The sequence below is a fragment of the Hippichthys cyanospilos genome, chromosome 20 (assembly GCF_059441005.1).
Source record: "Hippichthys cyanospilos isolate Australia breed blue-spotted pipefish chromosome 20, RoL_Hcya_1.0, whole genome shotgun sequence".
Classification (NCBI taxonomy): Eukaryota; Metazoa; Chordata; class Actinopteri; order Syngnathiformes; family Syngnathidae; genus Hippichthys; species Hippichthys cyanospilos.
Genome location: NC_142388.1, coordinates 2,235,987 through 2,377,236, shown reverse-complemented (window position 1 = coordinate 2,377,236; position 141,250 = coordinate 2,235,987). Strand labels below are relative to the sequence as shown.

The window sequence follows — 141,250 nt, the reverse complement described above, 5'->3', positions numbered from 1 at the left end:
ACGCCACCGTGGGGTGTGGCTGTAGAAAATGTTGTGTGTGATTGGGATACTTGTTTTCTATGTGGTATGGGGACCGAAGGACCAACACATAGAATAGAATAGAATAGCTTAGCTTTATTGTCATTGTATAGCAGGTATATACAGCAATGACTATGATAAAGTAAAATGTTATCTATATGTACTTGTATTTCTCTTCTTACGAGGACCAAAATGTAAAGCTTCCCGTTTTTCAAGACATCAGCAAAGACAGTTTTATTTGTACTGACAAAGGGTTATAATCTAGACCAAGTAACTCTTGAAATAGAAAAGAATGTGTTTATTCTCATTTTATAGCTTGTATGTAATGACTGTGATTTGTCTGTGTACTTGTATTCCTGTTATTACGGTGACCAAAATATAAATCTTACTATAAACATTTTTTATGACATCTCCAAAGACCATTTTATGTGAACTGACATATAGTATTAAATCTAGAAAGACTAATGAATAGAATAGAATAGAATAGAATAGAATAGAATAGAATGGAATAGAATGCATTAGCTGTGCTCGGTGCTATACAACGACGACTTCCATGGAAAATTTTGCACGTGCAACTTGTATTTCTTTTTTTACGTCGACCAAAATATAGATCTTCCAATTGAATATGTTTTATGACATCCCCAAAATATTTTTGGCAAGTCTACACCACAGTGGTGTGACTGCGGAAAGTTTTGTGTGTGTTTGTTCGTACTTTTATTTCGAGTGTTATGGCGTCCAACGTATAGTTTTATTCTAGACAGACTATGCAACGCTTTGCAGTGTGATGGCGGAAAGGAAATGTTGTGTCTGTGTACTTGTATTTCTAGTGGTGGAAACCCCAAGATAATCGTTTCTATCGGAGGAAAAAAAAATCTTTATTATTCCAGCAAATAATGATTTTGTTTTGGATTGAGAAGAATACAAACTTTCTAATGATCATCCCAAATCTGGGCATGTTCTCCATCCCCGAACGTCAGCATGCAAAATGTACCCCGCTTTAGAATAATTTAGGATAAAGTGTATGTGGGGAAATACTGTCTTTTTGTATTCGTAGCGCTATTGTCAATAAGCATCTGTGACATAATTCAGCGTTTTGGCTCTGGCAGGCTTTGCTCCAATCTGTGTTCCAGTTCATCCCGCGGGTTTTTGATGGTGTTCTTCCGTACCAAATCATCCAAGCATGACTTTATTGATCTGCCTTTTTGCATTGGCAAAAGACCAAGGTCCTCCCCAGATTGTTCCCACAAAGTTGCAAGCGCACATTTGTTCGTAATGGAAAGAATCGGTGCCTTGAGACCAGAGATTTTCTGGAATTTGATCCGTTCTGAACATTTTTTTTTGTTTGTTTTGACTTCATCTTATTTGAAGTATCTTAAAAGAAGTCGTTTGTTGCTCCCATTTGACATTTACGGTCCAACTGAACAGCAAGAGAAATACTTTTTGTGAATTTATAATACTCACTTGGCTTTCAAGTCCGTAAACGAAATAACAGAATGAGAAACGCATTTGATGGTTTAACAAAAAACATCTATGCAGCGGCATTATCATTTTTTTTAACACAAACGGCGCAGCACCACATGTCAACAGACAATACTGATGTATTTTTTCTACCCTTGTGGAAAATTGTATTAAATAACTGCTTCACTTCATTTTCATTTGCATGCCAGTTTTAATTATGATGGCTCAAAAAGTTTAATCTTTGACATTCTGTTCATTTATATGGATTACTACCGTAATGCCCAAAAGACACCTTTTTTTTCTTCCTAAAAAAATGAAGGCCAAAAGCATGAGTGTGTCCTATGAATGTTCACTTAATTTTTGTTGGGGTTTTTTTCGACACCATTCGAGGACAATTGGTCCGTCAGCCACATAAGCTGAATTTTGACGCACAGTGGTGCATTTTTTATATCTCTAGCTGGGGTTGTTACGGCATTATTTTCAGTAAAAGAAGCGAGCAGACTGAAACACCGTCCGAGTCCGCCCTTGTTCACACACAAAAATATTACTAAAATGGAAAGGTAAAAGGCTAAAATGTAAAAGTTATGATTTCCGCTGCTGAGTCAATTAAGAGTGCACCGGTTAGAGAACGCGGAAAGGTATTCCATTTGACTCATTTATTAATTGCCGTTCTTTGGCATATACACACAGTTGTAAACTTGGTGGAACACGGATGCCACACAACTTCGGGTATTTATGGCAAAGTTAGCTCGAGCTATGTGGCGAGGAGAAGGATAAACAACTGCAACTGCGTCAAGTGGATTTACCCTTTCACTGGTGCTGCATTCACTTACCGCTCACAATGTGGGAAATCTGACTTACATGTCACAAAATCCGCAACAAATATAAATAATACTTGCGGAGACGAACACAGGAAAATATGAAGCGTTTAGGAAAATGAGATTTATTCTGTTATGCTCCATTGCTGCCAAACTTAAAATACCAGAATTTGACCCCAAAATTGAGGGTGCCTCCTTTACACAGGTGCGACTTATAGATGGGGAATTAATCCTTTATCTCATAGGTGTCAAACTGAAGGCCAGGGGGCCAGATCCGGCCCGCCACATCAATTGATGCGGCCCGCGAAATCCTGAGCAAACTTCAAATTTCTGGTTAAAATACTAAATTTGCAAGTGGTCCTCAACATTGAAAAATTTGGGGGTCAACATAAGCATTTTTTGTTCCCAATATCTCTTTTGAACCGTTTTTACCGGGCTCTTATTTCAAAACTAGTTAGAAGTGTGACAAACACACCTAAAATTGATTTGATTTCACAATGATATCAGCCCTCCGACAAAAATTATAACTACAATCCGGCCCCCGATAAATGTGAGTTAGACACCCCTGCTTTATCTGAAGGCGCTACCGTATTTTCAGACAACGATCAACGAAAATGAGCCCGGATACCTTCGGCGTCGTTGCATAGATGAATGGATGGAAGCCATCCGTGCAGTTAGCTCCTTCTCGTCAGCCCACTCTTACACGGACACACACGCGCGTAGACACACACTTGTTGTTTCTCACAGTCTGGCTGTTGTTTGATTTACTTGCTGACCTCTGATCTGGGCTGGGAGGAGATGGACTCTTTGGCCCTGCTGCCGTTCCAACTGGTCCATCTCCAACATAACTGAAGTTTATACGTGTGAGAGTGTGTACGCGATGATGACCGCATCCACGTTTATATTTCCTGTCTCTCTCTCTCACACACACACACACACACACGTATATGTGTGTTATTAGACACAGACATGCACGCACACACAGAATGATGGCTCCTGCAGCGGAGGAGCCTGTGCTGTGCGGCGTGGCATCTCATCTCTCTGGTGGCTTAGCCTGTTCCCCCATTGTGCAAAAAAGCTCTCGATCCCTTGTTCTCACTTCCCGTTGAACCCTTGATAAGGAAGTGGACTGCATTTTTCCTTGCTATTCTTTCCAGTGAGAGCGAGCTTTGGCGAGCGGACGCTAAATCTTCTCGCGGTGACACAGTACATACGGAGGAATGATAATCAGCTTTCTGGAGATGGGCTAATGTCTTTACGGTGGCCGAGGGGAGGGCGGTGGCCTTTGTTCTATATTTACGCTCCGTTTTCAGGTCTGCTTCGCAGCGGGTGGGATTGATGTTCTTACGAGCATTAACATGTGACCAGACTTTAAACAAATTGGAACCGAATCGCCAGAAATTTTGCATGAAATGCAAAATCTGGCATTGGTTGTGAAGACATGATTTACCAATTGATTGGATCTGCATAATAAGAGAGTACATTCATATCCTGTGCCGCCATTGTGATTAATATGTTTCTATGCATATACTTTCTGACTAATTTAACCCTTGTGCAGTATTTTGGCCATTTTTGGGTCTGTTTCTACCACGTCATTCTAGCAGTATTTTAGCCAATAGATGACACACTCCCGGTAGTGTGATTTTTAGATAATAAGCTTTAAAAGTAGATTAGAAACACTGGTCCATTTTATGATCGCTTATTGATTTTTTTATTTGAACTCATCACGTAACTCCGAAGATCTACTTAATTTTGTGGTAAAACGGGAAAAAAAAAGGTGAAATGTTTTTTTTTTGGGGTGCAATTCCAGGATGAACCTACATTTTTAAAATGAAATTCCTAAAATTTCAAAACCTAAATTGACCTTTTTTTTTTTATCTCCACTTATCTACTCTTTGGTCCCGTTGTTGACACCATCGTGTGGTTTCCTCTCGGCAAGATTCATCCTGAAATTTCACCGAATCAAAGTAAGAATGTTTAACCCTCAAGGGAAAGTGCCAGCTGCCGGCCTCAGCAGCCGTTCACGTGCATCCCCGGGAGGCAAAGGCCCCGCCGGTAGTAACATCTCAGCGGGATAAGCTAGCCCGTGCCAACGTAAGCTAATGAGGTTTGGCGAGCGGCGCGATGACGGCCGGCGGCTTGTCGCTGACGTCTCTGGCAAGGGAAATCCCTCGGGTTCAGCTGTCGCTGGCTGGCAGAGGACAAGTGCGGGCACCTTCCGGCGTTGACCCCGTGGCGACTTTTACTTTCAGGTCAGGCATAGACCGATTATCAGCCGGGCCGATTATCGGGGCCGATTTGCACCTTATCGGCGCATGTCCGCGTCCGCCTCTTTTAAATGACTCTTGCAACCGATAAACCTTTGTCATTACGCCTCTCATCATGGACTTTTCTGACAGTCTGTAGTGGAGCCTCGCTCCAGCCCTGTTCCGCCCATAGCGGCGTCTGATTGGTTAACCATGCAAGAGCTTGAGCCAAGTTAGGAAATTTTAATGAGACTCTATCAAACTTTTAACCTTCAAAAGCACATTGAAATACCTTGTATAATAAGTGCGCCTCATAAATAAAGTTGCATTGCCTAATCTTGAATTCCCGCTAGGCTTCTAGGCTAACCTATGCTAGTTAACAGCGGAGACCTAATCAGCATGCAGGCTAACACCTAGCTAGCTACTAATTAGCGACGTCATAAACCGCACTTTCACTTGCAGGAGGTGTGTGTGCATAAGCCACACGAAAAGTTTTTTGTGTAGATTGAGAGATCGCAAGCAATTTGTCAGGGTTTGAATTATTCCCAAATGTTCCATTTTACCGCGATAAAAATTCATCGATTCCTTGAAATTATGTATATCAGCTTTGAATATCGTTTATCGGCCTCCTTGACAAATGGGTATCGTATCGGCCTTGAAAAATAGCACATCGGTCCATTTCTATTTCCGATACGCGGATGCTGAAATGCAAATGAACTGACAGGTTCTCAGTCGCTTTTTTTTTTTTTTTGTTCTTTAATCGTTTAGTTGGAAAACACACATGATCAGAATCGTCATTTCTGTGTGGAAAAAAAAAAAAAACAATACACTAAGAACAATGTCTCGAAAGCAAAGAGCTCAATGACAATTAACACCTGCGAGTCATCGCAGTCATCAAAAATGTACAAAATGTGCCCCCGCCCCAAAAATTAACTGTACAAAAAATGAGATGGATAGAAAATAACGGTCTGAGAGAAAACTGTAAAACCATGACTTACACCATCTCCACAATGCTTCCTGATGATTTTTTTATTTTAGTTCACAGTTGGGACGGGCATAGTCAGTCTGAGCTGATTAAACGGAGACAAAACGGAATGCTACTTCCTAGGGATGTCCAGATCCTGATCACGTGATCAAAAATCGGGCCCGATCTCAACATGTTCGCTTGATCCAAATAAGGGGAAAAATTCGGGCTTAGGAGAATTAAATTTATTCCGATTTTTTTTCCTTTTATAAAGGCTTAAAAAAAAAAAGTCCACAGATATCGTCCAAAGAATATATTCCAAAAATGTCTACTATAAGCAACATGGCTGCATAGTCAAAAACTGCGGATGTAAACGATAATTTTTGAAAACGATTACATTTAAAAGACAATTTGGACGTTTTTTTTTTTTCTTTTATTAATAACAAGATTTTGAAACAGAAATGTGCAGAACCTCTTAATCAGTTTACTTGGATTCGGGTGCAAAAAAAAAAAAAAAATGTGATCGGGACATCCCTACCTATTACCGTAATACACGCGATGCGGAGGCAACACGTATGAGTTCCGAACATTCTGAGATCATGGCCCATCTCCTCAAAAGATATCCAAAACTCATTGTTCCTTCCTCCTCATCGTGGATCAAGAAAATGTTGCCATCCTTAGCTCACACAAGTTCGGAATTAAAATCTCTACCTGAAGGGGTCTCACTTTTTGACGACGGTTACTGCTAAACCTCTTCTGAATTTGTTATATAATTTGCAGAGTATTGTTTGCATGAATCCAGTTATTCGGACTTGTTAATTACTACGTTAGCATGCTAACATTAGCCGTAGAATTTTGTACGAACTCTGTTGTAAATCGAGGAACCCCCGTACTTGCGAATCCAAATATCAATAAATATCAAATTGACAAGTGACCATGCGAATTTTGCTTGATGTGTACATCATCACAACGGCGTTCTTTTCTTCACTTTCTGCTCGTGGGCTAGAACATATTACGAAACATCGAGAAGTGAGGGAAAAAGCTTCAACGTTTTGCTGGTAACTTGACCCATTTGTTACGAAATGAAACTGCCCCCCCCTCCCCCTCCCTTTCTGTTTTATTAGCATAAGCGTTTTTATATCAAAACAGTCTACCACTTCCCACCACTTGTCGCCGCCTCTAGTTGTGTAGCTTCCTCTTTGGTAATGGTCCCGTGTTCCAGATGAGCCAGAATCCCCCCCCCCCCGCTCCTCAAAAAAAAAAAAACCCCGCTTGGCGCCTCAGTGTACAAATCCTGACTCCGCATAGGTAAACTGTGTTTAGCAATACATTCATTATCAGCTTGGAAATACACTTTGCACCCCCCCCTCCCTAAAATTGCAAAAATATGTTTTTCCCTTTTTTTTTTTAAAAGGCACTTAGTTTGCTGCGAAGAATAAAAACATGCATTGCTTTGTTTCTCTCGTCGACCTTTTGGATTTGCAAATAGTAGTCACTTCCTGTTTTTTTTTTTTTTTTTTGAGTGTGTTGTTAAAGGTGTCACATGTTAACGGACACAAATCTCCCGCTAGGTTTTTACCATGACTCAACATGTTGACCGCAACGCTCCCATTCAAGCCTCTTACTCAATAAAGAGGATGTGAATTGTATAAAAGTCCGTGGTGGAAGGAAAGGGAAGCGTTAAAAAAATGAAAAAATGTAAAAAGGAGGAGGTCTTATCTCCTCGATAGATTCCTTGTCCCTATTCACCCTTCCTGTTCCGCTTCGATTCTCATACATTTCGTGCTATGTGCACTTCCTCGCGGATTTAAAAATTCAAAATGGCTTACAGTCATGTTATACCAGCAGTGGTGCAGACTTCTTCTTCACTTGTTGTCTTTTATTTTGCTTTGTACGCAGTAAAATCATCGGATCCAGAAACAAGTGTAGTCTATGTAACTTAAAAATGTTGTAAAATGTTCTTGTTTTCCTTAGGGGAACATTTTCATTGTATTATCATATCTGTCTATATTTGTGTGCATGTTAGCATTAATTGACTATTTAAAATGGTTCATTCATATCTCATGGCACGACTGTATTTTTTAGGAATAATAGCGCTGGCTTTTTTTAAGAAGTATTTTTTAATTTGCTGTTTAAGGGGAAAAAATGGAGAACCAATTCTGTTTGACGGAATAAAATTCGGATCACCTTTTGATTTTATGCATGCGTCGTATGATATGACTAAAAGGCAGAACAATTTACTGTTTACTGATTTAACTGACATTACTTTATTACTTATTTTACCGACATTACTTTGTGCTTAAGCAGTTAACTTTACAAGTGTAAGAAAAATTGACCGTTGGATATGACTTTGAGGCAAAACTTTTACAGTGCTTTGTTCTTTAGAAGTTACCTAAAAAAATCTACAAACATTTGGTCTGATTTTTGGGGGGGCGGGGTTTGAATGCAGTAGTCTTATTTTGTGGAGTTTGACTGTAATTTGTTTTATGAAAGCAATCATTTTCATTTGGATCAGGTGTGTTAGAGAGAGACGTTTCGAAAACCTGCAGGACACCTTTGCGTTGAATTGCGTAAAAAAGAAAAAAAGCGCGGGTTCTAGTTACAGGGCAGCCAGGTGGCGTGCACGGGCCGTTGCGAGGCGGGAGCGTAGCGGCGGGGCGGCGACGGCGGGCAGGCGAAGAGGGGCTGCACCTGGGCCACGTAGTAGTTGCTGAAGTTGCAATTGGAGACGTACGGGGCGGGCTGGTAGAAGCAGGTGACGTTGGCGGCGTTGGGGATGGCGTTGCGCTCGGCCAGCGCCCGCCACGCCAAGGAGGAGATGAGCCCCAGCGTCTGGCGGAGCTCGTAGCCCATCAGGCACACGGTGCTCTCCTGCACCACTTTGTACAGCAGGGCCAGGTAGTCGTACTTCCTGTCCTCCAGATCCACAAAGTGGTTCTGCAGGAAGGACTCCAGCTTGCGCCTCTGATCGCTCACGTCGGGGAAGTCGATGAAGAAGCGCGAGCACATGTAGCGTTGCAATAGTTTCATCTCCGGGTCCGAGGCGGCGCGGAAACCCCGCACCAGCAGGTGGCAGTATTTGAGCAGGCCGCCGCCCCGGATCTCCTCGGGGCTCCTGGTGCAGATCAGGCGCCTGCGCAGGTGGTCCAGCGCGGCGGGGAAGTCGCCGTAGACGCTCTCGCCCAAGATGGTGGGGTGGAAGGCGGCGGCCATGGGGAGCTCCGAGCACTCGTAGAAGAGCAGCAGCGAGTCCAGGCGGATCTGGAAGGAGTCCACGCTGAACTCGAACTGCCGCCGGAGCGAGTCCACGAACTTCAGCTCCACGTTCTTGCCGCGGTTGTTGTACAGCGAGATGAGGCTCCAGCGGTCCGACTCGTTGCAGACCTTCACCATCTTCTGCACGTAGGCCTCCTGATAAGACACGCGCGGAAAGGCTTGTCGCTCAAAAACAAATTAGCAGCGCGTAGCACGGCCGCAGTTTTCAAATGTTCCTCTATGCTTCGTAACCCGAGCTTCAAAGAGAAAAAACAAATTACCGTCTTTTCCGCACTATAAGGCGCACCTAAAAGCCCTATTTTTTTTAAAAGCTGATGGTGCGCCTTATAATCGGGTGCGCCTTATATATGGATCGATATTGAGATTCGTAGATGTCGAATGAAGTGATAAAGTAAGCTACCTGTTTCTTTTGCGTGTTTACAGTTGAACAAGGTTGCTCATATTGACATTGAGTTATTATGCTATTGAAAGTTTAGAGTTATTATTTGTTATTGTTATTACTTTGAGTATTGCTATATTGTGATTGAAAAAGTTTTAAAATGTCATTAATTGAGGGTGCGCCTTATATATGGAAAAAGTTTTAAAATGTGTCATTAATTGGGGGTGCGCCTTATAATCCGGTGCATCTTATAGTGCGGAAAATACGGTATTTATTTATAATCAATGCAATACTGTTTACTTTGAGGTGAAACAAAAATCATCAGTTTAGAAAGGCCAGGGAAGAAGAAATGTTAGCAGGATTCTCACTTCTCAGAATTCTGAATGTGGACGGATTTTTGCCCAATCCTCTGAGGTTTACCTTGAATGGGAAAGCCAGGGAGCTGAAATTTCACCCAGATTGTTGAAATATCAACATGGCACAACCACTTAGAGTCTGAACTCCATTAGCTAAAACACATCTATTCACAAAAAGCTCATTTAGTCCAAACTCTGATTTTAAAGTGAGAATTATGACTCTGGGGTCAGTTCAAAGTTGATAAGTTGAAATTAGAATCCTGAAAATCAGAATTCTCACTTTAAGGTGAGCTTTTCAGGTCAGAATTTACGCAGAACTCATTCAAATCCAAACACAATAAATGTTCTTTGTGAAACCGCACGCCTTGGCAGAAACGGTAAATGATTTAATGATTTAATAATTAGATTATACACCCTTATCCCCGCGTGTTTACGCAAGACAAAAACAATTTGATTTCGGCCAACGTCTTTATCTTCAGTGCCGGCCGGTCCCAGCTGAGTTCAGGGGAAGTCGCGGAAGGCGGAACTTTGACTTCGTCGCAGTATATCATAGCAGACCCAAATGCAAATGCAAAACCACAACGCGTTCTCATTAGGCCACACCTCAGAATGTCTTTCAATCATTCAAAAGCGGGACGTCAGCACAATTCCACCCTTTTACTCTTAGGCGTGACGCTAGGTGGCTAACGTGTTAGCATCACAATGCTAGGAATTTCTCATCGCTTCTCGCCCTTTCATGTGGTTCCGCAAAATACCAAAAAGACTAACCCTTAATGTGTCACGTACGTATGTACTGTATGTGTTCCTTCCACAAGGTGTTAAACTATAACAAAAAAAAAAAAGAAAAGCAGAACCAGTCTTGGAAACAAACCACAATGGTGGCACTTTTGGAACGAGCCGCCCTAGCGTCTTTGTTGTTGCACAAAAAGCTGCTCCTGTTACCTCAGGCTTTTTCCTGTCTCGCACCGAGCCATGACCAATAGATAATAAGATCATGTTTTTGCTCTTATTAGTGATGATGACGTCATCGGTGGGCACGGCCCCATTCATGCACGTGGATCTTCGAGGGTGTCCGCTTTAATGTTTATTGCAAATATGCAAATGGCCTTTCGAAGTCCTTTCAGCGCACTGAAATAGAGTTCGGCTGTTCTAGTAGGCTTTTCTGTCGACGGTGCAAATACTCATCATCATGTGTTGAAAAAAAAATGAAACAATACTAGCAATTCCAAGAAATGGACGTCATTCCGAAATTGATGAGTAGACGAAAGGAAATCTGGTGAGGAAAGCCAACGGCGACGCTGATGGCGCTGCAGGAATATCTGGCGAGCGCTGACAGTTTAGCACATTTGATAAAACGCTTCTTCTTCATTATGTCTCTGAGCTAAGGTGGGCTTACCAATGAAAACATCGCAAACTGGCGAAAAGCAGTCTTAGTCATACAAAATCACCACGATTAGCATTCATATCCTCCCAAGACCCAGCCCATTCATTTGTGTCCATTGTCGTGTCCGTTTTGTCTCAACAAAACAGCAAAGTCAATTGCATCCCATTCAAACATCAACGCAAAGGCCAGGATGTCCTCTACAGAGGACACTGGGACTTACAATGGAGAGCTTTATTCAGGAAAAAGATCGTAACAAAAGACAAATGTTTGCCAGAGTGGACACAAACGATTGTCCTGGGTCTAAGGAGGAATTGTTCACAGTCCATTCCAGGTGCCGCTTCTGTTCTTTCATCCGACATTTTTTGGTTTGTTTTATTTGCACAACCTCCCAAAATGGGTCGTTTTGTATAACACAGATGGGCCCCATACTGTATTTGGATCGTTTTTGGTTCTTTTTTTTTTTTTTTTTACAGTGTAGGCTGCAATATCTGAAGCGTCTTTTCAAATATCGGAGGTGGAAATGCATTGGGACGCCTTTAGCTGCAACATTTTGCAAAATTCCAGTTCCGGAATGTTGAGCAGTTCCAATAGCGGTCAGGAAAAGCCTACTAGAACATCGTTTCTATTATTGGGACACTTTTTGGACTGGAAACTAACAATTAGCGGGTGCGAGAATGCAATCCCCCTCCCCAATATCGGTGTATTGATTTGCTTTTTTAAATATGAGAAGTGGAAACAACAGTTTCAATAGCAGTCAGCAAAAAATGCCAGCAAAAGCCTACTAGAACATCTTGATTTTATTTAGGGGGGGACTTTTTTGACTCAAAACTAAGAATTAACAGGTGCAGGAAAGTAATTCCCCAACCCTTTCCAACCCACCTCTTCTTTTTTTTTTGACAATATTAAAAGTATCGATTTCCTTTTTAAGTATCGGACATGGAAAAAGTGTATCGGTGCAACTTTACCAGCGACGTTTTACAGAAACACACCTACATGGAATTTTGAAAAGTTCCACAATAGCATTCGGCAAAATTATCTGAAAAAGGACATCTTGACTTTATTTTTGGGACACGATTTGGACTGAAAACGAAAAATTCAACGCGTGCAAAAAGGTGATCCCTCCCCTTTCCCGTCCAACTGTTTTTACAGTGCGGAGCGCAATATCGGAAGTACCAGCTTCTTTTATAAGTATCAGAAGTGGAAAAGTTGTATCGGGGCACTCTGAGTGGCAACATTTTGCATAAACACACCTCCGGAATTTTGAAAAGTCCCTAAGTAGGCAAAATGTCAGGAAAAGCCTACAAGAACACAGAAAGTTTATTTTCGGGACACTTTTTGAACTGAAAAGTACCATTTAACAGGTGCAAGAACGCGATCCCCCTCCCCTTTTCCCACCCGACTGTTTTTACAGCGTAGGCCGCAGTTTCTTTTTTTGAAGTATCGGAAGTGGCAAAGTTGCGTCGGGACACAACGAGCGCTGACATTTTCTGAAACGAAGCTCTTTTGAAAAGTTGCCTGATAACATTCAGCAAAAATATCAGGAAAAGCCACGTAAAATGAACAATTATCGGCTGCAAGAATGTGACGCCCCCCTTTCCCGGCCACTGCCCCCCCACGAGACCCCTCTCCTCATTCATATACGTTTTACCTTTAGCGTCAGGGGCGTGATCCTCTCCTTGTTCACCTCCTCGGGCAACAAGTCCAGGAGGCAGTCCAGCACCAAATCCTTCACAATCTGAAAGTCCGTTTCCCCCTTGAGCTCGGCGCAGAAGATGAGGTCCAGATCGTTCCATCCCAAGCCGCTGTCCTCGTGCAGCACGTAGCTGGCCGCCGAACCGTTGAGCCGAACCTCCCGGACGCGGATGTGCGTCCGCTCCATGCGGCTTCGGACCGCCTTGACGATGTCTCGGGGCTTCACCTCCAGCGTGGGGAAGCTCCAGCGGCCGTGGATGGGGATGGAGCCGGCCAGGATGGCGTCCAAACGCTGCACTTGCTCCCAGTTGAGCACGCTCACGTTGACGCTCTCCCCGGCGTCGCCCATCCTTCCCTCGTCCCTTTTTTTTTTTTTAAATTTTCAGCAACTTTCCTTCAAAGTCCCGCAAGAGTTGCCGGGGCAACCTTCACGCAGTCAAATTCGTCTCTTGCGCTCCTTCTGGAATCGGGGAAAATCGCCCGCAGTCAGCCGAGCATCAACTCCCGCAAATGAGTGTCCGCTTTCAGTCCCCCGACTGGTCCATGACGTCTTTTCGGATGCAGAAGCGCACATCGGGTTTAATCCACCGAGCCGTCCATGATGAGTGTCTCTGCGCACTTTTACGCACGCGTCTCGAAGTGCGCAAAATCGACTTTCCAGCCTCCTCGCACGTCCACACCTACTGCGATCAAGCGGCCTGACAGCTTAGCGCTCACATTTTGCCCCGTTTGTCCGCCGCCGCCGACAGCGCGTGATGTCATCGAGTTTGAAGTTGCACAGCTGCAAAGGGCGAGACTGTGGCCGGCTTCCCGTCTGACTGTCAGGGGGGAAGAGGGGAGAGGGGAGGGGGAGGGGGGGAGCGGGGGCGGGACTGGAGAATACCACTGACTGACTCGACCGACTTGACTGAGCCAAGCCACATACATAATATTTTACATAAAGGAAAAAGTCTCCAAGTGAAATGCTTGCTACTGTATTTTTTTTCCTAAGCTGATACATTTATAAACACAACATAAAAAAGAAGTTTCTCAGCTAAATGCATCCAGTGCCAGCCACCCCAAAAAAGTTCTTTTTCTTCACTATAAATATTTTTTTCTATAAAATTTAAACTCTAAGACCACCACAGTCTGTTTATTTTAGCAGTTAGCAGTGAAAAAAAATAATTAAAAAGCTTTCTATTTATTGTTCGTATGTATTTTACAATGCAATACGTCAATTTTATTGTATACCAGCTATAAAACTGATGCAACCCATAAATTTGGAAACACATCCAGCCACATGCTGTAGTCTGAAAATTACATCGCGTGTTAAAAGCTTAGGTAACGACCAATCACGGCTCAGCTCGTGAATGTCACATGATCAACAGATGCGCGGCGAAAATTATTTACGGGCAAGTTATAATGCCCGAATAAGTGTTTTATCTCTGTAAAATAAAAGAAAACAAATATATTTACAAAACATTTTCTAGTCCGACTCAAAAACGCTCGCCACTGCCACCTATTGCAGTGGCTGTGCAATTATATTTTACATCCGGTACAGCAAGAAAAAAAAAAAAAAAAGTTCAGGCAGGTCCAGGTCACACACACTGCCCGACCGTTTGAGGACCGTTTAGAAATAAAAAGTTTACACACCCCTGTTCATAGTTCATGCTATCATAAAATAAGACTGAGAAAGAAATAAAGTTTGAAAATTTTCCACCATAATTCGAAAAAAAGACGAGCGCAGGTAAAAATGAACAACTGAGAGACTTTGGTTGCGCAAGTCTACACCACCAGAATTAACCAATCCTAAAATTAATGCTATCACGGGTCAAAACAAGAGCAACCCAATATTTGAGTCAACTTGAATTACAACCTAAAGATGTGTGTAGTTTTCAATCCACTCTGATTGCTAACAGCCTCTCAAAATAGCCACACTCTCTCTTCAAATGCGGGCCTTTTGTTTTTTTCCTTGAAAATCGGGACCTTTTTCCGGTTCACTTCAGCGTGCGCACTCATCATCCAAGCAGCCGAGGCTCCTCCCACTTATTCTTTTCTTTGAGTGTGCACAATTGAAAGTCACCGGTGAGCCGCTGCGCCTTTGTTAGTTGTCAGGGAGAATCTGTCAACCAGCATACTTGCGTCACGGCAGACAAGCCCATAAACCAGCTTACTGTAGATTACCAGGTGTGTGCGTGCGCGTGTGTGTGTGCGCGCGCGCTGTCACTCACATTCACACTGATCGCGTGCAGAAAAAGGCATACATGTGCACATGCACGTTCATGAAAATGAATGAAGTCAACCAGGTGCTTTTCATGATTCTGGGGACGTGTTCATATTTTCATTTGATTTATTACTTGATGTCTTTTGTTTATGCAACATGTGTTTGGTAGAAAGTTGGTACAAGTCCGCAAGTAAACGTTTTTGCGGTTAACGCATTCACTGCCGGCCCAGTAAAAATTGATCTTTGATGTCTGCAGGTGTCATTGGCAAAAAAATTAAGAAACAATCCGTCAATGGCAGTGAATGAGTTAGATATTCTAATGCAAAATGGCAGAATAAGTCAGTTTACTGCGTTTTTGCTCTTCAATATATGCCAGCAACGTACAGTACAGTGGCAAGTGGAATCATAGACTCATACATTGCCACTATAGTAAAATGGATCTTTGACGTCTATAGCCGTCAATGGCAGTGAATGATAATTGTTAATATCATGAAAATTTGAGGAAAATGCTGTTTTGGAAGTGCTTTGTCTTTGACCTGTCATTTTTCTTGGAGGGGAGGGGGACTTTGAGTAGCAAAAGCACAAGTGGTATCAGTGCTAGATATCAGTCTGCAAAAAATGTATCGATATCCCCACTCTGAATTCGTAATAGTTGGATCATTTGAAACCTCTAAAACAGATTTCCTTCAAAGCTTGTCATATCTTTCTGATCGCCAGCCTATTCATTTGTGTCCTGTGACTTAACAGCGTCGATCCAATCGGTAAAAAAAATATAGATCCAAAACTAATGTCCACTAGAGTGGACATAAATAAAAAGGCTGGGTCTTAGTGAGGATACGAGCGAAGAACCGCGATATAGCAGGAAACTAGATCGGCTCTCTAAAAAATGCGAATTTTGCCGTCGTGGCGAGACGGCGGGCCGCACGTTCCAACGCTCCCCCATTCATCAGTGGGCTCAATGTCAGATTTAGCGCCGGCGACTCAAAGCGCCAAACGGCGACTTACCTGACCTCTGACCCGCCAAGTGGATGACACCGGCTTGCTCTGCGCCGTCTGACGACATCGGCGGCTTGACGGGGGGATTTCTGACAGGGCCCGTCGCCAAAAGGACGAGCCGGGGGAACGCCGTTCACGTTTTCCGCACTCGCTTTGACTGATGATGTCATCGCGTGGGATCGGGAAGACATTTTAGTCATTTACGCCTGGTAAAATCTTGTTTGATTTTTGCAAATCATACAGAGATATTTTGGAATAATTCCAGCATTCAACCCATCTTTTTCCGTTCACTTCCTGCTTTTCCATGCGGAAGTTCGTTAAGAGATTAGAGTGAGCCCGTTAGCAGAACGCGCTCTTCGGTGTCCGCGCCTATTTTTACTTTTTTGTCTGGATATTCATTAGTCGAGAGCGGGCGTATCCCGCTAAACCTTTTATTGCGAGTTCAACAAGTCGTTTTGTCATTTGAATCATCTTTCTGACAATTACGTTAGTTTGTATTCTGAATCATTACCACTTTTTTTTCTTAAAGGTGCAAGGATTAATTGATAATCCAATTTTTTAATCATATTTCTAATAATCGATGAATTGTTTAAGGTGTCGTCGCATCGGTTTTGATCTCATTAGCTTTTTTTCAACAGCGGTCATTTTTTTCTACATTTAATTGGACTAAATGATTTTTCACGTGCGATTTGGAAACACATTTGCCACTTGCCGTCAATTAAAAATGACATCACATATGCTTCAAGTAAACGCCCGATCATAGCTCAGGTTGTGAACGTCACATGACTGACAGGTGAGCCGTGATTGGTCATTACCTGAGCCTTTAGCACAGGTGATGTCTTAAAGACAAATATATATGATTACTTATAGAGGAAATATGAACTTTTTACTGCTGAAAACAAGAACACACTAAAAATAACACATTTCTATCCCATTTATTATTTATTTGTGTATTATTTACTATTTATATTAATAACCCTTGTTCAGTTTTTTGATCATTTTTGGGTCATTTCCTTCCATGTCATTTGGGTGAAATTTCAGCTCCCTAGTGTCTTCTCACAAAACTTTCCCTTTGATGTAAAGATCAAATGATAGGGCAAAATACTCCATAAGAGTTTTACCAGGAATGCCAATGCTACGCATTAGCCTGTCAATGGTATTTTCCATTATCTGTTAGCATTAAGCTAGAACCCCCATTCTTAAGATGTCTTGCTTAAAATATAGTGTGCATTTTTTTTTCTTTAGGTTTGACGGTTTAGGCTCCACGCAATGACATTTTGAAACTTTTGCACAATCCCATTTTTTTTCTTACAACACAAAGCAAATGGAGTCTATACTAGCATACCTAAATCAAGGTACTATTTTTTTTCTGATGGATTATTTCTACACTGCATTTTTGTTTATTTTTATGATACGTCGTTCGCGATGTAAAGTGCGTAATTTGAAGCCCGCGCTGTCACGGTCCACGTTGAGGAGCGCGTTGAGTAAGTCCCCGCTAAACTCCTGCAAGCCCCCTAATGAGATTCGCTTACAGGCCGGGTTTGCGTAAGCCACATTGCAACGCAGTTAACCGACTAGTTGAACGATTCAAAAGACGTCCCCTTTTCACACCTCTGCATCTGAAATGCAGAACATCCGTCAGCTTGGTCGCAGCTATGTCAACAGGAAGTCGATTGTAGTGTGAGCGAGTTCACGTTTCGACTCCAAACTTTTGAGTGTGAATCTTTTGTCAACGTTCCCTAAGCACAACAGGAAATTTGAGCGTTTTTTTTTTTGTTTTTTTTTGCAAGAGGATCGATTACTGACTTAATAAAGCGTACGTGTACGCAAGGGACTACTCCCGCGCGCACATTTTTCATGCATGCCAAAATAAAGCTTTTAATAATCCCCTAAAAGTGTCACAAACGGAGCCTGATATCATTCAGTCCATAATCCAAGAATAATATGATCCATTCGGCCTGACTGTCTCCTTTTAACCGCATGAAGGAGCTGTAGCGCCATCTGCAGGACGCCCACGCTTGCCTGATAGAAGCTCGCTAGATGTCGCTGTTTCCCCATACAGTTTTCCCCCCCACACTGACGTTATGTTTTTTGCACAGCTGCATAAATATAAGACGCAACTGTGTATGAGAATGCACCATTAATTTTGGGGTCAAATTCTGGTATTTTCTATGTTACCGTGTATTAGACACACAAACTGTTTGGCAACAATGTAAAGACTATATCAAATCAGAATAAATCTCATCTTTCGTAAACTCTTCATATTTTCTTGAGGTCATAGCAATAAATTCTATATTTGTGACGGGTTAAGTGTGTTTCAGATTTCCCTCATTCTGTGAACACCTCACAAATGTAACGTTGAATGCGCCTGGTGTCGTTTTTTCCTTTTTCTCACGACAAAGTTCCAGTACCATAAATTTCCCAAGTTGTGCAGCATCCGCGTTTGTGAGAGCAAAATTATTATAATTATTATAGTCAGTGATTACAAACTAAGATCGTTTCTGGAACGTGTTTAGCCACACGAGAAGCTCGATGCTGCTAGCTAGCTAGCTGCTTTGACGCCTAGCTTGCTTTGTCGCAAATGTAGCTCATTGCTTGGATTTTATATGGAAAAAAAACATACATGGGAAGAAGACCTTGAAAAAAAAATCCAATACCGAGGAAAAAAACAGCATAATTTAGCAAAAGCATTCAGCCCTGCTTTTATGCCAACCAGTAATGCATTTCTAAAGCTTTCCCAACATTGTAAACCCACGGTGTCCAAACTGTGGTCCAGGGGTCATATTTGGCCCTTTGACAACTTTTAAGCAGCCTGCAGGACTTACGGAAAATGGCATGCACTTCTAATAAATTACTTTTAGGTAATGCAAAGCCTCTAAATATGCAAAAATACAAATTCACATGTACATGTATTTTCTGCTGTGTTATGATGTATATGATCCCTCCAAAATCTTGTAAAATCCAAAATCTTGAAGGTAGCTGAGGTAGCAGTAAAAAAAAACACTCCTTTTGGAAACTAAGACAACTTTACTTTTTTTTTTTAAATTTGATTTAAACAGCTGTTTATCCTTCATTTTGTGTGTGTGTGTTACTGTAGTCTTGTGTGTGTGAGTCACTCGCGTTTTTGTTTTGACGCCTCACTATGATTAATGTCCAAAAACAAAACAATGGTTGCTGCCGTCTGTTTTTTGTGTGTGTGTGTGTGTGTGGTTTTTTTTACGTTTGTTGACATTGTCTCAAACTGCAACAACTCGGGCTAAAGCGTTGTAGCGCGGCGTCCTCGCGCATTATCACAATTATTTATCGGCCGCATTCTTCGCTCTTGTGTCATAAATAATTGCGGCGTGTTTATAATCGCAGTCTTTTCCTGTTTAGCCGAGGCACTTGAACTCACCATCGGTGAAGGATGCGCACGCACGTACAGCATGACGCCAGATGGAACATGTTTGATGACGTGATTTTGCCCGATTAACGCGGTTTAAATCGGGCCGTAATTAGCAATAGGGTCAACATATGTAAAGGGAGGATTTTCAGCTCGTCGCTGCATTCTTTCCACATTTGTTCCTGGCTGATATGGGGAAACCCGACCATGGGAACAGAATAATCCAGATTGAGATCAGCAGCTGCATGCTTTTTTTTTTTTTTTCTTAGCATTGTTTTGTTTGCTCTCCTCCAGCTAATCATTGAATAGAACAAATCTTGTTGGTGTTATCATATCATTTTAATATCTTTTTTGCCCCCCCCGTTTGTTGCGCTCCCATCAAAAAATATTTTATTGTGGTTGTGCGGTAGTGTTCATACTATCAATAGTTAACTAATCCGAAGTGTCACAGAGGAAAAGAGTTTTTTATATGCGTATAATTTTCTATTATGTCTACATGTGTTGCTCCACCGTTTGTTATCAAATATCCATTCCAAACCTGCGACTTTTGATGCTAATTATAGATGTCGAGATTACAATCACGTTATCGGAAAATGGGGTCGAATTCCAACATTTTCAGCTGCTAGGAATCATGGAAGGAAATTTTAATTTATCTATTTATTTCATATTTAAAATTTTAAAAGCTTGTAAACTACATAGATATTGCCAAATGAATATATTGCCAAAATAAAACAAAAAACAAATGTGTACTTTCCGCAACAAGCAGAGATGCTGTCAAAGCACTGAACATTTTTGAGCATTTTTGTTTCCCTGTGCTCAATACATTACAAAGACAATACAATGCAATTGGGGCATCCCTAATGCTAATCATTAGCATGTTAATAGCCTTTTCTATTGTATGTTAGCATTAAGCTAGCAACTCCTTTCTTGAAGCAGTTGTTTGATTATTTTAATGCACAATGATGAATTTTTAGCCCAACAGAAAACTTCAACTCGGGGCTCTAAGGCAATGCTTTGGTTTTTTTTATTCACTCTTTGCCAGACTGCTCCTTTTTGTGCGTTAACTCGAGTTTGCTGCCACGATTAAGCACTCATTTCTTAAGATAATTTCTTTTTCTTTTGGAATTAAAACACCAAATATAAAGGAAAAATTGAGGAATTTGGGGAAAACCCAATGTTGAGTTCACACAGATGGAAGAAAGGGAAGAAGAATGCCAAAATGTATCCCGCTGGCTCTCATGACAAAGATGTTTTTACTGCTCAATTCCGAAACATACTTCTTCCTACTCCAATTAGGCTGGATTTCAGTCAAAAGAAATATTAAGACTCCAGATAGACCCGGGGAAAAAAATCGCCATAAGCCATAAAGCGTATTGTGCAGATCTTTGAATTCTCGGTCGGAGAACAGGCCCCCGAGCTCTACAAAACGGCTGCGACAACACAGCTGCGTTCACTTCCACACGTTCCTCCCATCGCCATATCGATGCGCAGCCTTGTCTCGTCAAGTGTTGCTCGTGGCGGGCTGCCGCTCTTGCTGTGCGATACGGACAAGAGTTGATGTCGGACGCGTCTGCATAGGCTGTAAACATAACTAATGGACCACACGCATTCGTATGTTAAACAGACCTACAGCAGGCACAAACAAGAGTTTTGCTCTGGAGAAAATTCATAAGACAGATCTCACTGATGTCGGAATCATTTGAGGTTTGACCGCCACTGATATATACATATATATATATAATATATATATAGCCATTGAGGGGTTTATAAAGTGAGTAGATATATTAGATTTTCCCGCGAAAGGTCCCTGGGTCGGGCTCTGGTGTAGGCTACACCATTAATACAGAACAACTAAGCTACACCAAGTAGGTTTGTTGATCTGCATAGTGATGCCTTCCATCCTCCATCCAGTCACACGGCGCGTACATGTCACGTTCAACATGCCGCCTTCTAGCTGGCCTTACTCTCACCAACTCGAGATCTGATTTGCTGTCGCAACTGTCTGTTAAACATATGTGCCTGTTCACCCTAAGGTGTAATGTAACCTATGTGTGTTTTAGATGTTGATGCAATTTTGTGTCTGTGGGGGGGAACCCACCAAAACATCAAAGTTAAGATGAGTCACAGCCGCCAGGATGTCCAGAGCGTGAGGGGAGCAGCTGGGGCAAAAAAAGGGGTGAGTCACACACTCTCAAGTGCACACACTTGCTCTCCTGCAGCTGTCTTGAACCCATCTTGCTGTATTTGCTTCTTTTTTTTTTTCGTTTAATTAACAACGGTGCTGTCTAGACTTCGGACTGCAATATCAAATGTAAACGAACGAATGACTTCCTGCTGCAACTGAGGGCTTCAACTGCGGAGTCACTCCACGGGAAACTGAGTTCTAATTGTGAAACAAGTTAGAGTGCATTTTAGGTTCATTCAAAAATGATTCGGCTTTATCAATGTAAATGTATTGCCTCCCTCCTCGAGTACTCTGGCACCCCCAAGTGGAGGTGCATCTTACTTTAAAAAAAAAAAGAAAAAAATACACACTTAGCAGGATGTTAAATGGATTCCCAGAACATGAATGGATGGCTCAGTGGACGGATGAAATACACATCCCTTTTATTCGGTCCTTTCTCTTCGTCCAAAAAGCCAAACACATTTCTCATTCTTCCACTGGACGCTCTCCAACCAAAACATTTATTCAGCGTCTTCATTAATTTGGTTTCCTGTGAGTGAAACTCTCCCAGAGAGACAGCAAACAATCCCGAGATAACATCAAGACAACCTGAAGATAAATCAAACCTAATATGATAACAAAACACTCATTATAATGAAATACGAATCACATGTTATTAACTCATTCAGTCCCAAAGACGTATTTTTAAGCGTTATGATATTTAATTACTTCTTTACCTATGGATTTTTTCCTCACCAAATGTTTCTCTGAAGGATGGGTTTAGAAATGACTGGCACTAAATGAAGTAAAAATAAAATCATCAATTACGCTCGGTCACAGGTGTTAAACTCAAGGCCTGCGGGCTCGATCCGGCCCGCCGCATCATTTTATTTGGTCCGCAAAATGCTAAAAATGACTTCAAGTGTCTGGCTAAAGTGCAAAATTTTCTAGTTGTCAACAACTTTATTTTATTTTTACTTTAGGTACTAAAGTAATCAGTTACTTAGCATTTAGTATTCAACTATCGTAATTGATTACTGTGGTACTTAAATGTTGATCGAAACCCAATTAGGTACTCAATCACTGAAGTAATCAATTACTACAATTTTAGTAACCAATTACTCTAGTACCTAATCCATTTTCCATCTCCAAATAGGTCCCATAGGAATCGATTACTTTAGTACGTAATTCATTTAGTACAGAGCCAATTTTAGACCCATCTTTAGCCAAACGCTTAAAAAAAAATACATTGGAAAAATAAACCATAAATAAGTACCTGGGATTGAACGTCTGATTCTTAAAAAAAATAATAAATAAAAATGTCTTAGGGATTGAAAGCACTCAAATTGAAACGAAGGTCAACATAAACTCCCAGATTCTTCTTTTTTTAAACACTCTAAAGGTTTTTTAATATTTATAGTGATGTTGAGCAAAATTAATGGGATCATCCGGGAAAGGAGCCAATCCACCTGTGGCTTCATCAGTATAGAAAATGGATGGATGAGTGACCGCTCAATTAAATCTGCACAAACACTGAATGCATCCAAACAATCATCGGAAAAAAAAAACTATCAGCACTTCTTTGCATGTGGCTCCACGCTTGATCTCCCCCTGCACCCTCCCCCTCGGACTCCCTCCTCAGAGCAGTGGGATGTACAACACAGAAAATATCTGTGAGGATCGCCCCACAAACTTTTTCAACTCTGGAAAAGATGGAAGCCTTGCACCGAGAGCCGTTGTAATTATTTGAAGAACTGGAGTGGAAAACTGCATTTGGGGCACAAATCAGGTACGTTCTGAATTCGTCTCAGATTTCTTTTTTGTTGCCTTTTTTTTTTTTTTTTAAGATTCCTGCATGATAGTTCTTGATTAATAATCCCAGAAAGGCATGTACAAACAGTTGCCCTGCTATTTTAAATGGGGTTTATTTGCAATGATCAGAGCCCAAGTGGTTGTTTTAGCGCCATCTGCTGTTTAACGTTTTGGTTGAAAATCCATAAAACAATAAGACAAATCTTCTGATGTGGCTTTTTTTATTGTACATGAGTATATTGGCCATCAGGATACCACTTGGTGAAAACGCAAATTTTACAGTGAAACAGAGTCAGTTTATTTATTTATTTGACAATATTTTCCACAGAATTCACTATTTTGAAGCATGAAATCCAGAATAAAATGGAATACTTTGCAATTTATCCAGAACTGTTGAGTTAAAAAAAAAAAATCATAGGGAAAAAAAAAAAAAAAAAAGATTTTGACTTGGGGTTTTTGGCACATTGTATCTCTATGCAAAACGACCAAAAATACAAAAAAAAAAAAAAAAAATGGCACCAAGTTGTTCCATTCTACTGGCCAATATCTCACTCAGTCAATGCCTAAAAGTGCATTTGCAATGAAGCTGAATCATACCTCAAATTTTCATTTGCAACACAAAAATCGGGTATTCAATCCCACTTTTTTTCCAGACCAGTACCATTGTTGAGTAGTTACCGCTACAAAATAACGATACCACTAACACTTCTGATGCATAAAATTTCCTGAAAAAAGACGGCTCGGTAGAAACTCTTGTCACAATTGTCCTTAAAACTGCGTCTAGTTTCTAGTTCTTGGTCATAACTGGCGAGTGACCGTTACTGGTATATGCTGTCATCGCGAGTAATGATACCTTGCAATGGGGCTGCTATCGGCACTGATACCTGGTATCGGTTCTCGCCAATCCCGACTCTTAACTCTCTGATGATTTCTGACGTCTCTACATCACAACCCTCAACTTCTTCTTTTGTTTTATTTTTAAGAGCCATGGGCCCGCTAGAGCTGCTTTGTTTGCTGTTCTTCGTGACGGCCAATAATGCCAGCAAGTGGACCAGACAGAACCTCCCGCTGCTGACAGCCCGAAAAACCGAACTTCAAGCGAACCCTTTGTTCGGAGGACCAATGAGGGATTCAAACAAAGGCGGGATTCAAAAATTCTGCGGCATGGAGTGTCAAAGTGGCCTTCCGTCCTTCAATCCGAGCGAGCTAGAGAAGATTCTGGGATACGAGACGATGTACGACAACGGCACACGCACACGCACCGACGTCACATTACGGGGTTTGAACGGGACGGGATCGTCGCTTTATGCTTCGTCCCCGTCTCGCAGGAAGCGGCAGGTTTACGGCGCCGACGGGCGTTTCGTTATTTCCGACTGGCGTTTCATCACCAAATATCCGTTCGCCACCGCCGTGCGCCTATCCACGGGCTGCTCCGGCGTCCTCGTCTCCCCCAAACACGTGCTAACGGCGGCTAACTGTATCCACGACGGCAGTTACTATCTGGAGAGCGTGAAAAATCTGAAAGTAGGGGTGCTCCGACTCAGAAAAAAACGAGGGAGGAAAATTAGGAGGCAGAGGGCTTCGGGGAGAAGAAAGCAGAAAGACGGAGATGGAGAGAAGAATAGAAGTGACGGAGACCCAGCAGAAGAACAGACGGGACTCAGTCAGTCCAGGAGACAGCCTGTCTTTCGCTGGGTACCAGTCAAACAAACGCGCATCCCTCAAGGGTGGTTCCAGTCCAGGAACTCCAGCGCCTCCGTGGCACCAGACTACGATTACGCCCTTTTGGAGCTCAAACGAGCCATCAAACAGAAAAAGTTCATGGAGATCGGCGTGCCGCCCCGCACCTTCCTCCCGGCCCGGATCCACTTCTCCAGCTACGACGAGGACAAAAGCCTGCTGGCCGCCAGCAGCGGCGAGAAAGTGGTCTACCGCTTTTGCTCGGTGGCGAAGGAATCCGACGATCTGATGTATCAGCACTGCGACGCTCGGCCGGGCGCCACCGGCGCGGGGGTTTACGTACGGCTGAGACAAGAACATGGACAAGAAGGCGGGAAGGGGAAGTGGCAACGCAGAGTGATAGGGGTGTTCTCGGGTCATCGATGGGTGGACGTTGGGCACGGGGAGCAGAGGGACTTCAACGTGGCCGTGAGGATCACGCCTGCCAAATATGCGCAGATCTGCCACTGGATCCATGGAGACCCTGATCACTGCAAGACTCTTTGAGATGACATTTTTAGGAGGTCTTGACTGGTGAACATTTGTCCAAATCTGGTACTGTAAAAAATCTTTGATTACCAGGTATGCAGGCTGAGTTTGCTTCTGCTCGGGACAAATCGCTGTGAACATCATCTGGAAGGTCGTTAACTCCCCACTGAGAGGTTGTGGGTTCAATCCCCGACCACTGTGACCATTTCAAAGTATCCTTGAGCTAGTCCCATTTCAGGAGAAAAAAACAAGTTCAGCTCAGGCTCGGTTGTTGTCATGAGTGTAAGTTATACAGTATGCAAATGCACGAAGTGAAGGACGCAACGTTACGATTTCTGTAGCGCGTGCGTACCAGTTTTGTCCATCCCTGTCTATGTACAGCACACGAGAGCCACTAAGAACCGAAAACGGCAAGCTCAGTTTTTGCCATTTTGAAACTGAAGCACTCAACTGGAAAGCTCTGTTAAAATGGAACTTTGCCGTCCGTTCTTATCAATGACAGCGAACGAGCTAATACAGAGGACCAACAAATTGCTCGGAGGCAAATTTTCCAAGAACCAACAAACGAGACTGAACAGGGATAAGCCGTGAGGGTCATCTGGGTGATTTGTATTTTATTGCATCTCATAGGAGGACTCACATGCAGGTCAAGGAAGAGGGAGGGGGGACGGGGAGAATCTGGTAGAACAACGCCATTCATGTTAAATCCCACCCCCCGAAAAAGCCTTCTTGGAAATACTGAGCAAATATTCTTGTCGTTGTCCGGTATGTAAATGTCATTGCCACCTTTTATTATTTTCTTTCAACATGTATGCCACAATGGATTAAGATACAGTCACTTTTGGAAATAAACAACACACAACATCCAGCGTATACTTGAGTGCTTTACAGCGGGTCTTCCCGGCGAGCAAATGTACCGGATGCCGTCCAATCACATGCGCATATGACTGACTCTTTCGTCCTTGAGGCACTCCACACCAGCAGAGGGCGCCATGTCAAACAGCCAGCATCGTTTTTGAAAGTAATACTGCCGAGACAAAACTGACAGGTATGATTTTTTTGTTTTTTTTACATGTTCATGCATACCCCAGAGATCTGTAACTAAAATATATTTTGTATTTAAATAAAGAATATGCGTGAGCCATCATCAAAATAGCCTATAATGCATATGTCAATTTGAGCGGAAATTTCTGGATTTGAAGTTGACAAAAATCAAAATAAAACAGTAGATAAGGTCATATTTGCATGATTTTTCCTGCCCGAAAGGGCGCTTGGGTGGCGAAGCTCCACATACCGAAGGTACAACCGGGACGCACACGTACGTAGCTCAGTATTAGCCTGGACGACGAGGGGGTTAGCTCAGTATTAGTTGGGACGATAAAGGAAGGGGCGTTGGCCAGTGAAGTTACACACACCGAAACACAATCCACATTGAACAACACACTCGTCTGTGAGATGCGCAAAGAAACCTCCATACTGTTCCATTCAGGTCAAAATGGTCCAGAATTCACTTAAATATGCATTTTTTTCCCTTTTTTTTTTGTTTTTCCCCTCTGCCGTGGTATATTAAGTAAAGTTTAACACTGATTTACACACACACCCACACACACGTAAAACAGAGTGTTCTGTATCTAGGGTTCACATTCACAGTTGTGCTACAACAGTACATCGTGGGGTGGGGGGTGGGGGGGGGTGTCTTCGAGGGGTTGCGGCCTCTAGAGGGGCGGGAGGAAGAAATGGGCCGATGGTCGGAGGACTGCAGAGGGGAAGTGCAGACATCCAGAGCGCCACACACCAAACCGTCTGTAACGACAAGTTAAAACGTACTTTGACCATGACTATATCGAAGGTTTTCTGTGACTCAAAGCTAGTGTGGTGTAGGACCCAAGCGCAGTTCATGAAACCAGTGGAGTAGTGGGAGTTTTAAGACTTTGAGTGCCATTGACGTGAAAAGACGTCAGTAAGAACCCTATGGGGGAGCCCATAGAAAACTAAAACCAAACGGGAGCATACCTTAAGAAGCTCCTTGTGGCGGCCTACATGAAGTCCTTGATGTTCAGGTCATCCAGAGCGTTTCTGGGTGGGGGGGGCTTTCTGGGACTCTGGGTCATCCCAGGAGACATCTGCGTACACATGTCCCACTCACCGTCAGCAATATGTCACTTTGTACTTTTATGAGGACAAATCTGGGAAAATCTGGGTTACCGGGGCGCCGGTGGCGGGGAAGCCCGGCCTAACCAAAGGCATCATGGGAGCGCCAACGCCCGGTGCCCCAGGCTTTTTAACGAGACACACAGAACAGGAGACGCTGAGACACAAAGGTGACATTGAAAGAAACTGAGGCTGAATTTGGAATTATTCACTTGTGATACGGATATTTCTCATATACGGATACAATTCCAATACGGGTACTGGTCAATATAGTGGGGCTACTTGGTGATTTTTTTTTTCATTATACATTGAGATACAATGTCTCAAATCTAATTTCATTTTTTTTCTATGACTTTTTTGAGCCCCATAGCTCCAGGGACTCCTTTTTTGCGAAATACACAAAATGAACTTTTGCAGCGTAATATTAATTTTTAGTCTGTATTTCGCACTTGAAAAGAGTGACGTTGGTAGAAAATGGCGTGGAAAATGCTACGTTTTCACCGAGTGGTGCCGTCTCATTGGCCCGTACCCATATAGGATTTTTTTATAAATCACTACCGAATATTGTTGTTTTCAAAGAATCTTAATCACCCCAAAAACGTAAGATTTTAGGAAATGCTGCACTGCTCAGCAGAGAGAGGGAAGAGTTTTCTTTGACACACGATTACATTATTATACACACTATATTTCTGAAAACAAAATAGGAATTTGACCATATTTGGGAAAATGGCACAAAAGGAATAAAGTGAATGATTCCGAACTCAGCCGGACTATGCGTGACACATAAAAGGGATTTGAGGGGAATTAGCATCCAACACTTTCCAGTAAAGTCCAAATTTCATTTTTTTTTTTTTTAAAGGGAGATTACTGGACTGGACTGGACTGGTGTGCTCTTACCATGCGGTAGCCTGGGTGAGTCCCCATAAATGGAGGAACACCCATGGGGGCTGGCTAAAGGTGTAGAGGGGAGGGAGAGGAGGCGGAGTTGGGGTCACTAACATGTAAGACAAAAACAACGACAGACGCACAGCAACTCAATTGGACACACAACACAACACAAACGCCACGAGTTGGCATCTTTACTAGTATTAGCTTGCTAGCATGCTAATAATTGAAAGAATACTTAACAAATAAAATGGAGCGAGGGGGCAGTGCTTTGCCCTTTCTTCTTTAAGGAATTTGCATTATCAAGAGTAGCCAACATTGGGCGTTTTGACCAATATATGGTGCTTTTTTTTTTAATATGATGGCTGATAATAAATCGATTTAAATGTGTTTTTTACAGCAACGTTTCACTGTTAATTAAAAACAAACACTGTCTCTTATTATAGGTTATTGGATTATTTAACTGTCAACTCATTTAGTATCAGCCATTTTAGACATTTCTTTAGCCTACTATATATATATATATATATATATATATATATATATATATATATATATAATGCATTTCCACAAAATCAGGCTTATGTCATACCGATTTGTTTTGAGTTACGGATGAATATATGAATTTTCAACAAAGATGTCCATGTTGGGATTTCTACTAAAGCAGCAGTCCAAAAGGTAAAATAGTAATGGAAGTAGATAAAAATAAGGGATGAGTAGACGCACCGTTGACAGATGAGCGCTGAAAACTAGCGATTGCAACGTTGAAATTGCTGTTACTTTGAGAGCTTTATATTTTCCCGTATCATTTTAAATGACAATGCAAATTACAATATCTCACTATCTAAAAGACACAACCCCGATTTTGCGGAAATGACATTTATAAAGGAATTGAACGTACGGACCCCAAAAAACGTAAAAGTACGTCTTTGGGATTGAGTGAGGTCATAATCGGCGTGACTGCAAAAAAGGCAGCATGCCATGCTTCTTTTTTTTTTTCTTTAACTTCAAACAAGCTGTCGGTCATTCGCCGTTTCATCACTCAATCAGATAAATCATCCTAAAAATGATTTTGAAGTCATGTGTGCGCTTCTCCTCAGTCGGGCCTACGCCGAGCCGGATGAAGGCGACGCGGCTCGGCTCCGCTCCGCGCTCGCGCTCAAGACACGGACAACATTTACCGTGGGGGCGCCCCAGATGGGCGGAGCTACCTGAGGGGCGGCTGGCGATCCCATGGTCAGATCTGACTCGGCAAGAAAGGAAGAGAGAACCACAATAAGGTACCGCGAAATAACTCGTCTTCTTCGTCGACGCTCCGCAACCTTGACATGAGAGCACGCCGCGGCTAAAACGGGGACTACTTACTACTCGCCACGTTAGCCATGGAGGCGTCAACGTCGCCCGGCTGGGGGGTCGCCGCGGGCTTCATAACGTCCCCTAAGCCAGCAAATGCTACAGGGAGGAAATGGGCGAGGGAGACATTAGCTTACTACGGCGCGGTACGGGTCCGGCGTCGCCATGGCAACCCATTGCTGTTGCCGTGACGACGGTGGGAGGAGAGCTGGGAAGGGGAATTGAAGTGACACCTGTTTAAATAGGGCGTGCGGATGCGAAGAAAAAGTCTCGCAAAGATCCTTTTGATTACTGCCGCGTTTTCAACCTGGATTTTTTTTTTTTTTTTTTTTTTTTAAAGGAAGGGAGAATAGGAAGATTTCAATGGGAAGGGAAGAAGCACTCGGCCATTGTGGGATTATAGTAATTCTTAAAAAAAAAAAAAAACAACCTAAAGACATACTGCTCATGTGTCTGTGTGTATGGGTGTGTGATTTGTGTGTAAGTGTTTGTAATTGTGGGTGTGTGTCAATTATATGCGCATCTGTGTCATTTGTGTGTGGGTCATGTGGGAGTGTTCAAGCGTGTAATTGTGTATCTATGTTTGTGTTTTTTGTGGGGATGTATGCGTCTGTGAGACATATTGTGTGTGTGTGTAATTGTGTGGGTACTCTGAACGTCTGCATCTCATTGTGTTTGTGTGTGAAAGAGTGTGTCTGCTGTGTGTCTTATGTTGTTTATACGTGATTGTGTGTGTGTTACTGTGTAAATTGCTTTTGTGTATGTGTGTGTTAGTCCTTGTGTTTATTTGTGTGTTTGTCTGGGCAATGTGTGTCTAATTGTGAGTACATATATATTGTGTCTTTGTGCAATCATGTGTCTGTTACTGTGTAATGTAGCATTTGTGTGTGTTTGTGTCTCTGTAATTGTGTGTCTGTTACACTGTGATATTGCATTTTGGGGTGTACATCTGTGATAGTGTGTGTGTGTAATTGTGTAATACCGCATTAATGCATGTTATGTGTCTGTTTGTGTACTGTTTGTGTAATTGTGTTTCTGTGCAATTGCGTGTGTGTAATTGATCTGTGTGTAGTATAACTACTTGTGTGTATAACTGTGATATTGTGTGTAATCGTGTGTCTGTTATTGTGTAATATTGCATTTATGCGTGTATGTATGTCTGTGTGAGTACAACCGTGTGTATATGTTTGTGTACTGTTTGTGTAATTCTGTCAGTGTGTCTGTGCAATTGTGTGTGTGTAATTGTGTCTGTGTGTAGTGTCACTGTGTGTGCAAGCTTGTGATATTGTGTTTGGGCTTCTTTTGTGTACATGTGTCTCCAATGTGCAGAAGTGTGTTTGTAGCATTTTGTGTAATGTTGTGCGTGTGTGTGTGTGTGTAGAGCAGCGCACTCTCACACTGCAATGCAGCACTTGCAAAAAAAAAAAAGAAGAAAAAAAAAAGCGAGGAGGGGAAACTCACCGAGTCAAATGGCAGGAAGCAAGCCCGGGAGCCACAAGCAACACACACACACACACACACAGACACACGCACACACCAAGCGAGAAAGAGAACAAAATGAGAGGCGGCCAGCCACAGCCAAAAGTAAGAAAAAGTCCAAAAAAGATAATGTCCAGAATGAGGAGAAAAAAAAAAAAAGCATCAAAGCTGCACACTTTTAGCTGTCATATTTCACAGAGCTGTTTGGGTTGCGCTGGTTACCATGGTGACCAGGCGCAACCAAAGGCCAGGAATTCCCCCAAAGCAAATGAGCTGACATGACCCATCGAGATTTTGCACAATAATGCGCCGTCGTCGGGAGAAAAAAAAAAAGAAAAAAAAACATTTTTTTATGAAATAATCACTTCACAAAAAAAGAAGTCATACATCGTTGGGATTTAATGAGTTGAATGAAGAACAGTTGTATTTTGTTATATATATTTTTTTTATATTTGAAGGGACAATGTGTAAGCTTTAAACCGTTTTTCCTTAAAAAAAGAATAAATGATTTTAACTTTCATGCAGCACCCCCTGCTGTCCGTAATGAAAAACTGTCTGATTTTTACACATTGTCCCTTTAAGTCGCTTATAAAAATCAGAGCGATACTCCTAATTAGTCCATTCATAATGTAAACAACAACAAAAAAAAGTAAAGTTAGCTCATTTTAAGGCTGAAAATTAAGCTAGGTTATGTAATACGGTAATGGTACATAACAAAGTGACATACTTGGTCTAGCAGTTTTTTTAATTTTTCTTACCCGAGGTGAGTTCTGCCCCAGGGGCGGCAGCAGCGGCCGTGGCTGCCGGGGCGTCTCCCCCTCCTCCGGTGGACTCTGTCGGGTCAACCCCGCAAAATATCGTGTCCATCGCAGCGTTAAGGAAGAAGAAAGGAAGGGGGGGGGGGGGGGACAGTCAGCCTGGGAGCCTCACACTGCTAATGCCAAAAAAATAAGGACAGTTAGACAGGCCGGTACCTTATAGTGCATTGTTTACTATACAGTAATATACCGGGCATGTTTTGAAAACAATATGGCGCTGAACCTGAAAATCCATGAACATATTAGAAAAAAAAACACACACTTTACAAATCAACAACGTTCCCACTATATTTTTTGCGCCTTGCAAAGGCACCTTTTTTCCCCTATTTATTTTTAATATTGAGAAGGAAACAATGCGCCGAAAACGCAAATGTTGTTTTGTTTATTTTTTTCCTCCAGTTTTCGGAACTCCATCATTCAACAAACGATCGTAACATTCAGTTGCATTCTGTATTTTACGCTTGAATTTGGTAAGAAAAAAAATAGCGAGAAAAATTAACCAACACCCTTCCACTGTCTTCGATATGGCTTTGTGGTGGCCGTGACCTTTTCTCGCGCCCGTGTAAAATTTGCCTTTTCACCTAATCTTCCCATTTGCTGAAAAACATTATTTTTGCGATATATCCAAAGCACCTGTCCAATAGAAACGCATTGCTTTAGCACCAAACAATCAAAAGACGGAAATAATACTATATATATGCATAAAAAAAGAAAGAAAAATCCATGCTCAGGAACACTGTGAAATCTGACATCATGTGAAGCTACCCACCACAAAACAGGCTCATGATGTCTCTGCTGTCAATTTTAGGTGGGGGTGCGGAAGAATGGATGGGTGGGATGGCTGAGGAGTCGAATAAATCCGCTGGGAGGAGGGAGGGATTAATGCAATGATATTTAACATTCAAAATCCTTGTACACACATAGTGTATGTCCTCAAACAGCGGCCCATTCAAACTGTGGAGTTGGGAATACGATATTTTCACGTAGCAAGCTAACATGCTAAAAAGGAAAGGAGAATTTAGTTACCCCTAAAAAAAAAAAAAAAAATTCAATGTGACAGTGAGAGCACACCAGAGGCACGTGCAAAATACCTGCTGTAAACAAGTCAACTGTGGGCGTGGCTTGTGCTCGGGTGTCTGGCGTCGATGCGAAAAAGGCTACAAACACGGTCAAAATGCTCAAACGTAACAGCGGGCAAGTCGTGTACTGGAATCTTTACATTCATATGAAATGATTCAAGCAGTGGCGGGCGACTTTTACAATCAAAAGGGGCAGGTTAGACCACCAGAACACGAAGGCTGAAATTGGACATTTTCACTGTGTTGAAATATGAAAATCTTGCTTTGGCACCATCTTGTGGCAGCATAGTATCACACCACAACTTTGTCTAATAGAAAAAAAGTGTTTCGCTGCCATCTTGTGGCATCTACGAGAATTTAAGGGGACCTTTTGATTGATCACAATTGATCGCGTTTACTCTTTCTCCTATCCAGTTATTCGAGAAAATGTTTCAAAAAAACGAACAAATACCCAAATTTAGCTTGTGAATGTAAGTGAGTATTTGCCCAGACCGCCCGCCACTGGATTCGGGCAGCAAAATGCATTCGGAGAGCAAAGTTGCGCAAACACACATCCGACGTTTTACCGCTGAAAAGATCGGTCGGTTGGGCGTCAGGCGCTACGGGTGCCGAAACGCTCGACGTGGTGACCACGGTGCCGGATGCGGAGGTGAAGATGGAGGATGGGGATGTGGGGGCAGCCACGGAACTAAAACATGAATTCCCTGCACCAAAAAGGTCTAGACCTGAAGACGCTGTAGTGGCGGCGCTCCCGTCTGAGAGGGTGAAGGGATCTTGTGGGAAGTCGTGAGGGTGGCATGTGGAGGAAGTCATGTTAGAAAGTTCATGAAAAAAAGAGGTTTGCTGCGGTCATGAAAGTTGAGATGAAGGAATGAGAAATGCTGCATTCAAGAAAACTGGAAAGTTTGACATGCTAGGACTTAATCACAGTGCTAGCATGCAACACTCAACTTAGGTAACAAAATGACATGGGAACTCCGGCTTAACCTAATAGTTATATACTGGTGGTGTTCCACAAGCATCTATTCTAGGTCCACAATTTTTACTTTATAATCGATGGTGCGCCTCAAGGCTCAGTACAAGGGCCACTTTACATGTAGTGTATAGGCAGTGCTTGTTTGAACACTTCAAGCTAAAACTGATCTGACAACGGAGCTTTGGTCAAATATGTGTTTTCCCATTTCCATTGAATGCAGCAGAGAAACCCCCCACATGCTCCATGTTGTCAGATGTGAGCTGATGGTTAAAATTGTTAAAAGTCAGTTTTGCATAAACGACGACAACCTTTGCTTGACAAGCCACGGATACCTTCAAACCTAAAAAAAAGAATCTAATTCGGGACAGATGGAGCCACCTGCCTAAATCCTTTTTTTTTTTTTTTTTTTAAATACACGTGTGAGAGTGGGAAGTGCATCGTCTTCTGTTTCCGTGGCAACATGAAAAGCAAGGACGGCAGCCTTGTTTTATTGATCGGGCTCTTCTTTGTTCATCTTACCAACATATTAGGGATAAGTAACATAAAAAGGGAAACATGCTAATATCACATGACCAAACTCAGTGAGCAACGATTGGTTGTAACCTGGCTCCTGAGGCAACTGTGATGTCATTTTCAGGCGACAGCCAATGACAAAAATGGCTGCCCCCTGAGAAAAAACGGGTGGATTTTTTTTCTGCCTAATTCATATTCCACCAATCGGAATTCAACGTTTGAAAAAAAAAATGTAGGTTGACTCCTTTAAATCAACCAATTAATTGATAATCGAATTTTTGTTTTGCCAAGCGGCATCAGCTTTGAAAATTCCTCAACATAATGAGCGGTCACCCACCGGCTCCGGCGACCGGGGCGGCGGGCGTCGCGGCGGCTCCGCCCTCAGCTGCCGCGGCGGAGGCCTCGGCGGCGCCGGCGGCAGGCGTGGCGAAGGCATCTGATGTTCCCCCGCACAAAAACCCCGTCGGACGAGAAGTCGCCCAGAGAAGTGAGAAAACGGAAGAGAAAATGAGACTCGGAGGAAAGACGCTGCCCGTTCTGGCCTTCACACAAAGGTGGACAGACGGATGGGAGTACAGACGAGGAGGCGTTCTAACATTACTGCGTGAATTTTCACTCCGTGTTCGGAGACGCCACGGGTTTGATAGACAAACGGGCTTTTCTCAGGGAAAGGCGTGTCTATCAAATCAAAGTCTATGAAAAGCCGGCGGGGTGTTTATTCCGCGTTTTGGAAAGCGCATGGAATAAACGGCCAAATGGCTTTCCACAAGTGTCGAGAAGCTGATTGTGTCGGCCAGTTTGAACGTCAATGCTTTGCTTGATGATTTGGAAATAGAGTGGAACCTCCCCAAGTTGGCTCGGCCCGCCGTCCGGCCCCCGTCCCGCCTACCCGTGTCATTTCGGACCTTAGCGTGCTCCAGCTCACCATTTGTGTTGTCGCTTATGTCAAAATTGGTACAAATTGCTCCAAAAAAAACAATTCACATTTTTTTTTGCCCCTATGCGACCTGTATCCGATCTTTGAGTTGCTATGTCAACGACACAGAGACGATTTTTTTCCCCCAATGCGACCCAGGCCACTTGGCTATGTGTGCCTTAAACCGATCCATATCCCATCTCACCTAACAAATAAGCATGTCGCATGCGTCAAAGCAGGAAGCAGGGTGGAAAAAAAACAAAACAATAGTAGACGGAAACTACTCAACGTCATGGCCAAAGACCTCACCCTAAATTTCCTCGCCCTAAAATGGAACAGAGTAAAGAGAATTCTGGCTCCATACATACATTATATATATATATAAAATATATATATCCAGGATCCAGAGACAAATTACGTCCAACCTGGGTGGTTCCACTATATCGTCAAATTTTCTGTGGCTACATTTTAGATTACAGCCTGTGAATTTTAGTTCCTCAAAAAATACATTTTACTAGTTGAGGAATAATATTACTGCTTTGGTACTGTTGAGATTTTACTCACTACAAATGGCCCATTTTTTTTGTTTATTTTTTTAAGACACAGGACATTGGTTGAATTTTTTTTCCCATTTTTTTTTTTTTTTTTAAAATGCAAGCTCAAATCGAGGTACATTTGATCTTTGAAAGTGTTGCCATTCGAGTGAGATGAAAGAAACTTAATGAACTCAATTCCCCAATAGGGTTAAAAATACTGTAGCCCAATAGGTTATTTGTCCGAGCCTTTTTGGGTTAACGGGTTCAAAATAACCCAAAATGAGTCCACGTTAAAAAAGTCACCCTTACTGGGTTACTTTTAACCTACTGTCACCCCAGCGGTCTGAAGGGCCATAGTTGGAAACGCTAAACTGGGCTGTAATTTCAAAATGTCAGTCCGCAGACTCGGCGCATGCATCTCAGTGTGGCATCACATGATCAGGCGAGTTCTCGCGGGGGTCGAGCTTCGCAGCGAGGACGTGAGGTAGAGACCCCCCGCTCCCTGGAAGCCAGCCCACTAACCTCCTAACAGATCCACATTGGTGGCGCCAGGGGAGGTGGCGGCCGCTGCGCTAGTGGGAGGAGCTAGAGGGACTCCGGCGTCTGGCGCGGCGGCAGGGGAGGGGGCGGCGGCCTCCGCTGCCAGGGCGGGCTCGGCTAGCAAGGAATCGCCCATTTCTGAGGAAGGGGGTGGGGTGGGGGGGTGCCAAGGGGGAGCGGGGTAAGGGGAGGGGGTTCAGACCCCAAATAAAGCCAACCCAGAGTTGAAGTGGGAAGAAAATTTCAATGAAAGCCAATTCAAGCAAAATTAGTCCAAAAATCGCCCCCGTTGTAAAGCAAATCCGGACAATGGAGGATGTGGAGGGAGGGGGAGAGAGAGAGAGAGACAAGAACAAGACCACTGAGACTAAAAGAGATCTTCGAGGAGACAGACAAGGAAGTCGGCGAGACACATCGAGACTCCAACAGGATCCTGAACAAAACACTTTTGGAACACTTAGACTTGAACAGCTCCACACAGTTTTTCCCACAACTTGAAAAACAACAGAAATGATCACTCACCTGATCCGAGAAGGTCTGGGAAAAAAAAAAAAAAAAATATTAGCTACTTGATTTTCCACCATGCTTTCAATTGAGTCTTCTTTTTTTGTGTCCTGCTCTTACCTCCCCAGGACGTGGGGCCGGCGGATGCTGCAGGGGGTCCAGAAGAGGACAGAGGATCCAAGTCCAACAAGGAACTGGATTCAAGGTAGAAAACAAAAAAAACACCTGACGTGTTGCTTCTCGAAAAGATGCACCAGTTGTTTGGTTTATAATAGCCGCAACATTTTCCGTTAGCTCATCTATGGCATTTCGCCTTACGTATCAGCATCAAGCTCCGGAACTTTCATGAAAGAAAACGATACAGTTTGTTCATGTTTAGATATACATTATTATGGTAAATATCAATTGGGAGTGACAAAGATTACTGAAGCAAGCACGCTCGGCCTCTTATTCAGAAAATTGCAGAAATTAACCCTTACAGTAAACAATGGTTGACTCATCTGTATTTTTAAATAAACTGTATTATTGTTCATTATAGTTACAAAATGTGTTAGCGAGGATTTATATCATGAGAAGACCCCACAATGATATCGGTCTGATGTCATTAAAAAAATTTAAAAAATATGAATACGCTGTACATTCAAAAGTTAATTTAATGAATGTTAAAAAAAAATCCGAACCACTGGAGAAAACTTGAATTTTAAATATCAAAAAGCATCATTTATTGTCTGAAGATTTAAAATTGCTGTAACATCGATAAAAAACTTCTGTCGGCCCGCGAATGACATTTTTCCCTTAAGGACTCAAGGACTTTCGTTTAGGAAAATTATATCATTTGGTTGAACATTTCTGTGCGTAAAATATACAGCGATTAACATAATTATGATGTGTTTAATGGTCAACATCAACATCCGTTTTATATTTTTTTAAGTTAAACATACAGGACCCTTATTGTAGACTGTATTTTTCATTGATAGTTAAAAAATGTGATGTATATCATGAAAAGATCCCACGCTAATCAGTCTGATATCATCCAAAAAAAAAAAAAATCAGGATCCTGAAATTTTGGAATTGCGGTAACATCTCTACTAATTTCTGTAGGAAACGCCGTGATTTGGTTAGACATTTTTTTTGTTTAAATACACAGCGCTTAATTCTTTTTCATGTGACAAGTTTTATGGTCAAGAAAAAAGAAAAAAAAACATATGTACTCTTCTGCTGGTTCGGGTGCCGGCGGCGCGGCGGCTGCGCTTTCCCCGGGCGGGGGCTGCAGCGCGGGGACGGCGTTTGACGATTTGGCCGGAGTGGAAGTCGGTGACACGTTGTTGGTAGGAGAACCCTGCGGGGCACACCACACCGCCGCCCTTGTGGTCACTCATGGTAACCAAGCAAATGTAAAAATCTTTTTTTTTTTTCTTCAAAAACGTGCAGCTCACCTTAGTCGGAGACCTAAAAAATGAAGGGAAAATTGTTATTGTTGATTTTAATTTGAGAAATGTATATGAATCAAGAAGAAATGAGATGAATACAAGAAAAAAACTGGAATCATATGAAGGGTTCATCCCCAAAACAAAATTTGCCAATGAAAATGTTAATAATCCATTTTTATAGAACGTGATTAAACTGGGGATAAACTTCATATTATGCAGCCTGGTCTCATATGAATTTCATAGGATTTTCATGTGCAATAATTGCAAAAACAATCATCGCCACAATTATTCAACCCCTTTTGATAATGTTGGATTTTGTTTTTATTTTTTGATTTAACAATTCTGGAAATGCAGAGTTCAAACTCTCATACGATTCTTCACTAAATCCAATGGAGACCACATTGCATTCTGATTCATATTGCAGCTGCGCCGTGTCAACGCACTCTTAGCTAGCATGTGCGTCTTGTGGACTCCACACATGTTTTCAAATCAACACACACGTATCGGATGGGCTAAGGGGTACGACACTCCATCTATTCCCAGGGGATCACCTTCTTGGTGCCCATGTGAATAGTGTGTCAGTTGACCTACTGTAGCTTGAATGTTGTTAAAAAGAAAATGAAAAAAATCATTCAAAAAGGTTGCTGGGCCCCAAAGCCAACACAGATTGCTTATGCTCACCCTTCACTGGTGATCCCAAATGAATGAAAAGAAGGATAAAAAAAAGAGCAAGGGTTAAAGGAAATGATAGAAATACATCACCGGCCTAACAATAACCAATCAAGCTCAACTGTCATTGGCTAATTATTGCCTCATATGCCGCATATATATATATATATATATATATATATATATAAGATAATTCCAACATTAAAGCTAAGAAAACCGATATTAGCACTTTCACTCGCATATATGGCTGTGAACGAAGGTATTTTCTGCCAACCAAGTAAAAAAGTCATCTTTTTCGTCTATAGCCGTCAATGGCAGCGAAAGAGATTGTGAATGACTGACCCCTTCTTGCCGCCCTTTACGTCCTCCAGGCCATTCATATGTGTTTCCAGAGACTCCAGGATACTGCTGGGGGCCTGACACGCAAAGGAAACAAATCAACAGTTTGTGAGTTTTTTTACACATTTTCATTTCGAAGCAGAATTTGATTGGACGAGACAAAAACCTCCACACACACTACTGAAAACAAAAGCTGCCAAATGGACGCCAATGAAACCAGAAATATTCGACTTCCGCTCAAATCAAAAGTTTTGAAAGCGCCGTTTGGCGACAATTGACGCAGGCGCTTTAGGCCCAGCATGCCGACACTCCATCCTGCGAGCAGGCACTCGGCCGTCGCTACGGTTACCGGCTCCCCCTCCGGAGGTTTAAACGGACAGTCGTCGTCGTCCGAGTCCGCCAGGTCCACCACCACGCCAGGGTGGAGGCACTGGGTGCGGGTGGGGTCAAGGGGGCGGGTGAGACGCGGCGTGTTTGTACGTGCGTGCGGTTCTCGGAGACTTACGTAGTTGATGTCGGGGATGTCGTTTTTGTCAACTCCGACGGTCTGCGGAGAGAAATCAAGTTATGCTCGGAAACATTCGCTCATTGCTGAAAGTGACCCAATAAGTAGGCAATTCTTTGCAGATGATAAAGAATACATGCCTGCAAGTTTTGGTATTTTGTCTGTGTACATGTGCCGCTGCACCGTTTGTGGTCAAATAGCTCGTCTACGGCGCGTTAGCTTAGCAAGTACCTCGGCCAGCTTCATGAACTCCCCGATCTTCGTCACCCGAGTCAGGAACCTCTTGTAGATCTCCAACGCTTCCTTACAGTCGCTCTTTTTCATCTTGAAATATTTCTCTGCAGAAGGAGTCATCGCAAAATACATTTGAAAAAAAGCATTTTTACTGAATGTTACGTTTTTACGCGTGTTAAATATGTATAAATAAATAATAATTTCTGTTGTGTTTAACTGAAAAGTCTACAATTGCTTTATTGTTAATTTATTTTTACTCTTTTAACATCTATTTTATGGAATATTTTATTGATTTATTCTAAGAACTAAAAGATATTGTATTATTGTTTATATATTTTACAAATTTTACAAAGGATTTTCGCTCATGATAAAATAATTTTGCTTTTGAAATTTTATCATGAAATTTATATATCAAATACCTGAAAATAAATAATAATTAGCATTGTATTTAAATGAAAGTCTTTATTGTTAGTCTTTATTGTCCGTAGTCGATTATTTGCTTGATTTATTTGAAAACAAAAAAACTATTATTTGATAATCAATTGATTTTTTTAATTGTATAATAGTTTGTATTTAAATGATGATTAGTTGTATGTAATAAAAGTATTTTGCGATCCTAAATTGATTTTTTTTTTAATTCCGCATTAGATATTTTACTGAATAAACACTATGAAACTGAATAATTTCCTTTGTATACATTTTACATTTATCTTTAAGAAATAATAATTTATAACAGGATTAAATAAATGTTAAAAAATGAAACCTCTGTGAGCGCTACTGTTTTGGTTAGCAAGTGGGTTTCCCAACCGACCTAGCATGTTGATGATGCCGTCATTGTAGGAGGCAAAGAGCTTGACCAAGTCCTTGAAGAGCAGCAGGAAAGCCGCGTTGATGATGCCGTTGTTGAGCTCCTTGGGATGAACCTGCCGGCAAACGGGTCAAGCGCAAATATTCCGGCGGGCCGCCAAAGAAGCGGCGGCGACTCACGTCGAACTCCAGGAGCGTGTCGATCTGAGTCTGCAGGACGGGCATGCCCTTCAGGAGCTTCTCCGTCGTCATGGTCCTCATCACGCCCTCGGCCCTGCTCGGCAGAGAATGGGGTGAGCTCGCGCCGCGGCCGTCCGCTCGCCCCCGTCCGCTCGCCGCCGTCCGCGTACCCCTTCTTGACCCGGGTGAAGTCGAAAGCCATCTGGCGGTAGGCGAAGGCTTTCTCGTTCAGGTAGCGGCCGTAGCGTCTGATGAACGTCGACATGTCGTAGCCTTGCAAAGAAAGCAACGCAAGCTAACAGCGGGGTCTTTGGAGCTTATAAAGCATACGCTGCAGAGAGTCACGTGTTCGGAGGAAATCAACAAAGAAAAGTAGTACTGCCGTTGATTGTTCGCCGAGCGTTTCGGTGTTAGTGACTTTTGGGGGGCGGAGCTAAAGCAAGTAGGGTTTGCGTTTAGGCTTTTGGCTTCGGCAAAGTGCAGGTAAGCGCATGCACAAAAAGAGAAAAATGAAAATATTGAATTTGAGTTTAGCTTTCAATCGCCTCTTGTGAGAAAAGCCGCAATGTCCTGGTGTGAGATTTTATGATATATTGTGTATAACGCTCTCTAAATCACTCTCTTTCTCACCCTAACTCGCTCACTCTCGCTCTTTCTCGCCTCACACTCTCCCTCCCTGTCTGTCTATGTTTATATTGCTCTCTATCTCCCTTGCTCTCTCTTTCTCATTCTCTCTCTGGTTTTATTTCACGCTTTGTCACTCTCTCGCATCCTCTCCCTTCCTGTTTGTCCATATTTATTTCACTCTCTCTCTCTCTCTCTCTCTCGTTCTCTCTCTCCCTCTCTCACACAAACCTTCTCTTCTGGCTTTATTTCCCACTTTATGTCACTCTCGATACCTCAATTTCAACTGCTCACTCTCACTCACTCTCTTTTTTTCACTCACTCTTTGGCAATCTTTTATATACCTGCTATCTCACTCTTTCTCACTCGAGCTATGTTTCACTCTGTCTCACTCTCATATATCTCAATTTTTCACTCTATCACACTCTCTCCAATGCTTACTCTTTCATTCTTACTTGCTCTCTCAATGTCTTGGTCACGCTACCTCACTCTCACTTTTTCTTCTTCTCATACTGTATTCCACTCTCAATCACGCTCTCACTCAAGTGTTCTCCCTGTTGCTCTCTCAGTGCCGCTTACTCAATCTGTTTCACGCAATCTTCCTCTCTCTGTTTCTTTGTCTTTCTCTCCTTCTGGGTCTGGACCATATCCCCCACAATAAAGGAGTTTTCATATTCGCTCAGACTATTTCGTTTTACCATGAGAGCCAGTTTTGTCAATGAAGTTGCTGAGGTTGAACAGCGAAGTCCTGGAGGCCAAGTACTGGATGAACCTCTGCGAAGGATACGAAATTGTTTAGAAAGAAGCAAAGGGATCCAAACGCTACGGCAGCAGATTGGACGTACCTCGTTCCCATGCACGCACATGTGGTGGGTGGTGACGAGGGCCTTGAAGACCACCACCCAGCTGGCGTTGGTGGCCCGCTCGAAAAGCGTGTCGGCCATCTGGGGGATGTTCACGTTGGTGGTGTTTGTGGCCGACACCAGGTCTGCAAAGGCAAAATGTTTTGTTTTTAAACGTGCGTTTAAGTCTAGACATTCAATTCCAGGTACTTAAATGCACATTTATTTTCTCAGTGTTTGGCTTTAGGAGGGTCTGAAAATGGCGGGCTACTAAATCATTTATGCACGCAAGTAATCAATCATTTTAGTACCTTAAGTACTGATGTTATCCATTTCTTTAGTACCTCAAGTAATCATTTACTTTAGTACTTAATTACCTGCAAAAACAAGTACTGTTGCACTTAATTACCCAAAGTAATTGGCTACTTCAGTACTTAAGTATCTAATGTAATTGATTATTTTAGTACAGTACTTAAGTCACCTAAAGTAATTAATTAAGTACTTAATTTATTGTGTACCAGCTATTTTAGAGCCTCCTTTAGCCAAGCAAATGAATGAAATTTAAAGAAATGGAAATAAGTACCTGGATTGAATGTCTGGTCTTTTAAAAAAAAATACAAATAATATAAGTCTTTGGGATTGAATGAGTTAAAAGTCGCTCATTAGATCACAACAAGTGTACCTAACGTTACGTCCTGCGATTACATAATGAGAGTGTCTCAAAGGCTGTGACATTGACATTGGGGAAAGAAAGGAGCGTCGAGTATTGGCAGGCGGCTTCATTAATGGAAGCAGACGAAGGCCGTTATGCCGAGCAGGCCTTGGCCCCACCTAAAATAGATTCGCCCGCTCAATTGCAGACAAGCAGCGCACTCTTAAAAACCCAGAGGCCAACCAGCCCGTCGCCCATATATGGCCCGCTCAAGCCAGTGAGATTTCCTGCATTCATTTGATCTTTTTTTAAACATAATTTGGTTGTTGAAAATGTATTCCAAAATTCGATTCTAATGACATGATGTAAATATCTGGTTAAATGGTTACTTTTAATTTATTATTCAAATAAATAATGTTAAAACATTAAACAGACATAGAATAAAAAATATTTATGTTCTCTTGGACCAGCCTGACTCATTTGTGTTGATTCTTGTGGACATTTGTTTCTGGTCTACAGCTTTGGACACGTTGACCCTAATAAGTCCTAGGTGTCCTCAGTGGTGGACATCCTGACCTTTCCAGTGATGTCTTGTGTTTGGGTGGGATGCACTTCCTTCTTCTGTCTCGTTGAGACAAAATGGACACAACAGTGGACACAAACGAAAAGGCTGCTTCTCCAGAGTATACCCCCATATTCATACATAAAAATAAATACACTGTATACGTTATAACTGTATTTTTAATAGATTTTTTTTGCAGTAGATTTTTTAAAGGCATATTTCAAGAATGATGGTGGATTCTTTTTTTTTTTTTTTTTTTTTTAATACCTAGTCCCAGTTATTAGAAAACAGTCAGACTTTGCCTAAGTCTGGTCTGGACCCACCAGGGGGGGGGGTGATCACAAAGGTCTTGGGGTGCATCTGTTAAGAGATTATTCCTAATCACTAGTCCGTCTTTGTTTTTCATCATCTCAATTCCTCCTCACTTGGAACACACATGTCACTTTTAGCATATTTCGTTTTATTTTTTGCTATTGCTGTTGGCATCCTATCCATGCAACATGGCCGACACTTGCTGCCTGTAGTCTCTTCGAGCGCAAGCAATGGCTGCTTATGTAATATCATAATAAGTGTTCATTCAACACTATCCGCAAGCAGCTGCACCACTTGCTCGCTCTTAAAGCGCCAGTCACCGTAAATGATCATTATTTTCATTGTATTAAGATATCTTCACCTGTAGTAAACAAACATGGATGACAAACATGCTAACGAGGATTGGCTGAGCTATATTAAGAGTCTTACGCTAATCCACAGGCTGGAAGAATGAACTGAGGGCTTTCATGTCAGACGGTCCATCTTAAATAAATAAATAAATGTGTGTATATATATATATATATATATATATATATATATATATATATATATATATATATATATATTATTTATTTTCTCCCTTTATTTAACCCAAAAATTGGCTGTCAAGTTAGGAAAATTGGAGGAAAAAAACTAAATAAATAAATAAATAAATAAATAAATAAAAATCCTTCCTTGCATGCACTCAGTTTGCTAGCTAACTGCACTGTGCAGTTGCGCTACGTTAAGCTGAATTCATGAAAACAGTTGAATGGGATAAACACAAGTCAGAAATAATCCGCGAAAGAAACAAGCCTCTAAGTCCATTTTACGAGGTCTCTTAAAAATGACATTAAAATCATCACTGTGCGTGTGTTGTCATGGCAACACGTGCCCCTGCAGTGTTCTTATTAGCAAGATAGCATCAACCCCAGTCAGTGCGCACAAGGGACGGTCGGAAATTGTCTGCTCAACAGTCAGTCTCCCGGCACACCACCAAACAAAAAATAATACTACCGTATTATTTACCCTAACGGTTTGACATGTCGGCTACGCGGACTGACCGCAAAGCTGCAGTTGCCTTTTGTATTTAGCGTGGTGTATTTTTAACTTGGCCACAGGTTCATTTTCCGCCTCAGGTGTGGAGTCAGCTGACCTTGCGCGGCCCGCCGGTGTCCCTTTGACTAGACAACAATTTACAGCACGCTCAGCCGCTTCCACGGGCTTTTGCTTTTGGTACGTTTATAGGCTTTCCCTGCCATCTCTTACTCAGCATCCTTTGTTCCTTCCTTCCTCTCTTCTTTTTAGTCATGTGTACTTTCAGCTCTCCTTCGCTTCAACCAACTTTTCCCCCTGCCTCCTTCTTCCTTCCTTTAATTCTTCCTTCTTTCCTTCCTCCCTCACTAACCTCCCCCCCACGTTTGACTTTATTTATTCCTCCCTTTTCTCCCTTCTTTCTATCCTTCCCACTCTCCTTCCTACCTCCCATTTCCTTCTTTCCTTCCTTTCTTCCTCCCTCCCTCAGTTATTTCCCTCCTTTTCTCACTTGCTTCCTTCCTTTCTTTTCTTCCTTTATGCCTTCCTCACTCCCATCATTCATTACTTTCATCTTTCCTTCCCTTCTTTTCTCTCCTTCCTCTCTCCCTCCCTTAGTTATTTCCATCCTTTCCTCCTTACTTTCTTCCTTCCACCCTCCCTTCTTTCCATCCTTTCATCCTTCCTCCCTCCTTTATTTTCTTCCTTCCTTATTTTTCTTCATCCTTCCATCCTTTCTTTCCTCTCACTCCCTTGGTTATTTCCATCCTTTCTACTTTCTTTCCTTCATTCCTTTCTGCCTCCCTCTCCTCCCTCCTTCCTTCACTTTTTCCTCCTCCCTTCCTCCCTCCCATCTTTCCTTCGTTCTTTTTTCTTGCTCCCTTGGTCCTTTCCCACCTTCCTCCTTTCATTCCTTTCTTCCCTGTCTTTTTTTCTTCCTCCCTTACACCCTTCTTTACTTCCTTCCTTTCTTCTTTCTTTCCCTTATCCCTTCCTTCCTTTCGGTTATTTCCCATCTCTTTTCCTACCTTCCTGTCTTCTTTCTTTCCTTTCTTCCTCCCTTCTTCCTTTTTCTTTCCTCCCTCTTCCTTTCATCTTTCTTTCTTCCTCCCCTCCCTCACTTCCTTCTTTCCTTCCCTCCCTCCCTCACTCCCTTCCTTCCTTACTCCCACCTCCTTCCTTGCCTTCTTTCCTTCTAGAAATACTCGAGCTGATCTTATTTCTGCATTCCTAAAAACACGGATGAGCAGAACGCACGTTTCAGCAATATATGGGTTCGAAACATCCTCCTGCCGGCATACAAAATACACGCTGGCCCACTTTGCGCTGCAGTCTGGCGTGCAAATACACACAACACAGTCTTGAATGAGAATTTGCATTGAGCTACATCTAATTGATCCCATAAGAGTCGTTGAGTGTGTAAATGAGGTTTCGAGGCGAACGCGAGCATAAACCAGCAACGTTACATGAGGATGAGGGTGATGAAGATACAGACTGAAGTTTCCCATTTTTAGGTTCACTTTGAAGACGAGGCCAGAAAAGCAATCTAACATTGTCGCCTTTTGCAGTGTAAATAATGCAGGGCAGTCATTGGCTGATGGGTGAATTATTCACAAGGGGAGCGGATCACAATGGAAGACGCCAAAGGCACAAGTGGCAGTAAAGATCACAGCAGGAAAAAAAAACAAAACAAAACAAAAACCACGTCTGTATTTATCTCCAAGCACTCTGATCCAAATTTCATAACGTATATCTATACAAAAATATTGAGGAAAAAGTTTTAAAAAACTGATTGTGGTTGCACAAGTGTGCATATTCCAATATGACTGGAAATGCGGTCATGTTCAAAATTGACCAGTCATACTCAAAGTCACATAAAAATTTATCCGGTTAAACCCAAATCAATTTCAAATGTTCGAGTTGGCTATGAGAACTACTATAGAAATAAAACGTAATTACTTAGTTTAATAAAACCAGATTGTTTCTTTGCAATCTCTTTTATTATGCTTTATAATATATCCATTGTTTTGGATATATATTGGAGCTGGAATCAAATAATGTCATTTCAATTTATTGCAAAATAATAAAATAGATCCACACCATCAAAATGGGTTATGATCTTAGCCTTGCAACAAATTAAAACCATAAATCAGTGAATGACTGGACTGAATTCTGGATATTGTAGTAATGCTAGATGCTAAATGCTAACCTGCCCGCACGCATGCAAAACTGAAGCTTTTTTTTATGACAATGATATGGCAACTGTTTAAGATAGGGTTGCTCTATATAGCCCCGACTATTATGCTTACTAAATCGCCCATAGTGGTTCATGCAGCAAAAAGGGCCCGCCTAGCTGAACGAAAAAAAGGGTTTGCAATACTTGTACTCACACTCCAGGTGCTTCTTCTTGGGCGCCATCACTTCGTGCGTGGTGGCCTTGCACACGGCCCTTGCCATGTCCGAACCCGTCAGCTGGTACTGGGCCGCAGCGATGCGGTCCGTTAGCGTCTGACCCGACATTTGGAGCCCCTTCTCTCTCAAATGCTTAAGAAAAAAATCGATCTATCTATCACCAGCAAGCGGGCCCGTGACCTTCTCCCTGTAAAAGTGAGAAAAAAAATGTCACGTCAAAAATGAGAATTTCATGGGGATATAAAAGAGCTTTTGTGGGGGTCACACTTACGTGGACGAGCGCTTTTCAGCACCGTGGACAGCTCAGGATCCCACTCGATTACGTAACAAGCCACTCTTTTCCTCCCCTGGTATCGAATCGTTCCAAAAAAATCACACGCGCAATCTCCCTTTGGTGGTCTTAAATCAACGCCCCATAGATGCGTTCGTTATCCGGTCCGGATTATTCCATCCAATCGTCCAAAATGCGCGGCGCTTTTCTGCGGCATCGAATGCGCAAAACGTGTGCGCAAAAAAAAAAATGGAGGTGGAGAGGGAGGAGCAAAGAAGCCGCGACGGAAATCCCTATTCTCCTTCACTCACGCTATTTTTTTCTCTATCAGAATGGGCCATCTAACGGTCCTCCCCCCTCCAGAGGGTATTTGGATACGGGTGGGTGACACACAAAGACCAGCCCACGTCTCTTAAAGGGGAGTCCACATGAGAGTGGACACAAGCCAACAGGCGTCACGCCTTGTGCTGTGAAAGCTCACCAAATGATCGCGGCGCGGGCACTGCGCGACAGGCCGAACCTCAGTATCAGATTGCAAAGAAACTACTGATATGAGATACGACAATAAAGTATCATTTAAGTTTGCGCATGTAGTGCTTTGGCGCAGTGCAGTAAAGTACGCAAATCACGTTTTCATTCGCCATAAACGACTTCTGGACAGTATTTGTATTAATATTATTGTGTCATTATTATTATTTCATCAAATATTTGTTCATGTTTTATTTGAGAAATTTATTTTTTTGTAGAAGAGCGTTTCACGTCGCCAAATGTCATGACGGCAGCCGGAATTGGCCAGCCATCGTCACGTGACTTATGCTGGCCAAACCTCCCCCTCAATCGAAAACGTCTTTTTATTCTTGCCTTTCCTCATTATATGTCTCCCCTCTGCAAACACACCTAGGTGATTGAAATGCTGTTTTTCGTCGTGGTTCAAAAATTATTACAACTCTAGGCTAAAAGCCGAAAGCCGCGCCTAGCGTTATGACGTACCCGGAAGTATAGCCACGTCGCAAAAACCAAACCTTGACTAGTGAAGCGGGTTCTTTCTACACACGAGAAAGCTGCAAATAAACAACAGTAAGGAAATCTGACAGAACTCTTCATTTAATATTAGTTTGCGGGTTCTTGGGTGTTTAGTAATAAACGGCAATTTAATTGAAATCGGAAATCTCAGAGCGTTGGGCGTATCACTTAAGGAGTGTATAGAGTTTGAACTTTGCCTTGTACTTTGACGGTTCTCGTTTCTGTCAGTGTTGATATTAAATCATACTTGAACTGTAACCCTGTTATTTTATTACGAATAAAACCGTCTTTAAACAACCCTTTCTTTAGCCCACCTCTAATTCAGAACAAACTACTGTTCTTATGCTTCGAAATTTATTCCACTTTAATTTAAAAAAACTTTTGGTCCCAAACTCAATGCTGGTTGATTGATGTTTTGTTTATGATTTTATTTCTTTTTCCCCCCAGCGATGGCCTGCTTAAAAGAAGTGTCAAAACTGTCCGAGGTGCACCCCAAACCTCCAGGCTTGGTCTTGCAGTACGGCACAGCTGGTTTCAGGACCAACGCCAGCCATCTGGACCACGTGATGTTCCGAATGGGCCTGCTGGCCACGCTGCGTTCCAGACAAACCAAAGCCGCCATCGGAGTCATGGTCACCGCCTCCCACAACCCTGAGGTGCTTTCCGACCCGTCCCGTTCCTAGTTGACACCCTTCTCCTTCTTAACTTTTCACTTGTCTCGCAGGAGGACAACGGAGTGAAGCTGATTGACCCCATGGGTGAGATGGTGGCGCTCTCTTGGGAGGACTACGCCACCCGGCTGGCCAACGCCGAGCAGAAGGACTTGCTTTCAGTGCTGGAGGACATCATGGAGAAAGAAGACATCGACAAGAGCCAGGCAGCCTTAGTGTTTGTGGGCAAAGACACCAGGTGCGGTTGGAATTGCTGATAATCTGGTTTTATGGTCATTTTCAATATCCTAGTGAGTCCCATCTTATTCATTTTTGTCCACTGTTGTGTCCAAATTGTCTCAGCAGGACAAGGAAACTAATTGTATTCCACTCTAACACATGACACATTATCAGAAAGGCCAGGATGTCCTCTAATATGTACACTAACACTTGGTAGGGCAGCTTGAATTAGTGAAAATATATAAACCATAAACAAATGTCCATTACAAAGGACACAAAGGAATAGGCTGTGACATGAAAATAAAGGCATGTTTTAACAATATTAATACATTCTAAGCCACGTTCAAGTGTAATTTTCAAGTTTCAAATAAATAAAGTTTTTAGGCCCAATGAAATCGACAAACCCTAGACACGTGTGTGATATGAGATGCCAGAAAATGCAAAAAATTGAATAAAACAAAGGCACTTAGGGAGTTTATTCCATTTTGGCATGCAAAACCCATTATGTATAAAGTTACCCAAAAAAAAACAAATAAAAGGAGTGCAGTTCTGTTATTATAGATCAGATTTGTATTTATACCCACATTTTTTTTCTATTGCAGGTTTCCATCTCAATTTATCTTGCAACTTTTCTTTCTTTTAAATCAGACCAGCCAAACAAGAGCTTTTTTTAAGTTAAAAAAAAAAAAAAACACCTAGTACATGGATCTTGATCTATCGCAGGTTTACCTCACATTTTTTCGTGCTATTCTACCTTTTAAGTCGGACCAGACAAAAAAAAAATAGCGATCTTATGTGTTTCCTACCGCGAGTATTTTTGGGAACATAAGCTCCGCGCTAAGTGAGATAACACTGTCAAATACACCAGGCCAATCCAAAATCTCAAATTGTTATTTGCAGGAAATTACAAATATACGTCTATGCGCTTATATTGTCTCTCTACCTGTTTTGCTACACCATTTATGTTCATATACCCCATTGCTTGAATGGTTATGACTGCACAAATATTAGACTATCAATACTAAAGCATTGTATATCTAGTATAAGTGTTAGCGTTAAGATAAACATTCAAAGCGATCTCTTTATTTGATGTTTAGCTTGAGAGTAACATTGAGCTGCACAAACGTCCACAGGAGTAGCAGTGCCAGCCTGTCTCAAGCAGTATTGGACGGTGTGTCCTCATTGGGCGGACGCAGTAAAGGTCGGCGTCACTCACCCGTAAAGTCCAGTGTCCATATAGCTTGAGTCAAGATCTGACCTATTCCTGTGCCTGTGTCCAATAAGACTACGGCTTGGTGACCACGCCGCAGCTGCACTACGTGGTTTGCTGTCACAACACGCAAGGACGCTACGGCGAGGCCACGGTGGAAGGATATTACAAGAAGCTCTGCCAGGCCTTCATCGAGCTCACTAAAAATGTAAGACTAGTATTTTGCGCTCTGTTACTCGAGTAGAAGTAGAGTAATTGTGTGTCTGCACACGTAGACGCCAAACCGCACGGACGACCAGAAGCACCTGACGGTGGACGGCGCCAACGGCATCGGCGCGCTCAAGTTGCGCGAGATGGAGCGCCACCTGAAGAGAGAGTTGCAGATTTTTCTCTTCAACGAAGGCCACGGGAAACTCAACCACCAGTGCGGGGCCGATTTTGTCAAAGTGCAGCAGAAGCCGCCCGCAGGTGCCATTTAGTCATGTCCTCCCTAAATTACATGACTCGTTTTGAATGCGTTTGTCTGATTGAAATGGGTTTTAACTGGAAACATTTCCCAATTTCTCCATTTAAAACAAATTATGAGAAGCAACTTAGTGTCTTTTGTTTTGTATGTTAGGCGTCAAGGTCCAAAACGGCGAGCGCTGCTGTTCATTTGACGGCGACGCCGACCGCATCGTTTACTACTACACCGACTGTGATGGCCGCTTCCACCTGCTGGATGGGGACAAGATAGCCACCCTCATCAGCACCTTCCTCAAAGAGCTGCTCACGCAGGTGTCAACCTCAAGTGTCCACTTTTGGATCATAGAATAAATAACTTCATTATTAATACATATTTCTTTACAAAAAAAAAACAATATAAAGTGCCAGACCTGTTCTGAAAAAATAACTAAATATTTGTCCAAAAATACTAAACATAAAGAGTCCTGTTTTGGGATCATAGTAGAGATCTGTTAACAAAAATAAATCATTAACTTGACAGGTAACGAGGGGTGGCACATGACAAGTTGCATCAAACCATTCTAGTATGGGGGACAATCTGGGTTTTGAAAATGATAAAATTGAATAACCCGCTGAACATTAAATTTGTTTTATTAACTTGTCTTTTCCCGAAACAATGAATTGACAATTATTTTTCAATTTTTTTTGCATGTTTATTTGTTCTTTTTATTTAAAATCTCAAGTACCCCTTGAAGTTCCTTCAAGTACCCCCAATTGAGAACCATATAGGTATTGAGAACCATATTAGGTACTAAAGTACCAGTAATTCATCTATAAAGTAATTGATTAGTTTCATGAATTAAGTACTAAAATAACTGATTACTTTGAACTTACCTGGCATGTTCTCAGGTAGTCAATTACTTTAGGTACTAAAAGTACTAGTAGTTGAACTACAAAATGTACTAAAGTAACATTATAGTAACATTATACTTATAGTGTCTGTATTATAGATAATGCATAACTAATTGCGTTATTGATTTTTTTACTGTGTTGAATAGGTATACGCTTATTATGCAGACTGACTATTGTCCTTTTTTTAAGGCCGGCTTAAATTTGAAAATAGCAGTGGTGCAAACGGCATATGCTAACGGCAGCTCCACACGCTACCTGGAGGACACCATGAAGGTCAGCACTTTTGTTGCTAGCTTCACACAAGTGAAAGGCTAACAGGCTTTTTTTGTGTTCATTTCAGGTGATAGTGAGGTGCACAAAGACGGGAGTGAAGCACCTCCATCATGCCGCGCAGGAGTTTGACACCAGCGTTTACTTTGAGGCCAACGGTCATGGAACAGTAAGTACATTTACCTCACATTTCACTATGTTGCTAACCAGATCAATAGCACTTAGCAATGTTTTTAAAACCTATATTTAATCTTTTGTTGAGTAAAAAAAAGTCTTGTAGAAAGTGCCTGTTGTTGGCCTCCTAACATACTTTTGGCTAAATCACAACTTTTCTTAGATTAAGATTGTAGGTGTGCACAATTTTAATCACAAAATAAACACAATTCGGAATCTGTCCTTTTGCGGTTTGAATCGTGCGCTCTCACGTCTTCAGGTATTTTCAGAGCTGTGTTGTCACAGAGGTGAATAGGGCTTTCCCAAATGTTTCATTGTGTTAGCACCCTCTGCTGGTGAAGTTTTGAGGCAGGGTTTTTCAGAGCACGTGTGCCCAAATGTACTCCTCCTTGACTTAAAAAATGTTTCTCAGCACTGAGTATTCCGGGAGCGCGTAGAAATCTCATGTGAAGCCTGCTTTTGATCCCTTACTTTTAAACGTTAAACTCAGCAGCAATTTCATTGTTCAGGTGTTGTTCAGCCGTGCAGCCGAGGAGAAGATCAGGCAACTGGCTGAGGACGTCAACGTGGACGACACCAGGAAGAGGGCGGCCATTTTACTGCAGCACACAATCAACGTCACCAACCAGGTACAGTACTACCACAATAATACCGATAATACCGACCGAGTCAACGTACAGTAAATAACTTCTCGTTTGCTTTTCCTGCTTTAGACTGTAGGCGACGCCATTTCTGACATGCTGCTGATCGAGGCGGTGCTGGCCTTGAAGGGGATGACGGTGCAGCAGTGGGACGCCATCTATACCGACCTGCCCAATAGGCAGCTCAAAGTCAAGGTAAGGCAAATACGATAAATAGGTAGATTTAGATGTACATACTGTATATAGATATATACAGTAGATAGATATATCTATGGATAGATGGATCTATAGATAAGTCAGTCAGTCCAGTGATACAACGGCATGGTGCGCGTTGCAGGTTTCGGACCGCCGGGTGATCGACACAACCGACGCCGAGAGACGCGCAGTGAGCCCGGCGGGTCTGCAGGACGCCATCGAGGCCTCGGTGGCGAAGTATCGACACGCTCGCTCCTTCGTGAGGCCGTCCGGCACCGAGGACGTGGTCCGAGTTTACGCTGAGGCGGACACTCAGGTGATGATGGCTTTAGCTTGTATGCAATTTGTGGATGCCGCTTATACCCCGTGTGTGTGTGTGTGTGTGTGTGTGTGTGTGTGTGTGTGTGTGTGTGCGCTTGTTTTTTTTTTTTAGGAGAGCGCTGACCGCTTGGCGCACGAAGTGAGCCTTGCAGTGTATCGCCTCGCTGGCGGGGTGGGAGATGAACCAAAACTTTTGCACTAGAACAGCAACAACTCTCTCTGGGTAAAATGCAGTTGCGAATTGACACTTGAAAATGTGATATTTGACTTTACTGAAATGATACTGAAATGATACGATGACATAAAATAAATCAATAATAAACAGTAAGTACCGGTACCATAAAACTAATGATGGTAAAATGAAGCCTCATGAATCACTTGCTATATTTTTTGAAAGCACCCTTGCTTTGGAAATGGAATACATTTCCACTTTCATCTTTAAAAAAGGAGCACGGTCTACAGGAGTTAAGAATCATCACAAGTGGTTCATGAGGCTTCATTTTCCCATCACAACAGAAAGCACATAATTATACTTGACACCTAAAAAAATCCAATCTTTTAATTTGTTTTTCTTAAGGATGATAATTCTATTACTGTACATTGTGAATATTTTGTATTTGTCACGTAAATCCGCACATCTATCCCAGGAGGAAGCTTGATTGCTTACTGAACAGTTCAGAGCTCTTTATGCTTTTTATTGTCCACTCGTTACTTTTTTGTTAATTTCCTGTCTAATATAAATTATGACTCTATACTGTTGATTACAATCAATACTTGAAGTAAAAATCATGTGTTTACATCAGATAGCTAAAGCAAGCAGACATCCTGCTTGACTTTGCCGCCCAAATAAATAATGAACTTCGAAGCAAAATGTCTGTTTTCTGATTAAATTAACACACTGTAAACATTATGAAGACTTGCTCGCTGTTTATTATTCATTTTGGTTGTTAAAACACACACACAGACAGAGGCAAAATTGAGTAGATGAAGAAGGTTACACCTCCATTTATGTGATGTTAAAATTTATTTAGCGTGACTGTAGGACTTTTGGGAGTTAGTTTAGTAGTGATTGCTCCTCAGCCCCTCCAGAAATGGAGTTGGTGTGTTCCTGTGTGGCGCTCTCAGAGGTGCTCTCCATCTGATCTTTTCTACAGAGGAAAAAAAAAGTGACAGTAAACAGATTAATTGCAATTCAATGAATTGATCATGGTAGAGGGATATGTGTGTATTCTTTTTGGAATAGACATTGCAACTCAAGTTTAGCTTATCACATCAATGCAAAGCATCCACAGCATTCACGAAAACACATAACATTCAAGTATGATTTAGAAAGTTCTTAAAAAAACAAATAAACTGAGACATTATCTACCTGATAAGGAGCGTCTTTGTCTCAGATGTCTCTAAGTTTTCATAGTTGGCTGTTGACTGTTCCTCTGTGAGAGCTTCACTGACACTGGGTGCTTCCCAGTCTCCGCCAACCTTCTCTTCTCCCTCAGCTTTTATTTCCACATGAATTTTCTCATCTATGTTAATCTTTTCTTCCTTTAACAAAGCATTTCCATCAGTCTCATCCTCTTCAATCTTCTCATCTCCCTCAACTTTTACGTCCTGAATTTTCTCATCTACCTGGATCCTTTCTTCTTGCAACCCAAAATTCCCATGAGTCTCGTCCTCATCAACTTCCTCATCTCCCTCAGCTTTTACTTCCTTCTGAATTTTCTCATCTACCTGAATTTTGTCTTCCTTTAACCAAACATTCCCATCGGTCTCATTCTTCAGAACCTTCAGAACTTTCTCCTGTACTTCAACCTTCACATCCTCAATGTTCTCATCCTGCGTTGTGGGTTTCTCTGAGTCTTCCAAGGCGTAGAGGGCACTGTCTGAAGGTGCTACCATTGAGGAAACATCACAGGAGGCCGGAGTCATGCTGTGAACGATGGTACTCAGACGGCGGTCTTCACCCTCAATCAGTTTCCTGGCGAATCAAAGGGGGAACAGTAAATTTGGACATGGACAGAAGTATTGGGACGCACCCCTCCTCACCTGTATGTGGTAATCTCGATCTCCAATGCCATCTTGACGTTGAGTAAATTCTGATATTGGTGGAGATGCAAGGCAATCTTCTCCTTAGTCACAGTCAGATCCTGCTTGAGGGCTTCAATGCGCTCCTGAGGTGTGGAAAGTTAACTAAGATGTTGTTTTTTTGTTTAGTTTTTTAAGTGGCGAAACACACAATTTATCGTCATACTTGTAGCTCCTCCTCTTGCTTCTTGTAATTCTCCAATGAATCTCCGATTCGGGTCTCCGATTGCGCATTTCTGGTCGTCAAAGCGTCCAGCTCTCGCTCCTTGTTGAGAATCTTCTCACAAAGACCAAAAAACAAATGTGCGATGTTATAATTTTGTCTCGTTTTTTTTCCTCAAAGCAAATCAGGCATATGAAATACTCACGTCCTTCTTGTAACTCGCCATCTCCTCCCTCAACCCCAGCATGCCATGTGCACGTTTGGCAGATGCATGGCTCAGATCCTGAAACTTTGTTTTGTACCAAGTCTCCATTTCCTGCAGGAGAAAAAAAAAAAAAAAGAAGCTTTGACTATTGGTCAGAGGAAGAACGAGACCGGCAGCCCACCTGGAGGTTTTTGGCCGCAATGCAGTCGTACTGAGAGTGGATCTGCCGGAGAGCCGACGAAAGGTCCGGGACTCCAAAAGACAGGTCGATCTTGGAGGTGGTGGAGTCGAGTTTCTGCAACAGCTCCTCAATTTCCTTTCATTGACACACCACATAAGAGTGAACCTCTTACTCAACTCAATCAATCCCAAAGACGTAATTTTACGTTTTTCAAGAGTCTGGACTTTCAATCCCAGGTACTTCTTTTTTTTTTTTTCCAAAATTGGCTAGATGGCCCAAAAATGGCTGGTACTAAATGAATTAAGAAAAAAGAGAGAAGGAAAAAAAAGGAAGTGATTACACCAGGTAATTAAGATCTCAAGCTTATTTTAGCACCAAAAGCAATCGATTCCTTCAGTACTTTAGTAGTACTTTAGTAGTAAGGTACTTTAGTAATAAAGTAATTGATTTCTTTAGTATTTAATTACCTAAAGTAATTGATTATTTTAGTACACCAGTCAATTGCCTTAAGTAATCAATTACTCAGTGCATTAAATACCAGCTCTTTTTAACCCCTCCTTTCTCCAAACGTTTGAATTAAAAAAATCAAAAATAAGAGGTAAAGACTGCATCCTGGAATGGAAGTCTATGTACACCACGTTTACCCTTGGGTGCATTCTAAATTCTCCACATGAGCTCATTACCTCTTTGTGGACCCTCTGCAGGAACTTGAGTTCCATCTCCAGGTTTTCCAGCTGCTTCTCCAGGGAGAGACGTGCTGAAGTCATTTTATCTACTTCCTGTAACAGGGAGCTTTTTTTAAAGGTGTGTATGTATGTAATAAATTTCAGGGCTGCAACTAATTATTGTATCACTTAATCTAACAATTATATCTTTGATTTGAGGAGAAGGGGCAAAAAAAATCATTTTTTTGTGCATTACCGGGCGAAGGTTGTCCATCTCACTCTCTGCCTTTTTCCTAGCTTCCACTGTCTCTTCATATTTAGTCTTAAGCAGGTCCAGCTGGACCAACATGGCCTCCTTGGCAGCCAAAGACGAGTCCTATCGTTGAAATACAAATAGATGAGTGTGTCTTCAAAGCCACAAATGAGATTGTTTGTATTTTGCACCCTCTGAAGTCTGATTTGATCGGCCGCCCGATTGAGGTCCTGCAGCTGGCCTTCGTACAGCTGCCTGAGGCCCGACGGGCGGACCCGTTGGGTCTTCAGGGCCTCCGTTTCAGCCTCCAGCATCTTGTTTTCAGACTCCAGTGTACGAACCTACATGAACCAATATACAGTATACATATTTTTATATATATATAGAGAGAGAGGGAGAGAGAGAAAATAATATTGGTGCTGACCTTTTCGATGTATACTGCCAAACGGTCATTGAGCGCCATCATGTCCTGCCTCTCACCAGTCCGGGTCAGCATGAAAGCCCGGTTCTCTGCCGAAACCACATCCAAGTCCAGCTTTGGCCCGAGGCCCGTGGACACGCACAGGGCCCGCACACTGGCACTGCCCAAAAAACACACGTTACACAACTGCTTCCAGACAAGCCATGAATTTTCTCCAACCTTTCGGATAAGCCCTTCCGCTCTCTCCGGGCGAGGCTTGCAGATTGCTGTTGGTTCTCCTGACCCGTGAGAGATGCGCTGCACAACGGGATTTGATAGACAGCTGGCATGTCCATGACAGTGCTATCAAACTGACGGCGGTATGAAGACATCTTATCTGGACTGGAACTCATACTTTCGCTTGTTCTTCCGCAGGTCTTTCACAACTTGGGCTGGCATCAGAACGAGACCGTTCCTTATATCCTCGGCCCTTCCCTGGAATTCTGCAGGAATGCCGGAGCTGCCCGGCCCATGAATGTGCAATCAAAAAATTCTATCAAGGTGACGTCAAGCAAGTAGCACAGATGATAGATTGACCTTGTAATTAAATGTGCAGCTGATTTCGGAACATTCAGATGTCTCATCACCAGTCACCAGTACACATGCACTTAGCAAACCCTACACAATGCAGGAAAGCAGATAAATACATAATATTTTGCAATACATTATATTTTTCGACATCTTCCTCATATGTATTCTGTTTCTGTCATTCAATCCACTCCGTAATATGTTCAGAATGTAATTCATTTATTAGTGGTTCTTTATTACTGCCCTTGTTGCTCTATTACTGTTCAGTTTATTATTTGCTCCGTTATGGATTGTAGTCTGCAGTGAACAGAATAAGATTTTTATTGTGTGGTATTACAATTAATATGACAATAAAACTCACGAATCTTGATTTATTACCCATAAAACTGTATTCCAAGAGGTCGGATCAAGTATTTACTTTATAACGCGTTCCAATTTCTGTTTATGAATTTGGTGACGTAATATTAACCAGCTGAGCTGATTGGTCGTAACTGGGCTTTACCGTGACTGTCAAAATTTTTGTTCCGAGATTAATAAAAATGAATGATTTTCTGCTTGATTTGTATTCCACCAACATTTTTTTAAAGAAAGGGGATCAGCTCTTGTCATATCGTACAATTTAGAAATATTTTAAAAAAGGTAAAGCGTATTCTTATTTGAATGAAGTAATGAAGACGACGTTCGTCACCATCGTTACCACGTGTCTTTGTGAGATCAAATTGTATAAAACACACCACTAAAATCATGAATTTATGCTTGGTTTATATTTTTGATCCAAAAGAGTTTTTTATAGGCCGGGATAAGCACTGATTTTCGTTTGTCAGTCCCCATAGCGGAACAAATTCCCATCGCTCACGCGTTCCCTCCGGAATGTTTTTCAGGTTACTCCCGTGTTTCCGGCGTCTACTTCTTTGCAGTAAACTAACGCAAATTTAAAGTGTTTTCTTCTACCTCGTCTCATCCGCAATGGCTGGAAACTTCTGGCAAAGTTCTCACTAGTAAGTCTAAAACAAAAAGATGGGCACGATAGGTTTTTATGGACGTAGCCGCCGTCTTTTTCCCGGGGCCCAGCATTAGCCGCGCGGAAGCTAGCAACCACTCTCAAAGTCTAATTAAGAGAAAAAAAATGTTTTTTATCTGGCTAAAATTCGACGATTTATACTTTGGAAAGTCAACTTCACTTGTAACCCCGAATGTTAGTTTGTTTGAAACAACAAGTTGTAAATAACTGAGAGAAATGAAAATGCTCCCTATGGTTATGTCAACATTTTCGTTCATTTCACGTCAAAATATGTATTATTGACGATGACCGTGTTTATTATTAATTATTTAGTACTACAATAGTACTAAAACTTTTTCAGACAGCAGTATGATTTTTTTCATGATGATACAGCAGTGATTGGTTGAAAGATTGTCGAGACATTTTGAGTAATGTCTGAAATGGAACCATTTATTTTGATAGTCTTCAGTGGGTGCTGGACAAGCAGGACCTCATGAAGGAAAGACAGAAGGACCTCAAGTTCCTCTCTGAAGAGGAATACTGGAAACTGCAGATCTTCTTTGCCAATGGTCTGTACCTTCTGTCATCCTCCACAAATGCAACAGCGCACATTTTTCAAATTTCTGCAAAATTGAGACATATTTCAAGTAAATTTAAAATATGGCATATGTGACTATTTCTCAAACCCTGACCTCAAAATTTACCATTTTATACTTTGGAATATCTTAAATAGCATTGAAAAATGTATGGGGTTGGAATGCTTTTGCATATTCTTCCAGATTTAATTTAAATCTGATTTTTTTTTTTTCCCGGATTTACTTTGTGCCTGACTGCTTGGACTTGTTGTGGCTTTGTTAGTCATTCAGGCTTTGGGAGAACACTTGAAGCTGAGGCAACAAGTCATCGCCACTGCTACCGTCTACTTCAAACGCTTCTATGCAAGGTAAGCCGACATGCAATCATAATTAACCCATTCCTTGCGTCAAAGATCCGGGTCTACTGGGCTGACATTGAATGACTTTATGATTCTACTTGTCACTATTGGTCGCTAGCATATATCTAAGAATAAAAATGCATGACTTGCATAAACTGTTTCGATAGTCCCTTCTGCGGAACAAGATTTAACTCATTCGCTGCCAGAGATGACTATTGACGTCAAAGATCTAGTTTTATCGGGATGGCAGTGAATGAGTTAATGCCTGAAATATTCAATGATCAAATGTGATATTTGGTGTGCGCTCACTCTCCACAGATATTCACTCAAAAGTATAGACCCAGTTCTCATGGCTCCCACCTGTGTTTTTTTAGCTTCCAAAGTGGAGGTATGGACACTTTTAGCAACATATGATGAAGTCGTCACTGAAAAGACGAATGATTAGTATCATAATTTATTTATTTTTAGGAATTTGGAGTAGTTTCCAACACACGGTTGATTTCTGCAGCCACGTCTGTATGTAAGTTAACCCTCACAATCTGTTGTCTAATTTTTGACGTTTGCTTTTACAATTTTTGAATCCCATTTTTTTTTCAACTAATTCATTCATGTATTTGTATTTATTTTATAATCCAAGTGCTAGGTTGGAGGAAGTTTTAAAAATGGCTGGAAATAAATAAGTAAAGCACTATCGTAATGACCTATAATTACTTTAGGTACTACTATAGGTAATTGGATACTAAAGTAATTTAGGCAAGCAATGACTTAAGTCATCAATTACTTTATGTACTTAAGTGTTAATCAATTATTTTAGGACTTTAAAACCTAAAGCAATTCATTACTTTAGTCCCAAAACGAATCAATTACTAACCCCAGAGAAATTGATTACAAGTACATTGTATTGAATATCTGGATGTAAACGTAAAAATACGTCTTTGAGATTGAAATTTGTATTTTTTTTTTCCTCTCCAAGTGAAAACCAGATTCTCCTACGCCTTCCCAAAAGAGTTCCCTTACAGGATGACTCATGTAAGTAATACACAAGAGAATGCTGAACGTGGTGTTGGCCTGTGTGTTCCTTCAGCATATACTGTAAAGCTTTATTTTTAGCGCTAGTGTTTGTATAGTGACAAGAGGAAGGGAGAAGGTTGCTAGGACTCCACGATGTCACAGGGGGATGTGATACGCTATCATTGGCAACGGCCATGTTTTTTTTTTTTTTTTTTTTTTGGTGGTACGTTATACTGGATGGCAATGTGATCAAATTTCTCATTAAGTGAAGAAATAGATCATAGCTTAAAAAAATAGTTACACCATCTCAGTCAACACCAAACGTATGTGTAAACCAGATGTATTTTCATGTTTTTTTTTTTCTTTTTTGAATGAATTGATGCTTGGCAATTCGTTGACTTGTGTTTTGTTGTCCTCGCAGATATTAGAATGTGAGTTCTACCTGTTGGAGTTAATGGTGAGTTGCATATATTTTTGGTGCACCGTAGAAAGTATGGTGCGAAAAGATAACAATCATAAAGCAAATTCAGGGATCCAAATATGTTTATTTTGACCAAGAACATCATTTGTAATTGTATAGATGGTTTGAAAAGGTCTAAAACTTTGACCGACTGACCAACTCAAATTTTCCATTCAGTTATTCTACCGATTGGTAAGTTTGAAGTTCCTCATTGTTTACTGTGAGTGCTTCCACATCCCAAAAAGGACATGGTGACTTGAGTGTCGTTTTATTCTTCAAATTGTAGCGCCTCGTTGGATGCTTTGGGAACAATATAGATGTTTTATTCTTTTAAATTTGGCATGGGTGTTAAGACTTTTACAAGAAATTAATTTTATACTACAGTAACTCAAAATCCTGCAAGCCCATTTTAGGCATTCTGACTGACAATTTATAGTATATGTTATTTTGAATTTTCCCGAAACGGACATAAATTGATGTCAATGGTGCAGCCAGGTCGGGTTGTGTTGACGTATCCTCCCCCCCAGACCAAAACTAAGTGTTCCTAGCTGTTTTTTTTTTTTTTTGCATCATTTCAGGACTGCTGCCTGATCGTGTACCACCCGTATAGGCCGCTTCTGCAGTATGTGCAAGACATGGGCCAGGAGGACATGCTGCTGCCACTGGCCTGGTTTGTCTCCTCACCCCCCCACCTTTCTTTTTTTTTTTTTTCATGCCTATTGTTCCAGCGTCGCAGAAACGTGTTTGTGTCCCCCACCAGGCGCATCGTGAATGACACCTACAGGACGGACCTTTGTCTGCTCTACCCGCCCTTCATGATCGCCTTGGGTGCGTGCCACACCCCCACCCCCATCCACCCACCCACCCACGCGTGTTAACATATCTCGTTGTTTGTCTCGGTCCAAGCGTGTCTGCACGTGGCCTGCGTGGTGCAGCAGAAGGACGCCAGGCAGTGGTTCGCCGAGCTGTCCGTGGACATGGACAAGGTGAGGCTCAAGCAAGGGAAAGCGTGGATTGAGGGGCCCCTACGGAAACACTGATCATATATTAGAAATTGGCTGCGAATTATTCAACATGGCGGACCGACCAAAGAACACAATGTCCGAGAAATGGACCATATAGTTGCTCTTCATTTAATTCATGTGTAGACAGATGGCAGATGCTCTTGCCATCATATGGACTTGAGCCCACATCTTTTCAGATCCTGGAGATCATCCGGGTCATCCTCAAGCTTTACGACCAGTGGAAGAACTTTGACGACCGCAAGGAGATCGCCGCCGTGCTCAACAAGATGCCCAAACCCAAACCGCCTCCCAACAGGTAACGTCCGATGGCCACGAAATGGCAACAAAAAAAAAAAAAAAGACCATTTTCACTTTGTTTTCATTCTTGTTCCCAGCGAGAACGATCAGAGCTCCAACGGCAACCAAAGCAACTCGTACAACCAGTCGTAGCGCAGGGACAGGAAGCTCAAAAAAAAAAAAGTGAGCAGGTAGTACGCCACATTAGACTTTGACTCTTTCTCCCTCCCGGTAGCTGCCATCGCAGTCCAAAAAAAAGGGGGGAGGAGGGATGCTCATGATCGCGGCAGTGAGCATCTTGATGTCCTTGAACGTCTCGCGGGAGACAAGAAAAACTTGATCACAACTCCGGATGCGTGAGAAGCAACCTGTGAGAAAAGTGCGGGTGTTTTTTTTGCTCAGGGTGCAGTAATAGTATCCACTATGAAATAATGTGATCCTTTTAATTCAGCATAGTCCCATTTGTAAATACTCTCACATTTTCAATCATTTATTCCATTTTTTTATTTCCATTTAAATGTGATGCTTTTCCACCTACCCCAAGCTGAAATAGAAGCTATTTTGTTTGTACTTTTTTTTTTTTGCATCTATTTAACGGCGGGATCGATAACCTGTGCACAAATGTGTGAATGTGCGCGCACGTACCGACGACAAGGTACTTTTATAGCCTTACAAAAAAACGAAAGCTGCTGATATTGGAGGAGAAACTGAAGTCGGAGATTTTGCCACAGGACTGAAGTTGGAGGCGTTCCTCCCCGAGTGAGTTCCATCTCTCACACGTCAACTCGTATCATTTTGGATAGGTGACAAATGAATGAACGTGCTTCGAAGTCTCTGAGAGAAATGCAGCATTCCTTATGAGGGAGCACTTAATGGCATTCTGCCACATCTGCTACACGACTGTTGTTCGCTTGAGTGTCAAATTAAAACAAAAAAGAAAAGAAAAAAAAAGGGCTTTCTTTCACCCAACCAGAAGATTCCGTTACCTGAAACTTTTGTCTACTTGAATATCATTGCGAATAAAATGTTTGGTGTATAAACTTGTATCACGTGGACTCAAATGTCGATTGGGGGGTAGCTACAAAGTAACAGTCGAGTGCAGTATTATCATATAAACATAACAGTAACGTTTAAGCCATAAATAGATGAATTACTGACAGACTTCAGAGTAAATGTCAAAAATCTATTTACCTTTCTTGCCTACAAACGAATAAGACACAATGTATTCATCAAAAATACTTAAAAACACGGAGTAACATTTTCTATGTGAATAGGAAATTTTCCTGACACTAAGACCAACACAGTACTGTATATTGTATAAAATGTTTACATATTTCTACGTCACTGGTTGTGTAAAGTGTCCGGAAATAACGTCACGGTAAACGAAGATTGCCCTTCAGAATTACGCGGCCGATTCTTCAATGAGCATCCCGCTATCAATTTATTTATTTATTTATTTAGATAGATAGATAGATAGATAGATAGATAGATAGATAGATAGATAGATAGATAGATAGATAGATAGATAGATAGATAGATAGATAGATAGATAGATAGATAGATAGATAGATAGATAGATAGATAGATAGATAGATAGATAGATAGATAGATAGATAGATAGATAGATAGATAGATAGATAGATAGATAGATAGATAGATAGATAGATAGATAGATAGATAGATAGATAGATAGATAGATAGATAGATAGATAGATAGATAGATAGATTGGGTGGATGGATAGATAGATAGATGGCTGGATATATACACACACATACACACAGACACACACACTCTTTATGATTCAATTGCAGTAGGATAACTTTACTGCCAAGGGCCCAGCCGGAAGCTTTACGAGTGACGCATCCCGCTTGACGGCCCCGAAGAGCAGGAGAGGGGGAAGCTCGGCGGAAGTGCCCGCTGCGGGGACGAGCCGCGACCCGGGTGCCCGTCGTGTCCGCCGGCTTCCCGCCGTCGACCCCGCGGCAGCCATGAGGCCGACAGCAAGGCGGAAAGCGGCCGCGGACGGCCACGAGCATGCGCTGCCGCTGGCGAGTGGGCTTCGCGTGGACGCGCTCGTGCGCTGTTGACCTCGGCCGGAGCCGAGGCGTCTCCGCCGGCGGGCAGCCGTCGACGGCCCGATCATGTTGGCTTTGGGCTCGGACTCGTGGTGGCGGAAGACGCTCTATCTGACCGGAGGGGCTCTGCTGGCGGCCGCCGCCTATTTGCTTCACGAACTGCTGGCCATCAGGTAACAACACTTGTGAGTGGGGGGGGGGGGGCTTATTACTTAATGTTGCCAGGTTGGGCGGGGTGAAAACGGAGGGACTCGTGAGTGGACCGCTGTGACGTAACGGAAACAGCCACGCCTCTTCCCTCCCAATCCCCAACTGCGCTCCACGTTCTACGTCACAAACGCAGGCATTACCTTATCCTTGTTCAACCAATTATATGCTTTATACCCCTTAAAAATGTGAAACAAGTAATGATTACATTTTTAAAAAAATCGTAACGGTAACCTGTCCGTCATGTTTTGCGCAACTTGACCCTTGGGGGCAGTATAACAGTCATAAGGCAAACCAAGAAGACTTTCACAGCTAGTCAACTGCTGTAAGTCATGCAAAGACATAAAATTTTCTATTGTTTGTGCACATATGTCGGAGCACTTACGAACTACTTATTTGTGATCAAATTATAGTTGTTGTTTTTTTTTTTTTACAAGGTTAAACCGCCACTGTCAATTCTATGTTAGCCGTCTAAGTTGAAGTTTAATTGTGTGTTAGCATTAGGCTTTTAAACCGTCGCTCATATCTTTAACTGTCACATGTCAAAGCAAAATGTTTGGTGGGATATCGGTTATGTACGGGTATAAAATTCCAAAAATATTGATGCGAGTTTTGTTTGCCACAGTGTCTTCTATTTCCACCAAACACGTGCCTGTCATTTAAAGGTTTGTTTCGGGACGCAAGACTTTACTTTTGCAGTTACTTTCTAGTGGAGTTATCGGTCGCAATCTAGTGGCGGAGTGCAAAATATTAAGGAAATATATATTATATACAGTAGCAAAAAGAAATCTGCCTTGCCTCTATAAGCAAATAATACATTTAGCTAGTGTGGAAAATGTATTAGTTGTTTACGAATTGATTTGACACTCACAATATCATCCAATGTTTTTTTTTTGGGTACCAATTTGTTCATTATTATGATTGTCGATGTCCATGTTTGTGTCTTTGGTGGCAGAAAAGAAGAGGAGTTGGACTCCACGGATGCCATCATTCTGCATCAGTTTTCCCGGCCCAAAAGCGGGGCCCCGTCCTTGTCCCCCTTCTGCCTTAAGACGGAGACCTACCTCCGCATGGTGGACCTGCCCTACCAGGTAGCCCGTTTTTGCCTTTTGAATTATGGCGGTCAGAATTTTTAGTCTTCAACTGAAGATGTTGGACAAGTAGAAGATGACGTGATCTGTGCCGAGAAAGCAAAAGAAAGAGTTCGTGAGGACAAAAACGGCTATAATTTCCCTGGGTCATTTTGACCCGGCGCATATTTATTTACCCACGTGTCCAAAATGTTTATTCTAAATCCAACATTTTATTCTAACTAAATAACTTAGGAACAGCAGTAATGTCTTATACAGAAAAATATGTCAAAACCCCCCAAATTAACAAAGATAATAATCAATTTACGTAATCGTTTCTCTGGAATAGAAATAACATTCTGGGTCAATTTGACACAAGGTCATGTGTCATTCTGACCCAGGGTGTATTTTGTCACCCATGTGTCTGAAATATGCCCTCTAAATCCAACATTTCAGTTTACCAATATTTTATGTTCGGTTATGCAGGAATAGCAAAAACGAGAATGGGTCAATATGACCCAGAAGTACATGTGTCAAAAACTCAAAAAGTAACACTACACTCACGCTGCGTTTATTTCTCTGGAATTGAAATAGAATAAAAGAAGCCATCGAAAAATAGCAATAATTTTCCCGGGTCATTTTGACCATTTTTCAAGAAAGTTGCAAACAATTTCAAACATCCCGAAAAGCATTTTTTGTTCACAAAAACAGAAACAAATGCGTTTTTTATCCGTCAGAAGGTTTGTACTGGAAAAAAAAGACTTTAGAACTTACTTGAACTCTTCCATGGGTCAGTTTGACCCAAAACGTAAGTTCAAGGTCTTTAAAGATATGATGAAAAAAGAGCTTTCTCCCCCCGCCCCGGTAGAACTACTTTGACGGGGCGCTGTCCCCGCAAGGCAAGATGCCGTGGATCGAGTACAAGCGGGAGCGGGCGTGCGGCTCCGACTCCATCGCCGACTTCCTGGAGGAGCGTCTGGGCGTGAGCCTCAACCAGAGCCTGACGGCGCAGGAGAAGGCCGCGGCCCGCGCCGTCTCCAAAATGGTGGAGGAGCATTTCTACTGGTGACCCAACAAACCCCAAATTTCGCTTACGTTGCATTAAAAGCGCGTCGCCTTCAAACTGGCCTATATGACAATTAGTGTTTTCTATACACATTTTGAAGAGCTGATAAACACAATTATTTCTTTAAAAAAAAAAAAAAAACAAGAAGACAATGCTCAAGGCTCTTTAACATTTTTTTGATTCTGCTTTCTTTTCCAGCCATGTTTAGTAATATTTTTTTTTGCGATTAAACAGATGTATAGTAAGGCTTATTTTTGAGTGGAAAAAAATAGTAAGGCCTTTCTTTTTTAACTGCAGTCAAAATGTGTGTTCTAAGGATTTTTTTGGTGGGGAGGGGTGACCAAGTACAGCAAGGCTTTTTTTTTTTTAGATTATAGTACATTTTTTGGACGAACAACGGGCATTTTTTTTTTTTTTGATCCGTGTATAGAAAGGCTTTTTTGTGTGGATAAAATGGTGGGGCTTTTTCCCACCACGGGTTGCTCACGGGTTTTTGAAGGGACTCATTTGGTCACGTGACCGGCAGGACCATGGCGTACTGCCAGTGGGTGGACAACCTGGAGGAGACGCAGAAGCTGCTGTCGGCGAGCGGGCCGCTGAGCCGGCCGCTCAAGTGGATCCTGAGTCGCGTGACGGGCGGCATGGTCAAGCGCGAGATGTACGCCCACGGCATGGGACGCTTCTCCAAGGAGCAGGTCTACGCCATGATGGAGAAGGACATGCGCACGCTGGCCGTCTTGCTCGGTAGGGATGCGCTCGCCGGTGCCCTCCGGCGGCGGAAACGAGCGCAGCGCGCGCTTCTCGGCTCGCAGGCGAGAAGGAGTACCTGATGGGCTCCGAGATCTCAACGGTGGACGCCACGGTGTTCGCGCATCTGGCCCCCGCCATGTGGACCCTCCCCGGGACGCGGCCCGAAAGGCTCATTAAAGGTCAGTCGCCACGCCGTGGCCCCTATTGCGCTCCCGACAACGTGAAAAAATATCGCCACTGGAAAATTGATTGGTTTTTTTTAAGATTTAAATTAATAAGCCCCCCCCCCCCCCCCCCCCAAAAAAAAAGTCCAAGTATAGTAAGGTTTTTTTTTTCTCCAAAAATGATTAGGTAGGGTTTTCATTTAGCCAAAAAATGACCACGTACTACTCTACATGTTTTTTTGTGAAAAAACAACCATGTATAGTGAGGCCTTTTTTGTGTAAAAATTACTTTTATGTGGGGGAAAAAAATGACCATGTATAGACCCCCCCCTGCCAAAAAAAAGGCTTTTTTTTTTTCTCCCAAAAATGATCATGTAGGTCCTGACAAAAAATGACCAAAACACCACCATGCAGCAGGAGGGCTGTTTTAGTGAAAAAGCAATCATGTATAGTAAGGCTTTTTTTTTGTGCAAAAATGTCTTTTTATAGTAAGACTTTTACGTGGAATAAAAACGACCATAGTAAGATTTTTTTCTCTCCAAAAAATGATAAGGTAAGGTTGTTATTTGGTCAAAAAATGGCTATTTTAGGCTTTTTTTTTAGTGAAAAATAAAACCAACCAAGACTTTTTTGCATAAAAATGACTTTGATATGGAAAAAAACCAACCGTAAGGCTTTTTGGGTGAAAAAAACGACCATGTATAGTGAGGCTTTTTTTTACCCCCCCCCCCCCCCCCGGCCATGTGTTCCAGGCGAGCTGATCAACTTGGCCATGTACTGCGAGCGAATCCGCCGGCGCTTCTGGCCCGAGTGGTTCGTGGACTTGGAGGACCTCCGTTACGACGACTTATCCCATCTCCCAGATCTGGGCCTCTACTCCCGCACGGACCCCTCCGCCTCCGCCTCCGCCTCCCCCCGCGAGGCGCTCAGCCCGCCCGTGTCGCCCGGCAGCGACCCCACGGGCGTCTCGCTCTACGACTCCGACATGGACACGGAATACTCGGAAACGGAGCCGCTCAAGTGTTGATCAAAGTTAATGCCGCGCCCTTTCGTTCGTGTAACCATGGCAACCACCTGTGAGCCCTGACAACATATATATGTATGCCATTAAATATTTTGTGTTGATATTCTTGCCTTATGCCATCCTATTTACATTTGGCCTTGAGTGAGGAAAACTTTTAATTTTATATTGAGTATTTATGATTGATATATTTTGTATTTTTTTATGATTTGCTGTTTTTTCTGTAAATTTGGTTCATCATTTGGATGTATTACTCGTGTATTGGATGTATTGCTTTGACCGCATGAATTGTCAGTGTAATTGCAAGGGGCGGGCGCTAGAGGGAGCCATTTCTGCGTGTAGACTCTTCCGTGTTGTGTGTCTCATGGACTCATAAATGTCTCATAAATCCAGCCTATCGAAGCCTAGCGTCTGGGAAATAAACAACCATGTATGAGAATTTATTTGAGAGAAAAAAAGACCATGTTCACTAAGGCTTGTTTTTTTAATCGCAAACAAAACAAAAAACACCATGTACAATAAAGCTTTTTGTCCGCAAAATATTACCATGTCAATAAAGTAAGGGTTTTTTTTTTTTAAATGTATAGTCATGTTTTTTCTTCTTCTATAGTCTATAGTCGGGCTTTTTTAACCAAAATATGACAAAATTTCTCGCAAAAAATGACCATGTATAGTAAGGCTTTTTTTCATATAATATTGACCATGTAAAAAAAAAAACATGTATAGTAAAACTTTTTTTTTTCTCTAAAGAGAAAAATATTGACCATGTAAAGTAAGGTTCTTTTACACAAAAAAACTACCATGTATTGTAATTCTGTTTTTCTCAAAAGAGAAACCATATATAGTAAGGCTTATTTTACCCAATAAAACGACCATGTATTTTAAGGCTATTTTTCACAAAATAAAGGCCATGTATAGTAAGCCATTTTCTTTCACAAAAACCGACCATATAGGCGAAAAATGACCAGCATAGGTCTCAAACTCCAGTCCTCCTTTTTTCTCGCAAAAAATGACATGTATAGTAAGGCTTTTTTTTCACAAAAAATTTACCATGTAAAGTGAGGCTGTAGTAAGTACCCCAACCAATTTGTAAGGCTGTTTAACACAAATAAGGACCATCTATAGAAGACTGTTTCACACAAAAAGACCATGTATAGTAAGGCTTTAAAAAAGGATCATGTTTCGGCTTTTTTTTTTTTTACACAAAAAAGACCATATATACTAAGTCTTTTTATCATAAAAAAATGACCATTACTAATCAGCCTTTTTTTCAACACAAAAAACAACAACAAATAAACAACCTTCTATTGTAAGGATTTTTTTCACACAAAAAAGACCATGTATAATAAGGCTTTTCCCTCAAAAACTGACCAAGGTTTTTTTAAGCAAAAAATAACCGTTTGTAAGCCAAGTTTTTCGGAAAAAAAATTATTAGGCTTTGTTTGCAATAAAAAAGACCATGTTTAGTAAGGCTTAAAAAAAGGAATCATGTTTCGGCTTCATTTTTTTTTTTTTTACGCAAAAAAGACCATTTATATTAAGTCTTTTTATCATAAAAAATGACCATTACTAATAAGGCTTTTTTTAACACAAAAAACAACAACAAATAAACAACCTTCTATTATAAGGATTTTTTTCACGCAAAAAAGACCATGTATAATAAGGCTTTTTCCTCAAAAACGGACCAAGGTTTTTTTAAGCAAAAAATAACCGTTTGTCAACCAAGTTTTTCGGAAAAAAAAATATTAGGCTTTGTTTGCAATAAAAAAAGACCATGTATAGTAAGGCTTTAAAAAAGGATCATGTTTCGGCTTTTTTTTTTTTTTTTTTTACACAAAAAAGACCATGTATACTAAGTCTTTTTATCATAAAAAAATGACCATAAGGCTTTTTTCTAACACAAAAAAAAACAACAAATAAACAACCTTCTATTAAAAGGATTTTTTTTTCACGCAAAAAAGACCATGTATAATGAGGCTTTTTCCTCAAAAACTGACCAAGGTTTTTTTAAGCAAAAAATAACCATTTGTAAGCCAAGTTTTTCGGAAAAAAAATTATTAGGCTTTGCTTGCAATAAAAAAAGACCATGTATATTAAGGCTTTAAAAAAGGATCATGTTTTGGCTTTTTTTTTTTTTTACACAAAAAAAGACCATGTATACTAAGTCTTTTTATCATAAAAAAATGACCATTACTAATAAGGCTTTTTTCTAACACAAAAAACAACAACAAATAAACAACCTTCTATTATAAGGATTTTTTTTCACACAAAAAAGACCATGTATAATAAGGCTTTTTTTCGGAAAAAAAATTATTAGGCTTTGTTTGCAATAAAAAAAGACCATGTATAGTAAGACTTTAAAAAAGGATCATGTTTCGGCTTTTTTTTTTTTTTTTTTACACAAAAAAGACCATGTATATTAAGTCTTGTTATCAATAAAAATGACCATTACTAATAAGGCTTTTTTTTAACGCAAAAAACAACAACAAATAAACAACCTTCTATTATAAGGATTTTTTTCACACAAAAAAAGACCATGTATAATAAGGCTTTTTCCTCAAAAACTGACCAAGGTTTTTTTAAGCAAAAAATAACTGTTTATAAGCCAAGTTTAAAAATTATTAGGCTTTGTTTGCAATAAAAAAAGACCATGTATAGTAAGGCTTTAAAAAAGGATCATGTTTCGGCTTTTTTTTTTTTACTCAAAAAAGACCATATATACTAAGTCTTTTTATCATAAAAAAATGACCATTACTAATAAGGCTTTTTTTTAACACAAAAAACAACAACAAATAAACAACCTTCTATTATAAGGATTTTTTTCAAACAAAAAAGACCATGTATAGTAAGGCTTTTTTTCGGAAAAAAAATTTTTAGGCTTTGTTTGCAATAAAAAAAGACCATGTATAGTAAGGCTTTAAAAAATGATCATGTTTCAGCTTTTTTTTTTTTTTTACACAAAAAAGACCATATATACTAAGTGTTTTTATCATAAAAAAATGACCATTACTAATAAGGCTTTTTTTAACACAAAAAAACAACAACAAATAAACAACCTTCTATTATAAGGATTTTTTTCACGCAAAAAAGACCATGTATAATAAGGCTTTTTCCTCAAAAACCGACCAAGGTTTTTTTTAAGCAAAAAATTACCGTTTATAAGCCAAGTTTAAAAATGATTAGGCTTTGTTTGCAATAAAAAAAGACCATGTATAGTAAGGCTTTAAAAAAGGATCATGTTTCGGCTTTTTTTTTTTTTTTACACAAAAAAGACCATATATACTAAGTCTTTTTATCATAAAAAAATGACCATTACTAATAAGGCTTTTTTTTTTAACACAAAAAACAACAAACAACCTTCTATTATAAGGATTTTTTTCACACAAAAAAGACCATGTATAATAAGGCTTTTTTTCGGAAAAAAAAAATTTTAGGCTTTGTTTGCAATAAAAAAAAGACCATGTATAGTAAGGCTTTAAAAAAGGATCATGTTTCGGCTTTTTTTTTTTTACTCAAAAAAGACCATATATACTAAGTCTTTTTATCATAAAAAAATGACCATTACTAATAAGGCTTTTTTTTAACACAAAAAACAACAACAAATAAACAACCTTCTATTATAAGGATTTTTTTCACACAAAAAAGACCATGTATAATAAGGCTTTTTTTCGAAAAAAAAATTATTAGGCTTTGTTTGCAATAAAAAAAAGACCATGTATAGTAAGGCTTTAAAAAAGGATCATGTTTCGGCTTTTTTTTTTTTTACACAAAAAAGACCATATATACTAAGTCTTTTTATCATGAAAAAATGACCATTACTAATAAGGCTTTTTTTTTAACACAAAAAAACAACAACAAATAAACAACCTTCTATTATAAGGATTTTTTTCACGCAAAAAAGACCATGTATAATAAGGCTTTTTCCTCAAAAACTGACCAAGGTTTTTTTAAGCAAAAAATAACCGTTTATAAGCCAAGTTTAAAAATTATTAGGCTTTGTTTGCAATAAAAAAAGACCATGTATAGTAAGGCTTTAAAAAAGGATCATGTTTCGGCTTTTTTTTTTTTTTTAACACAAAAAAGACCATATATACTAAGGCTGTTTAACACAAATAAGGACCATGTATAGTAAGACTGTTTCACACAAAAAGACCATGTATAGTAAGGCTTTAAAAAAGGATCATGTTTCAGCTTTTTTTTTTTTTTACACATAAAAGACCATATATATTAAGTCTTTTTATCATAAAAAAAATGACCATTACTAATAAGGCTTTTTTTAACACAAAAAAAAACAACAAATAAATAACCTTCTATTATAAGGATTTTTTTCACACAAAAAAGACCATATATACTAAGGCTGTTTAACACAAATAAGGACCATATATAGTAAGACTGTTTCACACAAAAAGACCATGTATAGTAAGGCTTTAAAAAAGGATCATGTTTCGGCTTTTTTTTTTTTTTTACACAAAAAAGACCATATAGTCTTTTAATCATAAAAAAATGACCATTACTAATAAGGCTTTTTTTTAACACAAAAAAACAACAAATAAACAACCTTCTATTATAAGGATTTTTTTCACGCAAAAAAGACCATGTATAATAAGGCTTTTTCCTCAAAAACTGACCAAGGTTTTTTTAAGCAAAAAATAACCGTTTGTAAGCCCAGTTTTTCGGAAAAAAAAATTATTAGGCTTTGTTTGCAATAAAAAAAGGACCATGTATAGTAAGGCTCTAAAAAAGGATCATGTTTCGGCTTTTTTTTTTTTTACACAAAAAAGACCATATATATATTAAGTCTTATTATCATAAAAAATGACCATTACTAATAAGGCTTTTTTTTTAACACAAAAAACAACAACAAATAAACAACCTTATATTATGAGGATTTTTTTCACACAAAAGACCATGTATAATAAGGCTTTTTCCTCAAAAACTGACCAAGGTTTTTTTAAGCAAAAAATAACCGTTTGTAAGCCCCGTTTTTCGGAAAAAAAATTATTAGGCTTTGTTTGCAATAAAAAAGATCATGTATAATAAGGCTTAGTTTGCATTATTAAAAAGAACATAGTGGGCTTTTTTTGGAAGAGGGGTGCAAAATGACCACGTATAGTGAGGCTATTTCTTGTGAAACAGATGATGTCTAGTCAGGCTATTTTGTATTGTAAAGTTTTTTTGGGGGGGCAAAAAAATACGACCATGTATAGTGAGCCATTATTGCCATTAGGCAATGTGTATTAAATTGTGAAAACAAAACAAGCGAGTAAAACTTTTTTGGGGGGAAAATGGAAAACAGTATTTTTTCAAAAGCCTTATGATCTCTACAAAAAAATACCTATAGATTTCACTGATACCGAAGTCAGTGAAAAATGATTCACTATACGGTTGTTTTAAAAAAATAAAAAAAAAATAAAAATAAAATTATATATATATATATATATATATATATATATATATATATATATATATATATATATATATATATACCGATTTTCATGTCCATAATTGTCCATAAACAAATTATGTTTTAAATACATAGGGAGGAGTAATGCAATACTGCAATCCTCCACTTGGTGCCACTTCTTGCCTGCTTTTTTTTATTGTAATCCAATGACGTAATGCTCCAGGAACAAGGTGAGCGAAACCAAAGCGGAAATACGTCACAAGCAACCGCTTGAAGGGGAAAAAACACATTGATCTTCAAAAAAAAAAAGAAAAATAAAGCGAGATGTCATATTACTTTGATTACTTTTTTGGTTTTAATTTGGTTTTAATTTTTCTAGTCCGACTTTGACATTGACCTTGCAAATAGCATTTTGGGGGAAATATTTTCAGACTTTTCAAACGAGTATGTCTTTTTGGGGGAAAAAAATACACGCTCATCAAAAAAAAAAGAAAATAGACAATCAACCGTCAATAAGGACCCGCAGACTAAAGTATCGTAGAAAACAAATTAGATTTAATGACAAAAAAGCATGTAGAAATTGTGCAATTGTCGACTTGTGTCTTTTTTTTTTTTCCTCGTCACAGATTTCAGGTCGATAAGTATTTTGTTTTGGTTTTCTTTTCATCACCTCCCGCAAGGCAGAAACTCAAATTCAGCATTGAGGCCACAAGAAAAAAAACAACAAAAAAACTCCCCACTATGATTACGCTTTATATCACGAATATATTATAAAAATTGCTGTAAAATAATCATTGATACATTCAGAGCTGAAATGACAAAAGTGTGTCCTCAAGCTGCGTCTGAGTTGCCACATTTTGAAAACCTGCATGCCAGGCCTCGTATAACCTTGTCCTTATCAGATAAGCTTATGGAAATCACAGTATCACAACGAGTGTGTGTGCGTGTGTGTGTGTGTGTGTGAGAGAGAATGTGTGTGGTGCCACAGACAAATATACAAAACCCTGTACAAAAAACAAACAAACGAATTATGAGATACATCCCACAGAGTCCGGGTGAATGTAAGTTTTTAAATTATTACTATTTATATATATATATATATATATATATATTTTTTTTTAGATATATTTTTCAATGTCCTCCATCTTCATAGGAGAGAAGGCATAAACGGGCTGAATTGCTTTTGGAGTCTCACAATTGTTTTTGTCGCTTATTTTTTTGTTTTTTAGGAAAAATTACAGAAATAACAAACATCAAAAACACAGCACACAAAAAGCTTTAAAGTCTTTACAGTATTATTATTATTATTATTATTACAGCGTTTGCTATTATTTACGTGTATGACTGATTTGATGCGTTGATGAAGATGCTGTAATAACGTCCATGAAATTATCGTTATGATGAGAATGACCGCTTCATATGTTGCAAACGGAAAAAAATGTTCGGGTGGAATAAATACAAAATAAGGATGATTTATTTTTAAAATGGATAGTGGACAAAAAAAAAGAAAAATGCTGCTGCTGGTTTGAGAGTTTATCATTAAACTCCCGAATTAAAACGAAGCACCAAATAATACAAATTAAATACCAATACGTTAGAGATAAAAAAAGGTCGATAATAATAATAATAGTGCATGGCAATAATAAGAATAATACTGCTGTTGCTGGCTTGTAAATGTGAGCAGCTGTGGAACCCCTGTTGCTTTTGTTCCACGCAAAGATGGCGTTTATTTACCCACTTGGACCCACTGCGGTTCCTCCAGCCCACGCGAGAACGTCCCCCCGTTCCCCCCCCCAGCCCAACCCCCGCGGACACGTCCACAAACGACGCCTTTCTTTGTGTGTGTGTGCGTGTGTGTGTGTGTGTGAGCGTGTGTGTGTGCGCGCACAATTTGGCACGGTGACGCACAAAAGGCGTTTGCTTGGCTCGTCCCGTAATAATAATGAATAAGAAGGAGAACACATCCCATAATAGTCTTGCGCCGACCATTTTCCGCAGCGCGGAGGAGCCTCGGTCCCGCACATAAATCCCAGTCGCCACATTTATTTCGGAAGAAAAAAAAAAACAAAAAAATCTCAATCGGTCCGAGGAGTGGGTGGGGGGGGGGGGCGTCACTGGGCCGGGGTCTGTCCTCCGTGGTGCGGAGGGCTGTCCCCGTAGACGTCGTCGCCTCCCGGCAGGCCCCCGCCGGCGGGCGTCATGCGCTTCTCCTTCTGCCTCCGGTTGCAGAACCAGACCCGGACCACCTCCTTCTCCAGCTGCAGGCTGTCGGCCAGCGAGTTGATCTCGGCCGCGCCGGGCTTGGGGCACTTGAGGAAGTGGCTCTCCAGGGCCCCCTTGACGCCCACCTCGATGGAGGTCCTCTTTTTGCGCTTGCGGCCCTGCGCCGCGATCTTGTCCAAGCTGGTGGGGCTGCCCGAGGTGGAGTCGGCCTCCTCCAGCCACTTGTTCAGCAGCGGCTTGAGCTTGCACATGTTCTTGAAGCTGAGCTGCAGCGCCTCGAACCTGCAGATGGTGGTCTGCGAGAAGACGTTGCCGTACAGGGTTCCCAGCGCCAGGCCCACGTCGGCCTGGGTGAAGCCCAGCTTGATGCGCCGCTGCTTGAACTGCTTGGCGAACTGCTCCAGCTCGTCCGAGGTCGGCGTGTCTTCGTCCGAGTGGTCCTGGGGCGGCAGCGGGGGGTCGCTCAGGTGCGGGCTGTGGCTGCTGTCGTGCGCGTGCGGGTGCGCGTGGTGCTGCTGCTGCTGCTGCTGCTGTTGCTGGTGGTGGTGGTGGTGGTGGTGCTGCTGCTGCATGCCGCCCTGCTGCTCGGCGCCGGGCATCAAACCGAAGCCGGACTGCGAGAAGAGGAGCCCCTGGCCCTCAGCCGCGCGCCATCCTCTGGCGTCCTGATGCTGATGCTGATGTTGTCGCTGCTGCTGCGCGCCGCCGCCGCCGCCGCCGCCGTCGGACTCGCGCAGCTCCTCGCTCGACGGCTTGACGTCCTGCTCCCCGAGCGGACTGGACGGCCACGGGGCCACGCCGGCGTCCCCGTGGTGAGACAGCGCGGCGATCCACTGGTGCGCGTGGCTGAGCGGGTGCGCGCCGTAGTCGCTCTGGAGAAGGGCGTGCGCGTCCCTGTACTGCTGCTGCTGCTGCTGCTGCTGCTGTTGCTGCTGCATGCTCCCGGATTCCGACTGCGGCGGCGGCGGCGGCGGCGGCGGGGGGCTGCCGGGGGTGCCGAGGACGCTGAAGTGGTTGGACGTGGCGGTCGCCATCGCCGCCCGAAAGGGGGGAGACGGGGGAAAAGGGGGTGGGAGTCAGGGGGAGGCTGCCTTCGACGGGAAAGCGGTGCGGTGCGCGCCTGCACGGGGCAGCCAGGCGTCTCTCTCCAGCATCTCCGGGGCGCTGTGCCAAGGGGACGCTGGGCGGGCAGAGGCGCGCACCTGTGATCCGCCTCGCGCAGCTCTTTATTGGCCGAGAGGGGCTGACACACGCGGTTACCCCTGACAGCACCCCGCTCATTGGTCACGGGAGATTGTGCACGAGCCCTCCCGCCCCCCTTTCCACCCTCGGCCCCAAGATACTACGAGCGCTCCTGCGTGCTATACGGCGGAGGAAGAGTGTAAACACGCACGGGGCTCGCTTTCATTCATGCCTTCCTGCTCGGATTGATCGCCCGCCAATCACCCAAAGACGACTTGATCGCAACAATTGTTTTTCATCTTCAAAAATGCTCGCAATCATACAGTCACCTTTCTCATCATTCCACATCGCCGGGTTATATTTAACTAAAAATAAATATTACTCTGAAAAGTACAATTTGGGGGCAAAAAGAGACCAAGCCCTATGTAGGTAATCTACACTATGCAAATTGACTCAGCCTCTTCAACCAATGATGGGCTCTTTTTTTTTTTTTTTGTTATATCAAACATTTTTTTGGGGTAGCAATGTTCAATAAAACTTTATTGCAGACCGACACCAGTATGAGTACTCGAGTAGTCAATGATACCAACCTGCGATACTTTCCATACAAACATCCTTGGCGATTTTGACATTGAGTACAGTTCATTAAAAATGGGTGGACTAAATATTGAATATTGTGTAAAAAAGACAGTTTTCCACGGTCAATTTTTTCACATTCAGGTATAGGACATTAAAAATGATTATCAAGCTGTTGTGGAACTTAACCAGTTTTCTAATAGTACAGTTGTCATTAAAATACAGGACATTAGAATATCCATATCGGACATTGTGGAACACCATCTTTCGACAGATAATTTTGAAATTCAAGTATAGCGTATTAAAAAATGAATATTGAGCCTTATGCAACAAAACAGTTTTGCAACAGCAACAAAAAAAAAAAAGTTGACGTTCCGTTAGAGGATATTAAAACTACTGTACGTTACCGATATCTTTGTGGAACACCATCAATTTTCCACAGGCAATTTTGACCTTAAGGTATAGAAAATTCCAAATTAATATTGATCCATCTGGAACAAACCCAGTTTTGCAAAGGAAAATTCCACATCCAAGTACAGGACATTAAAGCTGCTTGGAGTCAATATTAGAGCGTTTTATGCCAGCAATTTTGACATAGGATATTAAAAGTGAATATTGAACCTCCCGGAACAAAACCAGTTTTGAAAAAAAAATATACAAAAGCATTCAGGTGCAGGATATTTAAACTACGTGGACTTGATATCGAACCTTTTGCAACACCATCCATTTTCCACTGGCAATTTTGACATTCAGGTCCATGATACTAAGAAAGAATACTGAGCCTTGTGGAACAAAACCAGTTTCTCAAAAGACATTTTAACATTCACTTACAGTGCATCAAAAATGTGCGGACTGCACATTGAGCCTTGTGGAACACCGGCAGTTTTCAACTGTCGTATCGTCATCTGAGACAAGTGCAACAGAAAAACATTTGGCTGAATAAAAATAAAAATAGTGCATATACTTGAAACGATAGTCAACTTGGATTAGGTTGTGGGTTTGACCCGAAAATAATTTGATAACCCCAAAAACCTCGGTTATAGCTCAGCAGCACTAAGCATGCAAGAAACGCAATGAAGTTGAACATTTTGGTCTCTGAAGGCATATTTGGGCTATTTAGCAAGAGCGCGACTTCCAGCTGGCTGCGCTGTCCAAAGAAACGAGCTGCGTGCTTCCAAGGGCCTTTTGCCCCGTTGCCATGGCGAGGGCGCTGAATGGAACAACAACGCCCACGTCACAGCTGCAATCGCTCCTCTTCTTTTTCTTTTTGCCGCCTTCCAAAAGGGCCCATTGGGGGCTGCGCGCTCCGGACAAATAATGGCAAGGGAGGGGAGGGGTAGAGGGAGGGAGGGGGGGGGGTGTTTGGTGAGGGCAGCGAGAGGCTAAAGAGAATGGAGACCCTCCCAGCCCACGGTGACCGCCTCCACCTGCTTGTTGGCTAAACTTTGCCATGAAGGCATGCTGTTGTCTCACTAAGCCCACTGGGGAGGAGGAAAGGGGTGGGGGGGAGGGGGAAGGGGCGGGGGGGGGGGGGGGGGGGGGGGCAGCCGGCTAGAATGCCACGATTTGGACTACAATACATCCTCCAGTCACAACCTTAGGATCATTCGAACGTAAACAAAAGAAAAATAAACAAACAAACAAAGAAACAACCCACAGACATTTTTTCCCAGCAGTGAAAGCAACGAAAATAACAATAACAATGAAAAGAAATCCTAAATGAACTCGTTCGCTGCCATTTACAACTATGGACGTTAAAGAGCCATTTTAATTGGCCTGCTTCAATTCTCCATCTTGAAACATATTTTAATTAAGACACTTTCCAAGTTCTTGTGTCAAAGGTGTTGGTTTCAAGCTACGGGTGCAATGATTTATCGAAAATGAATATATTTATAAGGCGCACCTAAAACCTTCAATTTGATGAAAAGCTGACGAGTGCGCCTTATAATCTTATACGGTGCATAAATCGCAGGCTTTCATTTTAGGGGGTGGATGAAAACATAATTTAATCATAAACTTGTAAATTCTTCAATTTTTAACTCTGCTTTTCAGTTATGAATGTATTTCTTGCACTTAAAATTTTTATTCCACCATTTGAAATTTTGATATGCTATGCTATAAAGCTAAATGATGTAACATTCGTTTTATTTTTGGCTCATTTGCTGGAAAACTGTCATTAAAACTTAAGAAAAAAATAAAGGAGCCAGAATTCAGCAATAGGTTGTTTTCCAATGAATTTGCTCTTGATTTGAAAAGAAAAATGTACTGTGAACTATGTACATTAAAAGCTTTATATTGAATGGCTGATTGCAGAAACCTTGTTCAAATCTCATGTCTGACGTACCCCCGATACCCTTTTTAATGTATAATTTTTGGAAAAATGGAATCAAAATAACGTGCTTTTACTTTGAAAATGAGCATTTCTGCCCGTTTTCTGAATCAAAATAAATGCGCTTTACTGCACCACCCTATTTCCGAACGATGAGGTAATTTTTTTTTCATTCAAATTCCTCGATTAATCGGTCATTAAAACAATCATTCGAAATCGACTTTTTGTATTTGATCTCCAAAACGTTAAACCAAATGACACGTCGGCATCAAACGTCATCCTTCGGTAAACGCCACAGAAGACAAATGGTCTTAAAAGCCCAAAAATAAGAGGTTAAATGAACTCTGAAGGACAAAATGATCAAAACAGTATTTAACCTTCAAGTGTTCATATGAAGTCAGCTACACGCGTCAACAGCAATCAAACTTAGCCTCGCAGATGTAAAACCAGGACTAAGGCGAGAAGCGCTAATTAATAAACGTGTTCAATCAAATCGCGGCGAGGACGGAATGGCGGCGGATCAAAAGAACACTGCTTTACGATTAGAGCGTAATTCCCAGAATCACCAAATGTGTCGCCGGGGGCTCTTGCGGGGGCCGTGCAGCCGAGAGGAGCAAAACATATTAGCCTAATAGTCTAATATGCAAACTACTAGCTGCCCAATTAGGAGACTTAATAACGCATAAACGATGCGAATCCCGCTTCTTACACGCCGAAGAGGTCGCCGTTAATTCGAGTCAAAGGACTGGCTGTGCTGTCAAAACACTACACACGTGCATGCGCGCGCACACGCACACACACACGCAAACACAACTGTTGTTGTGAGTCCAACCAAGAGTAGCTTAATGATGGAGAATCTGAGCGTTAAATTAACACTAATTAAATGGCCCCAATTGTAAGGATGATTCAATTTCTGCACAGGACTAATGGGCCTAAGTGTCCCCGAACTGTTTGTCGGACGTCTATGATTAAACGCGCGCTAAATAGAACAAAAACAACTTTGCAGTTTGGACTAAAAAGCCATGCGTGGCTTATTTCCTGCAAATTTTCAAAGGACTTTCCTGCGGAATATTCCTGGATCCGCGACTGCAAGAAAGTAACATTTGGGAGCTTTGGCTTTATTTTGTGTGACTGGTATGTGTCCCTCCCGCCTGTGGGAACACAAAATGAAGTGTGTGTGTGTGTGTGTTGGGCTATAGAGAAGGGTAGGGGGTGCTTTTATTGAGATAATGGCCATTCCTCCACAGCTGGCCCACACAATCAAAGCCAGAGTGCAGTTTGGAGGATTCCAGCTTTAACCAGGCCTTTGTGGCTGCTAATTACATCTCAATGCAAAACCCGGCAAATACCCCCCCATATTCAATCCCCCCCCAAAAGGAGAAACCTGTGCAGAATACCCCAAACAACACTTCAGAGATGAAGCCGGACACACACACACACACAAGCCTTCGTTACTCTTAAATGAGGAGGCGTACACGCAGCAGCAGGGGTTTCATCAAAGAGTCACATCTCACACACGTTGCCCCCCCCCCCCCCCCCCCCCCCCCACACACACGCACTCATGTGGCACTCGGCATTAGATCACATCTCAGCGTGCCGCACTCAGGAGAGATGAGGAGGTCTTAGAGGGCTTAAGGTTGAATGGAAAACACACTGAAGAGCCTTTCGCCGTGAGTGCGCCCCCCCCCTCCCATAATCCCAACCTACACACACACGTTGCCATGCCCCGAACCGAGAGTTTGACTCCATCCGTGCCTCCCCCTAACCTCACGATTTTAGTTTGACTTCAGCTGAAGTCAACCACAACAAAGACAAGCACATTGATTAGTTAGCAAACACCATTACAGTGCTAAAAGCTAGCATAAATAGGTGTGGGTTTAATTCAATACAAACAGTGGAGCAACACATGTAGACAGATATTTGCATGCATCCTTGCAATGGGCAATGCAGATCATTCTAATGTCAGAGTGAAAAACACCCCAAATCCACCAAATAACCCCCCTCATATTCAATATTATGTTATCTTATGTTGAAAAATCTCATCGCAATTTTTTTCCCCTCGATATAGCAATCGAATATGCAAGTGGGTTTTCAAGGTCATCATATATAAATGTGTGTGTGATGGGGGGGTATGTGAGCATGTGTGTGCATGCAATATTTTTTGCCTTTTTCTATTGTATACATGAGGCAACAAACCATGAATATGAATTGTCACTTTTTTAAGCATTTACTATGACAACTTCAAAAAAATTCTACCAAAAAAATGTAAATATAAATAAGAAAAAGATAAATTAGCAGCTCCAGCAGCGGAGGGGAATGAGCGCGGGTGTCTCCTGTCTCATTATTCAGCTTTTCTTTTCTTTTCCGAAGAGGACAGCTTCGTCTCTACTCGCGAACGTTCCAATTAATGTGCTCTTAATTTGAAAACACCGCATGCGGTAACCATTTAAAGTGTAGCGGAACTGACAAGGGCCGGGAGAAAAAAAAAAAAAAGGCGCTCGCTTAGCCTTGAGGTTAGTTTGCTTCTCTTTAGCATTGATTTACTCTTTGCCCTATTTATTTCCCCCTTCGCTTGGATCTGCCCGTGGGAGGACAAATGGAGGAGAAACATCAAAGCGCGCACACACACGTAGACGGAAACACACACGCGTCCTCCATTCCTGCGTGTCGCGCCAATCAAGAATTTCGGCGCATCTATAAATCCCCTCGGCCGTCCTATAAGACGTCCGATGTTGTATCACGTAAGCGACATAAAGGGAGGCACCTCCGGCACCTCCGGCACCTCCGGCACCTCCGGCACCTCCGGCTCTTGGATACGTGCCCGTAATTCACCAGCGGCAGCTGTTTTCAGCCCGACACTGCTGCAGTGTGTCATGATGCTATACACTAGCAAGAAAGAGAGAAAAAAAAAAAAAAGTGGACGTGTGCGAGTCATATTTTACAATCTGTCAATTGTTGAGCTTGTGTTTTGCAGGCGCGCTAAGCAAAAGTGTGAGACGGAGGACCGAGGCGCAGGTAAGTCGTTAAACCCACTTGAAAGCGCGGCGCCCCCGATCGATAGTCCCGGGCCGAGCGGGGGATTAAAATCGGGCTGAGTCTGCGGCGATCAATACTGATGGCTAACCCCGGGGTTAAAACACGAGTAAATCTCCATACGTGTCCATACGCTAGTCTGCGCCGCGGCCTCTGCGGCAGATAAATCTGCATGCCGCCATGCAAACGGACACGCGGGGAGTCGATGCGCTCGGGCGCCCGTCGGCTCGCCACCTACGGACGCAACTAGCGAGACGTCGGAATCGATTCACGAGTCGATCAAAGGTTTGGCCGGGCCTCGTCAAATTACGCTGCTATTCGGGACAAATTTGCGTCCGACTTTGCGAGGGCGCTTGACGGCGGTGTTTCGCAAGCGTACTTTCCCAAGGAAAAAAAGATTACAGTTTTACTAAAACTATATTTTTTTCAGTATCACCTTAATATTTAACCCTTGTAGTGTATGTTACAAATTATGGAAATTCTTTTTTATGCGCTCATAAAAGAATCAATGGGAAAAAATACCAGGGAGCTGAAATGTCCAGCAGATGATTAAAAGGTGAATTTTGGTGAATTTTTGGGCTCGAAATTTTGTGAAAGTGCAACTGTTCTGACATTTTTATGTGATTGCAGCTGGCCGTGCAAAATTTTGTGTGCAAAAATAATCATTGTCCAAATTTTGGACCATATGAAACCATTGAAATGTCCATTTTTGAGATGCATTCCAATAGGATTTATGACGTTAATTTCCTATGATTTTTTGCAACATTTCGTTGAGCGGCGGTCAAACAATGGCAGCAAACAAAAAATTCTTTGTTGACTTGTGTTTCGCCTCAAGACAGTAGGTGGCGGTAGAGACCAGGCTATGTCTTAAAGTCACAGACTACAAAGTCAGATCATACCATTTTTCAATTTTTTGTGGGTGCTAATACATATGTATGGATAGAATTGATGCCACTGAACAATGAGTGGTTGAAGGAAAAAAAAAAACTCATAAAAAATTTAATTACAATGCCTTCAAAAGCATTCCCAAAAGCTCATTTTGCATTTATGTCATTCAAATCAAAGCCATTAATACAAGTAATGCAAGAAAGTTGTGTAAAGAATTGTATGTCACTACTTTCCCCACTCGCTTGTTTGTTCAAACAGCAAAAGCGATAAAAGCGGCTAACCCCATCGACTGCTTCACACCCTAATGGAAGATTGACACGAGCGCTCCAATGGATTTTACAAGAACAGGTCGGCGTATCCGTTACCGATCGCTGATCAGCGTGGCCGTGCGCCGAGGGAAAACGCGTCCACGTTGTCCATTTGAATTCCCGCAAACGTTTAAGGGAAGTACGCCATTGAAATGTCACAGTTTTAGCGCTTTGTTGGTTTGGCTTAAAGAAACGAGTCAGTGGAGAAATCTTGGATAAAACTCACACGGTTTACTCTTGTAAATGTCAAACAAAGTTGCGATTGAGGAAATAGTCAAGGTCAAGACTCACTTTTTCAATTCATTGGGCAGTTTAAGCTAAAAAAAAAAAAAAAAAGCTAACAGTAGCAAAAAGAACATTATGTGTCTATCAGTGCTTTTGAAAAGAAAAAGCGTATGTTTTATTAATTTTTGGAAGTATATTTGTTGAAATGTTTTATCCGGCCACTTCAAAACGCAACAAAATAAAAGCATACAGTTTTGCAAATGAATCACAATCTTGCAATTAGGTTGCTTATGTTCCAATCATTTTGTTCTTCATTTAAAAACAAAAATGCAATGTTCCTGCCATGGCATTAAAGAATAACATTTTAAATAAGATTTGCTGAGAAGGTGTCAAACTCAAGGCCCGGGGGCCAGATCCGGCCTGCCCGTCATTTTTATGTGGCCCACCAAATGCGGATTTGACTTGAAGTTCCTGGCTAAAAAAAACACATTTGCAAGTTGTCTTCAACTTTTAAAATTTGAAGGAAAAAAAACAACGATGTTTTCTTCCCAATCTCGCTTTTCTCACTGTGTGTGAGGAACACACGTAAACTTGATTTGATGGGCAGTTATTCCTCCATCCATTTGTCTGGTATCCTAAAAAAAATGTGGAGTGATATTTACTTTAATTATTTTTTTCCACTCTGAAATTTTTGGATAAGGGCTACATAATTTGCTATCAACATTCCAAGATATTTACAGTACAAATCTTTTATCAGTCATATTTACTGAAGGTTGGAGTTAATGCCCTCGGATGTGCTTGAGGCTATTTTCTACCTTGAGGGAGTAACCATGACATCATCAACAAGCAGTATTGTGATTGGTCTGTGTAGTGCAAATCATTGCGAAGGCACTTCAAGGGTTACGTGCGACATTTTCTGCACGTATGTGGAAATCAAATCATGAGTTTTATTGCTGTGTCAGAAACAGTACTTTTTTTTCAAATTGAGAGCAAATCAAATGGCGCATGAATCAACTCGTCGCTAAATTGCATTGTAGTGACTCCTTTACAAAACGTTTTCTTCGATGGTTGCGGCTTATCATCGCTGACGCAATTTTACGGCAAATAAAATATAATAGATGACTTTTGGACGCCTACTTTCATGAGAGCCGCTTTCGCCTGTTGCAGTTAGCTGCCAAACAGATAAAGCGGCGATTGCTTTCTATTTTTCCTCCCTGTTGTTACAAGTGTCTCCTTTTTCCATGCATCTCAAATGAGTTTAGGCAATTTGGAAAGCAACGTTTTGGCTAGGAGGATGGGAGGAAAAAAAAAAAAAAAAAACATGCACGCGCACTCTGGTAGGCAAAGCTAGCCAATTAATTTTCTGCTCGGATCCGAAAGTCTCACTGGAGAGATGCTAGGCTACATGTACGGCCCGGCTAATTTGTGCGGCAGGTCGGCGTTAAATATATGCATGAGGCTAATTCGGCGAGCCCGGTAGAAAGCGGCACTAACTCCCATTAGTGCTGCTTGTGCCTCCGGTGGAAATCAACACAAACCCTTGCAGCGTTTTTTTTTTTTTTTTTCCTTCTCTCTGGTGCATAAAGCAAACAAAATTAAATTTGCTTGGCTAAATCAAAGTGTGGTGCCAAATGTGTGACTCCCTTACCCCTCCCTCCCTCCCCCATTTTCTGTCTCCTCGCCTCTCATAGGGATAAATTACTCCAGCATCATAAAAGAGCAGAAAATTAGAAAGAAATGGGAGGGTAGGGGGGAGGAAAAAAAGCGGGATTTCACTCAAGTGGGATTCCCTTTCCGAAATAATCCCAGCATGCTTTGGCTTGTGCGTCTCCAGTGCTTTGATTTTCTGCCTGTCTGTGCATGTTTCTCCACCCCCCCCCCCAAAAAAAAAAAAACAGTCTTGTTTAGCGCTGCAGGAAGCGTTGTCGTATTTTGTCATCATTTGATCGCACTTGTTTGCGGGCAAAATAAGCGTTGTGAGCAAATAAACGCGCAAGCAGAAAGTGATTTGTCAATTCCCCAATTGTCTATATCTTGTGTGTGAATTGAAAAAGAGGGAGGGGGGGGGGGGGGGGGGGGGGAAAAGGCTGTTCCTATTGAACTTGACCCGCGGGCCAGATCAATGCGTGTGTGTTAATGTGTGTGAGAAGACGGCGGCGCGCGCTTGTGGAGGCATGCGCCGGCTGACGGCTGCCAGATCAATGTGTCTCTGCGCGACGCGGATGGAGGGAGCGCGCTGATTACCCGAGAGGGAGGGGGGCGGAAGGAGGGATGAGGATGATACAGCGGCGGAGGGGGAGAGCGAGGGAGGTGATGAGACTGAGGAGAGGACGGAGCCCTGAGCGGGAGGATCAGCGGGGAGAGAGACAAAGTGAGAGAGGGCTCATTTCATTTTCATTTTCCTCCTTCCGCGCCGCGTCGACACATTCGACAACAGGCGGATGGCTGGGATCAGCCTGACACAATGTAGGCAAAAATAAAGATAAAAAAATGGCAAGTTCTTGTTTTTTTTTTTGCACCACTCAATTTCCTGAAACAGAGCTATTTCAATCGTTCTTTTTGAAATGGTTTACGCCTTGTCGACACCTAACCAGGGCTAGTCAAACTCGGATATTTCTCCCCTCTGTGTGTGTAAATTTTTTTTTAAAAAAATCCATCTATATAGCTCTATTTATTTGTTTAAAAAAATAAATTCTTTAAACCAGAATCCAATTGACTGGTGAGACAGTCAAAGATTCACCCCTAATATACATATATGTGTGGCCACATAAACAGAAAGACGTAAAGGCAAAAACATTAACTTAAACAAATTAAAAAAAAAAAACACAACTCCAAAGTAGCAAATCAATAGCTGCAAAAAAAAAAAAATACTGTACAAATAAACTCGGTAACGGGATTTGGACAAGCGGATGTGGGAACAACAACAACAAATAGGTAGCAGAGACTGAAACAACAGACACATCGACGCTGACACTTTGACAATGACCCGTGAGAACTGAAAGAGGAAACTAAATACACTAAAAACTGACGAGACAAACAAGGAATACCTAGGCATGAAACAATAAGAGCAGGGAGTTGATTGGCAGAAACCAGGGAAGCATGTTAACAAGAACAGGTGGACGCAATCATATCCCGATACTAACCCACAGACAACCCACACTGTCTACTATTAAATCATTTTTCTATTTTTTTTGGAAGAATAGCGGGCCACGTCCGAATGTATTTTCGCCATCAACTGGGGGCCACAAAAATGTGGATTGAGGGCCTCATATGGTCCTCAGGCTGTAGCTTGGACACCTATACACACACGTATGTATATATATGCATACATACACACACACACACACACAAAACAAGCCCCTGCTATTTCCCATTTGACAATGCGAAAATGACCGCTGTGAAGAGAATTTATCCAAACAAAGCAAGGACAGTCCTATAAAAATATGACCATATATCAAGGTATAGATGTGCTTAAGACAATGAAGGTTCAATCCACTTCACTGCAGGGCTTCCATATCATCCTGGTCTCCATCACCGGAAGCCAAGCCCCCCCCCCCAAGCCTATATTTCATCTGTGATGCATTTTGGATGTGCAAAGCCTGGGAGAATTGCACGGCGCAGCTCACGAGTCTTAACAGTGTGTGTGCGTGTGTGTGTATGGGGGGGGATCACCCTCCCACTAAAAAGCCTCCAATGCATTCCAAATGAAGATAAAACGGTAAACGCTTTGTATTTATGCGGCAGTTTGCTCGTCAGTCAACGTGCTTTACGACACTTTTACGCCCCGGCGCCGACGAGCCCGAGTGCCCGCCGGCTCATCAATAACACTTGAGCGCAGGAATCGTTTAGAAGGGACACCCCACTTATGGATTTGCGAATTGTAATATCTGCTAAAAATACCCGACGTGGGCTGTCAATCATACGCATGTTTTCAAGTACAGAACTCAGTCTATTTATTATTGTCCACTGTAGTGGACGTTTGTTTTTGGTTTACCTCTTTTGACACTTTTCAAACTACTAAATCCTAGAAAACTAAATCCCGAATATTTGGGCAATTTTATGTCTAATTAACTATGAAAAATATTCATGATGAAAATATGGTCTATTGAGGCATCTCGAAATCTTACAAACTTGAAAATGGCCGCTATGAAGCGTGCAAATGTATTTTGTTTTTAAATGCATCATCTGATGGGCTTTATAATTTAGTAGTATCGTAAGGACCATTTCAGTTTTTGATCCAAATTGGTTGGTTTATACTAGTGGTTCAGCAAATCTCAATGCTTTTTCTGTGACAGAAACAAGTACATTTTCAAATTAAGAACAAATTAATCGGAACATGCAGGAACTTCGTGTTCTTGAAATATATATTTTTAGATTTTAGAGGTTTATCAGAAATCAAACAGATGATGTTGCACAACTTTTCTTCTGGATTTATTGAATAAAATGCACCTTTTTTTTCGAACCGGTTAGAGGGTACCTGGCAGTGGAAAAAAAAAAACCCAACAGAACCACTAATTTATACTATACTTCCAGTCTCGTGTTGCCTCATGCTGAGACATGTTTCTAGTATCTAATTAGCACCGTGCACAAATGAAAATATCATCCCGCGTCCATGAAAACTAAACAGTCGGATCTTTGTAATAACCGTAATATGACAGAGTTCCAACTGCAGTGTCCAGTGAGTCAGTAAATTCAAGGTTAGGCTGAAACAGATGGCCAGAGAAGGGCTTGCGACGCGACGTGACCCCTGGACATATAGCGTACATCACACACACACACACACACACACAGGCGAACCTGCCGAACCCCCGGCCGCGCGGCTCTACCCCAAGAGGAAATTGAATTGGAGCGCTGACCCCGCCTGACACAAGGTAAGCACCATTGATTTTTATTAAAAGACCAACCATCAATACCGAGATTGCTTTTGTGCTCCACGGCGTCCGCAAAGTGAGCCGGTCACCGCGGCTCTTAAAAATACTTGGGACATGACGAGAGAGGCTGCTTCCAAAACAAAATGGACTCACCGGTCTAATTCAGTCAAGTCAAAACACCGGAAACAACATTTTGCCGCTGTGACGTCGGGTCGCTACCGCATCGTTTATATAATAAAGCATAAAGTGACGTTAATTGCCGAGTTGCATTCAATGTTTTCCAAGCGCTAGCGAGCATGCTAGCATTAGCATTGCCATCACTTGCTATCATCCTAAAACAATGAGTCACAATGCTCTATGAATTTTCATGCACCGACACCACTGACGGAATTCATTCTGACGCTACTCCCGCAATGCTTGTCTTGGCCACTAGAGGCAGTATAGCTCCGTCATTTGTGTTCAAATATTCATTACCAGAAAATAAAAAAGACAGTTCATTAGCACATCTAATGAGGATCACTATTTTTGAGTGCTAGCATTAGCGGAATAAGTGACGTACCAGGAATATTTTTTAGACGCCAATGTTTAAAGTCAAATCAAATATCGGTCAAAATGTGAAAATCTGTATGAGGGAATCACAACAACAACAAGCACGGACCACAAAACGGAGCAAGCGTTGCTCCCCTGCTTAATAGCTGCTGATCAACACTCATATTTCCTATGCTAACAAGCGTGAAAATGATCCTCATAAATCAAAAGACTTTTTCATTCGTTTGAAAATAAATAAATAAAAAAATCAAGACCACATCGACGGGCGTAATGTAAATAAAACAACAGGCCATCAGTAATGCTGGCTTGTTGCCACTACGACATTATAATGACTCCACGGGGGACTTTTTAGCGGACCGCGTTAACACTCGGATTAGGTGTGCGGCTGAGATGCGTGTTTGCGCACGTGTGTGTGTGTGTGTGTGTGTGTGCGCGCAGCCCCCCCAGGAAGACCCGCCTTCACTTCATAATGTGATATTTCATCAGAAGCAGAGGTAACCGCGCTGACATCGCAAGCGTTCATCAAAGAGAAGCCGAAATGGATCCTCGCGCACATCTGCGCGTGCGCCACATCTGCACTTTGATACACAAACACGACGCCCGTATTTGGTCGTTCACACGCGGCGAACGTCTCGACCCTTGATGGATTGGCTGCACTCCCGCTTTGACAGACGAGCGATGGATGTGCTGGAGCTGAGAAGATGAAGGAGGGTGCGAGCGTGTTATGGGGGTGTTGGGGGGGGTAAAAAGAGCTGAGCGCGGTACTCTTGATGCCAAGGAGGATCTTACGCGGGGGGCCAAGCAGATCACTTCCTCTTCGGCAACACGTGTCATTTGCTGCGAACAAACAAGCCTTCAGAAGACGCCAGAGAACTCCATTAGTCTCGTACTTTCATTTGTACCTGCATCTTCTCCGTGTGCCCAATGACAGACCCCAAAATAGCGGTTCTCAAATGTGGGGGGTACATGGAGATACTTAAAGAACCTAGATCATGGTATTTTTACACTCAAAATTAACCCAATGTCTCTAACTATATTGTTGCACTGCACTTAGAAGATAACAATAATATTGGTGAAGAAGAAGAAAAAAAAAGCTAAGGCTCTTAATCCTAAACTGCAACAAGCCATCATGTCAATTAAATTGCATGTAAGTGCAATTTAGAGAAATGCACTTAAAGAAAGAAAGAAAAATGCATCCCATAATGCCCAATTAGCAAGCAATTTCTTTATGTAAATCATATTTCAAAAGCTGATGATTTTGTGTCGACACTGCAAATCCACTGGGTGGCGTTGGCGGCCAACTTATGCCATTTGCATGACTTCCATGATTGGCTTAGCCTGGACTCCTACCAAGCAAAAGTCTTCAAAAGTCATAATACTCTAATTATGACATAATAAATATTCCTATTTCAATTTCATAGATACATATATTACTTATATATGTATGGATAGGGCTGATACTACTTGCAGACAAACATGCAAGCCAGTTGGCTTTTACTTCTCTCAGCAAAATAGGCGTGTGGGACTGACAGACAACTGACGGAATGTCTATCCCGACGATAAATTGACAAAAAAAATGTTGATTGTTTTCCAAAAATTAAACATGTCCGGAAATGACTTGCAGGACTAAAGAAATGGGAGAACATTTCCTGTCGTCAAGCTGAACAATTTTAGCTCTTCTCAAAATAATAATGATTAAATTGGTTATACAATTGTATAATAGCACCTCCGGTTCCCATATTATCAATATTGGCAAGACGTGGGAACTAGATTATGTTTCAAAATCGTTCACTGTTTCCATAAGAGCAGAAATAGCTGCTAGAGCTTGAATTTTTCCCCGTTTTACAACAAAGCCACAATAGAAATCCTAACAAAAGTAACAAAGTAATAATCGGGCCTTCAGCGTCTGGACAGCTCAATTCTATTTTGTTTGTGAAGGCGCTACCTGTCGTCCCGGTTGCTAAATGGCCGTGTTAGCGCGGCGTCAAACGTGATTTGTGTTTTCCGGCCACAAGCGCGTCACGTGTGCAAAGCGCCAATTACGTCGGCCCCCTAATTACACACTTAAAGACATAATTAGGCCCGCAAAGAGGTATTGCACGCCGCAACCAGGCAGGAGAAGCTTCGCATGAACGCATGCATCTTAATTAGCCTTTACATCTGTATTGTGTACACATAACATAGATGGGGGGTAGGTGCAAACAAGGATAATGGCTCCTATTGTCTTCAAGATAAGCGAAACAAGAAACAAGAGGCTGAGCTGGCTCTAATGACAATTTAGCGGGATGTTGGGCAAGACAAAAATAAGCGCTAATTGGAAAGAAAACAGATTGAAGGGTTAGCTAAATCTTTCATAATTTTAAGAAGAATGGAGAATTTAGGGACATTGACATTTTAAGAAAATATTGATAAGAGGTTAGCACGTCCGCCTCACAGTTCAGGGACCCGAGTTCAAATCCGCCTCGCGCCGGCCTTCTCGTGTGGAGTTTGCATGTTCTCCCCGAGCCCGCGTGGGTTCTCTCCGGTTTCCTCCCATTCTCCAAAACATGCGTGGCAGGTGCATTGGAGAAACTAAATTGTCCTTCGTTGTAATTGGGTGCGTGAATGGCTGGCAACCAGTTGAGGGTACCCCCCCACCTGCTGGGATAGGCACCAGCAGGCCTGTGACCCTTGTGAGGATAAGCAGCTCTAGAAAATAGTTGAATGGATGGATTATTTCTAAGAATACGTATAAGGATGACTAAGTAGTAGTATGCATATATTGACACAGTATGCATATACTCACATATTAAATATATGTATATAAATGTATATAGAATATATAAACGTACATAGATATATAATTACATACTGTAAATATTATATATATACAAATATATATAGTATATATAGACATACATAGATGTATAATTACATATATATATAGAAATACATATATATAAATATATACTCATATATACACATGTGCAATTATGCACGGTTAAATATTATTATTACTTGCAAATGTAACTGATTTTCTTCAGTCGATTTGAGATTTTTCTCTTTTAAGTTTAAGTATCAAAATAGAAGTGGTCTTTAATCCGATTTTTTGCCAAAATATTCGACAGATTATCAAATGAATCATTTGACACACACCTGACCATTACGCCGACGAGTTCTACGTTGGATTTTAGTGACGCGAGGCGTTTCGTTTCAGCCGTGAAAAAAATCCAATTGTCAAGGGATCACATCGGCGCACGGCAGGTCGCGGATCCATTCCGAATATGCGACCGACACGAAGACGGCAGAAGCGATGACGAGCAGTCGCCGGAGGAGCGGCGCTAAAGTCATTCCCTCCATTCCGACCACAAATACGTCAATTCAATCAAAGCTAACGGCCCCGCGCCCGGCGTGCCGAACGCGCCTCGGCATCCCATTTTGATATTATCCCTTCCCTCCGTGTCGCACGCGCGCCTTCAGACTTCACCCGAAAGGTCAATAGATGTGATCAAAGCAACGATGGGACGCCCTGGGAAATGCCGCGCACGCGCCTACGCACTGTAAGAGGGGGGCGTGCAAACAAGCCCGATGACGGCTACCTCGGCGGGCCTCGGAGGCACGCCGCTCGCCACAAGAGCAATGAGACACCAGCCTTCATGTGAACCTTGAGATATGAGCCGGCGTGTGCGGAGCGGCCCTCTCGCTCTCGCTGCTTAAGAATCCGGTCACATCTCTTGCTAGCAGGCAGGCAGTAAGGCGCTTTCACGCTGGCAGGGTTTGGTTTTTTTTTTTCTCTAATGCTTCTTTCTTTCTCAGCGTGAGCACAAGAGTGTGTGTCTTCCGGTGCGCGCATCCAATCTGACGCTTTATTCTTCGTGTTTTGGGGTGAAATTTGCGTGTTGTATAAAAAAAGGCACATTCCATTGATAGAATGCATTTGCTAGCCCCAAAGCATAAACATCATAACTGATTGCCTAACCCTGACATTAACTTAATCAACTTACCTATACTCTAAATTTTCTGATTTTGCATTAGCACACACGCGTTTGTACGCTATACTTGCAAAGACATCCATTGAAATAACGCATTTCCTATCTTGCCCCAAACCCTAACATCACAGACTGCCTCAACCAAAATCCGGTTCAAACCTATTCTCGAAAATCAAAGGGTCCACCAAATCGGTCCCCACAAATACAGTAAAACCCATAATTCTGTACACCTCATGTGCAAAAACTAAAGGCACATGCACACACACACGTTTGTACAGCCTTGTGAGGACTTTCATTGAAATGCGCTTTTACACACACACATACATATATATATATATATATATATATATATATATATATATATATAAACCCATAAATGGGCAAACTAGGGCCTTGGGGCCATTTGTGGGCCCTTGAAGCTTTTTAATCGGGCCCTCCAAACTTCAAGAAATGATCAGTCGGGAGTTGGGTGATAATGTTAATATCTTGAAATAAAGAGCAACGATCAGTGCTTTAAAATAGGAACCGTTTTCAATTTTTAAAAAAGCTGTATTTTGTTCATTTAATTTTCAGTCCTAGTAAGAGTCAACACATGGGGCTTGAATAATGTGATTTTTTTTTTATTCAAATTCAAGCACGTGTTTTCTAGATAGCCCTCATGAGGTGGATTATCAAAATATTTCATTCATCTGCTTGTGATCCAGCCCTTTTGTCAAATTTTAGAACCCTTTGTGGCAAAAAGTTTTGCCCCAAGTATAGCCACACACACACACAGGCTAATGCTAGCGATGTGTGACGGCCTGCCACTCAAGCCCAGCTCCGTTGAGACGCAGCACAAAGGAGTCGCAAAGATGACTGGGAGGGGAGTGGGGGAGGGAGGGAGGGAAGGGGAAGGGGAAGGGGAAGGGAAGGGAGGATGGGGAGGTGAAGGGTATCAGTGTCTTTCTGCTGGCTGGCTGCGAGCTGTCGCTCTCTGGCTGTCTCCTTATCTCCTTACTCCTCACTCTCCCCCAAGTGGCTGCTTTTGGCAGCTGAACGCCCCCCCCCCCCCTCACCCACCACTCAACTGCCAACCTTCTTTTCCACAGAGCCCCCCCCCCCAGCTCAGTTTCCTCATACCTGACCAAGTGTCACTTCCTTTTAGTCGCAAAGATCTTTCATACAGATGAAATGAAATCAACGAGGGGGGGGGGGGGGGGGGGGAGAAAGAGTGGCACCCAGGGGCAGTGTTCATACCTTTGTCATTTTTTTTTTTAAGGCCTGGAAAGTCATTTTGCTGCTTAAAAGGTTTCACACTGTGAATTTCTATTCTTACTAGGGATAGGATGAGACAGAAGTTCCATGTCTCATGAGATTGAGTCCAAGAAAAGAGGACAAAATTGATCATATATTGTTAAAATAATGCCTAATAAAGATTTTCCAGTTTTTTTTTCTTTTTATTCTTTTTCGTACTTTTGGCCTTTGTTTTGAGGGTAAAAAGTGCGTCTTATATTTGGGAAACGACTGTAATTTGCGTCTATTAAAATGCCTTTTGGCAGACAATATGGAGCACCCGCGTGCTGCTAGCTAACATGCTAGACGCCGTGATAAACAATGGCAACATATGCCGTACAATGCATCAAAAACATTGATCGCGTGCCGGGCACGGACGAGCAATCTTGCGCGATTCTAATCTGGAGAGATCTCGTCAAGTCACGCCGTACATGATTTTTTTTTTGTTCCTATTGTTAACGCGTGGAATGACTTTGACACGTTTCCTTTGTAACCAAGCACATGTGATTTCAAAGCATTGCACTTGACTGTATGTTTTTGCCTCTCAGGGGTGTATCATAAAATACTGTATGGATCAAGGCAGAGCGTGCCCCTCATAAAAAAATTTGTAGGATTTTCTACAAAATGGAACTAGAACCATTTTTGGTTTCCCCACTCAGCATACTAATACAGCGCTTCTCATATGTGAAGGCACTTCAGGGGGTGTGTGAGATTTTGACAAGGTTTCTGCAAATATCCTACCTCATACAGTGGACCCCCCGCCATACGAAATTAATCCATTCTGGAGTTGGGATCGTAAGGCAAAATCGTCGTATGGCGGACAATAGAAACCTATGCTAACTAGCTAATGCGTATAAACCTCAGATAAAAACATCAACATTTTATATACATATTAGAAAATTGTAACAAAATAGGATAGTGGGTGCCACATATATATTATATATGCATATAATTAAACATCATAAATAAAATATATTAAAAAAAAAAAAAACTATGCATGCCTTCGTCATAGTTCTTGATATCGGCATCTTTGTGACACTGTGATGCCGACCAATAGCAGATCGTCATCTTAGTGACACCGACCAATAGCAGACCAGCATTTTAGTGACATATGCACTGACGCATCTAGTGACGTATGAGCGTGGTGCGATTCATACGCACGCACACTGACCGCCAAGATTGAATTTTGTCATTGTTGTTGATGCCATAAAGTGGGGAAAAATGCCGTAAAAAGGGATGAAAAAAAACTTAGCATTCCACTTCCTAACATGAAAAAAAATCATAAGCCAGGGGCGCCGTCACCTGGGGGCCAACTGTATAATGCAGTGGTCCCCAACCACCGGTCCGCGGACTGGGCTGCACCCGAAATGATGTTTTGGAGATGATTTAGTTTAACAGTTCATACGTTTGTGCTTGATCTTTGTTTTTTTTTTGGCGCCTCCTCTGGCCGCTGTTGATATTACATACATAGTGAGAAGGATGATGTGGTTTTTAGAGCAGCCCCTCCCCCATTTTAATGCTGTGACAAGAACAGGACTGTACATTTTTCTTTTCAAATTAAGAGCAAATGAATTGAAACATGAAGCAACATTGCTAAATTGTAGCTCGACTCCTTGTACTAATGTATTTGTAATGTATTTATGTAATGTATTTGTATTTGAAATGCCATTATAGAGACGTCCCAATCATAAATATATTTATATATTTTTGCACCAGAGTTCAATTCACTTAATATTAAAGATCTGACGATAAAAAGTCCCAGTTTGATAGTCGGCAGTATCTCAAGAAAAGAATTGTTTGCTTGTATTCATATTTAAAAAATGTACATCACATTTGATATGGCAAGTTTAACTGTTTTAAGGCAAGTAGTCTAAAATATTTAAACATTCTCCTACTAGCTGTGTTTACTTCCAGCTAGGTTGCCACGTACTATACACATGGTACATATATTTAATTTTGACAATGTGTACATTTCTAGCACAAAATAATGAGAAAAAAATACAACGAAATAAATCGGAATTTCAATCGGACGATTGAATCAACTGAAAATGATGTGAGCGGGCCTGATTTCCAATCACGTGATCAACCTCCGACCATTTTTCGTACGAATCCGCCTCAAACAAGATAACATGTGGGTGGGTGGGTGTACATTTACACAAATTGGTGGATGTCCTCTACCACTGTCCTCAGTCTTTCCTATTAAATCAATTGCTATCTCATGCGCATGCCATGTTGCTATGATGTCACACTGTTTATGTCATTGCTGCTAGCCAGACACTGTAAACAAAAGTAATATCGGGATTGGCCGCCGAATCGTAAATCGAACCCAATCGCCATGACGGAAGGGTGATCAAAACGAAAGATACGAGGGACGGCGTCGCTATCCGAGTCGCATTCATCAAGTATCGAGACTAATGACATCCAGGGAACGCGAAGCTAAATCATGTCCGAGATGATTCGCTGTCATCTCGTCCTTATTTTGTGGATCAATCACGCAAGAGGCGCTTGTGTACGGGAGAGAATTGTGCCACCTATTGGTGCTGCCATCATGTGGCCGAAAATGGTAGAGCGGGAAGAAATGAACAAGGCTGAGCAACAAGACGAGAAGCCGAATGAGTTTGTGGAGGAGGAGGAGGAGGAGGAGGAGAAGGAGGCTTGCTCAGCAATATGGATCTAAAAGTGGAGGTTATTGAAGACGAAGATGTCTTCATCAGCAAGGCGGCCGCCGATACCGCTGACTCATCACTACCCCGACACACAATGAAAATGTCTCACTCTTCATCATCACCCTTCTGGGAAACTCATCATTCTCATCGTTATGACAACAGAAGAGTCATCGGTCAAAGAAAGACAATGACGGCGCATTGTCACCAAAAATATCAGCAATTTTCTTGTTTGGCGCCCTATTGTGTCCACCATTTAAACGCATTCCATTTTTTGCAACATTTCGCAAATCGATATTCCATGCGCATATGCGGCCATCAAAACGGTCTTTGAATTTTTTTTTTTTTCCCCCAAAGTAATGCGGTGGTATGCCTTTTCCACATTGCAATTTTTAAACAATACTTTCTTTTGTCACTTTCTTTCATTGGAAAAGATTTCAAACTAGTCAATAATATTTATTTTTCCCCTTGACTCCATTTCAACACTGCGTACGTCTGCAAGAAAGCTCGGTGTAGAAACCAGTGGCGAAAATACAATCTCTGCAAATACTCGAGAAGAATATTTTTAGTCAACCAATTTTAAATTCTTTTTGACAATATTTTTGATCAATTTTTCCTCCACATCATTCTTGCAATAATTTAGCCAAGGGGTGGCACATTCGTGGTAGCGTGATACCTGAATGGTTGTGCCATGTTGATATTTGTGGTCACCACCTGGGTGAAATTTCAGCTCCCTTGTGTCTTTTCTTTCAATGCATTATCTTTGATGGGTAATGCCTTTGATGTAGCGATCAAAGAATTGGACAAAATACCACATAAGAGTAAAAGGTGACGGACCCGACTATGTCAACTTTTTCCACGGCCCCTCCGAAACTTTTTAAACGAACAAACTTGATCTAAAAACAAAGCAAAATGAAAAAAATAAATACTAGAAAAGGTGACACCTGCTCTACATTTAGCATGACCTGTTTGCCTTCCACCTCCGATTGATGAACTTCCACAATGCAGAGAGCATTTTAATTCAAACAAAAAAGGCAAAAAGAATCTGAAACACGTTTGGAGACATAATGTACTCCTCTGTGGTCAGTTGCTGTGTTCTACTTACAGTGAGCAACAGGGAAAGAGCCATCTAAATCGAATCAATGGAAAGCGAGAAGCCCACATTGATTAATTAATGAAAAGGTGTGCCGAAATACTTTTGGATGGATGACTCACTCGGGCTCCACTTTTAAACGAATAAACCGAGGGTGTTTTTTGTTTGTTTTTTTTTCTCCTTTCGAAAGCCAAATGGGAAAAGCTCGGAGCCATCAGGCTTCTCTCCAAGGCGCCAACTGCACATCTGCCCCTTGGCAAGGCCGGAATTAACTCAAAATAAATAAATAAATAGCCCTATTTCACTCTGCTTTTCTTGTTTCCACCGTCTCTCTTTCAGCTTTTAATTAAAGTGAAGCAGGGGGGGGGGGGCTAAAAACCTGCTCCTAATTACACAGCCACTGCCCCTCACACTCATTCTTTGCCTCTCGCTCATGTTTGTTTCTCTCCTCTGGCCGGTGCGCTGGAGCCCGGCCAGGCAGACACCAGCACCGCCACGGGCATTATTAACATCTGCGGGCAACGCGCACACACACACACACATACGCACCCCAAAAGGTCGCTCTGCTGTTCTATGACACGCTTGTGGACACTTTGCGCCACTTTCGCACAGCGCCGGCTCGCCTAATAGGTGCCAAGCGTAATCGCATTTTGCTCTGATACAATCACACAAGCTTGATGTGATGCTGCCAAAGTCTCCTTGCTGTCGTCGCTTGGCATTGTATTCCTCAAACGTCCAGCAGATGGGGCTAAACGGCTTTCCGATCGGATTTTACAGTTAAAGCGAAGCAGGGGTTTACCGTAATTCCCCAAATATGACACCTTTTTCGCAAAAAATGAAGGCAAAAAGTATGGGTGTGCCCTATAAATGGTAATTTAAAGATTATTTTTTTTTGCACCATTCTAGGGGCCACATAAACCGAGTTTCGTCTCGCGGATGTGCGTTTTTATACTGGCCGTATTCTTATTCGTATAATGACCATAACGTGACGAGCTAGCTAAAATAATGCTTGTTCCAGCATTATTTTCCAAAAAAGAAGCAAACAGACGGAATCTACCGTTCGACACCTTCCTTGCATGGGGGGGGACGTGAGAGGTTTTCTATTTCCTAGGAGGGGCTTTGCTAAATATACTTGTGAAGCACTGCCTTAACCCATTCAATCCCAAAGACATTTAAGTTTTTAAAGTATCCAGACATTCAATCCCAAGTGCTTATTTTGATCTTTTTACTTTTGTTTTTTTTTTTTTTTTTTGGGGGGGGGGGGCAAAAGGAGTTTATATGAATGGCTGGCACTAAATTAAGTACTAAATTAATTAACTAAATTAAGTTAACAATTTCTTTATACATCAGAGTAATCTATTACTTTATATACTTAAGTAACTAAGTATGACAGTAAGCAATTACTTGATTACTTTAGTACTTGAATGCTTATAATTTATCACTTCAGTATGAACAAAGTAATCTAATTAGTACCTAAGTGCTTCACCAAGTAATTCACCACTTTAGTAATTTAATTTCTTATCAATTACTTGAGTAGTTTAGTAGCTAAAGAAATCAAATACTTTTGTGGCTAATTAATTGATAATTATGGCTAATTAAATTTAAAAAAAATGCATTTATATGATTTTTTCCTTAGCATCACAGGACTTAAAGAGTAGCTGTTCATTTTTATTGTATTTTTTTACTGTTTTTAATTAGCATCAGATTTATGCAAATTTCCATCAGTTTAGCGTTGGTATTTCACATCATGTATTTCAGCTGGGTCTGGAACTTCTCTTTATGATAAAGTAATGTTGACTGGATATACTAATCTACCTGAGTTGTGAATTACCGAGAAGAGAGCGAGCAAATGGAGGCATGCAGAAAGTGAGTGGACAGCAGGAGTGGGCGGGACTTTGAAGCCCTGCCGCAATCAAGTCTTTGTCACCATCTGGATGCCATTTTAAAACCATCAGCTCTGGCTCCCTCTTGTAAGCGAGGGTGCGACCGACCCGAAACGGAGTAAATGGGCCGCGGGCCCCCACGACCCACCCCAAAATGGCTGACGTCGACGAGCAAAGATGGCGGCCAAAATAGCTGAAAACGTTTGCTGAATGGATCGGACGATGCAAGTTCAGCCATAATTTAGCCAGATCATGCTTGGACTTCACTCACTGGCCAAATTATTAGGGACGCCTCAAAATCTAGACAGCTACACAAGACATCAAAAAATATTATTACAAACAAACCCGCATTAAACTTGATTCCAAACATGGCCCGATGTAACCGTAGGGAACAATTATGCCGCGGTTTTTGCCCCGCGTCATAATTTCAATATTGAACCATGAAAACATGGCACAATCGACAAGGAAGAAAGAAGTGCGTTCCTACAAAGAATTCATAGGCGTAAATAAAGGATTGTGTGCACATATTTTGGATTGTCAACTGTCTTCAATTTCAGTGGCAGAGACTCTCCACGCTTTGCTTTCTAGCAATAGCAACTGAAGAATTTTTTTTTTAAAAAAAGGTAAGTTATAAACAGACACTGCCAAACCATGCACACAGGATTAAACATAAAAATAAGGCGCTATGATTACTCGATAAGTGAAAACGTTTTCTGATGCAAAGATATTGAACAGCGCAGCCACAATAACACAATCATTGTTGTCAAAACATGCTTGATCATATTTTACTATATTTCTTCTTTTCAACCAAATACAGATGACCAGTTCAATGTCAATTCAAAATGTACTATTGTTTAGCATCACTCATTATTTCCGAGGCACTGATATTATCATAAAAACAAACGAGATTATAAACGGCATGTTCTTGAGAGTTAGTGTGTATTTCCATTAGTGGAGGACAAAGATAAAGAGATGGGGTTTGTGACAGAGAAGAAGCGTCGGGTGTGTGTGTATGCGAGTGCGCGCGCGTGTGCGTTACAGATGAAGTGAAACAGTTGATCTGATGCAAAGTTCACTGACATTCACAGAGAGAATGCACACGCACGCACACAACTGGATGGCGCTACTGGGATAATGACATGGAAATCACATGCTAATGCTATGCTAATCTGGCAATGTTATTCTGCCCACCGGGGACCAGGAGGTAGAGGAACTTCACACAGCGCGCACACACACACACATACGGCAAAATATAGTTGGTCAGGTTTGTCAAAATATTGATAAAGGAAATGTAGTACTGATGCAAACTTGGACAAAAAAAGCAAACTGACATTTTTTTAACTCGATCACTCTGTGATGTCAAATGGCTAAAATGTTGTTGGATTAATAAATTATATAAATACAAAGAATTATAGAGATTGATTTTATAAAAATAGCAAAAAGCAGCTGAAAAACGAAAAGGACTTGAATGACATTGGATGCAACAGCGCCTCTCTCGGGATAAATATGTAACTGCACAATGTTTTACATTAAAATGTTTAACCCTTTCACGTCTATTGGTACAATGTGTTCCACAGCTTTTAAAAAACAAACAAACAAAATGGCAGTGGTTAGAGGAATGGTAGCGATAAAATGAAATGTCATGCCAATGGTTCATACACACCTATCTGCAGATTCATGTGGCATATATATAAGATATTGTTGTCAATGTTTAAGATCAGTATAACGTTTATTGATTTAATTTTTCTTTTCAGCATCAAATAGTTCCATTGGTTAAAAAAAAGTTTCTAGTTTAAATAAAGATTCACTTTTTTAATTTCAGGCATTTTGATGCTTTAAATTGGGGGCAGATGGAAGGAGTTTAACCCTTGTACGGTATTTTGTCCAATCATTCGACATTGACACCAAAAGCATTTCACGAAAAAAGGCAAAGTATTGGAAAAAAAAAAAAAAGACACTAAGAAGCTGAAATTTCACCCAGGCAATGACAGCGCGTCAAATTTCAACATGGCAAGACCACTTCTCACACTTGCAGGAGTGTGCCATCCCTCGGCTAAGATGACGGGGAAGAAAATGAGCCAAATGGTCAAAATGCCGCGGCCAAAAATAAATAATTATGGGGTCCAAATAAAGCCGCGTATTAAGACAATAAAAGCCGAATGTATGGCCGTCACTCCCTTCCTGTCTCTGCGTTTCCCTGCCTGTTCCGCCCCCCTAAGTGGCCGTGATTGACAGGAGAGCTATATCCACGCAATATCAGCCGGCACACGTTCCTATTCCCTCCTGGAGGCTTCATCCGCCGGTCAAATTAACCTTCCGTGCCAAGGGGAGGGGGGTGACGTCGGGGGGGCCGGGCGCGGTCCAATCAGCGGGTGATTAGGCCGGGGGCGGGCGGGGTGAGGGGTCACCGCAATGGGGCCATTGCAAGCCTGATTGGTTTCAATCAGCGGCCGGTCGGGAGGACAGCTGGGAGCTGAGCCGCGCCGTGCGCTAATCAACGCGTCCCACAGTGAGGCATGCACACATACACGCGCGCATTGCCACAACATGAGCATCGACGTGAGCACACATTGACACGGGACAGGAAAGACACAAACACAGCAGGCACAAATGAACAGTCCGGGCGCAAGCCTAGAAACATCCCATCACGGGGTGGAAAACACTGCACAATGTTACAGTAAATGGAATGACTAATTGCATTTGGTCGGATTAATTTGACCATCTGATGTGCGCCCGTGACATTGCTTAGCGATGCTTGGTCCAGCGCAAATCACTCCGCGTCTCCCGAACGGCTTCCCCGCGCAACCCAGCGCATTCCGAGCGCCGTGTCGAAAGCCGCGCAAATCCCTGTTCAAATCTTGGCCGCGTCTGCTCCCAAAATGAGTGACGGCGAAGTCGCCAACATTTGCTTTTGGCTTCTGGAAGCTGCCTTCGCGTAAGCCGCCGTGTCGCGGAACGGCAGCGGTCACATGGGATGGATTGTGTTCTGAAAATAGACGCCATCGCGCTTCACGCCACCCCTGGCCAACATGTCGCTCTGCCCCTGCTTTCTTTATTTGTTCTGCATATAACTAAAAAAATTTAAAAATCAAGCGAACTTATTGTATAGTACGGTGTAGTATAAGAGCCTGTTTAAGTGCAAAAGAAAAAAAAAAAGCTGTGAATCTCTTATTACATTTAAAAATATGTTAAAAATGCAATGTTACAAAAGCAACAACTGTAAACCTAATAAATTGTACAAAATCGTCATGCTTCATTCATTCATTTTTCAATTCTATCAATGATAATACGTGGAGAAGATGTTTTGTTTTCTTTTATTAATAGGGAACAAGTGGGTAGGACCAGTAAATTCAGTTCTGGCTCATTTGAACATCTAACTGTATTGATCCTTACTTTTGGTTTTGTTTATTTTGATGTACTTATATGTTCAATTTAAAAAAGGCGTAACTGCCATCTAGTGATGATGACATCAGAATTTAAAACTAGTCGACATAATCCAGGTTCAGCAATATGGATTTTTTTCCATTTTTATACTTTTCCTCTTGGATTTCCTTCTCACCCTGTTTGACAGGAGATTTACCATTTATCATGTTTAGGGGCCGTCAGTTGCCCATCTTTGATTTATATACTATATGCAGTCATTTTTTTCACTGTATTTTTAATTTAAATGGGTACTAAAACGATTTATTTCCAGTTGACTAGAAAATGTGTAACTTATTTTGATGATGTCGGTGTTTAAATGTTCAATAAATCAAACTAAAAAATGACATGCCTGCCATCTAGTGATGAAGGATGATATTACAACTTCAAACTAGTCGCCAACATACCACAGGTTCAGCAACATGGATTTGTATATTTGTAGATTTTTTTTTTCTCAGCCTATTTCTTTAAAAACAAATTTCCTTCCTCCCTTTTTCCACAGAGAACTTCAAGTGATTATTACCATTAGGGTTAATGTTTCGATTATGCTTCCCGGAGTCACATGACAGTACATTTCTGCGCTGACAGCTGTCAACGGTCTGCGCATGCGCGTGAGTTAAAGTGGGACGGCTCCGCCGCTCACAACTTTGCTCAAGTGTTGACGGCTTGAAAAGTTGACTTTGCGACAAAAGAAGACATCAGGCAGAGCGTACTGCGCCTGTCTCGGCCACGTAAGCAAACCAAACACGCCCCAAGTCTCGTTTTCCAACCAGCTGGTCAAGTTTGTGGATGGCGGATGTTGACGGAGGTGACTTGTCAGTGAGGTAAGAACATTTCTGGGCCGATCCGTCTCCGGTTCCGCCTCGATCGGCTTTCGTAACATTGTCCAAAACTACTGCGTGTTTCGAAACTTTAACTAATAGCCTACATCAAGATCAGAGCGAAATAAATAAAAAAAAGATGGGGGAAAAAGTCAGTTACTCATACGAAATGACGGATACGACTGTCATTTGGAGTCCAAAGTTTCGCTCGTCCGCTAAAGACGAACTCCAGATGTCGACCGAGCCGCGTAAGGCGGAACCCGTGACAGACGGCGTGCGGGTCAGTCGAGGCGTGGAGCGGAGAAATTTGACGTGACCGACACGCGTTTAGCGGCGCAAAACTCATCAACGTGCGTGACCGAACTGGGTCAGAAATAAGATGGAAAGCTTCGGCACAATGCAGCAATCATCACCTAGCATATGTATTCACACTCTAAACGCAACTATCGTAATTCTGGTACTTCTTGTAGATCAAAAGTGACTAGTCAAAGATTTGACTCAAAGATAGTACCGTTACTTTAGAACAGCGGTTCTAAAATGGGGGTACGATTTAAGAGCAAATTAATTGGAACATGAAGCAAAGTGTTGCTTGGTTATGGTCTAGTGACTTTCGCAAAACATTGTATGCCTTTATTATATACCCTAGGTTTCATTTTGTCATTAGTGATGCATTTTTCCGACAGATGAGCCAGAAAATAATCCTATGATGTTTACACATGCTATGTTCAGCCAAATACTGTATTTGGCTGAACAAAAAAACTTCACAGAGGGTATGTCATTGGAAAAACAAAGTTTTAAAACCACAGCTTTACAATATCTTGAGTAATAGTAGTTCTCCAAATAATCATTGACAAAAATCTACAAGTACTGTGCAACTGCTAAATTCCTTTTTTTTTTAATGCAAATGTATGAACATCAAGATAAAAATCTAAAATATGAATTTTCAAATCCAGCTATTGCTCAACAATATAACTACGGTAACGTGGTCTAGGTATTTGGTATTGGTGACTACTCAAGAATCGAGTACTTGTACTGGTATCGGTCTGGCAATAGTGATCTTGAAAAAAAAAATGTTTCCGTTCATGAAACGGTTCCAACAGGTTCATCAGGCAGAGATTACGGACTATGCGTTCTCCCAAATTCTAAGTAGAGTTCTTGTGGACTGAACTGTGGACATTTTTAAGACGAACACAAATGCTAATCGTTTTCCTTGTATGTAAACAAATTGAATTGTGTCTCTGCAGACAAAACCTGCCCGTTCCCCTGCACTGATGTCCTCCTGGTGGTGGGACCAGTGGTCCCTAGTGGGCCCAAACGGAACCGTCGGTTCTAGCGGACCCGATGACAAGACCTGCTTCAACAGCACGCAGAATACTGTCCTGAACGGGGTCCATTTTGGGGGCGTGCCCGTCGTGCTGCTTCTCAACTTTAGTGTCTTTTTGGTATGAGCTCCCCTTTGTCCGTATTTAACCCATTCAATCCCAAACATGTATTTTTATGTCTCCGCTTTTAAAACAACAATAAAAAATCCTATAACATCTTTTGGAGTTAAATTTTGGGGGGTATGTTGGTCCTACAGGTGTTGCTGATCCTGTTTTCCATTATACGAAGGAAGTTCTGGGACTATGGACGTCTGGCGCTGGTTGCGGACAACGAAAGGTTAGGTTAAGACACAAGTTTAAAGTTTTTGATTTGAAGCTGAGAAATGGCGAGTGATTTCGTAAAATACGTTTCAGGGTCACCGGCTCGGGACGCCATCTTTACAGACAAACGTCGTCTTGTGTGTCCAACGGGGACGAACTGGAGTATGAATTGGTTCGTTGAACAAACATTATTGATGATTAGAACCCAAATGAACTTGTCACAATCTGAACAACATTTATTTGATTTTTTTTCTTAAGGGGTTCTGTTCCTGGCTGCCTTTCATTCTCCGAATGGAGTGAGTGTCATTCAAGTCCCGATTTAAAAAATATATTTTGAAATATGTTCTATTCAGCCTGCTAGTCTAAACAAGGCCCTGATAAATATTGTTTGTCAAATATAAATTAAGCAGTAAAATCCACCCGTTTTAGGGGTGTGGCCATTGACTGAGTGACATCACACCTCAGGTAACCAATCCCAGTTTAGTTTGGGAAAGTCACATGACCAAATTTAGAATAGATTAGTTTTTACCTGAACAACCGTTGTCATTTTCAGCCAACAGAAAGTGACAAGATGGCCGCCCCTGAGATTTTGCTGCCAAATTCAAAACCAAAAATGTCACGTTTAGGCTAGTGGGGGTGAAGAGAGAGAACATTCCTGCAATGTTTTTCTTCTCCTTCAGTGACGAAAAAATCCAAGCCAGGTGCGGCAGGGACGCCGTTCACTACCTTTCCTTCCAGCGCCATCTGGTCATCCTGCTGCTGGTCATTACCGTCACTTCCCTCTCCATCATACTGCCTGTCAACCTGACGGGTGACCTGCTAGGTGAGCTTCGGCGCCACCTCATCTCAATTGGCTTCACTTGGAGCTCAACTACTTTCACTTCCCTTAACCTCCAAGGCATTGACAATTTCACCTGCGGCGTGAAAGTGGAAGAAAAAGTCCCTTAACTGCGTCTTCTCCTTTTTTGCCCGCTATGCGAAAACTGAATTATGATGTAAACGCACCTTACAACAGCTTAACAGCATTCCATTCTTAATGTCTTTCAGGGAACAACCCACAAAGTTTTGGAAGGACGACCATTGGAAATCTTCAAAATGGGTAAAAAACAGCAACATGGAAGCAAAACTGCAATAAGACCTACTTTGTAGTACGGACAGTCTTAAAATAAACCAAACATGAGTCAAAAACCCAAATGAGGTTTTTAAAAAAAATTGACCATATATATATATATATATATATATATATATATATATTTTTTTTTGTTTTGTTTTCTAGAAACGACTGGTTATGGCTTCACACAGTGTTTGCCGTCCTCTATCTTGGCCTCACTGTCGTTTCGCTGCGACATCACACATCCCAAATAAAAGGCATGGGTCAAGATACAGTGAGTTCCTGCTTAAAAAAAAACCCCAAAAAACCCGATTTGACACCGGGGAAACCTAGACATAACCTGCCATGTTTTTAGGCCAGAAACACCTTGTTTGTGACCTCTGTGCCCAGAACGACGACGGAGGACGACGTAATGGCGCATTTCACGTAAGTGGACTGAATGGACTTTTTGTGATCGTTGCACCCGAGCAAAAGCGTTACTTGTGTTGCTTTTCGTACAGCGAGGCGTACCCTTCTTGCCGAGTTTGCGCCGTCAACATCGCCTATGACGTGGCCAAGCTCATGCACCTCGATAAGGAAAGGTAACAATCCAAACAGTCAAATATCTAAAAACAACAACATCGCATTAGCATGCCTGAGAAACATTTTCGGGTGTGTCAGCACACCCACAAAAAAAAAAAACAACAAAACCAACAAAACACTTCAGTGGGTGGTGTGACAAGTATGCCGAGGTGTTTTTCACACTAGAGTTCGAGCTGGAAAAAACCTGCGTTACTACGAGCGCGTGCTTGAGAAGACTGGCAAGCGGGAGACCATTTATCCCAGACTGTGCGGTTATCTTTGTTGCTGCGCCAACTGTGACAAGGTAATCACACAAATGGGCTTGTTTTAAAATCAGTACTGGATTTTCCGCACTATAAGGCGCACCTAAAACCTTATAGCCCTCGAAAGCCCCCGAAAATGATCAAAATACTGCACAAAGTTTAAGCAGTAATTATATATGATTAAGTAATAAAGTCCTGCATTATTTTAGGTACTAAAGTAACCAAGTACTACTGGATTCATTTTGTACCAGCCTTTTTTTTTTAACCATCCTTTGATAGAGCTCAAATACGGCAAAAGCCAAGAGGAGCCCACTTGCATGCACATGCTTGCATCTGCCCCCAGGTGGACGCAATAGAGTACTACAGCACCAAAGAAAAGGACCTGCTGGAGGAGGTCAGGCAGCAGGTGGAAATGGTGCCACAGCGCCCCCTGGGGCTCGCCTTTGTCACCCTTCAGACGGAGGCCATGGCCAAGTAGTGAGTCGTCTTTTATTTTCATGCCAACTGGGAATCCATATTAGGACCCATTCCAACACGCTCAACACCGCTAAGCGGCGTTAGCTGTCACAGACCCAGTGTGATGCGTTCAGGCCCGGGGCCAAAATTCACTCGACTCGAAAGTTCATCATGTCTGTCCCGCGCGCTCGTTAGCATCCTGAAAGACTTCAACGCGCTGGAATGCGGCGGCGCCAGAAGCTGCTGCGGCCGACAGCCTCAGCCTTCCACCAGGAGTGCCGGTATCAAAGTCCGAAAGTGGAGGGTCAGCTTCGCACCCCATCCCAAAAATCTGTATTGGTAAGCGTGCTCTCATTTGACATGAGAAATCAGATATGGATGAAAAAATGAACGATCAACATTTTAATGGGTTAGGGTTAGCCGTCAAAGAAAAATGGGAAAGTATTTATAAAAAATAATAAACTGATTTAACGTCAGTTTTAAAGGATAGACATTTTTCTAGCAAAAAGGTAATATTGTGTATAATTAATCTGATTATATATTTGATAATTAACCCCTTTAAAAAATGCTACCTTCTGCCAAAATGACACCTGTGTTCAAGGCTTGGGTGCCGACCATTTATGGCTCACCTTTTGGTTATGTGACGTCTATCGGCTAAACCGCGTCATGACCCGAGCCCTCAACAAATTTACAGTCGACAGCAAGTGAAAGAAATGTGTTTTAAAAGCATTACCTGTAGCTGAAAAATCATTGTTTTCAAATTAACTCATTCAATACCAAACACGTATTTTAAGCGTCCAATATATACATTTTTCCGCCACAATATTTTCAAATAGCTGCCACTAAAATTCAATTCTTCATGAAATATGACTTTCTACTGCTAAAAATGGCTAAATAGTATGTACTGCGTCATTTATTTCCACGCCAACCGGGAAACGACAAAGTAGATAGTAGCTAATGTAAACGTGTCTTGTTATTTTCCCAGGGACCATCTGTCAGTTCAGGGCTTCTCCTGGTTCATGCGCTACATGATGCTCAACTTCCTGCTCTTCTTCCTGCTGACCTTCCTCACAACGCCCACCATCATTATCAACACCATCGACAAGTTCAACGTCACTAAGCCCATCTACTATCTCAACGTAAGTTTCATCAGACCGGCGCGTCCCTCCAGGTTGCCGAAACGTTCTCCCGCCCGCAGAGTCCGATCATCAGTCAGTTCTTCCCCACCTTCCTACTGTGGTGCTTCTCGGCACTGCTGCCCACCATAGTCTACTACTCGACGCTGGGGGAGGCCCACTGGAGCAGGTGGGACCCCCGCGTTCCCATCGGCGGGCCAGGCCGTATTGCAATTTGGCTTGAATGGGCCCCTTGTGTTGTGTCAGGTCCAGCGAGCAGCTGAGCATGATGCACAAGCTTTACTTCTTCCTGCTCTTCATGGTGCTCATCCTACCCTCGCTAGGCCTCACCAGGTCATTTCCACGCGCTTCCACATCTTATGCTGTCAATGAATTGCTGTTATTGTTCAGTTGATGAGAAAACTGATTTTGCACTTATCAATCAAATTTTATATGTATAGCCCCGAATCACCGAAGTCTCAAAGGGCTTCACGGATGAAAAGATGTCATGTGGAGACTTCTATCGAAAAAAGGAGTCGTACAGAGACGTCTTTTCGGTGTAAGGTACACAACAGCATCCCCTGTCAAAGCTCCCAGACGGGGAGGGAAAAACTCAAAAACCCAAATTTGGGGAAAATCAGAAACCTTCAGAAGGGACCACAGGTGGGAGGAGCCCACGGGTTGAAGTGGATGCTGCATGTACCAAATACAGACAAATAGATACACGTCACAGACAAATATCGGTAAACAATATAGATTACAGAAAACATATTGTGCTGTATTGTGCAATGATGACTTGACAGCAGGCAAAGCCATTGGGCGGGAACCCTCCCACAGTCCAACCAAGTGGACCGCAGACGGTCCAGCTATTAACCCGCGATGGTCGATCAGCCCAGGGCCAAATAGGATTTATAGATATATACACACATTTATACACACAGTATGTTTGTAAATATGCCGTTTTGTCTATATAAAAACATAAATCAACCCTAATGTTTTCTTTTCAATAATGTGCTAAACACGGCATTTTGATTAGTGGAACCTGAGATTGAATGTCTAGATTCTGGAATGACGTATAAGTACGTCTTTGGATTCGAATGACCATTCCAGACCCTTATACAATATTACTATTTGAAAAAAGAATACTGTAAAAGATTATCAGGAATTGGATGTTTGGACTCAGTAAAGACGTATAAATACGTCCTTGGGTTTGAATGAGTTAAAAGTATTTAGCAAATTCTTCTTTTTGGCTTACTGTTAAATAGGGGAGATTTTAAACTTAGTATTAACTGTAGTTAATGATTCGTTTTTTACTCGAATCTTTTACTTTGACCACGAGAGGATTTTTTCGTTTCATGTGCGCAAATCTTTCTGATGTTATTTCTTTAAAAGTGAAGTAAAAAGTGAACAAGTGGTTGTGTTTCCCTCCTCGCAGTCTGGCTTTGTTTTTCCGCTGGCTTTTTGACAAAGAATTTCTAACGGATGGGAAGCTGCGGTTTGAGTAAGTTCCTCTCACTCTTGCATAAATGTCATCCTTATTCACACTTCCACATGATCCCGCTATACGAAGAGCCATGACGGGTTTTTTTTTTCTCGATTCCAGATGCGTGTTCTTACCGGACCAAGGGGCCTTTTTCGTCAACTACGTGATCGCGGCGGCCCTGGTGGGCTCGGCCATGGATCTGATGCGGCTGCCCGGTCTGCTCCTTTACACCATCCGCCTGGCGTTTGCGCGTTCGGCCGCTGAAAGGCGATACGTCAAACAGGTTTGAGTCAGGCCAAAAACAACATCGACGGCTCGGGCTACTTACTGGAATGACCTCGCTTTTTCCATCATTTACTGACTCATGTTTACCAGAAGCGAATTCATTCATTTTTTGGGGGGGTTGTGTCAATAATTGCTCCTCTAACGACTCGTTTTTAACACACTTTTAATGTCTCGTGTAGAATGCTCGTTCAATTTTGTAGCAGCGGCGTGAAACAAACGGCCCGCGGGCCCAATCTGGCCCACAAAGAGGTTTAATACGGCCCGCGAGATGTTTTTCAAATCATCCTAAGAAGAAGAAGAAATGGAAAATGACCTTTACTGGGCACAGCAGCCCCTTTTGGCCGAGGAACATGCACAAACGGCCTTTATTCGGCACACGTTTTTCTATTTTTAAGTCTTAAAACGGGTAAGAATTTTCAGGGTTTTAGAGAAATGTAGGGGTATGTTAGAATTTAAGCGGTGGCTGTTACGGACGCTTTCAGACGTTTTGCCTGTTTAGACCGCTGCGCCCAATAATGGTTAAACTCCATAAAATGAATGAAAATGTTCCATTTCTTCATAAAATACATTTTTATAGCATTCAGCCTCGCTCTGCACTACAACAAACTGCTTCCGCCTTTCCCAAAAAATGAAAACGTAGCATAGCATAGCAAAAATCTTCATATAATTGTTTTTAAGTTACATAGCGTGATTTCACCTTCCTGGAGGAAAATGTATCTCAATTAGGCCCCTGAACTGGAATGACATTGAGACCCCTGCTTTATGCCGTTCTTTTATTTCTATTTTCAGAACCAAGCCTACGAATTTGAATACGGCGCCATGTATGGCTGGATCCTGTGCGTGTTTACTGTCATCATGGCTTACAGTGTCATTTGTCCCATTATTGTGCCTTTTGGTGAGTATACTTGGGATCTTCAGCTCACAAATAATTTGCATTCTTAACCACAATTTCTACAACCATATTTTTGTCATCAAGCTACACTAATGCAGTAGTAAGGTTGAAAGTACAGTAAATATGCGGAGGGAAAAACACAAAAATCTGCGGACTTAGTTGCAAGCCCTGAGGAACGCCAATAGTTTTTTTTTTTCTGGAATGGCGCGTATAATTGTGACGTATATGAACGGTATCATTTAAGGACATATTTCTACATCTTTTCAGAGTCCAAAAATCCATTCTCATCCGCTTGCTTACTTATATATATATATATTTTTTTTTTAATATTCAAACATTATGGTGTAATAGGGTTTGAAAATGGCTGTTATGAGTTAAAAATAAGTGGGCTCGATGATATTTGTAGAATATCTTTTAAAACAGAAGTCAAGGCTGTAAAAACTAGGGGTGTCTCGATCAGATACTGATCAATCAATCAAATTTTATTTGTCTAGTGAACAGACCTGTAGGCTACAATATGAATATCGTGTCAGAACTGAAAAGGTAACTAATCACGGCTCACCATTTGGTTACGTGACGTCGCAAGCTGAGCCCTGAGTACATTGGATATCATTTACTCCGCTTCTGTAAAATATTCTAAATGCTTGTGTATCCCCTACAAGGTCTCCTGTACATGACGCTGAAGCACCTGGTAGACAAGCACAACTTATACTTCGCCTACTTGCCAACACGTCTGGACCGCCAGGTCCACCTGAAGGCTGTCAATCAAGCTCTGGCCGCGCCCATCATCTGCCTAATATGGCTTTATTTCTTTTCTGTCCTTAGAACAGGTAAGTGACATACCGCTGGCACCTTCCTGGACCCTTTTTTTAGCTAGTGGCAAAATATTTGGAACCTCTGTGAAATTTCAGGTTTCTGGGCATCCACTTCCTTGTTTACTTTGGTGGTACTCGTCATCACAATCTTCATCTGCCTCAGCTACACCTGCTTCGGCCATTTCCGATACCTCAGTCCACACAATTACACAGTAAGCCAACAAGTTGGGTTAGGGAACTTACACGTTTCATTTTCATCTGCTGACATCGATTTTGTCCTATGACAGGTGAGGGAGGAAGACGAGGACACGCCTGAGGGAGTGGAAGAAAATACCATGGTAAAAATGCCATAAATAATAAGATTTTTTTGTTTTTCTTTGTTTTTAACTGTGTGTATGTGGGTACCTATATTTTTTAGATGTAAAAGGTGTGTATGGTCTTGCTCTTCCGTGGCGTCAACCTAACACGCATGTGTGAGTTTCATTAAGGAGACGAGCACGCCTACAAAACACGTGATTGGCTCCCGGTGCGATCATAGACCAATGAAAGCAGGAGTAGATTACAAGTCCCGCTCTTGTAGGAGTGCCCATCTCCCTCATGAAACTCACATGTGCTGTTGGACACGAAGGAAGATCAGGAAAGAGCTGGGCCGCACCGGAGTGTTGTAAATCTCTTACCTAGATTTCTTTTGTAATAAATCGGAATTTCAAGTATAAATTCAGATTTTTATCATGTTTGGTTAGCTACAGGCTTCACTCTAATTAGACTTCTGGGTGTCGCTAACATAACCGGCTCTCTGTGAGACTACAGCCAAAGGGATGGGAAATGGAAGGGACAACAGTACAGTTACTGTACTGTATAAGGTTTAATAATTTAAGATTTAGAAAATGTGTGTACTGCAGTAGTTTGAGTGCACTTATTGGTATCATCTGTCTGGCATGCAGGGAACCTTCACAGTGTGTCTCTACGGAATATAGCTTTAATGAGAAAAAAAAAAAAAAAATCGGTGATGCACTGAGGGTGCCATAGGGGAGGTGCGAAGTAGCGAGGGATCACTGTCAATAAAGTAACACATTGGCGTACGTGTGTTTTATTTATTTTATTTTTTTAACAGGTTTACCTACCCAGAGTTCTGAATCCCAAATCGTCGGCAGGCCCGAAGTCGGCACAGGCCCAGAAGTCGTACGGTTCCACAGAGGGCAGCCTGGAATGCAGCCCCAGTCCTGTAGAGAGCAGCGTGGAAAGTACAGACACTTAATTGAACATTTTTGCCATTCCCCTGGGAATGAATTTAGCCAAAGGACACAAAAGTGTGGCAATACTGTCAAAAATGTACGCAGGGGAAAAAAAAATGTCACATGTTGGACATGTTTACAAGGTCGCCCAAAAAAATATTCTGCACAACTTTGGTTGAGAGAAAAGAAAAAGCACAGTGAAATGAATGTCATGATGAACTAATGAAAAAAAAATGTTGCAGGAGAACAACATAAGCATTATTGATACCAAAGATGTAAATTGGGTAGTTAATGATTCAAGAGGAGCTCTGATATGAGGAGCACTTCAAGTTTTGCAATGTTAATGCACTTTCTATATCACACCCAATGTTTATTTACAGAACGTACATGCATTGAATTGAGGTATTGGTCGATTTTTTATTTTTTTTTACAAATTCATTTGCCAAATCATTTGTTTACAAAAACTAAAACATCCTTTCTTACATTAAATTAGTTGTAACATTAGTATTCAAACGAACAAATATCCAAACTGACAAAAACAATTTTGTTGGTTTTTCTTCAATCTAAAACATTTTCTAACTTTTTTGCAAGTCAATAAAAATAAAATGTATGTTTTCCAATTTTGTGTTTTTATTCGTTGCGAAGAGGTCAAAAGCTTTGTAATTTTTTGTGCTAGTTTTCACCCCAAAATTCACAAGTCTTTATGCATTTTTTTAAACAAACTTTTTTTTATTCAACAAACATTTGCTCTAATTCCTTGAATTAAGGGGTAAGTAAACCAAGATTTTTTTTTAAACCCTATTTTTTTAAGTTAGCTTCACTAGTCTAAACCGTATTCCACTTACTATTGTGTATTAATGTAATATAATAATGTTTTTGTTAATTAATAAAGCAGAAAACTCGACCTGCCTTTAATCAGCTCAGGAGGCGGCCATTTTGTCATTTGCTGTGCGCTGAAAATGACGTCAACGTTGCTCAGGTAATGACCAATCACAGCTTAGCAAGCAAATGTCAGGTGAGCAACTGTGATGTCATTTTTCAGAATCCAAGTGGCAAAACGGAGATGGATAAAAACAGTTTGATTCTAATGCTTCCTTCATATTCTAAACCGAAAACATTCGTTTGAATGCCGTGTTTCGACTAATGGAGCTTCAAAGAACATATGGTAAAGAAGAGTTGTCATCCCTTTTATGATTTTTTTCCCCCCTCTCGAAGCAAAAATTTTTTTGAAGTTGAAAGCAAAGGCACGCTTGCGCAAAAGCCATTCGCAAAACCGACATTTGAAGTAATGACCGCGGTAAGTCTTAGGGGGGCGCTGTTGCGCCACTATTCATTTTCCTACTCGCAGATTTGACTGGACGGGGTTGAACCCATTACCGGACAATAGTGGCTGTAGCTCCGCCCCCTCACCTGATCTCTCACCACTGTCGGCCCCTCTTGCGCTGCTGCCATTTTTTGCCCCCCTTTCAGCCTCTCTTTCTCATCACACGCTTCCCAGCCGGCCTGACTGAGGCCTCCGCTCGTCTCGCTCGGCTGTTGTCATGTAAAGACTTTCGGCTGCGCTTGATTAGCCCGTTTGTTATGCTTGGGCGCTGGAGTGCTGCCCCAACAATGTACATATGTAGGTTAGTAGGTGACTTGAAAATCCTTTTTTTATTTTTTTTTTTAAATAATTCCTTCAAGGCTACTTGGCAATGATCTGTGTGCTAGCTTACAACGCTGACAGATGTAAACATGAATCACGTATAGGTTTACAAGTATTTGTTTTTTTTACGTGTTTATACATCACGACAACAGGTTTGAAATAAGTAGCCAACATTCAGAGTTTTTCTTTTTTATGCTTTGACTTGCAAGCATTGGGTAACAAAAGTACCACTGCAAAATAGGGGCTTTAGTATATATTGAACAATTCAGCAAAAAAAGAGGTTTTAAGCTCGTGAAGGGAAAATGAAGCCTCATGAAACACTTTCTGTGAATCAATACTTAACTATCGGGAAATTAATGTCCTCAAGTAGTGATTTTATACTTAAATATCTGGGATATAATGTTCGGACTCTTAAAAAAAAGTGAAAATAAATCCCTGGCATTGAATGACTTAACATTAACATTTAATGCATTGATATACGTTTTTTTTTCTGCTTGAGTGTCATACTGCATTTGAACGCACCACATGCACTGCATGTATTGGTAGTGGCTGGTGCTAACCTGGAGACTTGTAGTATAACATAATTGAGTGGCAAATTTTTTTTAGCGTTCTTAATCAGCCATTTTTTCTTTTTTTTTTTTTTTAATGTCAGCATGTGTTTGGCAGTAGCCCTGCAATAAGGAGCCAAGCTAGCCACTCTTCAAAATAAAAGCCCACTACTGCAAACGCATTCTCGGGAATGCGTTGTTTGGCGTGTTTATTTTGAAGTTGACCTTCAAGACACAACGTTGTGTGTGTGTGTGTGAAAAATAAATTAATTTTCGTATAGTAAAATGATTAAACGCAATAGCACGTCTTCATTGGGGACAGCGTAATACTGCCTCCGGTGGCCAAAGCGGGAACACAAGGAGGAACAGCACAAAGAAATAGAACGTAGCAATAAATCATCACACCCTAATTATTTGCATATTTTATACATTATTATGTTTTGCCTTTGTGAAATTAAACTGCATTGAGACCTATGTAGAAACTATGTGTTCTACATTCCAAACGATTCAATAAGTGCTACTTAAGATTCCAGAATATTTTACCATATACGCTGACCATTCATCACCATGATTGACACCAGCTGCACTTTTCTAAAAGACTTGTTTGACAGACGAGCCGATGCTCAGAACAACGGAAAGAAAAAAAAAAAAGTCTTAGGAAGAGAATTGGAGATTTACAGCTATTTGGAAAAGAAAGGCAGTTTTGTCTCCAGTAATTGAAAGCCTATTGGCGCGAGATCAGCCGCTGGATTTTGGCCACTGACGAATATTAAAATACCTTCATGAAGCCCATGGAAATGGAGGAACTCTCATGTAAAACGCTTGTCGCTCCATAATGTTTAATGTCATATTTTGGTGAAATATCTATAAAGGAAGATGGCGGCCTATTAAGACAAAACACTAAAAACTAGCCGTCCAGATTGTGGAGCTGAAATGTATCTTTTGTTGATGTGGCGGCACCTATCCGGAATCAAACGCGCGGCATCGTGTCAGCGGTGCGCAGCTTGATCCGCACGTGGCTCAGCTGGACTTTAATGAGCGTGCGAAAACCTCGGCCTGATTCGCTTGCCCAACACGTCGAGAAATTTGGCTCGGGTTGGAAGAACTGCTGGAGGTGGTCTAAAACACTGCTTCTCAACCGATTTTTTTTCTCTCTCTCAATGGGGTACCCACTGTGAATTCATTTTTCCGCCAAGTAATGAGCGCAGAGAATTTGGGGAGGGACTTCAAACAGGGTATCATTTATCAAACTTTGGAACTGCCGTATATCAAATGTTTTGAGTAAAGACAAATGATAAACAATTTCCACCAAAGGCGTCATACGTCAAAATAATTATTATTATTATTTGTGTTCCAGTCAGTTTGTTCTTCATTTGAAAAGATTACTATTACTGTCCTGTCGCAGCAATAAAATAATTAAAAAAAAAAAGTATGGATGTTTAATAAAGACTTTTAGCTTTTAACTAATACTTTTGACACACATTATAAGACCTACATACTGCAATATATCATTTTCCTTCAATTTCAAGAAAAGAATGGCAATTATTTAGTCTGATTTCTTCTTGTTGATCGTAAAACTGCTCCATGAGAGCAACCGATTCTAGTATCGTCTGCCATTGTGAGTATCGAGACCTTAAAAACAGACCAGGTATCGATACTTGACTATTAAAAAGTATTGAATTCGGTTTGCAAATACCAACAGAATCTCTGTTAAAATCTCCCATATACTCTGAAATGCCTTCACGTAGCCCTAGGGGTACTCGTACACCCATTCGAGAATCGCCGGTCAAATAAATTTGTTAAGCAATGCTAGTAAAAAAAAAAATAAAAAATACCCTCTCTAGATTGAGTTGTGTGTAGGTGTACAACCCAGTCGCTCCAGTTCGCTCAATGAATTCTTGCCATTGTTGTTGTCTGCGCTTTTGTGCGACACAGACACCATTATTTAGTGGACTGGACGCCTCTCTTTCAGGCTTCACTTTCTCCAGCACTCCCAGGCCATTGAAATGAAGCAAGAATCGCAAAGTTTCTTCATATCGAGTGCATTAAAAAGGAATTAACGAGACTTCAGGTTTCGCCCACGTGTCAGGGCCGAGATGGATGGCCGTGACCCCCTCCCGAGCGGACGAGAGCCTTTGGCAGCGACGTGTGAAGTGACGTGCCCTCGTCTTTTGTTTGGGGGGGGATTAGTGTCGTGGCAACGCCGGTCGCCCGGGGAGCCCGGTTTCCCAGAGAGAGCGGGACCTCGACAACTTCCAAGTTTGTTTGTTTTTTTTCCCCTTATCCTGGACCGAGTAGGATTGAACTAAGGATGCTCATGATTTCAATCATCTCTAAAAACATATGGGTGAAAACAGTGCTTCTCAATTATATTTCGCCAAGCCCCCCTAAGAAAGAATAAAATGCCAAACGACTGCAATTAATAAACGTGTCAAATGGAATACCGTACCGTGTTCTCTAACTGGCGTACGATTAATTTAACCAGCTGGAGACATCATAATTTATACATGATCCTCTCAATTTTAGAAATCTTCTCTGTGTGAACAAGGATGGACTCAGATGTTGGTTCGGCCTGCTTGCTTCTTTTATTGGAAATAATGCTGTAACAACCTCAGCCTACACAAGTTGTTAGCTGCAACTCAGAAATGGCCTCAAAAAGGCCAACCGACGTCGGCCCCTTAGCTCGTCCCATTACCATAATGACAGAAAATATAAAAATGCACATCTGAGTGTCAAAACTCAATTTATGAACCTGACGGATCAATCTTCCTCAAATGATGTCCAAAAAAAAAAAAATTGTTACCGATTAAAACATGACAATATGGCAAACATGACAATATTCATGTTGTAACCCTGAGTTAAGAATGTGCTTCTGTATGTGAATGTGTGGGCTGTCCCTGAATGCGCCCTACTTTGCAAAAAAGTCACCCCACTCCCGTTCTTTTTTTTTTTTTTCTTCCTCCTCCATGAGTAGGCGACATTAGCTTGGCAAGCAGCTAAAGCCACCGCTGCTAATGGAGCATGTGACTCCAAACTAAGGCTCTTTTGTTTGGACAATTGAACCCAAAACATGGGAAGAGGCACGCATGGGAACTAATGGACATTTTTTAATTTATTAATAAGGGGAGTCTTGGAAATTATACAGTGGTGCATTGAGAGAATCGAATTCAATGTGACCACACATGTCATTTAAATCTTCTCTATAGAAATGAATGGAAATGTGATGTCATTCATTTGTTCCAAGCAGGTACAATGAGAATTTCATTTGCTAAAATAGAGCTTCAAAATAAAATATCTTACACATTTGTGATGGGAACTTACCATTTAGCGCTTAGTACTGTAGCAAATCATTGTACAGGCCAGCTCCCCTGGTTCTCCTCCAGAACAGAACCTTAAAACAAAACGGGTTAGAATTATGCTGCGGTATCGCATATACAACAATTTTGATTAAATTCCCTTTTGATAAACAATATTTCTAGATGATTTTACAACATAATGTACCAGGTTTACCGACTAAATTGACATTGTTTTTTGTAAATTGATAAAACTAATTGCAGTAATGTTTTTTTAAACATTTACAAATCACAATAACACAAATTATTTTAAACTGAAAACAATAGGTAAATGGGGAAGCGATTAAATTACGAGAAAAATATTTGTACATAAAATCATTGGACTCACTACAAGCAGAAATAGTTTGAATTCGACATTCGTTATAAATAAACATGGAGTAATACATTTACGTGTTGTAAAGTCATAAAAAACAAAAACGTAATTTGTTCTTACCCGATGATTTGGTGAGAAATTTCTGGGATTTAAAAACCATGCATAACCCAAAGGATATTTTACGTGAAATGTTTGCATAATCCGCAGGTGAGACAAATCTACATCAATCTAAAGACCTTTGCGACCTGAAAAAATGACGTAAGAGAAATTCTTCGTGCCTGCCAATCAAATGGTTAGCAATCAGTCACGCGGACTGTCACGTGACATAAACAAGGACATTTTGGAACGACGCGGCAACAACAACAAAAATGAGTTTATACTCTACAAGTTGTGTTTTATTACTTACGAGCAGTTCGCGACTTTTGAACGGCCCCCATATTTTTATTCGGATTTCGCCTGACGAAAATTGAGCTGCTCCGCTTGCACCAATCAAATGATTTGTTGAAACGTTGCTATGGTAACCCGGAAGTAACTTCTGAAAACACATCGAAAGCGTTTATTAAACACTATTAATTCGGGTAAAAACTAACAAAACCCAGCGTGTTCATTGATACTGTAACAACCGAATTCCCGAAATCGTTGTCTGGCATTATCAAGCGAGCTAATAACGGCTCATTGACAAACTCTTATAATACATTTAAGAATGGACGCGAATTCGTTATCCTATTCGTTGGAGCTGGTTGCGGGTAGCGGGTGCATTTTGAACACGGAGCAAAGGGCAGCTCTACAAACGTCACTGATTATTTTGAAGAAAAACTATAAGTTCAATCGAGTGTTGTTTTGGGGCAAAATACTCGGTTTAAAGGTGCATTATTTCATCGCTCAGGGGAGGAGGGACGACGAGCTGAAGGACACGCAGCATTTCTACAGGTAACGTTCTCAATGAGAATTGAAATGCAATTTAAATGCAATTTTGGTCTCATTTATGATGGCTTGGTCTTCCAGTTTCAACTGCATCGAATGGTTCTTGATTCCCGCGACCACCACCGAAATGATCGAAGATGTATCCAAAACAGCTAAGGGCCGATTCGAAGGAGATCCATCATTTGTTTACGAGTCCAGACCAGCAGAAAGACCTGATCCATTAGCGGAGGAGTCAACAGTGAGTATCATTTTGAGTTATCGCATTTAAGATAAGAGATCGGTATTTCACATAGAAGTGATCATAGCCATATGTTAGAACATATTTTTCTGATTTTAAAACAAATACACTACAACAACTCACTATAATGAAACATTATGAACATCTGTTGCAGCAAGACAAATTGCGTCCCATCTCATTGGACAGGTCAGGATGTCCTCTACAAATTACACTTGGACTCCATAGAGTAGCTAGAATTAATCAAAAGGTTTAAGCCATTAACAAATGTCCGCTGCAGTGGTCATGCATGAATTTGCCTAGAAAGAGTCACTAAAGTATTTGTGAAAGCTTTTTTATATTTATCACAAAACAGATTTGGCTATGAATAATAGGGCCCTACCAATACAACTTTTCAATTTCAGACATGATATCGCTATTGATTTATTAGCGGTTCATTATTACTGCCCTTATTGCTCTATTATTGTTTTGTTTTATTGCCTACCTTATTATTTGCTCGTTTATGGAATATAGTCTGCTGGGGGAAGCGAACTATAAGAATTTCATTGTGTGGTATTACTATGCATATGATAATAAACTTCTTGAATCTATTGCTGCCTAGAGAACTGTGTGTTAATGATATCTATCTAATAAACAGGAATGATACGTGTTTATTTTTTTGTATGAAATGTTAGACGCTTGATCAAGTAATAATAATCTAAGAATGGACAATAGTCAGTAAAAGTAGGTATGAGGAAAATATGACCCATTTATTCCAAACATTTGGGTAACAACTTCATCCTCAAACACGAATTAATAAGAAAAATGAACGAGTGCTAATTTCAAAGATTTTGGATGTAGACAGATACAATCCAATCCGTTTTTTTGTCCGCTATCAGATATGCGATATTAACATTGTATTGGGACAGACATACACAAAGATAATGTATCTGGGGAAAAAAGAAAAGAAAAAAATTAAACACAACTCCATGGGAGAAAGTCATGTGTGGGTTTGGGGCTGCTTTGCTTCTTCAGGGCTTGGACACATTGCTATCATTAAGAAAATCCGTTCAAATTTCTGACAATTGAGTTGCACCACAGCGGAAAAAAAAACAAAAGCTGTTTGTAGCACTCTAGGAAAACATCCAATTGGTATATTAGCTTTAATATAGCAAATTCGGGCACATTTACATTGTTAACACCTTTTCAATTGAATGAAAACAAAACACACTTAGCTGTTCTTGTGTTCAGACCAAAGTGACAGAAGAGACGAGGCTGGCGGTGACGGTTCACCACATCAACGAGGAAGCTTCCGTGGTGCCGCGAGGCGCTTTCATCAACAGCACGCACGGCGTCGTCCAGATTAATCGCAGCTTTGGCGGTGAGCGTGGCGTCAAATCAACATTTTATGTGGACACAAAGATGCTTAGCGGGACGTCTGTCCTTCAGGTCTCTCTTACACTGAGGCGGGGAAACTTGAGAATTTTCTTCACTTTGCTCAGCCCAAGAACCTGAAGAAGAAGTCCTTGTTGGAGATGGCTGATTTGAACCCCGCTTTGGACTTTTTGGACCCGCTGAGTGAGGACATTCCAAAAGGTGACATCACGCTAAGAAATATTTTCAGTAGTCAAAACGTCTTCTATTGATTCTCACCGTCTTTACAATGGAACGTGAATTAAAAGTACAAACCTTTGTGTGTGCAGGATCATGGAGTCTTCAGTTTGAGAGCGCCAACAAAGTTTGCGTGATCCGCAGCCTGCTGTGGCCGGGTTTGACCTTCTACCACGTGCCCATGACGCCACTGCACGGATTCATCTACATCGGCTACGGGACCAAGAATTTGGACCTGCCTTTTATGCTTTAATCAACTTAACTTATATAGCTACCAACGGCCCAGTTGTTATAATTGACGTTTATCGCCGTCAATGGCATTGAATGAGTTGGAAAATAAAATGTGGCTTCCTGTATGACTAAGTGTGCGTCTATTCAATCTGAATGAGGATAAAAACAACGAATACAGAAGGAATCTTCATTATACCACTTTAGGGTCTTTTTGAAAATGACAAACAGAAAAAAATATATTTTTAGTGGCCTGGAGCAATGAGCAGAAATTACATTCATTTTTTTTCTTGAACTTGAATCCTTCCAAATTAGTAAATTCAGAGGAAAAAAATGGGAGTGGATGATCGTATCATTAGGATAATCATTAGGAATTGAATGTCTGGACTCATGACAAAAAAAAAAGTGAAAATACGTCTTTGGAATTGAATGAGTTAGTCAGCCTACCGTGTTTAGATGAGTGGGATTGATTAGAACATTTTGTTGTCAGGAAAACGTTTGGGTTGACTTCCCTTTTATTTTTATAACACTTCCTGCTGAATTTTCAAGCTCTAAATGGCAAAGCGGTCGGAATGCAATTGAAGAGCAAATTCTTCATTCTTCCGTTGCAGCCGCTGTTCCGTTGGCGTCGTTCAGTGTTTAAAGTAAAGCGGCTTGGGGCCATATCGCACGTTGTCCTTGAGCAGCGGGTTTCCGACATCAAAGCGTTTCTTGCACCATTTCAGCCCACGTTTGTAGATGGGCTTGACGGATTTAATCGACCAGCGGGTCAGGTATCTGCGCGTGGAACAGATGGGCTCTTTTACACAACGCGCATTAAAAAAAAAAAACTAAATGATGTCACCTGTTGAGTTGTGGTTTGGGCTTTGGAACGTGGCCCTCTCGGAGTTTGGGTCTGTGGTCGGGAAGCAAACCTTCAAACAAAACCATGAAAGGGTGACTGATTACAAACAGCCAGATAGCATCTTAGGACAGCGTTCTGAAACTTTTTTTTTTTCTATGAACCACCTGGATGTATTTTTTTGCGCTAAGTACCCCCAAAGCAACACAAAGCATTTTTGTATTAAAAATATATAAAGAAATATAATGAATTAATTAAAAAAAAAACACTCTCTCTGTCTCTTTACCAAAAGGTTGTGTCATGTTCCAATTGATTTGCTCTCAATTTGAAAAGAAAAAGGCTTTATATTCCTGTCATGGCATTTAAAAAACAAACAAACAAACAAACAAAAAAAACCAGATTTGCTCATACCTGTAGAAACCCTATTAAAACCTCACTTATTCTGCATTTGATCACCGTCATAGGCTATCACTAAATTACGGTAGTGCTATAGTTATGACGGTCTGTAATTCCAGAAACAAATGAAAAACACTTGGTAGCTAAAAATACAAAACATCGCAGCGTAATTAGAAATATTAACAACAAACACATACTACATTAAATATGAAGTAAACATCTGTGGACCCAGTAACGAGCTATGTGGAACACCACCACCATTTATCTAAAAGGATTCCTGTGTAAATATTAGTATGGAAAAACATCTCTAGGCCAAAAATAAAAAAACATAATGGAGATGATGGAGGCATCAGTACAGACCTGCTCTGTGAGCCATCTGCACACATGCGGCAATCTTGTAATGCTCTTCAGGACAAAGACCTGTAATTCTTTTGGGCAGCATCCCACCATCTGACCTGATGAACTGACTAAGCAGCAACACATCCTGTCCAGGAAACAAAGATTAAAAATAAATAAATAAATAAATCAATGTTTTTAGAAGTGACAGCTATTATTACCAATGATACAATTATAAATTACCGTGTAGTCGTATTTGTGCTGCAGGTTCCATCTATAGATCGGACACTTGGCGGTGGGGTTTGGAGGTTCAGGTGCGGCTGCCGCGTCTACTATTTTTCCTTCAATCTGACGGACATGATTTTTTTTCAAATTAATTTGGCACATTTGATCTCAATTGCAATATTTAACATTTTCAACTGCCTTAATTAGTTGTTCTTCACTTACTGTTTAAGATACTGTACATACGGTTTCCATTTTTGGTCTATTTCCACTTACATTTCAAGTAACAACATTTTCTGTATCAATCTTTAGAAATGCAATCCACAAATTATAGCGCATTGGATATTTGCTTACATTTTTGGCTCATGCAGTTTAAGGCATCAAGTGATATTTGCAATATTTATTCACAATTAGGCTAAGTACAAATAACTAATCATGAAATATGCATTTGGGGTATCTATACTCATAAATAATTTATTCTACTGCTACATATTGACTGTATGTTTGAGAAATAGATTTAAAAACTATAAACGCAAACCACCGTTTGCATGTAAAAAAATATATGGATTATACGTATGCGCTGCTGATGTCATTCGTAAATAGATGTTTGCACTTACGGTCACAGTTTTGCCCTCCCGCTTTTCCACGACTGTGAATACAAACAAGAAAAAAAAAATACACAAGATTGTACGTTAATATTCAGACCACATCGCGTTACTCAACGATTCTTAAAACTGCGTCAAAAGGGCTCACCTTGCCGGATTCCTCTCCTCTGACTAAACGAATGCGACAATTGCGGCATTTGTATCCTTTGCAGGGGATTTAAATGTTCGTTTATACCACAATTTAAAGTCCTAAATGAGCTCCAGACGGAACGCAAGAGACTGCGTGCAGCCATGTTGGATTTCTGACCTTGCTCGCTTCCGCTCACCAGATTAAAAACAGCGACTCGAGCGGCCTGGGTGTGTAACTGCAGCCACTGGGTCACATAAAAAGATCACTACCAAAATATTTCACCTTTTTAATAAATTGGAAACCAAATATTGGTACGTTGGAGTAACATTTAGTATATGTTGTGGGCCGGTAATGCTTATCAATGAAGACCTGCGCAGATTAGATGGCTAAAATCTAAATGTCAATCTAAATGTCTGCAATGTCATGTTGAGCCTGCAAAACCAAATAAAAAAAATATACGTCTTGAATTTGGAAAAAATATACTTTTTTTTCACTGGGTTCGGTGAATACACATACAGTATGAAACTGGTGGGCTCATTACCCACAAAAAAAACTATTGAATAGTTATTAACTATTCAATAGTTATTTGTACACAAATGGTGCTGCAATCCATGTAGACATGTAATATAATGCCGCACATTTTTATCCTGTAAGAATTGGCCTTTATACTACCCAAAGATGTTATCCCAAACCAACTATCTGATCTGTTGTAAGTTTCACTTCTAAAATGTCTCCAATGAGATAACTTTTGTTGTGATTTGCCACTCTATAAATAAAATGGACTTGACCTGAACTTTGACCCTCCCAAAATACAGGAATCCAATCAAGTTTCTCAAATTCATCCTCTCTTGGCTTTCAAGCAACTGCTTACACAGCCAAAACGGAAATTCCTTTTCAATCACAAGATTTATTGATACCTATAGAGACCTTTATCAGAAACACATCCCCCGGAAGGATGTGCAAGCTGGGTCAAGATGTAAATCCAGCTAATCTGTGATCACGGCTTTGAAGCGGAGCGCTGGCTCAAAATTGATCACAAGGGAGAAGAAAACAACGCGGAATCTGCGGAAAGGTTATTCTCGGAATAGTGTAAATATTCAAAATGCAAGAGCATATGTCTTCAATGACTGTTTCAATATTATGCGCGTGGGGAATAAATGCAAAAATTTATGGTGTCCTTTCTTTGTGTGTGCGTGTGTATTGCCTGTCTGGCTATACTTGCGAGAACCGCTTTAGGTTTTCTACAAACATGGTGAGGACATTTTGGACAAGTGAAGACATTTCGGACTTTCTGAGGGTCAACACTTGCTTTGAGAGTATAGGTTTGAACTAGGTTAGGGTTGAGGTGAGGATTAGACAATCATTTTTGATGGTTAAGGTTAGGGGTTAGGAAATGCATTATGTCAATGGATGTCCTCACAAGTGTAGCTAGACCAGCGCGCCTGTGTGTTTTCTGGAATCGAAAAACAAAGATGAGGTCAGACGGCTTGACTCACGTGAACGATATGGTCAACGGCGCTTGTGAAACAAGATGAGGCTCTGTTTTGCAAACCAAAAGATGCTGGTTGGCTCTTGAAAATCACTAGGGGAGGGGCGGGGAAAAAGTCGGTTTTGTTCTTGAGAACGCCGCGCTTTTTACCTTGTTTTCGTTTGCCGCTATCGGATCGCCCAATCCGCTTGCATTCAAGCCAGACGGCATTTGAACGACATGGACACAATTGCTTTCTTTATTTTCTTCTACACCTTTCATTTGCCTTTGACTTTTCATCTCAAAAGTTGAAAGAAAGAGAAAAAAAAAAACCCACAAACATTGAATGCATCACTGGCAATGAAACAAGACAGCTAACAGCGATAAAGGAGAACAAGGCTCTCCTGTCTTTAACTCACAATGGAAGCATGCGGGTAAGATCATCTTATCAAGAGTCTTTGTTTATTTGAACTTTAAATGTTACGATGACCACTGCAATTGAGAAGAATGGGGGCAGCAACCATATATTTACATAGTGTATTGGTCATTATATATATATATATATATATATATATATATATATATATATATATATATATATATATATACACAAAAAAAAAGCAGGCAGGCTGCTATCGATATTTTCGCACACCTTTTCCCGAAAATGTTGTAGTGGGAGATCCTTATTCTTATTTTTTTGTTTGACCCTTATGTGATATTTGGACCGTTTTTGGATCATTTTCTCCCATATCATTCTCGCAATATTTCAGCCAAGAGATGGCACACTCATGGTAGGGTTATAACTAAGTGATTGTGCCGTGTTAAAATTTGACATTTTGTCACCATCGTCCGGGTGAAATTTCAGCTCCCTAGTGTCTTTTTTTCAGCGCTTTCTCTTTGATGTAAATTCAAAGAATCGGACAAAATCGGGCAAACGTGATTTTTCAGTAAACTCCAACTGGGAGAGACAAATTTGAACTTCAAAGCGACAAAAAACAAGATTCACGACGCTACATTTGTTGCTAGCAAATGAGCACAATCCAGAACACGAGGGGAGGGGAAAAGAAACAACTTCCCGCTCCGTTCTTTTTGTCTCGCCGTCAGACGTCTTGACTCTGTCATTGTTACGCGACGAGCTAAATACAAACAGGCCACCAGAAAGGACATGCGGGCCGCGTGGGTTTCTCGGGGTTAATGGGCAAAACACGGGACAAATTCCTCAAAGTGTGAAGAGGCGCGCACAGAGATGCAAATGCCATTGTCTCATTTGCGTTGACGAGAGGCCCTGATAGATTAGACTCGGGCCGAAACAGAAGCGCCATTGTCTCCCGCCGTCGGCTCTTTTTTTTGGCCGTCGCCTTGAGGCCGTCTCATTCTTGGAGGGGAGTCCAAAATATCGCGTCGAAACTTGTGCGGCCACCTCCGCGCCCGCCTTTGATATTCAAATGAAACGCGGCCTCGTACAAACAGGCGGCGCGGCCAAAGTCAATGGGATAGGATTCCCCCCGGGACCAAAAACGTTTTGCTGACATTCTCGCGGCGAGAGACGGGGAACGACCCCGGCCGCGTTGCTCCGATGTCATGGTGGGAAGTTATTGCTTTGCGGAAAAGGTTAGCGTTTTCACCTCGCTTCCCGGGGCTCAGCGTGGAGCGAGCGGATGAGCTGAGAATCACCCAAAATCAATCGGCGGCCGGCCGCGTTCCCCCTTTATTGTCACGCCGCTCGTTTTGTTTGACCGCGGAGGTTTTTGGGGCGCGGAAAAGGCCCAGATGGCTCAGGCGTCTGTTGAGGGGCCCCCCGAACACGGTGTAGGGAGGGGGGGGCTGGCAGGACCGACGCTGCTGGGCATCACATGGATGGAAGAAACAACCCACTGCCGTGTCCATGTCAACAAATTCCATCGGGTTGCCACGTGTCCATTTTTTTTTTTTATTTACAAATGGACATTAGGGTGGCAAGTAAGATTGGGCCTATCCCAACTGACTTGGGGTAAACCATTCCTTCTCAAATAGTGAGGCGTGTGATGGGGAATTTGCGTTTGCGCTGGGTAGTGCAATTGCACATCGGTGGCACTAGGTGGTGCAGTGTGCAGGAGTTCTAATTTTTTTTCCCCCCAATCGCTGTCAACAACTTTATTTCTAACGAAACGGGGTTTTTTGACACATTGTTTCTCAATGTACATAAAAAAGAAAGAAAATCACCGAGTACTCCTTTTTTAGCGCGTATATTATGTTTTAGGACCATGGCAGGGAAGCAGGGTGAACCCACGCCAGGACAAAGACCCGGGATTGCTAGATTCGACCCTGGAAGATTTTGACACGCTATGCTAACCGCTAGCACACCACGCTGTTGTCGTTCGGAGGACGCGGATGGAGGCCGAGCCATTTTTGGAGGGAAGAATCCTAATCCGGCAAAGATCCGCCTCGTCCCAAAGCAGACGCGGGCCGATTCCCATGCGGATGGAATGCGAAGATTTGCTTGGCGACCTGATTGATGGTATGCAATTAAGGGCCCGGCTGTCACTAAGAGGCTTTGCTGCATGATTAACTGGTGAGGTCCGTTGCATCCAAAGAGGTCAACTGAACACAATTAGCCTATTTCAAGGGGATGACTCCGCTGGAAGGCGCCCGCCGCTCGGAGAAGGAGCAAAAAGGAGCGGACAAGTGGAAACAGGTTCGGCCCAGATCAAGGCCCGCCGCTCATGTGTCATCGTCTCCGTTCCGCGAAGGTGACAGGAATCTTTATTCAGCCGAGTATAAACACCCCCCTCCCCGCCCTTTTTTTTTTTTTTTTTTTTTTTTTTAGTCTTCTCAGCCACTAGTCTTCCCACACTAATCAGGACGCTGGCTTCTTCAGTAGATGCGTTGCTTTGAAGAGGCTCTTATCCTTATTCCCCCCCGGCCGGGCCCGACTCTCTCTTCCAAGCTCCCCCTGCCTCGCTCGCTCCCGCGTGAACACATTCCCCGCGTCAAGAAGGCCTCCGAATCCAATTTTCATGCAGGTTGCATTGCCAGTGATACAATGGCTCCCATAGCCCCAAAGAGGGCCTCTTCCAATGTTTTGAAACACTTCTTCAGACTTGCCCCCCCCCCCCCCCCGCCGCCGCGTCATGAGGTTTTTAGGGGGCGCTTAGGACATGTCCGCAGGAACACGTGTTGGGAGCGTTTGCGAGGATATTCGGTGTTTGGAGTGCAGACGGAGTAACGCACGGCTGAGAAAGCCAGTTTATCTTGTCACTATGTATGTAATATCAACAGCGGCCAGAGGCGGCGCCAAAAAACAGAGATCAAGCACAAACGTATGAACTGGTCAACTAAATCATCTCCAAAACGTTTTTTCGGGTGCAGCCCACGCGGCCCGGTACCGGTTGATCCCAGGGCCGGTACCGGTCCGCGGACAGGCTTTATAGGACACACTCATACATTTATTTGGCCTTGATTTGGGGGGAAAAATGCGTCTTGTATTTGGAGGATAACAAAAAAAGTCCAAGTTGGCTGCAGCAAGTTTTGCTGTGACCAACCAATTAGAAAACGGCAAAAAACTGAATGAAACTAGTAGAGTGCCAGTGAAAACTTTGAGACATCATTTGTTGGGACCAGTGTAAGCTCAGCAGTTTCCTCCCTTTCTGCCAGCACAGTTAAAATGGATTTTTGATTCATGTATATGTCAGCGAACGCGTTAGCTAACTCTATTCATGCCAGGCCAGTAAAAATGAACCAACGTTCATAGCCGCCAATGGCAGCGAATGAGTTTTTTTTACTTCATTAACCTGTTTTTTTTTTTTTCATTCACAGTTTTGATCGGTTTCCGGTTAAAAAGTGGGTTGCTAAAAACTCGGTTTGCTAGACCACCTGCAGGTAGCGTCTTCCTCCGCTTGAGTTGTGTTTGCGCGACCTTTCAAAGGGTCACCTCCCGCCACGGCGTCTCGGAACAAGTAAATCAACAGGAAAGCAAAAGGGGGGTTTGCGGGGGGCTCAGGTTTCAGCTCTTCTTTAGCGAAAGGCGGCGTTTCGCCGCTGTCATTTCCCAGCATGCACTACACTCTCTCCTTGTGTGGATGTTGCTATGGCGCCTGCCGCGGCATTTGGAGTCCTTCTACTTACACGTAATGGTTAAATGATGGCACACTTGTCACTTTTCCAATGGGAGTTCATTAGCTTCCACTCACATCCTTTTTCATTCCTGACGTACAAAAGCATTAGGATCAATGGAGAGGAGGGACGGACTGATTTGTGGGCGGGACCATTATTGGCCCATTGATATTCACCGTTTTAACAAATATTTTAACATATTAATATTAATATTTTAATATTTTATTTTATTTCCAGTGGTTTTCCTTTTTATTGAAAATGAACATTGGCTTCAAATATCAGTTATCTTCCTCTTTGACTACGAATAACCGGTACAGGTTATGGTCTTGGGAACAAACAAAACTATAGGTGTATTTCGACTAAAAGGTTACCCATGTCCCGAAACTCATTCACTGCCAATGACGACTTTAGACGTCAAATATCATTTCAACTGGAAAGTGATACAGGTGGAAAATGTGTTTTAACTGAACGAGTTCATTACATGAGCAAGGGTGGGCAACAAAATGGCTATTAGGTTGTAGAAATGAGTTCCCAGCAGGGGGCAGCGGTGAGTGCCAGGTGGACAACTACCAGCAGAAGACGGACGCGAACCCGGGCCACAATCTTCATAGCGTACCTCTCGGTCTCTCAGTCAAGAATTTGCTCCATGCATGGGATTGCGCGGGCGTGTACTTGAAATCGCGGTCGGCGAGTTTAGTGTAGCTGGAGGCCAGCGGCTCGTACAGCGCGCGGCGGTCGAGTCAAGAGCTCGGCTGCCCGGCCGCCTAATGAAGAGACGTTTGGAGCGGGACAAAAAGAGAACGACGTGATGCAACAAAAGCCGGCGCGCTGAAAAGAAGCCAAGCTCAAGTCCTTCCACGTCCCATTCAGCGGCCTCTCCAAGGACCCAATCTTCAGGAGAAGCACAGGAAGAGGAAACGACAGCGCGCTCATTAGACGTTGAGGAATCCCAGTGAGATTCACTTGAATAGATCATAAAACGCTCTTCCTTTGTCTTGATTTGGAATAAGCAAACGCTTGTTTGTTTTGTGTGACCCGATGCTGAAAATATTGGTCCAAATCTGAATTTGAAGGCGTTCCTCCGCAGCTTTTTAACTGTTTTAGCAGATGGTTCAAATTAGATGTGAACCCTGTGTATATTTGTTGTCAAAGTTGGATCGTTCACCAGGATCTTCTACAGACCATGCATGGTGCTGAAGACCAAATCGTCCTTGAGAAGTCGGCAGGGCGCCTCCTTGAACTTCTCCTTTGTGCCAGCGACGTCAAATGAAAACACTCCGCGCCGCGGATTTGGAAAGCTGCGAGACGATTCTTTCTCGTCTGGATTCTCGCATTGATCCGGTCCCCGCGGGATTCGGGGAGCTGTTGGCAGGACGGTCCTGACCATTGGACAAAAACACATTTATAGGAACTGTCGCCATCGCAACATTGCGGAATCCGAGAGGGACTGATTAATCCTTCGCTGGATCTCAAAATGTGTTCTTCCAACGTGTGATTCAGTTTTGGGAAGGGGCGTCAACATAACGGAAAACTCACTCAATTTCGGGCTTTTCTATCACGAATAGAATAGAATAGAACAGAATAGAATGTTTTTATCGTCATTAAACAGCAGGTATGCAATGAAATTCGGAGCCCTGCTCCGATTGGTGCATCGTGGATAAATACGAACAATGAACAGAATGAATGGGAAAATGCCAAGAGGAGAAACCACTTGGTGGAACTGCAAATTTTGGGGTGACAGAAAATGATGAAAAAACAAGAAGCGATGTCAAAGACAGTGAAACGGTGTCTGAATTTTTTACAACATTTTCTACAAAGTTCACATTGATTTATCTAGCTGTCAAGTAAAAAAAATGGCATTTGACGTCCAAAGTCCTCATTGGCAGTGAATGAGTTAAGAGAATAAGTTTGATTTGCATTTCTCAAAATTGGGGTTCACGGAGCTATGGAAATCAAAAAAAAAAAAAAAAGATGTTGACTTCTGGTATTTGGCACATTGTTTCTTTATGTACAACTAATGTATAAAAAGCACAATAAAACACAAATTTCACACAACTAGGATAAATAAAATGGAAATCCTTGATTCCAAAGCATTGAAATATTTCAGCGTTTTTTGGAAAAGGAAACCTCTAGAGGGCCAGTATTTTTAGCATTCCCACTCACCTTTCAAGGCCAACAGAATATTGCGTGCCTTGTCTTTGTAAATATGGGTGCTGCCATACAAAAGATTGACTTCCATTCTTCAGTTAGAATTGGTAGGTAATAGCTGTGTTGTAAGTGCTGAAACACAAATGGTCACAGTTAGCACTACATTACACCAATACACCAATTACATAAGGTAAACATTACTCAAGGGTGTCAGCTCCAATCCATAAAAAACGTATTTGACTGTAATTATATTATTTATTATTAATATCTAAAAAAAATGAGAATTCTTGTCCGTTGCAATGAAAGAGTTTCTATTTTCAGCGTGTTCTTGTGTTGTTGTTATCCAGAGCCATTCCTTAGTCTGTTTACTCGGCTTTTATGAGCACTGTAGCTTCTACCAGAGGGCAACAGTTTGAAAGCTGGAAGACCAGGTCAAGATCACGAGACCACAAGATCATAGATCAAGATAATCGAACCGAAGCGTCGGCAAATCGCTCCTTTGCTGACTTTGATCTCCAGGGAGCAAAATTGTTCAAATTCCGTCCGTTTGTGTGTTCCTCACACCACGGGATAATTGCTCGCGTGATAATCAGGCCATTGACGACTTGAAACGCAAAGGGGGTTTAATTCATCCAAACAAATGTGATTTCTTCAGTGTAAGGGGAAAAAAAAAAAACATCTGGCCCACGTCGATCAATTCCCGAGAAAGAGGAAAAAAGGGCGCGCAAACCGTACGGTCCAAGCAATGAAAAAAAAGTTGGCTGAAAAAGCAAGACCAGTGCGATGATTTATAAATCCCCAACATCTTGTATCATCACAGGAAGGACAATAAAAGGAAATCTTCACAATTTCACCGGGGCGCTGGGGGCTCGTATCAGGGAGCTTTAGAGGATGATGTCAACCGCGAAAAAATTAGACGCCATCACACATTTTTTTTTTTTTGGGTTGTGTTTTTCCTTTTTTGTTTTTTGAACGCGGGGAACACACGGCGTCTTCCCCGCTGCTCGGCGCTTGTTTAAAGAACACCCCGGACAAACGCGGGCTGTTTTTTCTTCGCTGCGGTCAGCGCAATGATCCCAAACACGAGGGACCTTTATGGCGGTCCAGAGGGATCGAACGCAGCAAAGTGAAGCGAAAGAATACAGAGTTCTCTCGGCTGACTTGGTTCTCTTTGTGCAGGGCAAACACCCTGTTGTCACACCCGACCCTCCCGGCACAAAAGCGTCAACGATGGTGAGCGCTGGCGAGACTCTTTCATGTCTTTTACCTCGCAGATGTTCGCTACCATCTAGCGGCATGGTATTAGCATCGAAATGATACGTTGAAGTCAGGTTTACGTTAACTAGCCTCAGCGCTATTTCTGCATTTGTAATCTACGTTCTAATATTTGTCAAATGAAGTTGTGTGACATTTATTCCCAAAAGTCCAGCTGTCCAATCAGATTTCAGGCTTTGTGTTGCCACGTCAATATAATCTGCCCAGAGCCTTCAGAATCATTAGTGCTGCTTAATGTAACATCATTTATAAATTATAGTTTTATAGAGTGGTTTAAAGAACTGAGTATTTTGTTTCGAGTGTAATTCCACTGTCGACCATTAGATGGTGGCATACAATTTAGTTTGAAAAAGTTAGCTAAAAACAACAGCAACGTCGAAAGTATGCATCCTATAAACCGTAACTTAATGTGACGAAAAGGAAAAACAACTACGAGCAACAGTGCGTGCAATACTGGCGAGGCGTTCACTGACCACCCGCAATGTGGGAAATCTGAAACACGCTTAAATTGCAACAAATATATAACTTACAAATATGAACACAAGAAAATATGAATGAGATTTATTCTGTTTTGCTATAGTTTTTGTGTTGGTGCATCTTATAAGTGGTAATATAGAAAATAGAAGAATTTCACACCCAAATTAAGGGTGTGTCATACACAGTCGCGGCTTATATTGGGGAATTGTTCATTTTATAATGTTCACCTGAAGGCACGATTATTGATGTTTATTATGCAACGTTTGTAAGTTGGAAAATGGCATGTTTACTATAAACAGAGGCACAAATAAACACTCTACAATCGTTTTGTGTATTGTGTGCATGTTCATAATGTTTTTGTTTTTTTGCTTCAGCATTCACACGCAGCTGCCAAAAACGCGCCTCATATGGATGTCCGATAAGCATCCTGCTGCGCCGAGTATATGAATACAACAAATAATTGAATCACTTGTGATTATTTATGGATTTACTTCATTTGATTTGAACCCGAACAACACATCTGGGTCACGTCCCAACTTAAATGGACTTTGACTTGCTCTTCCATCTCATTTACGGAGAACTTTCACATTATCTGGACTTGCATCTTATTGAATTGCCCCAAAATGTTTTGTTTCAAACATTGCAGCTGAAGGGAAAGCGCACGTTTACGTAGAATACTTGATTTTGCGTGATGCTGATAAGTGCTCCACCTGTTCCGTGTTAAGGAGAACTGAGTTGTTCACGTACGCGCTGCGTTTGCTTCAGTCATTACTGCATCTTATCGAATTACTGATTTCACGGGCAATGATGATATTTGATCTGAAGTAGCGTTTTTGGGTTAGATGCCTGGTACATGTCCGAAAACATCTTTTTTACTTTGACTTTTGGGAATGTCCCTTGTTTTGTGTACATAGTTCATTGGTACGGATGGAAAGATTTCTTCTGATTTCATAACAGAGTTGTTACATTCACAACTAATCGATTAACAAATTAATTGATGGATTAGATAAACAGTCAATCGTTTTTGAAAAATGAGATTGTTTGAATGCTTAAAATTTCAGTTGGACAGGAAATATTCTCAGATTTCCTGAGTTCTCTATGGAAGCATCCCATATAGAGCACTCCAACACTGCTAGCTAGCAGCTAATCTATGCTAGACGCTGCTATAACGGAAGCTGAGCCATCGCTAAACTAGAAAAAGGTACCGTATGTCAGCCATTGTCGTTGCGATTAAATTGTTTACGTCTATCATGCCAGCCTATATGGAGCACTGCTAGCTAGTGGCTAATTTACGCTAGACACAGCTATAATGAAAACCAAGATGCGGTATACAAGTTAATGTCAGAGTCAACAAAATTAAGCTGTTTACGTCTATAGCGCAAGCCTATATGGTGTACTTGAGCACTGCTAGCTAGCAGCTAACATACTGTATGCTAGATGCAGCAATAACGTAGCCCAAGACACCGGTTAACACGGGCAACAGATGCCGTATATAATTCATGCGAGTGTCAACAAAATTATGTTGCTTACGTCTATCACGCAAGCCTAATGGAGTATTTGAGGGCTGCTAACTAGCAGCTAACATATGCTACATGGAGCAATAATGGAGTCTAAGCCACTGGTAAACACGGGCAACAGATGCAGTATGTCAGTCAATTGTTACTGCAATTGGCTTGACATATATTTTTAGGAAACTTAAAAATGATTTTTTTCTGAACCTAATGTGTTCATTTCACAGCAGTGTCTGTAAAAAGATGTATTTTTTATTTATCGTTTTTTTTTAGCAGGATACAAATTGGCTAAAACTGGACGCAATACCACAATATAGCAGTGCAATGCTTATCAGGTCATTTCTCCTATTAAAGGCACCAGTCCCTAGCGAAAAAAAGAACTGGAAGGCTGCTTGCTTCTCATGGCTCACCTCTGAGCAAAAAAGACTGTCCTACTTCATGTTAGAGTAGGACCTTACTCATGGTAGTCCGCAATCGCCCTCCCTGCAGCACAAATGTGTCTCTCATTACTGAAGTACTGCAGTTGTAGGGGCGAACCTCGGGAGGCGGCGGGCGGATAATGCAAAACAGATATTCCATATCTTTATTACAACGGGCTAACACTTCCAAGGAGGACATACCTTTGGCATCGTCGGGAAAATCGCCTCGGTGCTCTGGGCCGGGAATGAGACGAGCCCCCGAGGACGCGCCATGGGCGGGCATTACCTGCTGGCTGCAGAAGATCCGTATTCCTCAAGTAATATCTGCTCAGCCTAAAGGAAGGACGGACAACTTCAATAATGCAACCGAGGGGCACATCGGACCACGCGCCCCCAACTGGATGGATGGCAAAAAATGCATTTTTAAACGTCAAAAACTACATGCATATTCTATTCGTTTTTTTTAATAGACCCACCTATCGCTTATAACACATTTTTATTCATTTAATTTTTTTTAAATGATGAACTGTTTGTGTCAGTGTAGTATTGTGGTGTACTGTGGACTACTGAAAATAACCAGCAGACCTTTTAGAAGAAAAAAAAAATTGAGATAATATTTCGGTTCATAAAACCAGCAATTTACGTTCTGAGGGTTTCTTTTTTTAACTATGTTTTTTTAGTGTTCCAGGAAATGCCACCAGCAAATACAGGTACAAGGATTTTTGTTTTTTAATTACAATTTCTTAGTTCAGCCATTGAAGGGTTAACAGGCAAAATAATTGACGGTTTAATCCATCCATCCAATGCAAATATAATCATTAATTGCTGCCCTACACTGCACATTACAATATCCTAATATATTTCATGCTCAATGTATGGAATAGCCAGATCTAGAGAAAAAAAACATTACCGTGTACATTGTATATATATATATATATATATATATATATATATATATATATATATATATATATATATATATATATATACACACACACACACACACATATCAATCGATAGATCTTACACCCTGTTAATGCTCGATCTTGATAGATAGATAGATAGCTCTAACAGCCTGTTAATGCTCGATCTTGATAGATAGATAGATAGATAGATAGATGGATAGATAGATAGCCTGTTAATGCTCGATCTTGATAGATAGCTCTTCTTCTTCTTCTTTGTGGATTTCAGTTCCTGTGAGTAGTTTTGGAACGCAACCCATGCGATAAACAAGGCGTCGTAGTAGGGGGCCCAGCTACAAAATATCTGCCATCTAGTGGTGACCGGTGACATTACAACTTCCAACTATACAGCAGATGAACTTGATCGCTGTTTGGCCTCTGGTTGCACGAATCCCCTCAGAGGCAATGAACTTGTCATAAGCGTCTCAACAGTAATAACGTGATCAACCTCCTGCGCCTCTTCTACCGTTTAATTAATTTGACTCCAGATGCAAAACATCTGCCTCCTTTGCTTGCCCTCAGCCGCACTCCACGCTAATAATACCGGACAGGGCGAAATCTGCAGAAAAGCTTTCAGCCCGAGAGGTAACAACCTGTAACCCGATCAAACTCAAAATGTTTGAAACAGGTCGTCGGCTACGTCCTAACATTTGTCTGGGACCTTTGCCAGATCGCAATCACGCCGACAACCAATTAAAGTAAAGACCCTGGCGCGTGTCCTCGGAGACGACGCTAGTCTGCCATTTCTAATTAAACGACACTGTCATCACGTCCGTCAAAATCGTTCAAGGAAATCTTATATAACGGCTCGCAGTTGTCTTTGGTCTCGGGTGTGATTTGTGACCTCATGCTGGAGATATGGCTCCTTCCCAGCGGTCAAGTAAACAAAAGAACGATGAAGATCGCATAGATATCCCCACGGACGTAATATTGTTGATGTTGTGCTTTTTATTAAATAGATTTGGAACGCGACAAAAGTTGCGAGGGACCTCAAGGAGCGCATCTGGAGACCCTGGGCTTTAAAAAAAAAAAAAAAAAGGGGATGGCAGCGAGACAAAACTCACAATGGGCTAGCATCCTGGTGGGTTTGCGCCAAGCAGAGTGGGAAATTCAATTAGCTCGTATTTACGCCAACTTGTTGCTCACGTCCACAAAAACCGCCGGGGATTCTCAAATAGATGTACATGAAGGCACAGCAGGGGGGATGTGAGATTTCAACAGGTTTTCTGCAACTATCAACAAATCTCATTCAAGGCTGTGACAAGAACATGAATTGAAAAATGAGTTGGAACCTGAATCAACTTTTTTCTAAATTGTGAAGGTGACTTC

General features: G+C 41.6%; 11 protein-coding genes across 24 annotated transcripts; 6 read left to right on the top strand and 5 right to left on the bottom strand.

Annotated features, from left to right (window-relative positions):
• Window positions 1-6,776: 6,776 nt before the first annotated feature.
• Window positions 6,777-13,397, bottom strand: LOC148406937 (terminal nucleotidyltransferase 5A-like). Its single transcript, XM_088404028.1, has 2 exons — window positions 12,548-13,397; window positions 6,777-8,915 (listed from the first exon to the last, which is right to left on the bottom strand). Exons 1-2 carry the CDS (start codon window positions 12,938-12,940, stop codon window positions 8,100-8,102), a joined length of 1,209 nt encoding a protein of 402 aa, XP_088260154.1. The 5' UTR covers window positions 12,941-13,397; the 3' UTR covers window positions 6,777-8,099.
• A 9,642-nt stretch (window positions 13,398-23,039) lies between these two features.
• Window positions 23,040-26,509, top strand: LOC148406936 (inactive serine protease 35-like). The gene is made up of 2 exons (XM_088403078.1): window positions 23,040-23,125; window positions 24,132-26,509. Exon 2 carries the CDS (start codon window positions 24,136-24,138, stop codon window positions 25,372-25,374), a length of 1,239 nt encoding a protein of 412 aa, XP_088259204.1. The 5' UTR covers window positions 23,040-23,125; window positions 24,132-24,135; the 3' UTR covers window positions 25,375-26,509.
• On the bottom strand, window positions 25,945-48,414 carry snap91b (synaptosome associated protein 91b). 10 transcript variants are annotated; one of them, XM_088403076.1, is made up of 24 exons: window positions 47,960-48,414; window positions 47,667-47,875; window positions 42,740-42,882; window positions 42,593-42,668; window positions 41,441-41,543; window positions 41,271-41,364; window positions 41,095-41,206; window positions 40,281-40,387; window positions 40,050-40,091; window positions 39,548-39,621; window positions 38,543-38,555; window positions 38,318-38,445; window positions 37,227-37,300; window positions 37,125-37,139; window positions 36,585-36,740; window positions 34,948-35,046; window positions 33,688-33,894; window positions 31,983-32,057; window positions 29,758-29,844; window positions 29,574-29,635; window positions 28,405-28,458; window positions 27,562-27,633; window positions 27,370-27,479; window positions 25,945-27,159 (listed from the first exon to the last, which is right to left on the bottom strand). In XM_088403076.1, the coding sequence occupies exons 2-23, from the start codon at window positions 47,794-47,796 to the stop codon at window positions 27,393-27,395; spliced, it is 2,010 nt and encodes a 669-aa protein (XP_088259202.1). In that variant the 5' UTR covers window positions 47,797-47,875; window positions 47,960-48,414; the 3' UTR covers window positions 25,945-27,159; window positions 27,370-27,392. The 10 variants fall into 10 exon arrangements, with proteins under 10 accessions (XP_088259202.1, XP_088259192.1, XP_088259194.1 ...); XM_088403066.1 differs by lacking the exons at window positions 28,405-28,458; window positions 33,688-33,894 and having other exon boundaries at window positions 47,960-48,405; XM_088403068.1 differs by lacking the exons at window positions 28,405-28,458; window positions 33,688-33,894 and having other exon boundaries at window positions 29,604-29,635; window positions 47,960-48,403.
• A 534-nt stretch (window positions 48,415-48,948) lies between these two features.
• On the top strand, window positions 48,949-59,135 carry pgm3 (phosphoglucomutase 3). 5 transcript variants are annotated; one of them, XR_015863777.1, is made up of 15 exons: window positions 48,949-49,036; window positions 49,430-49,638; window positions 49,707-49,891; window positions 51,006-51,073; window positions 51,157-51,290; window positions 51,358-51,550; window positions 51,702-51,859; window positions 52,628-52,711; window positions 52,779-52,877; window positions 53,392-53,511; window positions 53,596-53,718; window positions 53,861-54,034; window positions 54,152-56,733; window positions 57,375-57,474; window positions 58,424-59,135. XR_015863777.1 is itself a non-coding variant. In XM_088403077.1 (13 exons), exons 2-13 carry the CDS (start codon window positions 49,432-49,434, stop codon window positions 54,239-54,241), a joined length of 1,635 nt encoding a protein of 544 aa, XP_088259203.1. In that variant the 5' UTR covers window positions 48,949-49,036; window positions 49,430-49,431; the 3' UTR covers window positions 54,242-59,135. The 5 variants fall into 5 exon arrangements, 1 of the variants encoding a protein (XP_088259203.1); XR_015863776.1 differs by having other exon boundaries at window positions 57,375-59,135; XR_015863775.1 differs by having other exon boundaries at window positions 54,152-56,906; window positions 57,375-59,135.
• On the bottom strand, window positions 55,028-58,639 carry ngs (notochord granular surface). The gene is made up of 12 exons (XM_088403079.1): window positions 58,404-58,639; window positions 58,229-58,306; window positions 58,013-58,169; window positions 57,780-57,929; window positions 57,592-57,711; window positions 57,354-57,449; window positions 56,671-56,805; window positions 56,490-56,600; window positions 56,288-56,398; window positions 56,083-56,207; window positions 55,409-56,014; window positions 55,028-55,187 (listed from the first exon to the last, which is right to left on the bottom strand). Exons 1-12 carry the CDS (start codon window positions 58,445-58,447, stop codon window positions 55,094-55,096), a joined length of 1,827 nt encoding a protein of 608 aa, XP_088259205.1. The 5' UTR covers window positions 58,448-58,639; the 3' UTR covers window positions 55,028-55,093.
• A 292-nt stretch (window positions 59,136-59,427) lies between the features above and the next one.
• On the top strand, window positions 59,428-64,326 carry ccnc (cyclin C). The gene is made up of 12 exons (XM_088404055.1): window positions 59,428-59,574; window positions 60,039-60,145; window positions 60,435-60,519; window positions 60,829-60,898; window positions 60,979-61,030; window positions 61,484-61,539; window positions 61,943-61,978; window positions 62,560-62,651; window positions 62,742-62,809; window positions 62,888-62,967; window positions 63,183-63,301; window positions 63,381-64,326. Exons 1-12 carry the CDS (start codon window positions 59,543-59,545, stop codon window positions 63,433-63,435), a joined length of 852 nt encoding a protein of 283 aa, XP_088260181.1. The 5' UTR covers window positions 59,428-59,542; the 3' UTR covers window positions 63,436-64,326.
• An 820-nt stretch (window positions 64,327-65,146) lies between these two features.
• faxca (failed axon connections homolog, metaxin like GST domain containing a) lies at window positions 65,147-70,181 on the top strand. The gene is given in 7 exon segments (XM_088403781.1): window positions 65,147-65,411; window positions 65,414-65,531; window positions 66,521-66,656; window positions 67,504-67,700; window positions 68,228-68,445; window positions 68,514-68,630; window positions 69,368-70,181. Coding segments are annotated over 7 exon segments (1,155 nt in total). The 5' UTR covers window positions 65,147-65,317; the 3' UTR covers window positions 69,643-70,181.
• Window positions 70,182-75,575: 5,394 nt separating this feature from the next.
• pou3f2a (POU class 3 homeobox 2a) lies at window positions 75,576-78,570 on the bottom strand. Its single transcript, XM_088404033.1, has one exon. It carries the CDS (start codon window positions 78,295-78,297, stop codon window positions 77,152-77,154), a length of 1,146 nt encoding a protein of 381 aa, XP_088260159.1. The 5' UTR covers window positions 78,298-78,570; the 3' UTR covers window positions 75,576-77,151.
• Window positions 78,571-106,152: 27,582 nt separating this feature from the next.
• On the top strand, window positions 106,153-116,823 carry tmem63a (transmembrane protein 63A). The gene is made up of 23 exons (XM_088403876.1): window positions 106,153-106,347; window positions 107,589-107,786; window positions 107,924-108,003; window positions 108,081-108,159; window positions 108,246-108,283; window positions 108,668-108,810; window positions 109,035-109,086; window positions 109,264-109,372; window positions 109,454-109,524; window positions 109,599-109,679; window positions 109,846-109,963; window positions 110,266-110,399; window positions 110,574-110,717; window positions 111,364-111,517; window positions 111,577-111,683; window positions 111,761-111,847; window positions 112,929-112,994; window positions 113,097-113,259; window positions 114,051-114,156; window positions 114,816-114,983; window positions 115,065-115,180; window positions 115,256-115,306; window positions 116,083-116,823. The coding sequence occupies exons 2-23, from the start codon at window positions 107,616-107,618 to the stop codon at window positions 116,224-116,226; spliced, it is 2,382 nt and encodes a 793-aa protein (XP_088260002.1). The 5' UTR covers window positions 106,153-106,347; window positions 107,589-107,615; the 3' UTR covers window positions 116,227-116,823.
• Window positions 116,824-122,461: 5,638 nt separating this feature from the next.
• rsph9 (radial spoke head component 9) lies at window positions 122,462-125,167 on the top strand. The gene is made up of 5 exons (XM_088404100.1): window positions 122,462-122,992; window positions 123,068-123,224; window positions 124,452-124,581; window positions 124,650-124,796; window positions 124,904-125,167. Exons 1-5 carry the CDS (start codon window positions 122,766-122,768, stop codon window positions 125,062-125,064), a joined length of 822 nt encoding a protein of 273 aa, XP_088260226.1. The 5' UTR covers window positions 122,462-122,765; the 3' UTR covers window positions 125,065-125,167.
• A 365-nt stretch (window positions 125,168-125,532) lies between these two features.
• Window positions 125,533-127,759, bottom strand: mrps18a (mitochondrial ribosomal protein S18A). The gene is made up of 6 exons (XM_088404101.1): window positions 127,588-127,759; window positions 127,452-127,483; window positions 126,856-126,960; window positions 126,637-126,760; window positions 125,884-125,953; window positions 125,533-125,816 (listed from the first exon to the last, which is right to left on the bottom strand). The coding sequence occupies exons 1-6, from the start codon at window positions 127,730-127,732 to the stop codon at window positions 125,672-125,674; spliced, it is 621 nt and encodes a 206-aa protein (XP_088260227.1). The 5' UTR covers window positions 127,733-127,759; the 3' UTR covers window positions 125,533-125,671.
• Window positions 127,760-141,250: the final 13,491 nt, after the last annotated feature.

Bases quoted from the DNA above. Each gene is read 5' to 3' on its own strand.
- pou3f2a (XM_088404033.1), bottom strand. From the start codon at position 78,297: ATGGCGACCGCCACGTCCAACCACTTCAGCGTCCTCGGCACCCCCGGC.
- ngs (XM_088403079.1), bottom strand. From the start codon at position 58,447: ATGCCAGCCCAAGTTGTGAAAGACCTGCGGAAGAACAAGCGAAA. The intron at 58,307-58,403 runs GTATGAGTTCCA...CCCGTTGTGCAG, and splicing joins CTGCGGAAGAACAAGCGAAA to CGCATCTCTCACGGGTCAGG. The intron at 56,806-57,353 runs GTAATGAGCTCA...TGTCAATGAAAG, and splicing joins TGCAGAGGGTCCACAAAGAG to GAAATTGAGGAGCTGTTGCA.
- snap91b (XM_088403076.1), bottom strand. From the start codon at position 47,796: ATGTCGGGTCAGACGCTAACGGACCGCATCGCTGCGGCCCAGTACCAG. The intron at 40,092-40,280 runs GTACTTGCTAAG...TTCTCTCCGCAG, and splicing joins AGTTCATGAAGCTGGCCGAG to ACCGTCGGAGTTGACAAAAA. The intron at 37,301-38,317 runs GTACATATGTTT...CCTTGAATCCAG, and splicing joins GCACCCGAACCAGCAGAAGA to TTCCTTGTTGGACTTGGATC.
- LOC148406936 (XM_088403078.1), top strand. From the start codon at position 24,136: ATGGGCCCGCTAGAGCTGCTTTGTTTGCTGTTCTTCGTGACGGCCAAT.
- tmem63a (XM_088403876.1), top strand. From the start codon at position 107,616: ATGTCCTCCTGGTGGTGGGACCAGTGGTCCCTAGTGGGCCCAAACGGA. The intron at 109,087-109,263 runs GTAAAAAACAGC...TTTGTTTTCTAG, and splicing joins ATTGGAAATCTTCAAAATGG to AAACGACTGGTTATGGCTTC. The intron at 111,518-111,576 runs GTAAGTTTCATC...TCCCGCCCGCAG, and splicing joins AGCCCATCTACTATCTCAAC to AGTCCGATCATCAGTCAGTT.
- mrps18a (XM_088404101.1), bottom strand. From the start codon at position 127,732: ATGGCTGCACGCAGTCTCTTGCGTTCCGTCTGGAGCTCATTTAGGACT. The intron at 126,961-127,451 runs GTAAGTGCAAAC...CATGTCCGTCAG, and splicing joins GGGAGGGCAAAACTGTGACC to ATTGAAGGAAAAATAGTAGA. The intron at 125,817-125,883 runs GTGACATCATTT...TTCCACGCGCAG, and splicing joins CCCAAACCACAACTCAACAG to ATACCTGACCCGCTGGTCGA.
- LOC148406937 (XM_088404028.1), bottom strand. From the start codon at position 12,940: ATGGGCGACGCCGGGGAGAGCGTCAACGTGAGCGTGCTCAACTGGGAG. The intron at 8,916-12,547 runs GTAAAACGTATA...GTGTCTTATCAG, and splicing joins TCACGCCCCTGACGCTAAAG to GAGGCCTACGTGCAGAAGAT.
- pgm3 (XM_088403077.1), top strand. From the start codon at position 49,432: ATGGCCTGCTTAAAAGAAGTGTCAAAACTGTCCGAGGTGCACCCCAAA. The intron at 51,074-51,156 runs GTCGGCGTCACT...GTGTCCAATAAG, and splicing joins ATTGGGCGGACGCAGTAAAG to ACTACGGCTTGGTGACCACG. The intron at 52,712-52,778 runs GTCAGCACTTTT...TGTTCATTTCAG, and splicing joins ACCTGGAGGACACCATGAAG to GTGATAGTGAGGTGCACAAA.
- rsph9 (XM_088404100.1), top strand. From the start codon at position 122,766: ATGGACGCGAATTCGTTATCCTATTCGTTGGAGCTGGTTGCGGGTAGC. The intron at 122,993-123,067 runs GTAACGTTCTCA...TTGGTCTTCCAG, and splicing joins GACACGCAGCATTTCTACAG to TTTCAACTGCATCGAATGGT. The intron at 124,582-124,649 runs GTGAGCGTGGCG...TCTGTCCTTCAG, and splicing joins GATTAATCGCAGCTTTGGCG to GTCTCTCTTACACTGAGGCG.
- ccnc (XM_088404055.1), top strand. From the start codon at position 59,543: ATGGCTGGAAACTTCTGGCAAAGTTCTCACTA. The intron at 60,899-60,978 runs GTATGGACACTT...ATTTATTTTTAG, and splicing joins TTTTAGCTTCCAAAGTGGAG to GAATTTGGAGTAGTTTCCAA. The intron at 62,652-62,741 runs GTTTGTCTCCTC...GTCCCCCACCAG, and splicing joins ATGCTGCTGCCACTGGCCTG to GCGCATCGTGAATGACACCT.